Source organism: Cygnus olor, chromosome Z, assembly GCF_009769625.2.
Source record: "Cygnus olor isolate bCygOlo1 chromosome Z, bCygOlo1.pri.v2, whole genome shotgun sequence".
Lineage (NCBI taxonomy): Eukaryota > Metazoa > Chordata > Aves > Anseriformes > Anatidae > Cygnus > Cygnus olor.
In genome coordinates, this window is record NC_049198.1 from 63,310,829 (window position 1) to 63,455,007 (window position 144,179).

At 38.7% G+C, this 144,179-nt stretch overlaps 2 protein-coding genes across 3 annotated transcripts; both read right to left on the minus strand.

The window, feature by feature from the left end:
* Nucleotides 1-14,898: 14,898 nt before the first annotated feature.
* Nucleotides 14,899-77,642, minus strand: HSD17B4 (hydroxysteroid 17-beta dehydrogenase 4). Its single transcript, XM_040540514.1, has 24 exons — nucleotides 77,478-77,642; nucleotides 74,915-74,968; nucleotides 70,961-71,068; nucleotides 70,390-70,449; nucleotides 69,362-69,383; nucleotides 69,213-69,259; nucleotides 68,364-68,448; nucleotides 65,596-65,783; nucleotides 63,333-63,424; nucleotides 62,689-62,713; nucleotides 60,908-61,036; nucleotides 51,247-51,353; nucleotides 50,324-50,557; nucleotides 49,805-49,856; nucleotides 48,425-48,496; nucleotides 46,927-47,030; nucleotides 42,832-42,897; nucleotides 32,283-32,352; nucleotides 29,448-29,554; nucleotides 29,072-29,158; nucleotides 26,513-26,602; nucleotides 24,654-24,792; nucleotides 17,119-17,246; nucleotides 14,899-15,318 (listed from the first exon to the last, which is right to left on the minus strand). The coding sequence occupies exons 1-24, from the start codon at nucleotides 77,533-77,535 to the stop codon at nucleotides 15,229-15,231; spliced, it is 2,214 nt and encodes a 737-aa protein (XP_040396448.1). The 5' UTR covers nucleotides 77,536-77,642; the 3' UTR covers nucleotides 14,899-15,228.
* Nucleotides 77,643-92,232: 14,590 nt separating this feature from the next.
* TNFAIP8 (TNF alpha induced protein 8) lies at nucleotides 92,233-113,414 on the minus strand. Of its 2 annotated transcripts, none has more exons than XM_040540515.1 (2): nucleotides 113,131-113,414; nucleotides 92,233-94,087 (listed from the first exon to the last, which is right to left on the minus strand). In XM_040540515.1, the coding sequence occupies exons 1-2, from the start codon at nucleotides 113,159-113,161 to the stop codon at nucleotides 93,522-93,524; spliced, it is 597 nt and encodes a 198-aa protein (XP_040396449.1). In that variant the 5' UTR covers nucleotides 113,162-113,414; the 3' UTR covers nucleotides 92,233-93,521. The 2 variants fall into 2 exon arrangements, with proteins under 2 accessions (XP_040396449.1, XP_040396450.1); XM_040540516.1 differs by lacking the exon at nucleotides 113,131-113,414 and adding an exon at nucleotides 96,821-98,544.
* Between the last annotated feature and the right edge of the window lie 30,765 nt (nucleotides 113,415-144,179).

The window sequence follows — 144,179 nt, forward strand, 5'->3', positions numbered from 1 at the left end:
TCATCAACTTATTTCTTAATCCTTGCATTTTATCATGATGGAGTGTTGTATCAAGACACGTCAATAAGAAAAGTAATTACTCAAAAGGTTACATGCAGCTTCATAAGTTTGAGAATTACCGGCCTACATTTTGCTCTGAAAACACCTCAATAGGTCAGAAAACTGCATCATTATCTCCCTTATCAAAAAGAATAAATATCACTTCAAAAGGGCAATGTTAAGTATTGGGAAGGTACCTTCAAGCACTTATTGGTGTAGCTTCCTCAGGACAAAGAAGAACAATGCATGATTTTCAGCATTCACTCTAGGAATAACAGGGGCATCCCTTTAGCTCCTGTTAGGAGGTAAAAGAGGAAAGAAAAAAAAAATCAATCCCATTCTGTCAATTAAGGTACTGCAGGTACATTTTTAGTAAGAGATTCACAACTCTGTAATAGAAATGAAAGTTGTTATTTACATAGGATATTTGGAAAAGCAGAAGATTGCATGTTTGTTTGTTTTCAGGGCAACATTACTCATTCCTCAGTGAAGCCTCTACCTCGCCCAATTTAGTGAAATAAAATTATAGCCTGGTTATGAGCAGATTTCTCTCATGCAGGCACTGATTCTTTAATAAACAAAATCCGATGCCTAAAAAGACAAAATAGAAATGTCACAGACTTTGGGATAAGAACACTATATAAGTGCAAATCTTCTCTCTGGTTCGCAAAGCATGTAAGTTGATGCTGTTCAAATTTTACCAAAATCTAACAGGGATTTTTTCTGAGTTCAGCAGCATACTAGCTCCAGATTGATCAGATGAGCTGATTTCTATTTGCCTGACACATGGATGTGGATGGTGGTAATGCACTGCTCTTGTTTGCTAAGGTCTGATTTAACAGTTAGAAATGTCAAATTTCCTGCTGGGAGGAATTGCCAATGTGCACATCTGAGTGCACCATTTTAACATTTTGCATTCGGTTTTAAAATAGAAGAAAAAAATAATAAATTGTTGCATCCATGGAAAACTGCCAAAATAGAACAAGCTGTCATTGCCTATGAATGGCACCTATGGAACCACGTTTATTCAAAGGGGAATCTGACACTTACACATACAGCAGGAATATAAGTTCTGGAGCACTTCAGCACGAAGACAAACCAGTCATATGGACTAATACATACAGATTTTTGCAAACTAATCTCTCACTAAAATATATCTATCATTTAAAGTACTCTAATATTTTTAACAAATTAGTCTTTCCAACAATGTATTTATCATCTTTGCCTTTGCTTAACAAGCACTAAATTCAAACATAACAAGGGAATTTCCATTTTAGCTCTTAAAGGAGATTTAATATATTCACTTTATTAATGATTTATAACACCTTCCCTCAGATTTCATTCATTCTGCTGCTGAAGATTCTTTTTAAAATTAGATCTTCTCTGACAGATATCTATGCATGACTTTTAAAGAGATATTCATGCAGGAGACTGTTGCCAACACACTGGAGAAATTTAAATACTTAAGAGAGTGTTACTAATGCAGCAAAGAAGATCGGAGTAAAGAAGAAATACTGCATTGGAATTAAAATTTCTTTTTTCCATTATTAAAAAGAAATTCCAGTCCAGGTATTACAGATGTTCTAGAACCTGTTTCATAGAAGTTATTACACACTTTCAGGCTTAGAAAAGACTAGAATTATTATATTGTTCTAACTTGGGTATCTTTAAGCTACAACTTTCTTGAGGAAATGGGAAATGGAAACAGAAAACAAAAACCCAGTTTTTGTTTGCATACTGTTAGGATTTTGGAGACCTAGTTTAATATCCCACTCTATTAATGTGTTATGTGGTCACGAGCAATTCAGATAGCTTGCATGTGTGAAATTTGTCCATTGTTCTGGTGAGTTTAAAAATTATGAAAGTGGAGGCTACATGTACAATACCAGCGGCAAAAAAACTACTGGAAAGTACTATCCAAAGAAGGTGTCAGTACCAAATCAAAACCAAAATCCCCATGCAAGAATTTAAAAATAAAAATAAACAAATAAATAAAAAGACACCATTCCAGGTCAAGATTTTCTGAAGCCAAATATACTAGAAAATTTAGAATGGAAAATGTCTGTAATGTCTGTACTAACCACTACTGAGTTTACCCAAAAAAAAAAAAAAAAACCTAATACTGTGGTTTAAATCAGTTCAAGAAGATGTATGCACTTGCAAACTTCTTTTATTGGACTTTATATATCGTTGTGTGTTTCAATTAAAACGAAATTTAGCATAATCCCATATAAAAGTCCTGGAGAAAGATATGCATCTCAAACACTCCATCTGACTGTCCTGCCAGGATAAAATAAATACTCACCTATGAACCTGTAAGAAGCATTCTGCAGCACTGAAAATTATTTAATTCTCCTCCCTAGCTAGATTTTTAATTAAACAAAACTTCCAAGGAACTTATTATCAGCAGCTATTCTTCTTTTTCTCTGAAATGATTGATTAACATCACTTCATTTGTTTTGTAACAGTACTAGCAATCAATAAAAGCAATTATGTTTATAATATAGTACACAGAGGAGCAAAAGATTTGATGAACATTTAAAACTTCAATTACCCTTCTAGCTAAATAATAGTGCTAGAACACTCTGTCTATATTAATGATTTACACTGCTGACCAGTCCTACTGTGCTTAACCATTTGCTGTGCTAATTAGACAGGCTACCTGGGGTTTTAAGTATTTCACTTGTTCTGGATTACAAAACATTGCGCTTACATAACATATTTCTTTCTGGTGGGTAAGGACAGCTAGTTATGTGCCTGAAAATTATTTTTTATCAGAACATTGTTTTTATTATCTGGCCATAAAGAATACCAAAAAACAATATTGATATTCAACTTGCACAAGAAATAACATTTCAGGACAAGCAGCACATTTTTTGTCTTCATTTAAATGTAAACAGACAGTTGAATGAAAGGTATCCTGGTGATGCACGTTCATCTAAAAGATCTGTGTTTTTGAATTCGCTTGTAGTGGTTTCTACCACAAGGATCTCAAACATTTAAGTAAAGCATTAGGTCCATTCTATAATATTGTGGGTCCTGAGCCAGGACCATAACAGAGGCACTTAATTTTCCACAGTCAGTAGACTGATGTATGTAACACCTAAAACTCCAGCCCCATTCGTGGGAAGAGCACACCCTCCCTCTTACCACCTCCCTCACCTTACCTCAGCTGTCCAGAGGAGCTCCCAGACTGCTGAACAGATGAACCAGAAGGGTTTTAACCAGCAGCCTAACAAGAGGTCATCCTCTCAGATTATCAGGATTCCTTGTATGTGTATCTATATATATACACATATATATTTGAATGACACTCTTGTATTATACATGTCAAAGGAGGAAAACACAGTTTCAAGCTGTAGGGTGTGCACGAAGTTAATATAGTGTTTAATTAATTCCACTGTACATAACAATGCTTGTTAATCAAATCAGAATTTCAAGCTGGGTATATATTTGCATGTTTCTTCAGGAACACAAAGAAGTAAAATAATAGATTGTTTCAAAGGTGCATTGTTTCATGGACTTGAAGAATGATAATACGGTGTTTGTGATGGGCAAAAGTGGACATTATTTATAGCACTGAGTTTATTAATTACTGATAACATTCATGCCCATCTTTGTATCAGCAGAGTTTCACTAAATTGTAACTACCTCACAGAATTGTTTGTCAACTGAGAAGTTTTAAACTGGTAAGCATTTCCCAAAGTGCAGTTTGTACTGTCATTGTAATTTCAGCTACTTGACACAACGTTTCTCTTGCTTTGAAAAAAACCTTGAAATAAGGTGAACATACACTGAAAGGTTGTGAGTTTTAGATTGCCTTGTAAAGAGCTTTTGAGGCTGACAAAAAAAAAACAGCACACACCACCCTGTGTCTCAAACATACTAGCAGGAGGGGGTGGTAGAAGACAGAGCTCCAGCTCAATGAACGTGACTGGAGAGAGGCTGGTAGTTCTGCAGAACAGCGGGGTCATGTCTCAGTGTCAGGAATGTGGTGACAGCACCCTGCAGCCAAAAATGGGCTAGTCTTCTCAGACACAGACCTTCAGAGACAGCCACTATGGCATTAAATTATATTCCAAAAGAGGCTACAGAAAAGCAAATATAATTCAAACTCCTTTTGTCACAAACCAGCTGAAAACAAAGTGGCAAGGTCTGTAAAAAGCACATGTAAATGCTCAGAATTCAAACAAGCACTAGAAATTTAAACCAAAGTTTCAAACACCCTTATCAAGAAGGACAAGGGCATCTTAGCCTGCATTAGAAATAGCATGGCCAGCAGGACCAGGGAGGTGGTTATCACCCTCTAGTCAGTTCTGGCTAGGCCGCACCTTGAGTACTGTGTTCAGTTTTGGGCCCCTCACTACAAGAAGGACATCGAGGTGCTGAAGCATCACCAGAGAAGCACAGAAGCACCAGAGCACAAAGCTGGTGAAGGGCCTGGAACACAAGTCTTACAAGTAGCAGCTGAGGAAACCAGGATCTTTTAGTCTGGAGAAGAAGAGGCTGCAGGGAGACCTCATCATTCTCTACAGCTACCTGAAAGGAGGTTACAATGAGGAGGATGTAGGTCTCTTTTCTCAGGTAAGAAGTGCTAGAACAGAAAGAAGTTGACTGAAGTTGCACCGGGGGGGGTTTCAAATTTGGACGTTAGGAAAAATTTCTTCAAAGAGAGAGTGGTCAAGCATTGGAACTTGCTGCCCAGGCAAGTGGTGTAGTAACCACCCCTGGAGGTCTTCAGGAGATGTGTTGACATAGTACTTAAGGATATGGTTTAGTGGTGGACTTGGTAGTGTTAGATGGGTGGTTGGACTAGATGATCTCAGAGGTCTTTCCCAACCTAAATGATTCTATGATTCTGTGATCCTAAGAACCTCATGAAAACAAATGAGAAATTTCAAACTGCCATTATCAGGAAGAAACCCAACAGAACAACATGCAAGCCTCCCAAAATCACTGACTGCAGGTAGGGAAAAAAAGGTGTAAGAGTGGCATAGCAAAGCTTGTTTCAGGAAGACACAGTTCCCAACAGTTAAACCACGGTGGCTGGAAGGCAGACACAACATGTTTGAGGGCACAGCATGGACTGCAAACACCAGCTCACCGCCAAGAACAGAAGGTACTACTCAAACTACTGTGTTGACACAATGTACAGATACCTTTTTTTTTTTTCCCATGAGAGCTTTCATTTTTTATTAAAAATAAACAAACAACTACAACAAAAAATCTACTAAGGTGTTTTGCAACATGTACCTAGAATTACTAAAATTCAATGACTTTTTCTCTAATAATGAAACTATCTCATTTGTTCTACGTGACATAGAACAACAACTCCTTTGTGAAAAGGGCACCAAGGAGCAGAAGTACATAATGCTGCAATCCTACAAGTCCATCTATGTTGAAACAAATAAGGGAGAAAAATAGGAAATTAACCAGCATGTAACAGCTAAAGCTACTAGAAACCTTACATTAGCCAACAGATGTAAAAGTGAAAGCCAGAAATGCATCTAAACACATTTTCCTAATTCACATACAAAACAGAAGTAAATTTCAAGCTAAATGCAGAACATGAATAATTATTCTGAGTTAATTTAACCACGATAATTAGAGCACTTGAAACAGAAAGGTGATTGGTGGTACCAGAGCATAAGGGGGTGTCAGTAACAAATATGGTAAGTCATTATCTCTGGTGGCAGGGAGAGACACAAGTAATTACTACCTGCAGATCCCTGAGGAGTTAGCTGAGACTGACAGTGGGGGAAACTGCCATGTATTACAAAAACAGCATCTTTATTAAGCCTACGCTTCAGTGTCCAGAGCTGCACTCCAACCTAACTGGAAGCAGAGTCTCATGTTCCAAGCTTGCCTGCAGAAAGCCCTGAACAGATTCTTTGAGGAGCAGGGCTGAGAGGCCAGAAACAGCACAGCTGGTTTTGTGAGAGGTATTTCATTAATCCATTATCAATTGTGTGCAAATTCATTGGAGTCTTTATGATCTTTTGTGGTCTGGCTTCATTTGCTCTTCATAAAACAACTGTAAACAACCTTTGTGTGATCGAAACAGTGATGACATTGTTAAGGTACAGCCTGGCCCCTTCACAAATTATTTAACAGTGAATAAGCCATAATGTAGAGTGTCTTTTTGCTGTTGTCTCTGTCAATCGCCTAGCAACAGTGACAGAGTGCTGCATTAAATATACAAGTTAAAAAGCCTGTAGACTAGAGAACAGTAAAGATGTTTACAGCCACATTCTGTTTTCATGATAGTTAAATTTAGATGTAAGCAACAGACTGTGCACCTACCACCCAGCAGCATTTCAAAATCCAGTACTCCACTGCTGCTTTCATTCTGCTTTGGCCTTGTCTGAGGTGGAATGATGTGGAAACAACAAACTTCACTCCCCAACTTGGTCTGCATTGATGAGTCCATTTTGGTCTCCTTATACATGGTATTACAGCAACCCAAGAAAACATCTTACATAATTTTTGACCCAGCTACAAAATTACAGTAACCATAAGAGTTGTTTAAAACATTTGACCTCTAGAGTGCTCTTTAAAAAGATGACTTTCTAACAGGGTGTAGCAATGCACTTACTTGTGGAGCTTTGCAAACCACCCTGCATATTTAAAACACACAATATATATTATTGCAAAATTTTAAGTCCAAAGCTACCTGTTGGCTTTATTTTATAAAAGTCACTAAATATCAGATAAATTATACACTCTGGTGTCTACAGCACTGGGAAAAAAATAAAAAATAAAATAAAAATTAAAAAAAAATATATGATAAGTTTGCTTAGGTTTTGTTGACCTTCATTAGAAAGTTTCTCCAAGGATCTCATGTTCTGTGTTGTGCAGACCCCTGAAGACTAGCTTAGTAAAACTGGCTTACACAAACTGCCATAAATAACCATGAAAATTCATTGAGTAATTATGATCCTGCAAAGAAATAACATCGCCACATGATCTTACACTCTCAAGCAGGCATTTCTTTAAAAGAACTCTCAACCTCCAATGAATGCTTTCACTAGCCTTGCAGAACAGAGTAAAACTAAATAAAAGCATGTCCTTCTGACTGTAACTCAGTAGTGTTTTTCAACACAATCTATTATGATAATTAGCAACACTGTCCTCGGATATTAGGCTGACTGTGAAACTACTGAAATCACAGACTCATTAAGTGGCCTGGAATTAATCACCAACCAAGCCTGAAGTTGGAAAAGACCTGTAGATAAACACCTACCTCTCTTTTGGAAAAAAAAAACACACCACTAACAACAATAACAAAACACTGATTTTGAATGAATGACCACAAGCGATGAGATATTATTTTCCTTCAGATGTGAGTAAAATCATCTATCAGAAGAATTTCCTAAGTCAAACTGTAGTTTAGTCAGTGTTGGGCATTGCCAGACTCACAAATGCCTTCTGTGTATTTGCTTAACCCAACTGAATGTTTGATGTGAGTCACAGACCACAGCAGGAAAATATTTCTTCTTGTTTAGATTTTTTCTTTATTTTCCTCAGAAAAAGAAAAATAACAGGCAGGGTTGTTTGTTTGTTTGTTTTGTTTTGTTGTCTGTTCAATTATTTGTTTGTTTGTTTGTTTGGGGGGGTATTATTTTCTACATTTATATTTTTACCAGCTGTTCTTGGTAACTAATGTGAAAACTAGCACTGACAACCCTCCCCCCCTCAAAATAAAAAATAAAATCAAAAAGAAAGGGAGAGAGGGAGAGAGGGAGAAAATAATTTAAAATATGTTTTGAGACAGGAAGGCTATTTTATCTCTGATACAGTAATCAGGTGACCTCATTTTGTCTTTATTAAAAAAAGAAACACCTAAAACACCACATATATTACATTAAATCAGAAACTCTGTTATCTTTTATCATTATCTTCTAACAGGATTATGATGCTCTCAGTACCATAGCTATTATGAGCTCTGATAAGGTTACAGCAGATATACGGAATTGCAATGCCTGTTGTTCATAAAAATTAGACTCAGCTTCACACGACAGAAGGCTGAACAGTGCAGAGCTCAGATCAGTTTTGACCAGAAAAGGAGACATACAGGAGCAGAAAACAGGAGGAACAAGGAGCTTCATGAAAAGGTCAGGCAGCTTCATGAGTCACATACACTTTATCTCAATGGAAAGATCAGTACAAGTAAAAAACAATGCACAAAAAAAGCACTGTAAGAAGAAAATACTCACATGATGCTTTGAGGTTTAACCCAGGCATGTCGATTGATGCAAGTTGCAATTCAATTTCTATTTTCTATAGGAACCTGCTGTCCTAATAAGATTGGTACCAGACTGCAAACTGTAGTATCATTCTAACACATCCATTTTCTTTTATTTTCTTATTTATTTATTAATTATTTTCTGTAATCCTTTAAGGACAGTCAATTATTTGGGTAAAGTAAGACCAGGCCTCAGCAACGGACTGTGATTGTTTTCCTTACACTTATAGTAACTTATGTTTTTTTTTTTTCTATGGGCTATTCATAGATACACAAACCTATAACTACTTACTCAGTTTTTTACTTAGTCCACAGAACTCCTAGAAACCCAACAGCAAGACTTTTCTGCCAGCACCTTTTCTTTCCAGAATCAAGGTTCAGTGGGATCCAGGTGAAATCTGGGTGCAATAAAAGACTTCCTTGCCACTCCAAATCCTTCTTTAACTAGTGACATTGCTACTCTAAAATATGCTAGAAGTAATATACATGCAACTACATTCATAGTCTACTATATTTTAATTGATGTCAGATCATCTTATGTCCAGTGCTGTCTATGTCACTCTACTGAGCACATAGCTGATGGTCTAAATGAAAGAATTCCTCACTGTAGAGGAATCATCATGGAGAACTCATTCACGTGTGAGTAAGAAAGATATCTGCACCAACTGAAGTAGAAGAAAAAAACACTGTAGGAATTGGAAGATATTAATATTTCCTTTCTCCCTTTACCCTTTCAAACACCATGAACAGAAAGAAAATGCTGCAATGAGACTTACCCATTCTTTACACAGATCTTTACTCACATTAGAATGAAGCAATGTTATATAAAGGTGAAGTCATCACCTCCTAAACGCTGCTTTACTCCTGACACTTGTGAAGTGGAACAGAAGGTACACTTCCAGTGAAGCTAACCTTTGTCAGGGTATAACATTACATTATTTTAAAGAGGTTCATTAAAAAACAAAACAAGACAAATCTTTTTTTTTTTTTTTTTTTAATCTAGATTATGATAGTTTGTTATACTACTGAGTTCTTCCATATTACAAAGCATTTTAATTTCTTAGGATGACTCTTGATTTCAGGACAGTTGCTTTTACAAGTAGTGCAGTCCAACAGACATAAACACAAATAGTCTTTAGGAGTATAAGGTGCAATTATAGCTGGGCAATTATAGCTCTAAGGAGGTGGGAATAAGCATTAGAAGGGGTAGCAGGACAAGGACAAGTTTCTCTATCTGAAGTTGCTCAGGTTTACCTCTCTCGTGCCTCCCATCCTCCCCCATTTTACTTGTTTTAATGTTCTCTGATCATGAATGCACTTGTCAACATTTAAAGAGTTGTTATCTGTAATTACTGGTGACATCTGGATTGAACTTCACTCAAATAAACTAATTAAGAACAATTCTGGTGAATAGAAAGCATAAAATTCAGCACACAGCTCTTTGAAGCCAATACTTGCAGACAGAGAGCTTATATAACTTCCTTCATCTGTTATTACTACACTCCTGCTTTAGTTAGAGGACCCATAAATGACTGAAGAGGACACACGTCTGTGGAACTGCAGTTTAGTGTTTGGAGGGTGGAGATAATTGCTAGCCAGCAGGAAGAGTGCAATGAATGTAAGGAGTAGAAAAAGAGAAATAAAAATTCCTGGGCCATAATTAAAAGACACAGCAATTTACACAGCCAGATTTAGCACTAACTCAAGTATTCCAGAAAACGAAGAACTGAATTCTTACCTGCAACAGCTACAAAGTCTCACTTCCAGGCTTTACAATACTGTCCAGAAAGCACCTTATTTACATGCATACACAATTAATCAAAACACTATAAGACATATATTGCAATAAACAGCAGACAACCTTGCTCTTGTCTGCATTAAGAGTATATGCAGCGTTAAAAACTTTACTGCTAAGACGCTTTTAAAAGTCTCATCTCCTAGAGAATTAGGCAGTATCGCTTAAAGAGCTAACACATTTGGCATACAAGTAGGGCTTTGCAATCCATGGTAAGGGTACTTATTCCTAGCAAAGAAAAAAATTCAAAGCGGCAGATACCCTGACAAAAAAAAAAAAAGTGGTGAACAACTGAACAACTGGCTGGTTCCTCCTTGTCTCTATGCCTTGTGTGGAAATGGATGTAACAGTCTGCTGAAAGTGTTGCTGCTGAATAATGAGAAAGGTCCCAAAAATTGCTTCAGAAGAAAGGTGTGGAAAGGTTCAAACATGAGGTGTAAAACCAGAATGATACCACTCCAAATGAAAACAGCTGAGAATCTTCCAAACCAAAACAACCACCTGCTAAACTGCATAACATTTCCTTTAATATATTCTTTTAAAAATACTTTATTACTTGTTTCTGAGGATACTCTTAGAAGCCAGCAACCACAAATGTTTTCACATGCTTGGAGGAAAAAAAGAAAAAAAAAAAAAAAAGGTAAAACTTCCAAATTGTTTCAGGTATGTATGTGATGCAGAAAAGTGTTTGTTGCAGTATTAACTGGTTAAGTTACTAGTTGGAATGAGAAAACTTCGGGGGGAAATACTTCAGGAAAAGGATGAAATCAACACACCAAAAACATCAGTAGCAGCTGTTCAGGGCCACAAAACAGATGAAAGAATTAAACACCTAAATTGTGCTCCTAGAAAACCACGTCTACTGTGATATTATGAGGTGTACTCAATCAGCCTTCATTAGGAGAGCAGAAGGAAGAGCCGTTTACACTAAAGTAGGAAAGACTTTCTGTTCCATCCAAGTGTAACACACACCTATGAGCAAGTCACTCCATAGAAGTTAGCTGACGTCAGACAAAAGTCTGGGATGTACATTTCAAATATCAACGTAATTTTGGGGTGTGTCTTCTATGCTTTTAGTCAAGGCCAATACTGGGAAAACAACTTAGATTTGTGTCTGACAGAAATCATCACAAAAGTACCTAAAATTCTCATAGTTCTTATGCAATTCTTTCCTCCTCACCCAGTACATTTAGTGAATTGATGTTATTTAGCAGAGTGAACTCCAGCCCGCTAACCTGCTCAGTAGTAGCAGGCTTCAGGGCTTCAGTAATTCAACAGCACCAAACTTCCCTTGCCTGAGTGTCTTTGCTCCCAGCTTCCAAAGCTGGGGGGAGGCAAGCTTAACAGCAGTCTTTTCCATCCCTGTAGAGGAGTTCCTCATACAGCAAAAAAACATCATATTCTTAATGAATATAACTGCATTCCTAGACACAAAAATCCCATTCTACTTTGTGGTGATGCAGCCTCACCTCAAGCACCATGTGCAGTTTTGGGCACCTTCTTATGTATAAGGACAAAAAACAATTAGTGAGTATCCAAAAACGGGCAACCAAGATGGTGAATGGTCTGGAGGGAAAGGCATATGAGGAGCGGCCAAGGTCCCTTAGTTTGCTCAGCCCAGAGCAGAGCAGGCTGAGGGGAGGCCTCATGGTGGCCTGCAGCTCCCTCACGAGGGGAGCAGAGGGGCAGGTGCTGAGCTCTGCTCTCTGGGGACAGTGACAGGACCCAAGGGAACAGCGTGGAGCTGGGACAGGTGAGGGTCAGGCTGGGGATTAGGGAAAGGTTCTGCATCCAGAGAGTGGTTCAGCACTGGGATGGGCTCCCCAGGGCAGTGGGCACGGCCCTGAGCCTGGCAGAGTTCAAGAAGTGTTTGTACAATGCTGTCAGACATATGGTCTGATTTTGGGGTGGTGCTGTGTGGAAGCAGGAGTTGACTTAGTGATCCTTATGGGTCCATTCCAACTCAGTATATTTTATGATTCTGTGAAGATGTCCTTTTTTTTTTTAATATACTTTAACACATATATACACACAGGAAATGTACATGTAGAAAAAATTTTCATGTAGCATGTGCATGTACACACAGAACTGCAACAAATCCATTTTTCTAATACAGCATTTTTATAGAAATTCATAAAAGACACCTTTCTTCTGTCACATAGTTGCTTGATAAAGAGGAGCTGTGCAGTACAAGCAATGATTAGGTCCAACATGGAAATAACTGCTGTGGAAAAGGTTATTAAAACACTTAAAGGGCACCTCTTCAGTCATGAACATCGCATGGCCTCTTTGAGGTGGCAAACATCACACTTATCCTGTTTCCAATCTGTTTGGAAAGTGACCTTTTACATGGGCATATAGTGACAGGACAAGGGGGAATGGTTTTAAACTAAAAGAGGGGAGATTTAGATTAGAGGTTAGGAGGAAATTCTTCATTCAGAGGGTGGTGAGGCACTGGCACAGGTTGCCCAGAGAAGCTGTGGATGCCCCATTCCTGGAGGTGTTCAAGGCCAGGTTGGAGAGGGTAGCATCCCTGCCTGTGGCAGGGGGGTTGGAACTGGATGGTCCAGCCAAGCTATTCTGTGATTCTATTCACGAAGTGATTTATGAGACACACTCTAGTTGATGTGTCGGTTTCGTATTTCTCTGTCTCAATCAAAGCATAGCTGACAGTATAGCTGAGAATAATTACTTTTATGAAGAATTTGACTCAGCATTACAATGTGTAACATCTGTCCTCAAAATGCCAAACTCATCTGCAATCGTAACAGGCTCTTTAATAGCTACAGTCTACTCAGGCAGCCAGGGAAGTGATGCCAACTCCTAGTTCAGGGTTATAAGTAAGTAAATATTCTCCAATCCCAGGTGTTCAGGTGGCAAGCAGTATGTAAAAGCATGTTTCTTCAGGAAATCATATAGCCACAACTATCCCAGTTCTACCCATACGTATAAAATTAGTAATTCACTCATATCTGCTACAATGATGCTGGCCTTCATGAGAATTAATCTACGTCAGTGAAAGCCTTCAGTAACACCTCTCCAATGAAAATGTTTCCCATAAAGAATTAATGCTTACCACTTCCTCCTAGCCTCTCTTTTAATGCAAGACTGCACACAGAATCACAGAACAGGTGAGGTTGAAATAGACCTCTGTAGGTTATCAGGTCCAACTTTCCTGCTCAGGCAGGAAAGAACCTAGAACAAGTTGCCCAGGTCCGTGTCCAGACAGCTTATGAAGTTCTTCAAGCAGGGAGACTCCACAGCCACTCTGGCAACCTGTGCCAGTGCTCACGCACCCGCACAGCAAAGCATTTCCTGATGTTCACACAGAACCTCCTGTGTCACAGATTGCGCCCACTGCCTCTTGTCTTGGCACTGGGCAACACTGGAAAGAGCCTGTCTCCATCCTCTTTGCACCCTTCCTCCCCACCCACCCATCCACCCACCCCCTCCCCTCCCCTCCCATTTTCAGGCTGAACAGTCCCCAGTTTCCCAGCCTTCCCTAACAGGGATTACTACACTCCAGTCCCTTCATCATATTTGTGGCCCTTCATTGACTCTTGCCAGTATGTTCAAGTCTTTCTTGTGCTGTGGAGCCCAGAAACTAGACCCATCACTCCAACTGTGGCCTCATCAGTGCTGAGTAGAGGGGAAGGATCACCTCCCTCCACCTGCTGGCAGTGTTTTGCCTAATGAAGCCCAGGATACCATCAGCCTTCTTTGTGGCAAGGGCACACTGCCTGCTCATATTCAGTTTGGCATCCACCATGAATCCCTGATCCTTTTCTGCCAAGCTGCTTTCTAGTTGGTTGGCCCCCAGCATACATTGATGCATGGGGCCATTTTTCTCCAGGTGCAGGAGTTTGCACTTCTCCTTGTTGAGCTTCATGAAATTCCTGTTGACTTATTTCCCCAGCCTATTCAGGTCCCTCTGGAAGTATCTAACAACAACTTCCATTTCATCTGACCTCATCATTTAATTCTACTACCTCAAAGAGAGAGAAAATAGCACAAGAGTTGGTAGCATAAAGGTGGGAAGAAAAAAAAAAAAAAAACAAAAAACCACAAACATTTGAGTCTGCCCTCCTCCCCCCCCCCAAAAAAAAAAAACCTCACGATCCTTGTCTTCACTCAGCAGTAGGTATTTACGGGCAAGAAGCATTAATGAGACTGGTGGGAAAGATGCAGTTTATAAAAGTGAGCATGTACATGCCATGAGCAGTACAGCAACTCTCTCAACTGATAGGGTAGCTACCTCTTCTAATTTCAGCTGTCCTATACTCTTAAGTAGTCACAAACCTTTGTTTTCTAGTGCTCCATATTAAAACAAATTTTTCCCCAGTATGAAAGAGTTAATAAACAAATAAATCTGTTTTTAAAAGCATCTTCTGCAGTACTTGAGCAATTCTTTTAGTAAAAATGTGCTTGGAAATGCTCTCTTGTTTTTTCAAACAAACAAAGACAGAAAGCCTTTAGAGTTCAGTGTGAAAAACCCCTAATTAAAATAATGAGGGATCCATCTCAAAAAGCCTTTTTGAATTTCTGTGTAAATTATAACAGAAACTTATAAAAAAGTGACTGCCTGAAACAGGTTGGCAGAGCTACAGTTCATGTATCTTCTTCTCTACAGGAAAAAAAAAAAAACAATGACAAGATGCAAACAAATGGAATGGACTTCCATTTTCCAGTTGTTTCACTGGGATTGTGGGAGCTTAAGATAAAAAAAATTTAAATTTTAATTACAAGTCAGTATGTTCAAAGAAATTAGGATGTCTAACTAAGGTGATATAAATGAGAACTAACGGACACATAGAAAATATTAAAGAGGTATATTCATTTAATTTTCATTAGAATTAATATAGAAATATATGCATCTTTGTAAGAACTACATACCTTTTATTCAGATAAAGACGTACAATGAGAAAAGTATGATTCTGCACTGATGCTGAGAAACAAAGAATGAACACTATTAATGGTTACGGTCATTTCATAATTGTGTCTACAGCAATTAAAACAGCTTGTATATTAGCAGTTTAATGAATCAGGACATTAATGTTACGTAGTCTACAAAGTGTTTTAATCATTGCTTCTGAAGTAATTGAAGTTTCTGTTTTCTGAAGTTCTTCACTACTGTGGTAGATAGAGCAATTCAGAGTTTGGCATAATCTTTCAGGATTGTTTCCAGTTTCTGGCTCAGCATGATGTTCCCCTTCACTTTTAGTTTACCAGAAAAGAATGCCTACAAAAACCAAAGAAAGGAAAAAGTGTATTCAACTGCACAATTCAAAGAATTGCTATCACCAAACAAAAAGCCAAAGAAAGTTGTGGTTGTTTAATGCCTATGTGAAAGCCTTCAGTGAGCAATTCCTACTGGTTTGGGATTTTTAAAAGAAACACAATCTAAGATCCAATTTAATGGCATCCAGAATCACCATTTTCAATCTAGAGCGCTGGAAAGACCTAATTTACCAACCAGAAAAGAAAGCAAAACCAAGCCAAACAAACAAAAATTTAGTGGCCTCCATTTCTCTCCTAAGTATAGTACAGACAACTTAATCTGGAATAAGCCAAACTTCTTTGCAGAAGCTGACAAAAACTTTGTAGACGCACAAAAATGAAGCTCCCAGTCTTCTCTTCCCTATGCAAGTTCATATATCCTTGTCTTACCAAAAGAAAAAGACATCCAGTTGTTCAAATCTGTAACAACTCCAAACGGGAACTTTCACAATACACACGCATGCATATTCTGAAGAAATGTAATGGCTTTATACATAGCATATTGCAACATACAAAAAATAGACAATACAGAGAATAGATTTTGTTGTATTTGCAGAATCAGAGATCAATGAATATTTTCACTGAAATGCTGGTACATCGCATTCATATTGTCCCTAGTTCAAAGGGCTACATACACTGTTTCAACCTAGTTCTTTTTTCTTTTAAACTCGCTTTGCTTTGCTGTGGTTTTGCAATTTGAGAGCTCTTTGAAAGTTCTCAAAACAACACACTTTTGCATAGTTCCATTAACTTGAAATACATTCAATTAAGGAAAAGAGAGACAACAGAGAATAGATGCACAGAGCTCCTTTAGATGAAAAATTCACAGAAACTCCAAGAAAATACTAATGCCTAAGAATAGATAATATGCCTAAAATTGCAATCATTGTTTTCTAGCTTTCTGGAGATGACACGTCAACATCTTGGTTATGCCCTATTCCTACTATATACAGAGAGTCACAAAGGTTTTTACTTATGTGGTATGTAGGACTTAAAACAAACATTTGCCACCAACATTAGTCTCCAAATTTTAAAAACAAAGTCCCCAACAACTTCTGCTTGGGATCAAAGAAAAGAAACTGATACACAATGAGCTGATTAAACTTTTCATTTGCTCAAGCTTTAATCTGTAAGCTGATGTTAAATTTGTGAGAGTTTAATTTATTTTTACACAAGGCATTTCTATACTGGTAAAATTAGTAGTTTTAAGCAGTTGATTACCCCAAGAAGTTGAAAGTACCAACTTAAGAAAGTAGCCTTCCTTAAATGTTTCCCTTAAAAACTACCTAATTTGGGTGAAGTTTGCCCAGTTTCAATGTATCTGCATTCATGTGCTGACAGTGATTTTTCTTTACAGCAGTAGTGGCAGTAAATCAAAGCACTGCAACAAATACCAACTTCCTGTAACACAACCTATCAAAACGGCCTGAGTGGCAAAACTGATGAACCCTAACCTTGCAAATCATATTGTGAAGTGCCAGAAAACAAACTAAAAAATAACTTTGTACTGCTAGGCTTTATTTATGTCATTTGAGATATCTTTGTCTTCGTTAGAGGTAAAGATGGCATAAATTCTTTACCATGCCTTCTGACTAATTTAGTACAAGGTTATATGTGCTTATACCTAATTTGAATCTGGTTTGCACTGCCAAACATCCAGAGTTGAGTGTTTTGGAATGCAAACAGTCATGATCCAGAACTGAACTAAAGTAAACAGTAATTTCCGATGCAAGTGAGTACATCCATGACACAAAGGTTTTACCTTTTGGGGGTTGGTCTTTTGTTGCACCACATCCATAAAATCCTGGTCTGAGAGAGTGAAGGTAGTATCAGCAGAACTTCTTGCAGGTCCTTGATACACAGCCCCAGAGCCATTCTTCAAATCAATTGCTGAGAAAGAGCAGCAAAGACAGTTTTAGTTCAAAATAAAGATGAAATTGTCAGTTTAAAGAACAATCCTCTCTGTACTTATACTTACTGGATACTTCCAAAGTATCCAGTCTAAACATAAACATCAAACTAAGTTACATAGAAAATGAAGTTTTTTTTTTTGTTTGTTTGTTTGTTTTTTGTTTTTTTTTTTTTCCAAAAATCTTCTTCTTTAATGAAAGAAAATAACAGATTAGGGAAAAAAAAAAAAAAGATCTATTCCAGTACTGTTTGTACTTGTGTTGTTCTAGCAACAGTTAATCATGCACGGATAGTAGCAAGTGCTTTCATCCTCTAGGTTAGGAGGTAAGCAATTAAATAGTAGTAAATCCAAAATTCAAACTCTTTTAAGAAAGCAGAGATTAAGGAAGTTTGTAGTTGATTTTTTAGAGCAGGTAAGACAGGCCAGAACAGACACTCAAAAATATAGTTGTTAACAAACCCATACCTCAGTCACAAGCACAGAGTTTTATAGAAATTTAAGTGAGAACAATCCCTACATCACCTGGAAAAAACCTGTCCTTTCATTGTTATGAATAGACAAAACTTAGATATCAGCACTGCACTACCCTTCTCCAAGATCACTGATGTTTCTGTAGCTCAGACGTTAGTCTTCAGAAAAAAAAAAAAAAAGGAAAAAACAGCCTAAATTGCCTAATAATTTCCAGTGTCTGCTTCTTCAACAACTATGCTAGATTCAACTTTTGATATTCAAATAGAAAACAATACTTGTCTCTCTCCTTAAAGCATGTTTTTAAACAGCGCAAATGATTAAGGGACACATGCATATAAGTTCTATTATTTTGTTTTATGGTTCCATGCACATTGGTTTTAATAATTTCGTTGTCACCAATATAATTTAACACAGCGTGGGAGAAGTTTGTTAGTAGTTTGGATGAGAACTTTAGTAGATGAAAGGAAAAAAAAAAATTATTTATATCAAGGCAGGAAAATACCCATTTAAAGTAAAACAGAGACAATTGCTCAATACTAAAACATCTCTTGGAGGAATAAAAAAATGGATTATTATGAAAGTTTTTAGTGAAATCTCAGCTTTCTGGTTAGTTCTAAAAGCCTTATAGAGACAACCTAGCTAATGGGGAGGGGAATTTACAGCAAGGACTGACATTTTGAAATTCTTGCAAACAGCACAAAACACTTAACAGTTAAGAGTCAAAAGAAATAACGAGTGCAAATAATGCAAAACCTTCATATTAGCAGTGAAGTTTGAGGATTTTAAATTAGCATCCTATATTCAGAGAAATGAATGTGGTAGCTTTCAAATACATGGTAGCATTTTCCATATTTTGCCCAACAGGCAATGTAGCACATTGTGCTTGGTGGAAAGAGCATTTAAAGCCTTGCCAAACATCTGTCGTTCTTTTCTGGAAAGCCAAAAATTCTCCTAAGTGCCTGGAGCTTCAGAGTGTTATTTTCCCACACCAAGTGGCCCGCCAAAATAATCTATTACAAGGCTAACACTATCCAGTATTGTATCATTTGTTTAGAAGAATATTTTGACAGGATGTGCTCTGCCAACTCTCTCAGATTTTGCAAATACCCAGCATTTCCCTTTACACCTTTTCCTTTTGGCCCCCTCTTTTTTAAGCACAAAACAAGATCATTAACAAAGGACATGACATCTCTAATCACAGACTTAAGATTGCCAAACAGTTTCTTTCAGTTGCCAAAATTTAAGACACTAGTCTAATGGTGGAGATTTATTTCTGCATAAACTGCCTCACGCTTATTTTTTTTTCAAGTAATATTTCTGAAAGGTTAAGGTGAACTAAACAGATTGACAATAGCTTTTTTCTGTCTGACGCAGTTAAGCCTTTCAATTTTTGAAATCTCTTCTAAGTAATATTTAGCCAGTTATAATAAAACTAGAAAGAGAATTGAGTGTACAATCCTGTTCAGTGAGAAAAGTGACATAACAGATAATTGTTATCCACTTTATTTTAAAGTGAACTGTAATTTCAGGGATTGGTTTAATGGACATCACTAACTTGACTGTAAGAAAAGAAAAAAGATTACTGAGCACAAGATGAAAAGTCTGCCTGACCGTCATAAAAAGAACTATATCATATCAGTAGTTAAGATATCACTGTCCAAGTTACAAATAAACCTAAGTAACATCGTAGACTTTGATGACCTCTTGAAAATCATGTATGTATTTTTTGTTTTATTTCTGTACTCTTCACAGCTAGTGAAACACAACAGATGAGTCCTGCTTCTTGCCAGATCACTTTCCCCTACACATATGCCAGAAAAAAAAAGTTCTTAAATATTTTGGTTGCGAAGTTTCACAGTATTCATGTGATGAAAATTTGCTAAAGAAAAAAAGAGCAAAAAATGTTTGCCAGGGATTAGGGCCACAACAGTTTTCCTGTACCTTCTGTGATTGCGGGTAAGAGCTGTGTAACATCCCTTTAATCCCAAACACCTACTATATAGTCTAGCATCATAAGTAAGCCTTTAAACGTCGCTCCCATGGGTTACTCAGGTCCAGACTAGTACGAAGCTTCACAGGGGATACCAACTCCTAAGGTTAACCAGCCTTAACTGACAAGGAGCTCTTAAAATATATCTCTACTCAAACACTAGCAGTGTGATGAACCATATCAATGTAACCTAAGTGAGCTCAGTTTGAGCCCCACAAAAAGCACTGATCAGCAAGCCCTGCAGTCCTGAGTTGAGCTCAACTGGCTGCCAGGTGCCGACCCAGCTGCTCTCTCACTCCTCCTCCACAGCAGGACAAGGGAAGAAAATATGAAAAAGCTTGTGGGTTGAGATAAGGACATACCATTCACCAGTTACTATCATTGGCAAAACAGAATTGACTTGGTGAAGATTGATTTTATTTAATGCCAATTAAAATTTGGGTAGGATAGCGAGAAACAAAATCCCAACAAAAAACACTTTCATCCTCCCAGGCTCAACTTCACTCCCAACCCTGAGCAGTGCTGGGGGATGGAGAATAGGGGTTGCGGTCAGTCCACAGACATTCCTCTCTGATTCTCCTTCCACCTCACTCTTCTCCCCTGTAGGTCCCCCAGGAGAACCTGCTCCTGTGTAGGTTCTCTACAGGCCACAGCTTCCTTCAGAGCACATCCACCTGCTGTGGCATGGGGTCCTCCACAGGCTGCAGGGTGCAAATCTGCTCTGCCAGGGTACACCATGGGCTTCAGGACAACAACCTGCTTCACCATGGTCTTCTCCACAGACTGCAGGGGAATCTCCATTCTAATACCGAGAACACCTCTTCCCCCTTCTGTTTCAATGACATTGGTGTCTACAAAAGCATGAGTCCCGTTTTGTGCTTCATTATGCATGCACGAAATTCTTGGTTGTCCCTACCTTTCCCAGATTCTTCCAGAAGGGAAGCCAGATGCTGAAAATGCCTGACATAACATCTCATAAACACAACAGACCCTGTTCTCCTCTACTAAGCACCAGCTGGAAAAGCAGTTTTGATATATCTCATCAACTATATTGATTAATCAGTCTCAGCATTGTGAAGTTTAGAAGACATGAAATTAGAGTTAAAAAATTGTGACTCAGGAAATTCTAAGAACTCTGAATAAAATACATAATCCATTGTTGCAAGCCCTGTTCTCCTCTACTTCACATCCAAATCTCAAGGACGCTGTTTATCAATCCACATCTAAAATTAATTGTAAACTCTCCAAGCACAAGTATGTCTGTAAATACTGCATGACCATAGTACCAAGCATAAAATTATATTTAATCACATCAAATCCTTAATCCATCTCAAATTAAAACATATTACTTTTTTTTAAAGAGGAGCTATCAAATATTATGTTCTTTTGTAGAAACATGAAAACCATGATTTCCATTTCCACTTTATTCTTTTAAACAGTATCACTGTATCTGCTACGGAAGACACAAAAAGAAAAAAAAATAATCACAGCATCCACAAAAGAAGAGCTCTGTAACAACCAATACTGCCTTTTTTGTGAAGGATCACCTCCTGTTACTTTACATGTTTCCCCACCACCACCTTGTCCGCTTCCTTTCTTTTAAGCTTGTTAAGAAACTAAGTGTTCCTTTCTGGTGAACACTGATCAAAACAACAATATACACTGGTACTTTGAAGAGGGGAAATAAATTCATTCCTTACAGACAGGGAAAACTACCCCCAGAATTTTGCCTGTTCATTTTTTTGCAGGAAAAAAAAGGTATTAGAAACATGTATAATCATTTTTCTCATTTCCCAACATATATCCAGATTAGAATATTCAGATCACAACTGAGACTACAGCACCAACGTACAGACAAGTGAACATACGCTAGCAATGAAAGAAATAAGCTGAACGCCAGAGCAGATTCCAACCATAAGAGCAGAACATTTCTAGCTTTCCAAAAGGATTTAAGACCAGAGGGTGCCTTATTGTAAAGTGCACCTTTACAAGACAAAGTCAAACACTACAGCTGTCTGATGCAGCAGGAAATGGACTTGACACAAGCCTCCCGTATGTCCGTTGCTAGAGCTACCATCTCATCACTGCAACTTGCATGCTGCAGTACCAGTGCAGCAGCCAGCTTGATAGTAATTGGTGTGTCTATATCAGTGCTTGAACAGTTCCTCAGGTTGCCGGTAGCCTTGGTAGGACAAGCACCTCTCACACTGCCAGAGCAGCTCCACAGATACCAGCGACAGCTGAAGATGTCTCAGGTGACGGTTTTTCCCCTAGCCATTACACAGCTGACTTCATCCATTCAAAAAAACAGAAGTCTGATAAACAGGCATGGTACTCCTCAATATTGCATGCACACAATTTAAATGAAACTTAAAGCTGAAGTCCCTTTTTAAAATCAACTAGTTTCTCAAATACATAAAATTTCAGTATTGCACACCTAGTGGAAAAACAGAATTAAACAGTTTCAGGGGATTAGGCAGTAGCCATCTTTCAAATTTTGTTTTTAATTGCATACATAAATGTTACATTAAGGTAATAAAACACCTATGAATTATTATCCTCCATAAGACAGTCTTGTCAGAGTAATAATAAAAAAGCGCAAAATGACACACAAAAATTCCACACAATTCAATATCAAGTAGTCCAAAAGCTAGAGAGTCTGTGATTTGTAGTATGAGTTTTGCCTTGCTTTTTAAGACTGCCCTACCATCCTTAGGAGAAAGCTATCAAGGGGTCAGACTTTGTGTGTGTCTTTTTGATGTTGTTTTCTGTTTTGTTTGTTTTTAAATTCTGCCTCACAGAGGATAAGTAACTGCAATACAAAGCTCATTCTCAAAGCAAATGGAACGAAGTGTCACCCGCTCTTCATTGCCCAGAGTCACTCGTCATAAATTATTAAGCAATTTCCCAGTGAATTCAGTGGCACTCACAATCAAACACACACAATGATTTCTCCGCAGTTTTTCTACAAAAGTTTTATTTTTCCAAGAACTGGAAAGGAACAAAAGTATCTTCTGCCTTCAGCAGTGCCTTCAGAAGCATGATGAAAAGCAACAGAAGGGGAAAATCTTGACTATTGTTCTAGAGAGCCATTAACTATCAGTCAGTAAATCTCAGTGGCTATGTCTTCTCTCTATGGAAAGAGAACTTGAAATTAAGTAGCTTAGCTCTAAACAAAGATAAATATTTTATAAGTACTGAAAACAACAGAGGCAATCGTTGTACAGTAATAAATATGCAGGAGAGACCAACGCATACTTTAGGTACTAAAGCTAACTGGAGAAGCTGAAGTCAAAGCTGTGGGGTCTCTAATGAGAATTCTGTTTACAAAACAGATCCAGCAGCTTATGGTCTTGATACTGTCAAAATCTATATTGATTTGTGTCCATTTTTAGCATCCTCTTAAATTAGAGCAGCTTGTTTCTTTAAAGAAAAAAACATTAAGATCAAATGTCAATGTATACAGTTCAATGTTTTTCAAATACTGAATGAGCTATCCAAAATTTCATATCCTGTGTACAAGATCAGTGTTTCTATATCCATAGTTTCACACAACCTACAGAAAGCTAAACAAAAGTAAAGGTCATTGCTGATTAAACAGAGACTAGTGTTACTAATATTAGTACTATCATCGTAAGTGCCTCCATAACAACAGTTACAGAGTTCACAAATCCTATTTAATTTAAAGTAATAAACAATAATCTTGTCTTACTGCGCAGAATAGAGATCAAAAGGCTACAGTTACAATTAAAACACTAAAAGCAAATATAAATTAAAAGTTTGGAAACACTAGAATGACTGTCTAGATGAGAAAGAATTTTACAGCAGTCCATAATACTGCTGCTTTCTCTCATCTGCTTCCCTCCCACGCTCCTCACAGATCTGGAAAGCTCAAGGACATTAGCAGAAGATGCTGGAGCTACAATTTTCAAGTGAGACATCAATGAGCTGCAGGGCCCAGATTGTTTCTAGCACTGTCAATTGCTGCAGTTTTCACAACAACTCTAAGCTGTGCAAAAGCTACAAGTCAAAAGATCAGAAGACAAACCAGCATAACTAGGTAACACATTTAATAAAGGAAAGAGCCTAGCAGGTAGCCCAAGAGTACCATAAGCACTACTTGTAAGGTCCTAGGAGGCCCTTAGAAGTAGAGGCTTAAAAAGAAGACAGATAATGAAATAATTAGCATTAACTCAAAGCTTACAACAAAACAAAAAACTCTCCCAAATTAATCCACCTCCTGACATTTCAGTTATTCCAATTATAGTATGTCAAGAACTCTAAACACAAGAGTGAAAAAGTATGCAATATTTACCTACAAGAATCAAATTCTGAATTAATTTTAATTTCATATTTTTCTCTGCTTGTATGTCATGGGATGTCGATCTCAAAAGAACAATTTTACTTTAAGAATGAGATTTCAAAATTATCATAAGCTAAATTAGCATAATGTTTAGAAAACTGATTTACAATTAGTTTACACAGAAGATCAACCAAAAAAACCACTGGGCCAAATTCAAATGTAGTTTAGAGAAGTGAAATTCTATGGACGAAATTGACTAACATTGGAAATAAAACTTTTGAATGCTCGTCTCTGTTTAGCTTTGTGTTTTTAATTATGTTGTGGTTTAACCTGCAAAGCAACTAAGCACCATACAGCAGTTTGCTTACTTCCCTATCACATCCACAACAGTGGGATGGAGGGAGAGAATAATCATGGGTTTTAGAAAGTTTAGTAACTTCCATTATTGAACATTACCTGACATCCTTGTTACTTGTGTATTCAGTAAACAGTCAGATTTTTAGTAGATTCATCTACTACTTTAAGCTTATTTTCAAGATACCAGTTGAATTAGAAAAAGTATAACTAATCTTGCTTCATTAAAAAAATGCACCAGGACATTGTACAAAAGCTATGACTTACTCCATTGCATTGCTGTTTTTCCATCTTTAGTTATGTCCCACTGGAATATGGCATTTACTTTCTTTACCAATTCATTTCCAATCTCTTTGACGCGACGGCCTATTTCTTCAAACACAAGGTCACTCTGCAGCCCTGCAGTCTTAAAAAAGAGAGTATGAAGAATTCAAAATTGAAAGCTCTGTTCAAAACAGAAAAAAATATGACTATCAGTTTAAGCATTGTGTCCAGAAAAGTCTCTATTGCAGAATTATTGAGAGTAATTGAGATGTCTTCCACCACAAATAATTACTTATAGCAATTGTCAGCATTAAAGAGAACATTCAAGCAGAAAATGCTTCATGGACTTGATAATTATTTCAACTCTTGCTTTTACAGTTTTTGTCATTTATCACTGTAATTTAAGATAAACTTTACAATCAGGGTTCCTTAGCAGTTTCTAAATTGTCCTTTACTCCACTTAGAGAATAACCATTCCCACTTTTTCCAGACTGAATAGCATGTTAGTTTTTAGAACATAAAAAATGTTTTCACCAGTATGTTACTTTAATAGAATGCGAAAGATTTTCAGAGACTGCACTACGAACAGAGTCAGAATTCAGTGCATCACAGAACGCTTATCAATTAAGAGCAGGAACAGTTACATTCACATTTTTAACTTTTCCAAACATGTAATGTTTTGCAAGCCTTTCATTGCTTTACTTCAATTAATGGATAAAATACTATGCTTCAGGAAGCTATATCAGTGATATTCTTCATCCAACTGGAATTGAAGCAAAGAAGTTCTCATAGCTTTATTTTTTCTGCTGTACCTACCCATCCATACACCTGGATGTAGTACTCCTCACACTTCAATTTTGTCATCTCCACAGTTAAGGTTAACAAACGTTTTTCATGATATAACATGGTTTCTGGTGACATCTAAATTTGCCAAGCTACACTCATTCAGATAGGTTTCCCCGGGTGGATGACTGCCTTAGACAGTCAGACTTCTGCCAAAGCACCTTAATTTCTCAGAGTAAGCTTAAATTTAATAAAAAAAAAAAAAAAAAAAAAAAAAAAAAAAAAAAAAAGCTCATCTGACCAGATTAAATAAACCCATGGAATTATTTCACTGAAAAGTTCTAATGCTTAAATGTTTGAATCAAACATAGATTTGGCAACAGTTCAGAATGTCAGAGGACTAAATACAACCAGTGAAAATAAACAGGTTCCAAGAATATATCACAAGCTTTATATGAATGTCGCTATCTCAGTATTTCATAAAGTTCAATGCATTAAAGTTTCATCTCATCCTTTGCAGACAAAAATCAATGGAGCAAACAAACAAACAAATAAATAAATAAAAGAATTTTATTAGGGCAATGTACTATGCACCCTTGAGACCATGTTAAGAACTCTGAAAATCCTCGGCACTGCATGTGCAATTTTGTCTTTTGAGGCAAGTCCAGTACCCCGTCTGTGTGTAACTGATGACAATTTACACACACACACACTACAAAGTGCAGTGTGTTAGGTGACATGCATAAACAGTACTCAGAGCCTTGTTTCAAAATAATTCAAATAACAAAACTGCTCTTTTCTGTGAGTACACCATTTCATTTTCACATATTCTTTTCTTCACTTTACAGCTCAACTGGTATGAAGCATTTCAAACTGCATCATCTATTCTGTGTATCCTAAAATGTTACTGTTTTCTCCCCAAAATAGATCCATGAGCTCCTAGACAAATAAACAAAGTGTGTGTTCACCTTTCTGAATTCACACTCATTTAATTATTGTGAATAAGATAATAATTTTTTTGAAAAATAAAGCTTAACCATGCTGCTTTAAAAATCAAGGCTTCTGTTGCTTCCCCCTACCTTCAAAGGCTCCCGAGCAAAAGGCTTATTGATGGCTGAAGTTATATCCACATAGCCCCCTGCAATAGCAATGTCTCCAGTCTCTTTGACCTGTGATAGGGGAAAAATTACATTTAAGAGGTAATTAATTGGCAAAAAATCACTAGAAGGAGCGTTCTTTACATTTTAAACTCAGAGATTAAGAAAGCAAAATATAAAGGTTCCAGGGAAGAAAAGAAAAATAATCACGAATGCATTGTAAGGCAAATTAGTAATAATACCATTTGCAAAAATCTCTGTAAATGAAACAACTAACTGCTTCTTGATAAATTATTCCAAAAAATATTGACATTTTTCTGTTTAAAAAGTTATCTAAAAACTTTATGTATCTGAAAAATTATCTCATCTGTTATAAATTAACTGTTAATGTTACTTCCCAAATAGCTCTGACGAAAACACACTTCTAAAATGTTTTTCCTTGATGGACATACGAAGTTGACAAGGGTTCATCTACAGTTTCAGTATCTCTAGCCATCTTACACTGCAACTTACATTACAAACAATTTTATAAACACCATAAGATCAGAAAGATTGCAAGGAGAAAGAAGGAAAAATATCTGCATTCCTTTCAGTTTTATTTTTTGAAATGGTTCAGTCAGAGAAGGAACTGGATTTCATTTTGGCACTGTCTTTTTGAAGGGGACTGACATACAAACCATTTTGACCATTTGAGAGCAAACAAGGCAGCAGCAAAACAATTCACTGACAATGCTACAGGTTACATGATAAATAGAAGAAGAATATGCAAAATCATACCCTAGCTTATCACAAGTGAAATTAACACAAAAAGACTGTCTATATATTAAAGAGTATGCAAGTCTACCCTGACAGCTTGTCGCCACCATCACACTTCAGGCAGTGCTGAAAATGGATTTAAACCACCATATCAAAGTTAAATGCATACTTTTAGTTTGATTTAACCTGTGTGGGCTACAAGTACAGATAGCTTAATTGTTGACTAACCTAAGCTACAATAAGAAGAAAAACCTTTGCATAACTGCTTTGAGCAAAACAACATGGTTTTCTATAATCCTGCTAAGCACCATAGTTTGTCTTCAAACTGTTATTCCACAATGAAGCTTGCTAAAAAATCTGTACCAAAATCTCCCAAAACTCTTCATATAATGCTAATACTAAACCAAGCACAGCAACAAATCCAGCCTCTGAACACAGCAAAGCATCCTATTCTGTTTACAGATTTCAAAGGGCTGGGACGCATACCAGGAATACTGTTGGTTTAGACTGTACGTGCAAATCCTCAAAAGTAAACACGAGGTCTAGAAATTCTCTCAGGACTGAGTGGTAGTAGCTTTTAAATATAACTACAAGCCTCCACATTTCTAGTACTGCAGCTATGTAGTAGCTCCAAACCTCATTTGAGGGACCAAACTGTCCTGTTTACTGACTACTAGTAACTTGAGATGGAGAGTTTGTATGTAGCAGCCCTGACATTATCAACATTCTGAAATTGTATAGCCGCTAGCACTCATCAGGTCTGCAAACAAAATTTACCTTCATTAGTCAACATCTATTCCTCAAATCTATATCCCTGTGGAAATGGTCATCCTACATCTTTGTGATGATTCCCCTCATTCGATTTTGCCTGCCTAATCCTCTCTTTAGCTGCAAGTATCTGGCTACTCACTGATAAACAGCTTGTCTGCATTTTTACAGACAGATAGCAAAACTTTTGCTACCCAAAGCAACGTGGATTGCATCTGCATAAACCAATGCATACTGAAAAATACCAGTGGCAAATCACAGTTTAAGAAAATGCTAGTGCTATAGCATGCTACAACCGAAAAAAATGACAATTTACTTTTCACCTCTACATGAAGTATTTTCTCCTACCAATGGTATTTTCTACTATTATAGGACACTCACACAAAATGCTAACAGCAAAACCAAAGAAAATTGTGTAATATAAGAAGTGAATTTATAGAAGAGTAAGATCCGTTTTATTGTACTTAATATGCTTAGCTGCTATGAAACTGCTGTTATTAAGCAAGCTCATCTGCGTAGATGCAGCTGAAATTTAACTAAATTTAATCTACACTTTTAGAAGTTCACCTTCATTAACTAACCATCAACAGTTCATTTATGTTAGCTAAATAAATGTTAAAAAAAAAGATGCAAGCACAAGGTTAAAATTCACTACAGAAAACAAATACAAACTATACTGGTTTGAGAATTACTTTTTTTTTTTTTTTCTTTTCCACAGTAGACAAACACTGAAAACATAATACAATGAAATGAGTTCTGCTAACTATTTAATATAAGGAGAACAGGAAGTCCTATAACAATGCTTTTGTTATTTTACTGGAATCTTTGTGAAATAATGAAATAATTATTTATGAATATTTTTACTTAAGAATATTCATTTTTATTCATTTCATTTCTTTCCAGAACCTTCCTCAATGGTGTGTTTCATGAGCTGCTTTTTTTACTTCCCATCATATCCACAATCTTTTACACAACCCATGCATTTCACAAAAGTCACAGTGGTGACCGCATTCTGACCTTGGTCTGAAAATGGATTCTATCTCCTTCCTTCCACATTTCTGTTTGTAAAGTCTGCCCTGGAATGACCGGCTTTGCAAAGCGAACCTTAAAAAAAAAAAAAAAAAAAAAAAGATGTGTCATACAAAGCTTAAAAGCACAGGCGCTACTAAAATGAGAAAAAGAAAAGCGAAAATGAGTCAACTAGCGATGCAAAATATCTAAATATTTAAGTAGACATACTAGATAGAGGCATTAAAATGCATGCAACAGTAAGTAAAAGCACTTGTGGCAGTCAGAACAATTCAAAACTTTTTCCTACCATAAAGAATTTGCCACATTTTTTGGCACTAAGACTAAATAAAGGTAATTAACTATTAAGAATGAAGCCACAGACCTTGATCGCCTTGAATCTGGTCACATCATTATTTGCAAACTGCTTCAAAACACTTCTAGCAGCAAACCCAAAGGTGCATAGTCCATGAAGTATGGGCTTCTGAAATCCTATTTCAAAAATTAACATTTTAGTGTTTGCAGCATTAGGAGTTTGCATGTATCTTCTACAAATATCCATGTTTTATTCATAGTATTTTCCTTCATTAATGTTCTTTAAATTAGGTTAAAGAAAAAAAAAAAGGACTATGTTACTGAAGAAACATCTGTTACTACTTGTTTCCTCTTGAGGCAAAGGAATGTATTCACTGAGAACTGACACTTCAACACTGCATATGCTAGACTCACAAGTAGAATGAGACCCTTCTGAAGAGGTGACAAAATGAAACTAAGGAGAACATCTGTGTTAGTATACATGGATGGACACACCAGATACACAGTTAAATAGATGTATATGGGTGGTAAGAGGTATTATAAGGATGGAAAAGTGGTTTAATTAATATTGTTTGATGCTTCCCACTTTGAATTCTTATTTATGGTTGACAAATGCCTTCATATTTAGTACACGCTTCAGGATTAACTTTTTTGAGTTTTTTTTCTCCTTCTAAACAAGGAAAAGTTCAGACATTCTGAACAAACCTCACCAAAAAAAATAATCAAAATGCTGTAAATTTCTTATGTTGACATTTTTGGTCAGGCTTCCTTGCACCACATTGCTTTGGAGCAGAAGCTGAATCTTGGCAGAGGACAAATTTTATATTAGCAATGCATCTTTTTCCAGTCCAGCCAAAGTTTGACAAAACAAGCCTTTAAAAATTGGCCTGAGATTAAAGCACAACAGTTAAGTTTTAAAGATAGTGCTTGTACTGAGTATGTTCTGATCCCTTAACAGGTTGCTTTGACCTGACTGGGCATGTGAACAGTAATTGTTCATGCTTGCAACAGTCTATAGATTTAAGACAGATCTGTCCAGACTTGGCTCTGAAAATAGTTGCTTTGCCTGGAACTCATCTGCCACTCTCAGCTGTCACAATCTGTTTTTCCTGAACTCTAAACTACTCACAGCATCTGCACAGCATGAAAAGTTGTCCCAAGGGACAACAGCTGGTAGAAAAACAAAAAAGGGTGGGGAAATAAAGAAGAGAGACAGCAGATAGTCTGGCCTAAGGAGAATCAAAAGATACAGAAGAAAAAGAAACCACCTTCAAGAACCACCTTCAAGACAGAGACCAAAAAGCCGCCAGGACTCAATGTAGGGAAAGATGGGAATTCTGAGATGCAGCCAAAAGGGAAGACAAGTCTTGTAGGAAGCAGGATGAGAAACAGAAATTGTGACTGGCTAGGTTAGGAAGAGAGACATGACAGAAGGGCAGGCTGAAAGGAGCATGAGCTGTTTTCTCTCTGTAATAACTATTTCATTCTGATCATTGTCATTTCTTTCCGGTGAAGTATTTGAATATGCATGCTTTAATAACATTTTTTATTTTGTACCCTGAACATAAAGTATTTCTGGAATGCACAAAATACCTTACAGTCGATTTTAAAACAAATTATAAATTGTAATGACATCAGTATTCAGTATCTCACACACAAAATGGTATAGTGACAGTCAGCTGTTTAAAGCTTAGTTAATTCACCATTCAAGAGCCAAGAATTACCACTATCTTAAAAGCTCAACAACAGACACACGGTTCAGTCATATTTTCGCTGGCATTTTCATGATACAAAAAACACAAACTCAAAGGAAAATCTTTAAGTTACCTTTTACCTAGACTAAAATGAAAGCAAAATTAATGTTGTTTACACATTCCAATACCTTAGAAATATTCACATGCTAGAGGAATAAAGGCACAAAAATATAAACACGTTTTCTTTTAGTATCTTCTGTGAAACATTGCCTACAGGAAGGCTTAGAATCACTTGAGTATGTTACTCTTAATGCTCGCTTTCCAACACACACCAGTAACAGCCAGTCAGTTTAAGCACTCAGAACTTAAAAGGCAAGAATGAATTTGAAAATTCCCCCTCCCCACCCCCCCCAAAAAAACCACTTCTGCATAACTAGAAGAAATACTTGCGGATGATCTCTTCAATAAGTTTCTTTTTAATCTAAGCATAAATCTGTTATAGGTATCTGATTAGGAGACTGCCATAGTTGCAGAACCCAGCATTTTTCTGTTCAAACTCCTACAGAGTTAATTTTGTTTTTCACTTTAAGCGCCAGTGCTCTTGGCACACAGAAAAAAATTACTCTTTTTATAGGGATTTTTTATGTGGCATTACATAAATGACCAACCTCCTGTGCTATTAAGGGGTCCAGTTAAGCAAGTTTACGAGAAAGAAGTGCTACCAAAATGCCTTTCTCTGCCCTTTCTGCTTTTATTTACTGGGATTGAGAAGACTACACAGAAGCAGAAAAAAATTCCTCCGAGACCAACATAATCTCAAAATCATTTAGATGGAATCATCTATCAAAAATGTTATGTATTTCCCTCTGAAGCTTTTGGAAGTCAATTGAATTATATCTGTTTATGATAACAGAGATTGCACATATGTAATGGTGGCAAAATATAAACTCTACTATGAAAATAGAAGACAGATTTCCACTGCAGATAAGAGTCCAAGCACCATACCACACATTCCTAGCTCCAAGAAGCAATGCTTCAAAGTGACTTGTCACACACAATTTTGAAGACATCTAAGGTTGACGTAAAGAACATCTATGAAAAATCGTTTTTCCCAGTTTCTTAAAGTCTTACAGACCTAGTGAAAAAAAATTAAAAATATATTTACATCATCATTTACCCAAACATTAATCAAACAGCATCCCTCAACTTACCTCCAAGCGCAGCAAAACTTGGATCAACATGTAAGGGATTCCAATCCCCACTAAGCCGATATAAGGCAGCCTGCAGAAACAGACAAAGAAAATGGGAGTATAGCTAGGCTTGTAGAAACCAGCAGGAGTCACATTAACATTTCTCACAATCTGTTTCAGTAGTTTAGATAATCAAATCTATGATAAACCAGATAAAACATAAATTAATGTTATTGTATAGACAAACCACCAAAAGTCCAGGGTGAAGTACCATGAACTGTGTGTAAGGTTGGTACCTGCCAAAGTAAAACAACTGCTTAATGAAAGGAAAAAACAGCATATTCTGCTGACTGATAGATCCATCTTTACTAAAATTTGACAACAGTAAAGTAACACCTTTCTTAGAATTTGACAGTAGGTTCTTTTGCTTGAAGAGTCTTCTTACATAAGATTCATCCACATTTTTAAATTACATATGAAAACATTGAAAACAAAGTAAAAAACACTATCATGCGTTTTCAACTGAGTCATTATAATACTGTTCCCTCAGCAGCTTCAAGCACAGCCAATCCCCATGTTAAACAAACAAATAAAAAAAAGCAAAGTGGCAGGCCAAGCTTTCTAGAAGACTTGCACTTTATGTTAAACATTCTCTTTCACTAGTAAAAAGACAAATCAAATCCAGAAGAGCAAGCCAAATGGACTGCCAAGTACTCCTATGTCAGAGGCCACTCTAGCTGGGCATCCAAGAAGTGTGCGGTGAAACATGCAGTGCTATCTGAGAGAGGGCAACAGAGAAGCATACTGAGATAAAGGGAGTAACGTAAATATTTACACTCTGTCACATCTAAGGCAACTGTAGTGAACAATGGAAAAAGAAAATTGCAAAGGGGCTAATAGTTACTATCTGTGGAGAGTACCTGCTCTTTTTACATACCATTAGAACCACAGGATGGTTTGTGTACGAAGGAACCTTAAAGACCATCTTGTTCCAACCCCCTACGATGTGCAGGAACACCTCCCACCAGACCACATTGCTCAAAGCCCCATCAAGCCTGGCCTTGAACACGTCCTCGGATACGGCATCCACAGCTTCTCTGGGAAAACTGTTCCTGTGCCTTACCCTCTGAGTGAAGAATTTCTTCCTAATAGCTAATAATAGCTAATCTAAATCTCCCTTTTTTAAGTTTAAAACCATTGCCCCTTGTCCTATCACTACACTACTACCTCGACCTGCTGGCCATGCTGCTTTTGATGCAGCCCAAGACATGTTTGGCTTTCTGGGCTGCAAGCACACATTGCTGGCTCATGTTGAGCTTCTCGTCAACCAACACCCCCAGGTCCTTCTCCTCAGGGTTGCTCTCAATCCATTCTCTGCCCAGCCTGTATTTGTGCTTGCGATTGCCACAGCCCAGGTGCAGGACCTTGCACTTGGCCGTGTTGAACATCATGAGGTTCGCACAGGCCCACCTCTCAAGCCTGTCCAGTTCCCTCTGGATGGCATCCCTTCCCTCCAGCATGTCAAACCACACAGCTTGGTGTCACGCTGTCTGATCTCAATTCTCACACCAATAGAAGAAAAATTGGGAACTGCAAGTGGCACCACACTCCCCACTCTTACACACAGAAAACCCACAACAGCAGGGATTCAGAGAACACATACATGTTGCTCTTCTGATTTGATGTGTTTCCACCAGTCCTCACTGAGAAACAGTTAAAACTGTGTTTTCACTATCAGAAGCCAGAGATAAGCAGCAGCTCTGAGGTGCCACTAGATTCCTTGCTAAGAGCTTTCTATCGTCTTAATGACACCAATATCAAAATTAAAACATTTTAGTGGGAGGCAGAACCTTAGTTCCATTTAATTTTTTTTAAATGACAATTTAAAGGAAGTTGCACTTGACAGAATTATACAGAGTATCACCCTTCATTACTGAGGTTTCCTTTCAATAGAGCCTAAAACATAACAGTAAATTCCCACTCTTGAGAACTAGAAAATAAAAGTTGTCAGATATGAACTGCACAAAATCATTAAATGACTTTTAAGTAAAATTCTGAGGTCACAGTTTTATTCTTTTAATTTGAATTGTTACAAAAAGCTGTCAAGGAGATTGTTTTCATAAAGTAACTGTTTCAGTCAATTTTAAATCAAACTAAATTTGAATTTTAATTCAAACTAATTACCATTTAATTGTAGCAATGGAAAATTCTATTTACATTTGAGAAGAGAGACCAAATCTCAACTTAAATCTTGCTGTGCAGCTGTTGCTGCTGTACGTAAGAACTGAAGCTGTAATAAGAACTAGCCATTTATTTAGGGTGATAATAAGCACTACTTGGGAAACAATACCTCTATCAAATGCCTTTCAAAATAACTGTAGTGAAAAATATTAGTATTTCACTAACAAATAAATGTAGCATTTAGGAAAGAAATAATTTCAGGAAATTAAATGTGATCAGTGTATTTTACAAAAAATCTGACACATGAATATAAGATATACATCTCTTTTGTTGTATTCAGCAACTGGAGTGGCATCGGTCACAGCTAGAAAACACATACGCTGAACCGAGTAACACAGTTACACAGCAGGTTATTTCAGATTTGGCGCAGCCACGTTAGGCCTGCCACATTTCTTTTCCTTTACCACAGTCTTTGCTATTAATTATATAAAATGCATTCCACATTAGAACAAAATTGTTTTAAAACCTTGTTGGCTCTGCTTTCTATATTCCTACAGTAATGACATTTCTTGAAGTCTTGAGTGATAGCATAAAAAAAAAAGTGATGCATCCTTGGAGGATGACAAGAGTCAATTGATGTGGGGCATTAGATTTAAGTCAGTCATAATATGGTTAGATTGTTCTCCAATTAATAGCACAAACTGTCAGGTCTCATCTCCTAACAATTTAGGAGTTCTGCCAGACCACAGAAGGAAAGGCGATATCCAACCTGTCGGCGCCAATTTTTCAGTCTTGCCTGCAGACTACAAGAAAGGTCAATGGTAAAGCTAACAAAAAAGGAAGCCAACTCTCCAAATATTTTGCCTTCTAAATTGGGAGAAGAGAGAGAGCTTTACCCCAGAGCTTATATTTCAAAGCACTTCTGTGCGTATGTGCATGTGTGTTTATGTTTACGTTTATATTTCACTGAACAGTTTATTTAAGCAACAGAAAGGAGCAAAGCCATCTCAAAGAGAAAACAGTCACAAATCTCACCTACACATTTCAATGAGCTCTGATTTACATTAAGAACAATGAATGTTTCCAGTTAAAACTGTCAATGCTGATACTTCAGAGGCTAAAATTGAGCACAGTACTTAAGTAATTCACTGTACTTAAAACTAAGCAGTTACACTTCACCTGAGATCCCCATTTGTCATAGCTTCTTTTTAATTATCTCTTTAAGCTGAAGTATAGATGTTGGGAATGAGCAATCAGAAGAAATCAGCACATAAAAAGGTAAAACTATTTCTTTGTTGCTTAAGAAAACTAACCATTTTTTCTTATTGAAGTAGCCCATGTGGAAAATATAACAGATACTATTAGCTGTCCATAGCAGCTTCCAATGCCTAAGTATGTTCTGTGGAAATCTGGTTCACACATGATTCTATTTTTTAACAAGACTGTAACTAAGAAATATAAATGTACAGTTTCTTAAGACTGTTTTAAGTTTAAGATTCAATGTTCTTTGTTATCTGGACTATCTAAGTACAACCTTATTCCTTAGGTCTTTATTCCACATACCTTAGACTCCTTCAGGAATAAGAATTACTTAAAATATTCAACCAAAATACCTTCACAGACACAGGTATAAACAGTAATAGGTATAGTAAGTATGGAGTGGAACTACATCTTTTCTCCTACCTTATCCCACATAATTTACATCTTTACTTTTATCCCTATCACATATTTTTCAACTTTAAAATCAAGTTATATACTCTCTGGCACAGGCTTCATAGAACATTAGCTATTTATCATTATATAGCTATATCATACTAGCTATTTATCATTAGCTATTTAACATTAGCATGACAAATGTACAATAGGCCTTTTCTTTAGCAGGGTCTCTCTTCATTAAAAAAGTACAAACCACTCTGGTTTACGGAATTTCAAATGGAATAGCCATTTTTATGTCCTTTAATAAGATATGCACAGACAAGGAGAGAAAACAAACTCTTGGTATTCAAGAACATCTTGTTTAGACAAAATAAATGCTAACCTAGTACTGTTTTTTTGTTTTTACCATCTTACCACACAAAGTTCTAGTATATTCTAGTGTAATCGAAGCCCTCAACTATTTTTCAAAATCAGAACTATTAGAAAATTATAGTCTGATCTTTCCAGTAGGGATAAACACATAAAAAAAAAAAGGTTGAAGCATCATAATATATCAATAAACTTCTTAAGTATAAGTGCTCACACACTACACAATTTCAAGGGTCTGAAGAATACCAGGTCTGCATACCGTAATCTCTAGATAAATTAAGAAAACATTATCAAGTCTTTGCAATGGTTTCACATACTTTTGTTTTGCCTGTATCGTTCTTTGTTTGTGAGCACATTGTGTCTTCCATGCTCTGTGTATCTTTGAACATACTGCAGCATTTCTTTCTTCCCATTATAAAAGAAATTATTCATGCTACAAACAGCAAAAATCACCTGAGGCTCTCGGGAGGTTCTCTTGCTCTGTACTCTGAAGTTAATTTAAATTTACATGTTTTCAGGCAATGCTGCACCACAATCTTTACAGAGCAGGACATAAAAAACCTTTTGTCCTGTAACCATATTTTCCCCATGCATGAACACGCTTTCATCATCATCTCTCTCACAAGCACATCGCACTCATTCAAAAAACAACCTTCAAAACTTCCCCCTCCTGTATTTTTTTCTTCTCATCTTTTAAAAATAAAATAAAATCCTCTCCAAGGAAACAAATATAAGCTGGAAATAACCAAAGTTTATATACATTGTCACAACGTGACAATTCCTTATTCTACCTACACCTATGTTTTCTAAAAGCACATTTATATTTACATGTGCTTAAAAAGAAAACAAATGCAATGTGTTGTATAAAAAACGGCTTTCCACAGGCGATTACCAACATCCCAATCACAAAGAAGCTTGTAAGGGTCTTAACACTTTGTACTCAAAATAAAGCTTTTTCTTATAGTACTGAACATGCTGACAACAGGTAGACAACATTTTATGGTAGGTTTCAGTTTAATAATGCATTAAGCTTTTAAATGCTTCCCATGCATGTCCTTCCTTCCAAGATGTGTTTTTAATAAGGTTTTATTGCAAAGTCCACTCTTTTACAAGAAACTAATTTTGTATGTAACTGTCTTCACAATTGCTTTCACTTAGATTAGGAACTGCAGTTTTGACAGAATGTGAGACAGGGAAAAGCTGAACTCAAGTAGCTAGATGACAACAGGACAACCAAGAGGACAGCAGGACTGAGCGTCCCTCAGAACAGAGGGAGACGCCTGAAGGCATAGTCACAGGGTGCTGATGACACTACCTGAAACACGGTAGGTGTCATTTCTTTTTTCTCTTTTAGAGAAAACAGAAAGCAACCGTATTTTAGAGGGGAAAAAAAGAAAAAACACTAAAAGGCAGCACCTTCTTCAGGTCTTGTCAGTTAATGTTTCATCTATACCTGGAGCAGGCTTCACACAGCATGTGTATCTTAAATCCCATCAGGTTAGTCTAAGTACAGATCTACTGAATCTTTCTAAAAAATCTTAAAAAATAAATACAAAATCATTATATTTCCTAAACTCGTTTTTCTATGCTGCTTATTGCATCACTTTCTGTAAAAGCACCATCGGACACTATATGCCACTCCTTTAAACACACACTGTGGAACAAAAATGCCTCAAACATTTTATAAACATCGTTACTTTATAGACTGAAAACGATAAGACAGCAGAAAAAGTCATAATTGTCAGCAGCACAAACCAATTCTGGCTCTCCAATTTAACATTTGAAGGCCTAATTCTTCAAAGTACACTTTACAAGTTCAAAACAGAGCTCCCGTGAATTTCAATTTCAGCATGCTCTCAGGTACCAAGTTTCATCTTCCCAACCTATCAGCACCTGTGCTGATTAAAGACTACCCATGCCTGAGTGCTTTGGGATATACGCATAAACAGTTGCCTACTGACCATAAAAAATTATACAGAAAAAGGAAAGAAAATCCACTGTGGAAGAACTGCAACTCCAACCAGTCACTAACCATGAGATCTGTTTCCTCTCATTAATGTTTCTCAGAACACTACTGCTTGCAGCAATAGGACAGGAAAACACTTCCAACTCTATCTCAATTCATGCCCAGAGCCACCCTCCTTGCCTGTATAAAGAGCTCTTGAACAGAAAACACACCATTCATACCTGCATGACTAAAACCTGCACCACAAAGCACTGCATACACGGTAGATTAAAGCTTGCTTTGTGTGTAGTCTTATCTGGAATATTTATATCTTAAAGTATCTGCCATGTTTAAAATGTTATCATAGCTTTCCAAATAATAATGACAGGATATCAACAAAGCCATTCCTCTCAACATGCCAGTATCAGTCTCAGTTTCATTTGCTTTCACAAGGAATTTTTTTAAAAATCTTTGAAACCAAGATATTCCAATTTTCCAGACCCTAGAAGTCAGGTATCAGAGCTAGTATGTACTGGAAATATGCAGGTTGCATGGAAAAGTAGCTTCAGGAGTAATTCAGACCACATGATGCTGCTTTGCAGGGGCACAGCTACATGCACACAGGTTGCCCAAAGAAGGTTGAGACATTGTATTTTTCAAAATCTAAATAGTCTTTTCTACCTCTTTGCTTTGTCTACTTCTCTCTATCAATATAAGTAACACAAAACACTCCAAGTCAGAATTCAAAGTGGGAGAATGCTTTAGTGAAACATATGATACTGTTGCAAGCAAAGATAATTTTTCAATCAGTAACCCTTTCTTAAAATACAAGATATTTTACTGAAATAAGATGACATTAACACAAACTTAGAAGTCCTGCAAACTCCACCTGTTACAGCTTATTTTTTTCCACGAAGACAAACAGAAAGTAGAAAGGAATACAGAAGAGTAAAATTAAAACATCTCCTTGAAAAATCCATTTAATGGGCTACTGTGATACTGTGTACTTACTCTGACAACACTGTGTATGCCAAATAATAATTTTGATATAGACAGATAACAGTTCTAACTAACAGTTAGATAACTGCTATAACAGATCACACCACACAATTATCAGAATGATGTATTTCCAAGACAAAAACAAAAACAAATACAAACAGCAGAAAGTCCCCAACATACTCATTTCCTCGTATTTATTTATTTCCTCAGAAGTAGCAACACTTGGACATCACCCACTTGAAATACCCACTGCAGCTTATCTCGTGTTTGTCATAAAAAAATGAACTCCAAAAAATCAACACTTTTGGGAATGTGGTGAAAAGAAAACTCTCCAGAGATGCAGATGTATATGATTCACAGTCTGTGCATCTTAATCGCATAAGGAATCATTTAGCCAAATTTGTTTGATTGACCAATTTAAGTCCCTGGTTTGAAAACTAGCAAGAAAGGAATAGCTTGGTGATACTGAAGATCTGTAACTACATTAAACATTCCCTACCAGGTTGAAATTGCATGATTCATTTCTTGCTAAATGGCTAACAGTCTAACACTCTAGACTTCTTGATCTTCTGTCAAAAGGTCTATTTTATTCAAAAGATTTATGGGAGTATATCCAGTAAAGCATGGCTCTGGTTACAGGGAACTAGAAAAATGCCACAGCACATGCACATTTCTTCAGAGCAGTATGGAAAAAAACATGACTTAGTACTTTATGGAAAATCTCAAAAACATCCCAGAGGAAATATTTTATGTACTTCAGCAGGATGCAAATTTTAAGCTTTAAACACTTTAAGAAGCTCAGATACTTCTGGTAGATTTTCCTTAACTTCCTCATCTTCAAGCAGCCCACTGTATGGTACTTCAAGTCATTCATTCATAAGTACTGGTTGGATGTTTAAATAACTTCTCAGGAACAGGCACAGATTTGAAAGGGATAAAGATTGATTATACTACCTGGCTAGTATGTTGCAGTATACTACCAGGTAGTATCTTACTATACTACCTGGTTACTCTTTGATACCACTAACCAAAAGGATTAGTTTGTTCTGTCACTGGACCCTGACATAAGAAACCATCGTTTTTCAAGGCACTCTAGGTGGCTGTAGCCTCCATTCTGCTAAACACACAGTGGAGGGCAAAAAATGGTTATTACACCTCTGTTCCCAGTATCCTCTTTGCTAATGAGTGATTCCCTCTGTCTGGAAACACAGAAACTTTTCCTCTTGCACTCTAACTTAACCCAGAGTATTGAAGTCTTCTGGTTTCCACAGAGTACACACACAGCTGCAATTTGCTCTTTATAGTGAACCTAGGGAAATGGCAACACATGGGTAGTAGCAAGTAGTTAATTCAGAATTAAATGTAACTTCTACAATAACTGGAGTCACTGACTTCAGTGAAAAATAGGACTCATTATTGTAACAAATTTTTAAAGATGCATGGTGGTCTGGTTATCAGGAAGTTTACTACATGATGATGCTATGAGAAGTTAAGGGGAAAAAAAACATTTTTTCTGAAGTGAACTGTGGCAACATAGAAACTAAGTGTACAATGTCACAACAATCATTGTAAACTAAAACAGTTCAAGTTAGCTCAAATGCCATGTACAAACTGAGTCTCTCAATCTGTCTCCTCACACTCTAAACTAATCTGATGGCTGAGTGGCAACAGTCATTTCTGCCAACACTTTTGGCATTTAAACACAAAGAAAAAAATCCAGAAATATCAATGCAATTTGCACGCCAACTTCCATTAACAAAAAGGATTTTATGCAGTGGTGCATAAAACACAAAGACACAAAGTTTTGGTAAACTTTCCCCAAGTTGTCCTACAAATGAAATTCTGTATTTCTGCCCATGAAGTCCCCAAGTTCTGCACATTCTCCATCCTACAAATCAGCATCATCACTTACGCACAGATGCTACTGAATAATTAGGCAGGTAGGTGGTCTTGCAATTCTGAAACTCTATTGCCTGTGACTCCTGAAAAATCTAATTGAAGATGAATTCTCATTGTATACTTACCTATCAGAGCATATAATAAAATAAAAATAGTGTGATGTCTACTCTGTGCTACTTTATTTTCAAAAACTTACTTTGCAGCAGCAAAGTTTCCAAACTTCTGCATTATAGAGTCACTACTATCTTTTTTATGTCTTAAACTCAGCATTTTATACACAGTAACTCGACATAAGGGATTGAGACTCAGAATCTGACCTATGAATGAGGGCATCACAAATATCATCTGAAAGTTGATGGGCCTGGGAATCAATTCTGGTACAATCACACAGAAGAATCTGAACTAGGCTTCTAAGATTCAAAATAAATGCTCTAACTACTGGGCTATTAAGGTTGCTGCATCTCATCTAATAGAGTGCCAGCTGCAAGAGAGCACCTTCCACTGCATTTCTCCCCCTCTCAGGAGCAGAGTACTCTTGTTTTCCCGTTCCTTGATGTACTTGCACACATTTGATGAAGCCTATTCAGAAAAACTGGACATCTGCTTCTCATAGACTGACACTAAATTTTAGGATGCAGCAAGTAAATTATCGACAGATACAGAAATGCTGAGCTTGTCTCTTTCTTGTTTTAAGTAGGTATAGCTAACTTGGACTTCAAGTACATGAATCAGATTGGTGAGGCTTAATTTGAATTACTGTGTATATAATCGGAGCCAAGCAGGTATTAGTTACCACAGGTCAGCTGATGCATGATAATTTAATTGTATCTCCAGAAGGTATATCCTCCTGCCAGAACTACGTTGCTTTTGAAACTACTACTCATTGTCTCCATGCTGATAGCCTTCCCTTCTTATTTATCCGACTCCTGCATTTCTCCACCTTCAGAAAAAGACAATTTTATCTACTTGGGTTTTTGCCTTTGGAAAGTAGATGCCTGTGATCCAGTGGGACTAAGAATAGAGGGAAACATACCTGGAGAGGTATCTGTCAGTATGTCAGATTACCCTGGCTACTGCTAATTGAGAAATTTAAAATTTTCAGAACTATGAAACTTGAAACACTTTCATTTTTTTTAAGCCACTGTTTGCATGCACCATTCATTGCAAATTTCATAGACTTTGAATTTTTTTTTTTAACTACAACTGAATACAATTTCTCAGCATGTTCATTTCCTCTTTGTGTAGAATTTTGTAATAACAAAATATAAAATATTTATATTACATATTATATATTTATATAATATATATAAATATCAAATTCTCACTGCTTTATTAAAAGAACCTTTTAGTATATTGAATATACCACTGTAATGTAGCATAAATTTTAGCTTCAAGTTATAAATAAAGTATACATAAATACCTGAGGTATAACAGAAAATTTAAAGCATTAGCGAGTATCATGCAATATTTTTTCTCCAAGTAAAACAAACATTGTCACACCTTGAGCACGTACAACTTTACCTGATCAGCTGTTGTGACATCAGAAAGTACAGCATCAGGGGGTCTCTTGGGTGGATTCACTGTTACCTGAAGCAAAAGTAGTAGTATCAATATTTCACTGCAAAAATCCTTTATTCATACCCATGCCAGAATCACTGGCAGAAGTGTATAAAGAAAAATAGCGTTTACCAAGTTTTTAGGGTTCCTCTCATCCCTTCTTCAAGGAGAAACAGGAAAAAAAATAGCTTTCAAGATCACCTTCGCAGAGACAGTGAACGTGAGGCACCAGATCTAAGTTACACCTAGCTGATCAATTTGATTACATTTCTACCAAGCTATCCTAGCTTTTTTGTTCAAGCCCCCCAAAACCAGTGGTCTCATAGAACATTAGTGTTTTCGAACACAGATACAAAAGTGAAGCTTTTTAATATAATATTCTAAAAAGCTCGATGGACTAGAAAATAATTTATTACCTCACTTATGGACTACATCACATTTTCACAGCTCTTTTTTTTTTTTTTTTTTCACTTTGCACTTCTGTTTCCTCTTTGCAATTACATACTGCATATGAAGCTCAACCACATTGTAAGAAAGTTATTCTTTTGCAATCTTCAGCTTCATTGTTCAGTTCTGATTATATAAACTATCAGCTGACTGTCAAGAGAGTATCTTAGGTGACGATAAACACAAAGAATGCCATAATGAATTCAAATCTATTAAAGTAGCTGAAATCTTTTTTCCTCTCTTTCTGTAGTGTTTCCAAAAAAAAAAGAAAAAAAAAGAAAAAAGGAAACAAGCTACAAAGCAAAAGCAATCAAATTGACTCTCACCTGCAGGAATTCTACTTAATCTTAACTTTTGTAAGCTCTTTCCCAAAGAAAAGAAAAATCATCAGAAACTAAGTACTGAGTAGTGTCACATCTAGTAACAGCAGAGTCTCTTTCCCATTTATTAACAGCAGAGCAAAGACATCTATTGGATGGAAGACTTGAAAACATCACTCCTGCATTTGTCACTTCAAAGATTCACAATGGATCTACTCATTATTCAGCTTGATAGCAAGAACACCACATAACATGCTTTCAGAACATTAATGGCTTCCCAATTTACCTCCAGTTGGTTTAAAGAAATGAAACCTGAATTACTGAGCTATAAATTGGTTGAAACTAGCCAACAAATGAGTAATTAAGGAAACCATCGTCATTAGGGCAAGAACACTAACTGAAGAAGGGAAACATGACTTGCACAAGGTGTTGTTCAACATAGACCTCAATTTGCAAATTTCTTCTCCTTGGTTGGCAGGTGCAGTACATGTGCAAAGTGACAAAAACATACTTTGCAGGACATGTCTGATCAGTTTCGGATTTCTTTTTGGCACAGAGGTACACAAAAGGTTTTGGGTTTTGTTTTTGTTCCCAAGAAGTTTTGTGAACACAAATCAGGGGAATTTGTCATTTGAAACTGTCCTTTTGCTTGTAAAAAGGTCCTTGAATGTGCTATTCCTATGTTGTCTTAACTAGATGGTATTCATTTTCTTCTGTCAAAAGAGGGACTGTTATCTGAAACAGGCATTCTTTATATTTTGAAACGTAAAATAATTTTTAAGTAGCATTCTCATACTTCACTGAATAGTGTGAAGAAGTTGCATTTGCCTTAAGTGCAAAACTTAAATAAAAAGTACCAAGGCACTACACTGGGCTCATTGATACCACCAATATAAATTAACAGCATTTCTTTTGGACCACTATTTTTACATGCACTATTATAAAACTGATTACAGAAGCATAAAGGGTTCACAGGTTATGTAGTTATATAGATTGTAGATTTTCATCCAAAAATCCAAAGAACATCCCTCTACCGTGTTACAGATGTAACTAGGTACAGATTATTGAAAATACTGAGCTTACAATAGCCTATGTCGAACTGACTGTTGTTTATTGTAGTGCCTTATGGCTCTAGTTCACAACAACATTCTGTCATAGCTGATACTATGTTTAAACACAGTATTCAAGGAAAGAACAGTTATGTGTCTGGTACCTGGCTAGCTACATAATGCATTTGGACATGAATACCGTGTGTTCATGTGGCATTGTTCGTCACTTGCTAACTCTCCTTCAGAATGCACAAGTTCCACTCCAGCGTAAGTGAGAAATAGTAATGATTACTTCTCTCTTATCTTCTTTATGCTCTCTAAACCTCCTTCACACAGAGGCATAGATTTATGAAGAGCTACACCTAGAGGTCTTTTCCAGAAACAGCATGTTCAAACCTAACACCACTTTGAGTTCTTGCTCCTCAGCTTTTTATTAAAATGAGCTTTTCAATAGTGCGAAATCTTGCAGTATTAACATATGACTATACCTACTAGCACAAATTTAACATATGAAAAAATTACTTAATGAAACTTTAACGCTCTCTATATACATATACACAAATTTGTCACTAGGTATAAATTCATTTTTAAATGTAAGTAGTCCTCTCACACACACATACCCAAGAAGTAACAAGCAGCTCTGAGGTAGAGGAGCAGCATACTAGTAATGATAAACTGATCAAGCACAGATTGTGCATTCCCAACTGGGTCTACAAGCACTGAAGCAGAAATGAAAGTGTGATCATGACAGCAAAGTTGAGGCAAGTTTAAAATCACAAAAACTCTGGAACAATCCAACAGCTCAGCAGCACGCCTCTGGACTAAGTCTCTAAAATCTCAACCTCTAGTCACTCTGTCCTTGCTGCTTACACTCAAAGCTGACAAAAATTCTGCTCTTAAAGCTATGCATGAAAGGAAAAGCTCCCAGAATCTACTTGAAAACACCAAGACTTACAAATAAAAGCCAATTCTCTGTTCTTGTTCTGATCTCGCAGGCCTCTAAACATTTTTCAGATCAAAAGTAAATTGAAAAAACAAAACCTTCTTCAGACTAGCTTTTAAAAAGAAATGTATAGTCTTCCTCATCAGTCCATCTACGGAGAGTGTGGTTGAGAGTGATTAAATACATAGAATCAAAGCATGCAGTTTCTGTTGTTTGCAGAGCTTACATTTGGTCATCCTAAAACCAAAAGTCAATATGACTCGTCAGTTAAACTGATCTTCCATCTGACCTACAGCAGAAGGAGTTTAAGGATTTTAGCACTGCCTAGACATATTACTACATTCTTTTACTGTTTCTGTGGAATTAATTGTGTCAAATTTAGCCACTTCAGGTTGCAGCCAGCTAGACTGTCAACTTCTCTGTCAAAAGGTTCTCTTCTAAAAGACCGAATACTAATAATCCTCTAGAGGAGCTTTGTGTCCACATCACACATTTCACATGAATTTCAGTTTCACTGAAAGACTATTTTATAATGCCAAGTCCACAGATGACTGCAGGTTATTTTAGACGCTCTTAAATGACACTAAATGGCACCCTTGCCTGTGACGCAACAGTCTTCATGTAAGTCTTACTATTAAGGTATTATAGAAAGAACTGGATGGTTACAGAGAAGCATACAGCTTTGACAAATTTAGAGTGGTACAGAATACAAAAGTACCTGTTCTCAAAACCTCTTTTTTGCTTTTTGGTTGAGTCACTGCTAGAACAATCCAACTTAATTTAGATTCAAATCTAAATTAGAATCACCTGTTCCACAGTCTATTAGGGTATTTTCTATCTCTAATTTCAAATATTTAAATGTAGGAATATTTGATCAGTAGCATGCTCAGTAACTCACTTTGCTCTCCTATTGTCACATACACTTTTTTCAGGTCCTGACCAGTACCTTTTCTCACAGGTTCTTCAACGAAATGAGCTATTTAGATTCAAGTCTGTACTGCACTCACTTTACTGTGAGTGTGGTCAAACACTGGAACAAGCTTTCTAGAGAGGTGGCTGATGTCCCATGCCTGTCGGTCTTCAAAAGGATTTGGATAATGCCCTCCATAATATGCTTTAATTTTTGGTTTGGACTGAAGTCCTCAAAGCAGTTGGACTGAATGATCTTTGAAAGTACCTTCCAACTGACCTATTCTATTCTATACTGCTGAAATGGTAGCGTATCCTTCCTAGTTGATATAGCATATATCCTTCTTGCAGCACCGACAATTTTTTTCCCAGTATGAATGTTTGAATTTACCTTGGCCTTTTCTGATGTTCGTTTTCCACCAAACCCTCCAGCTCCAACAAAAAACAAGGAGAACTGGTTATAGCACACTAGATCCTTTCCACAATAGGTATTCACTGAAAGACAAGAAAAGAGAATGGTCATGTGTTGTCTTCTTTTTTCACATAGCTAGCATACGGTGGTACAAGGGAACAGTTTAGCTTCAAATACGCCAAAGATCATTTTAGCAACTTAAGGGACAATAATTACAATTTCCTGTTGTACTGCTGCAAGTCATTTCTTGGCTAGTGAAAAATGATCACATATTTTGAATAATATTATCATGAATTTTATCTATATGAAAGCATTAAAATTTTAAAAAATGAGCTATCGAAATACTGATGACAATTAAGGTGTTAAAAGCACAGTGCTGCAATTAGTATTTATTTCAGTGTTTGATATGGCATTAGCAATTTATTTAAATAGAATTGAGCCATAAAATATGACTTATTAGAAGCTATTAAGAATCCTTCATACGTAAAGCACACTGCCATCTCTCAAAATGTAACGCATTCTTGTACGAAAAAAGCTCCAGAGCAAGTTTATTTTAAGGTTTGTTCCAGAAGTTAAACTCCTTACACCGAATCATTGAGATTCAGCTTCCTATTTCCAGTTCATGCCTACTCCACCCCTTCACATCTTAGACTGAAATTTATTGTATTGTTAATGTCCATTTCCAGTTCTGAAAAGAATTTAAAAGTCACTAACATTCTGTTCACAAAAATAACTTGTGTGTCACAGAAAAACAGATAAAATCAATGTTAGCACAACACAGTGCAAACCACAATGAGAAGGAACATTAAATGTCTTTTTAAATATCATATTAGTATTTTATTATATTAATAATATTAATACCTTTTAAAAAATGTTATCTATAAACTGGAAGTATAAAAGTACAAGAGGAATTAGAGAATCACTGCCCATTAATCTATTCTTCTAATTCTTCTTCGAACCTCTAATAGAAGAGCAGATGTTGCCCATTAATCTAGTAATCTAATTTCTCAAGGTCCTTGGCATACCACACCTAAAGATACCAAAATTCAGAAAATGACAACCTATCCACTTCCAGAGATGTACTGATCCCTTAACTTGGATACACGAGAAAGGAAATAGGGTTTTGGTGCACAGATGCCCCCTAGCTAAAATTGCTGCCTGCAGACCATACTAACTATTATTAAGAACTTTGTTCGGTTTGCACAGTGCACTATTCCACTTATACAGGGAGAAATCAAATCTCTGAAATCTTTTTCCAAAAAACAGTGTTCTTTATTTTAGTACGTTAACTACCCAAGAACAATGACATTATACAGTTACACAGCTATTGATAATTAGCTCATTTCTCAGCTCTCAATAGAACTTAAAAAGGTAAAAGTCTTTACAGAAGAAAGGCTGGCAGATACTGTTACAGCTAGAAAATAACAAGCCTCTCAAATTTCATTGCAACCCCTAAGAAAATTATAAATATTCTCACCATCTATTAGCAAGACTGCTCCCGAACCTTTGTCAAGTATATCAGCAATAGTTGAAACTGAAGTTAGTTGTCCTGTAAGACAATAAGAACATGCACATATTTTAGAATCATGAAGTTTTGCTTCAAGAATGTTCACAGATCACTCTTGATACACTATTTTAATAGTAATAGTTATCATAATGACAGTCATAATAATCACAATCACCGTGATAAAAAAGTGGTAATATTTTCGAATCTTGGTTGTTTGGTTATTTGTGTGTGTTTTTTTCCTTGAAATCTTGCAATTGTTTATGTATGCAGAGCTAAACACAAATCATGCTTCAAATATAAACACATCACTAAGTCCAAAACAGATTCTACCACATACGGTTTGTCCACAGATTTCAAGAGGGCTGAGACAACTACAGTTTTACAGAACAGCAGCTCAGCTCAGGGCCTGGATCTGTACATTTATGAAGTTTGCCTTTAAAGAAACTATTGCTCTAGACAGATGTTACCATACATACTTACATGATCAGCCTATGGAATGGAAAAATAAACAGGTTTATGAGTCCTGATGATCCACTAACAATTATCAGCCTTCTTTGAAATTAAAACTTTCACACACCTCATTTTGTTTCTATAAAATACGCTATTAATCCATTGCTTTTAAGATTTCTTTCCTTCTATAATCTGAAAAAAATTACTTCCGAAAACAACTAATGAGGAAACCCAGACACATGCATGTGTATCCTGAATGAATCTAATGAGCATCTCTCAAGTGCTGTAATCGGGGAAAATAGAGCGATCTGCAAAACGTGTTTTTTAAAACAGTAACTAATACCTTAATTTTGACAGTAAGAAATGTAAATGACTTTTAGCTTCCTTATAAAGATGTTCATTACTCCCTTACAGATACAGTTTAAATCTATTTCTCTTAGAGGCACAAGGATGAACCACTGCCAAAGAATTTGCTGGTAAACATCCCAAAAGTCCTATGATACAACCTCACAGAAAGAATTACAATTTCTGCTAGTTGATATCAAATTTTATGTGTAATATACCTACATGTTATGCATTTTCTTAATAATTGGCTCATTTCTTTTCAGGCCAACTACAGAAAAAACGAACCAAAAAATCATAGGTAGTTGCTTTTATTATTTCAGATTAGGCACAAGTTTACTAAATATACTATAGAACAGCACCACTTAACCCCATAAAGACAGCGTTTCAGAATTCCTTCAACAACGCAACAGGTTGCCTCTCTTCTCCCTCACTCCTTGTAAAAAGAATACTCAAAAAAATACTATTGGAAGCAGACCTTCCATATTTGCACTTATGATGTGGCTACAAGAAGTGTTGTCATAGTGACAAGCAAATCAGCAATATAAAAGGACTGACCTGAGGTTGGTAACGGTTTATACAGTTCCAGATATTGCTCACCATGCAGCATCTATGTAGAGACAGGCAACACTATAACAACAATGTATTCAGTTGCCCCCCACTGCGCACAATCACAATGGCAAGGAAATATGCAGATATTTTAGAAAGTATTCAGAATAAACAAAGAAACAAGAAGTGTGCAGGTTTCTTTTGTTTAATTTTTTTTTCCCCAACTTTACCTTGAACAAAGTATTTTCAAAGCAAGTACTTTCAAAGCAAGATTTAAGCTTTTGGGAGTTTAATAAAAACACAGCAGGCACAAACTACAATTTAACACAAAACTCGTAATTCATATCATCTTATGAAGATACAGTTTGTATAAGTGAAATAAATAATTTCTTAGAATGCAAGAATATAAACACCAAATTTTCCATTTCTAAAATTGAGGGCACCTATTAATATTATAAATGTACTAATTAAAGCAATTTAATAGTTACATAGAAGACAAACAAAATTAGATACTTAGCTCATCCATACCTTTGCAAGATCAATATTTAGTCCTGGAAGAGAAGGAATACCATCAAACATTGAAGTCTGAGCAGGAATTACTCCAAAGCTAGGTAAGCAGCAGAACTCTTCACTTCCTTCAAAGAGAAATTTCAGGTGATCTGGATCCTTAGTTGACATTCCCACACCAAGAGCATATAGAATAGGCTCTAAGTGAGTGTACGTATACACCTTGGTAGTCAATTCCCGGCCAACAATGTTGGTCTGAAAATTAGAGATTAGTGTAAAATAAAACTTCACAGTATTTAACACTGCACTTGCATTCTTTCTATAATTCTCATATCAAACAAAATTCATATCTGGACTTTTTTTTCCAAGTATAGTTGCATGTAAACGTCAAGCATGAGAAATGAAAATACAATAATACGTTAGATTAAGGTTGCTTGTACTGCAACAAATATAGTAATGCATTTTATCTTGCTGCTAGCAATTTACTTCAAGAGTAAATGGCATAACTTTATACGTCTCTGCTCCCAGTAATGTGTAAGAGTTTTTCTAGAACAAACCATGAATGAAATAGTTAATACTGTAATAAAATTGAAAAGAGGGAAAATTAGGTATATTTTAAAAAGGAGACAGAGCAAAAACACATTGTATGTGTCCTTTGCTTCCTCTTCTGAACAATACCTAGCTAAAAAGGCTTACAGAATTTACAAGCGCTTGTATTCTACATTATTCGGTCTATTTAGCCTCAAGTTTTTCCATCAACAGTAAGAAAAATGAAGACTGGAGTCTGGATAAGTTTTTTTTTATTTAGCTTCTTTTCCTCAGAGGTTACTACCCTCTTTCTGCAGACAGCAAGCCAGAGTAGAAGTTAATCGCCATCAGAACAAGTGTCTATGCTCAAAGTTTTCAGGTAGCTTTGAGTGTGCCTGTTAGACAGAGGTACTCACTGTATCAACAGATGAAGAGACCACTGATCCAGAGCTTGTGGAATTCATAGATATGCTCCCTTGAGACTCTATCTGACTTAGAGCATCATTCAATACACTTATGGACTCTAGAAAGAGCAATTGAAAAATATTACATGAAAATAGCTGTAAATAAGACACTCCAATTAGACAGAAAACACACGTGCCAGCAAATCACAGAATCACAGAATTGCAGGGGTTGGAAGGGACCTTGAAAGATCATTGGGTCCAACCCCCCTGCCAAAGCAGGTTCCTTAGAGCAGGCTGCCCAGGTAGGCATCCAGACGGGCCTTGAATATCTCCAGAGAAGGAGACTCCACAACCTCCCTGGGCAGCCAGTCCCAGTGCTCCATCACCCTCACCGTGAAGAAGTTCTTTTGCATGTTGGTGCGGAACTTCCTGGGCTCTATCTTGTGGCCATTACCCCTTGTCCTGTCCCCACAAACCACTGAAAAGAGGTTGGCCAAATCCCTCTGTTTCCCACACCTCAGGTATTTATACACATTGATGAGATCCCCCCTCAGTCTTCTTTTCTCCAGGCTGAAGAGACCCAGGTCTCTCAGCCTTTCTTCATAGGGAAGATGCTCCAGGCCCCATATCATCTTTGTGGCCCTCCGCTGGACTCTTTCCAGGAGATCCCTGTCTTTTTTGTACCAGGGAGCCCAGAACTGAGATATAGCCCAGAAATGAGATATAGCTTCTCAATTTATTTTTAAACACAGTAAGTAAACCTGTGCAAATTGAGCATAATGCTGCTTCCTTACAGACATCTATGTAATAGCTGCTAAGTGGTCTCTATAACTGTGTCGTGGTTTAACTTTGGCAGGCAGCTAAGTATCACACAGCTAGCTGCTCGTTCACTCCCCCAACAGTGGAACAGGAGAGAATCAGAAAGGTAAAAGTATAAGAATTCATTGGCTGAGATAAAGACAGTTCACTAGATAAAACAAAAACTGCATGTGCCTGCAAAGCAAAATAACTGATTAATTCACTGCTTCCCATTGGCAAGCAACCATTCAGCAATGGTTACTTGGGAAGAAAATGCCATCCCTCTGAACAACATTCTCTCCTCCTCTCCCCCCAGCTTTTATTGCTGAGCACAACCTCATTTGACATAGAACATCCCTTTAGCCAGCCTGGGCCAGCTGTCCTGGCTGTGCCCCCTCCCATCGCCTGGTGCAACCCCAGCCTCCTCGTTGGCAGGGTAACAAGAGAAGCAGAAAAGTTTTTCTGTGCTACCACTGCTCAACAAAAACTGAAATATTTGTGTGTTATCACCACTGATTTCTTAAAAATCCAAAGCACAGCAACATATGAGCCTCTATGATGAAAATTAACTCTGTCCCAACTAAGACCTGGACAACTTGCTCCATCAGCTTCAAGTAATCAACTAAGACACCTACTTAATTCCAGTGCCTGAAGTGCCTGAAACACCACCACCGTTCAAGCCAAGAGGAATATCAGTAAATACTTTTGTTGTAACTCCCTGAACAACAGTACTAAGGAGAAGATACTGAGCATTGTTTTTTCAACTGTCTCAGCAGTGAGTATCTGAAAATTAGTACTGCTTCTCTTACCTTTAAAATTATTTGCTATACAAGTAACAAGTCACATCTCCTGGTGGCTACTCTCTTTCATAAATCACAGTATACAGAAAAACCCACACACTCGAACTGAGGAACCGAGGCTTGGACCTTCTGTAATCCCAAGATTACAAAAAAGATGATGCATGGATGAGATACAGAACTCATTTCTGGTAAAGGCTGACCATCAAGAGTAGCTTGCTGCTCAAAGCTCAGTATGCTAAAATCAGTATTTAATGGTCTTGTATTTGAAAGAAGTAGAGAGTTGGTCAAGAAGTGGTAAGAAACACGCATAGGAGAAGTGTTTAAATCAGATGAAGACAAAATCACTATTCAACCACGTTTACCTTGGAGCTACTCTCCTGAATTTCAAAACTCCTGTACTCATATTGACTTGCACTGTCTCTCAGGTTAGCACCAAGTCGCTCTATTGTGTGGCACTCCCCTAAATACCCTGCTGGCTGAATACCCTCTTAAAGAATCTTGATGTTGTAAACTATTCCTTGCTTCCCAGACTCACTGTCAGAACCATACCAATGGTTTATTTGTAGCCCAAATCTCATGAAGAAAAAGACCCATCTACCAAACAAACACAGTTGTCACCATCAGTGCTAAAGATAAGCTACAGCTTTGGGTACAAGCACTGTCATAACATGACATGAGGCCATAAGTTTATGCAATGTGAAAGTGTGGAAAATAAGAGCTGTAATTTATGAGAACCCTTTAACAAGGATTCTCTTTTATCATTCATGAAATGAAGGAAAATCAATAATGAGTTGCTGGGTGAAGCAACAGACTGTTTCTACCTTTCTTGCATAGACAGAAGAAAGGCTTTTACATTGCTTTAAAATCTTCAAGGGAAAATATAGCTTTGATTCCCAAGTAAAACCAAACATTTCACCAACTTTTCAGGTCCACAACCCATTTCCATCCAGCAACAGACATACCACTCTTAATGGTGAAATCTCAAGACTACCAACATATATTTCCCACGCAATGACATACATTAAAACTAACAGTACTAGAGCAAATGGTAATTTAAACATGGTGTAGAATACCAAAATCTCCTTTTCAAAGAGTATTTCTTCTAAAACGTACAACAGTGAGTGAATTCGCAACTGAGCAAATTCTCAGTTGGTCAAGCAGTTAGTGTCTGGGTAAACATTAAGGTGATATGTTGGGGTTAACCTTTAACATCAAAGGTCCCTTCAAAATCATTCTTTTCTTTTATTTAAACTCTGCCTTACTGCTTTATTTGTAACAAGCAACAGTACTTGAACTGTGTCATACCAGAATCCTTTAGATGTTTACTGAGTTTCAAGGTATATGTGGAAAAAGCTGTCTTTTAAGATGACATGTTCTTTCAACAACAAGAGTTTATTTCTAAAGACAAAAACATTAACAGCATGAGATATGCCTATGGCTCTAGGCCCAAGTTTTTTGAGAGGTATTGGGAGAAAATATGTTATGCTTTATGTTTCAGACAGGTATCAGTAGAAAGTATATGTTATACTTAATTGTAGTTTTCATTCTTTAATATCAAAAACTACCTTTAAGAAGATGCCCCTCTGGACTGCTTGAAAAATTTAAGCAAACCAACAGAACGTCACTAAACATAGGCAGTAAAGGAAAGCTTGTTTGCTTTTTTGTTTGCCTTTTTTTTTTTTTTTTAAAGGGGGAATATTTTTTTTTTCCCCTGAATTACTATATTACATAACTTTTCCCGTCAAGAAGCCCACCTTCTTACTTTAATCTTTCAGAGACTGCTAGAGTAGCACGCAGTTGATGTGACTCAACATACTGATTCATCTCAGTCTTCGTCGGCCTTCTGCTGCCTGGAATAATAAGCCGGACTAGCACCTATAGCATTAGATTTACAGTGAAATTCTAGCAGTTGATCAGATATTGATCCTTTGTGTTAGGCAGAGTTACACCTTAAAAGTAAATCAGATTATTGCATTAAGAAGTACAAAGGTTGTGATCAAGTACATTGTTATGAGCTAACAGCTTGCCAGAAAAGATTACAAACACACTGATAAGTGCTGTTTATACACCGTTAAAGACGTTTTCAGTAGTCTTCATTTTGTGTACTGAAGTAAAAGAGGGAAGAAGGAAGCGCACAGTGGTATATTATCATGAAGTTTCAGTCAGCTAAACATGTGAGGATGTCTGAAATTGTCATCATCTACTTGTGAAACCTCAATTTCTACTTTTTAATATATGACTTGGCAAGCTGAGTGTGGTCCTTTAAAGATTCAATAAATAGTTTGACAGGAATACTTTTGTCAGGAAAAAAAAGCAGGAAACTTTTTCATTAATATCACTATTTTTAACATAAATTATTCTATTAGTTGTTATTCCATTACTGAACTCTGAAACCTTCAATGTCCACTACCACAGCATGACCTGCTCTTATAGAGCAAATGATTAGCAGACATCAGGAAAAGATTAACCTGAAGAGCAAAGGTTGAAAATCGTCATGGCAAAGCCTAGCTTTTTCCAGAAGTATTCCTCTCACTTTCTAGTTAGGGTACATTGCCTATGAACCATAACCCTTAATTACAGAGGAATAGGAACCAGTGTTTAAAATCTTTTCAAATGTGTATGATGGAAACAGAAGTTGAAGCTGGAATAGTTTCCTTCTTGTATGCAAAATACTTCTTTATATATACATCCAAAGATATACATACATACACATCTATGTGTTTTACATTCATTTGCTCTATACCAGAGAATGACCTTTGAAACTCACAAAAAGTCATCCGGCGAGAATATTCAAGCTGTTTTCTGCACCTAGGCAGCTTTTAAGACAATCAAATATGCATATATACATAAAAGCAAGATACTAGATTTAACTGAAACTGGCTCGTATTTTTACAATAGAGGTTGAAATTGAAGAAATGAGAGACCAAGAAATTGCCTCATACAGGTGGCACAGAACACACAAATTCATTGCCACACCATTTTCAGTAATTTACCAACAGTCCTGGCTATTCAGGGAGGCCCCAGCTGACTGGAGGTTAGCTAATATGACATCAATCTACAAGAAGGGCAGGACAGAGGATCTGGGGAACAACAGGACTGGCAGTCTGACCTTGGTATTAGGGAAGGTTATGGAGCAGATCATCTTGAATGTCATGATCCAGCACGCATGGGACAATCAAGTGATCAGATGCAGCCAGCACGGGTTTATGGAAGACTTGTCCTGCTTGACTAACCTGATCTCCTTCCATGACAAGATAACTCACTTATCAGATGAGGGAAAAACTGTGGATGTTGTCTACCTGTAAAGTGCTTGACACTGTTTCCCACAGTATTGCCCTGGAGAATCTGGCTGCTCATGGCTTGGACAGGTGCAGAGTTTGCTGGGTGAAGAACAAGCTGAATGGTCAGGCCCAAAGAGCCCTAGTGAAGGGAGTTCAATCCAGTCGGCAACTGGTCACCAGTGGTGTATCACAGCCCTCAGTCTTAGAGCCAGTTTTGTTTAACGTTTTTATCAATCATCAGGATGACAGGATTGAGTGCACCCTCAGTAAATTTGCAAGCAACACCAAGTTGGGCAGGAGTGTTGATCTGCTTGAGGGTAGAAAGGCTCTGCAGAGGGATCTGGGTAGGCAGGATCGATGGGACGAATCCAATCACATGGCTTCCAACAAGGCTAAGTGCCAGGTCTTGAACTTGGGTCGTAACAACCCCATGCAGTGCTATAGGCTTGGGAAAGAGTGAGGAAGTTGCCCAGCAGAAAATGATCCGGAGGTGCTGGTTGACAGCCTGCTGAACGTGAGCCAGCAGCGTGTCCATGTGGTCAGAAAAGCCAAGGGCATCCTGGCCTGCACCAGAAGTAGCACAGCCAGCAGTACTAGGGAAGCAACCATCCCCTTGACACAGCACTAGTGAGACCACACCTCAAACACTGTTTTCAGTTTTGGGTCCCTCACTAAAAAGAAGCACATTTAGTTGCTCAAGCATATACAGAGAAGGGCAATGAAGCTGGTGAAGAGCCAAGAAAATGAGATATATGAGGAGTGGCTGAAAGAACTGAGGCTGTTCAGTCTGGACAGTAAAACAGTAAGACCTTATCACTCTCTACAAGCACCCAAAAGGAGGCTAGTCCCGTTTCTCAGGTGTCAAGTGATAGGATGTGAGGAAATGGTCCCAAGTCGCATAAGGGGAAATTTAGTTTGGACGTTTCAAAGATCTTCTTCATGGAGAGAATGGCCAAGCACTGGAACTTGCTGCCCAGGCAAGTGGTGGAGTTCTCATCCCTGAAGGTTTTTAAGAGGCACGGCTATAATGGAATATGGTTTAGTGATGGGACACAGCAGGTCAGGCTGATGGTTGGATTTCATGATCTTGAAGGTCTTTCCCAACCTAGATAATTCTATCATTCTATAACTCTATGTGAACACGAGAGCACGTAGTGCTTTGTGGGGGCAAGGGCTACCAGATCTAGCTCTGTGAGAGGTAATAGAACATATAGAATAGCACAACGCTGTGCAGTGTAACATGCAACTGTGACCGGCTGTACATGACCACACATTCAGAAGCTTCTGCATCACATCTAATTATGTCTTTCTGCTTATGCACATCGGTCCAGGACCTCTCAGTATCTCAAAACATGGAATCATGTTACCTTGACAAATTTGTCAGCGGGCTAGAGACAGCTGCAAATGAGACTGATCAATCCTTTTATAGTACAAGCTAAGCCAGTCACATTATTTTGCAATTGTTGCTGCCTAAGAGTGTTGGTTGCAGTGGCTTGGCTGACGTACAGGAAGGTAGAAAGTCACTGTAACCTGATCCTGTGTCCTAATCCTAAGACTCTGATTACGCTCTGCTTATTTTCTTGAAAGACTTCTAGCTTGTTCTGAAATAGTAGAATATAAGCTAAAACTATGATTTCAGTATAAACATTAAGAAAATAAAATCATCTAAATTAGGAAAAATCCCTAACACAAGTTATTGCAGATTCACTGCTGCCTCAGAGGCAATGGCATTTTCGTCATGGATTAAATAGATGGTTACCTTTCCATACTGGTAAAAGAAATGTAGAAGAATACATAACAGCAAAATTGAATCTTCCACTTCTTCAACTTCCTAAGGCAAGACATCGTGTAGGGATTGTGCAAGTAATTGTATCTTTTGCTAGTTAACAAGACTATACCTGAAACTGTTTGGGAGTACAAAGGAACTGCCAGAACTTCTCCAAGTACATTAAGCGTTAAGCCTATAAACCTTAAAGAAGAGCTACAAAGAACAAAGACACTTAAGGCATTAAAAGCAAAGTGCAAAGACAGGCATGGTCAGTTACATCATGTCAACTTTTGGGGTAAGAGGAGGCAAAGACTACTGCACAATCAGCAGCTGCTCTAGAAAAAGATGTGGGTTAACTACCAAGGAAGTTCACTTTACTACTGCGCCCCTTATTATGAAAACTAAAAAACATCAAAGAGCTACTGAATCAACAATGAACTGCTAAGTCTAGTGACAATTAGATATTTCCTATTAGTTTTACAGAGCTCAAGCCCTGTAAAAATCATATGCTGGTACACAAGCAAGAGTTTTTTAGCTTGATTCAGTTTACATCCTGAGAGAACAAACTAACTCTAGAAATTGAAGAAGTGCTTAAACTCAAAAAAAGGTGGAAAAGGAAGTTCCTATTTTTACTTAAGCTGGTTTTAAGGAAAATAATCCAATCATTTTGCTTCTTAAAAGACCACTACTGTAACAGGAAGATGAGACAGCATTTCCATTTAGCATTCCGTATTTGTATAGCAACAGCAAAACACCCTCAGCTGAAATACACAATTAGGAAATACACAATTAGGAACATACACCAAATGAGTGTTTTGCTAGAAAGGATTCTAGATGCATGATACATTACATGCTGAGCCTTTCATTTAAGAGAATGACTTCACCCTTTGTTTGCAAAAAAAGAGAATTCTATGTTAAAAAAATAAATCCAAGTAATTTATATATAGTTGCTACAAGTGTAGGAGATGTTATCTTTTGAAACAAAACCAAAACACATAATGCTCCTAGTTTTTGCAAACTACAATGAATGAGATTGAAAGCGCTCTTGCCAGCACGTCCACATTATGAATCAAGATTAACATCCCTGATTATTCGATTTTTACAGTATATTACAGGCAAATACTTTATCTAATTAGTATTTTTTTCATTATAATTACACATAATGGTTAGTACATGATTGCTTTTCCCAGCAAATTACTTAAATTAATGAAATCTTCTGGGAGTGTTTTAACTTGCAGATACTACGCACTGTAGCATTCCATTTTTAAGGCAAGTACTCTAATTAGTTTCCCTTATTTAACACTTGAATGCCTTCAAGCAGCAAAATTGAAATATTGACAGTACGAAAAACTTTTAGTATAAAACTGAAAAATTAAATCTATTCAGACAATGTCTTCAGCATTTTGCTCAACCATTTTGATAATTCTTATACACATGGAATTAACACAAAATATTTCATTCATCCTAGCAGCACCTCTGGCTTGATGTCAGTGAAATCACAATGTTGTATTTAGTCTAACTTCATAACAAAACAGAAGCTAATGCATGTACACTGCATGGGAGACTCAGACTAACAATGTTTACCATTGTAAGAAAACACAGAAACCTGTTATGTTGTACTGTAAGCATAGCTACTTCAGGAGTCCAAAATCTTGTCCTTTTTTTTTTTTTTTTAAACTCCAGATAGCATCAAGAGCAAGATGCTGTCTATCACATACAGTGCTTAAGTTGAAGCAAAAGAAATTCCCACCCACAACTATTTCTCTACAACATTTGTTTTTGCCTGCAACTAATAAAAATTATACATATGTGACAGGTTGGAGAACAGATCAGAAGACATAAAGCTGGAATTACGTTTTTTTTAAAAATACCATTCCACAGAGGGAAGAACATTTATAAACTCAAATACACTTGGAAATGGGACTTCTGCAAAGGAAGATCAGTGAAAACAATCAGTAAGTTGAGAGTGAACTAGTGTATTGCTGGTTACATTCCTCCACCAAGATCCAAGGTAAAGGACCGTCTCCTATTCTGGTTTTGTTTCAGGCAGCTAGAAAACATATCCCTAAAGTTTTAATACAATCCCCTAGCAGATTTTAAGACCAACATTGTAAACATCTACTGAGCTTCCTAGCAACCTAAAAATCTCTGAAATTCAATTGGCGTTGTACATACAGATACCTCTTTCTCCCCATACATGTATACAAAGTCATTTCCTAATTTGACAAATACTCAATTATTGGCCTAGATAACCGCATTGTATAATAAAAAAAAAATCAGGGATACTAAGCACACGTAACATATTAATGAACAGTAAAGGTAACTAACATCTTGAGAAGTCTCTGTAAGCAGTCATAGAAAAAATAAACCATACAAACTAAACTATGGCAACTATTAACTAGAGACAGATAAGACAGACAACAAAGACAACGCTTGGAATATGAAAGGGAAGCACGTATGATATTAGGAAAGATAAGTGTCATTTTGGAAAAAAAAAGAAACTATCAGGAAGGAACGAAAGGAAAGAAAGAAAGCATTCAAAGACACAGTCATCTTGGTCACTAGCAAAGGGGTTGACGTTGTCCAAGAAGGCGCTTTGCTGTTTATACCAAATGACTTCTTAACCAGAAGAACTTTTCGGTATGGAAAAGGCTAACAGAAACCAAGATCCCAGGACTAAAAAGAATGTATAACCTCTCTATTACACTGCTACTACGTGTATTTGTGTCTAATCAAACAACACACTGCCTGTAATCTGGCTGCAGTACACAAAGTGACAGTAACGTCACCTCGCTAGAAAACTGACTCTTAAGATGGCTGTCTTAATTCTACAGATAAAAACACATAAGTTGCCTTTAAAAGATCTAACTGTACTGAAATAGTGAATGATTAACATATTTACAAAAGAACTAATTGGTTCTGTAGACTATTTATTAGAAGTACAGTTTTAGCAAGTGTCTGTTAAGAAAATATTTTCTTCAAAGTTTTCTTGCCCTGACTTTCTACATTATTACAGTCTGTTTTACCTTGGATACTTCTGGGTTTGCTGGCATTATCAAAGTCACAGACTTTCTCCCACTTATCTCTCACTGCTTCAGGAGTCATTGGCTGATCCTTTCCTCTGACAATAGCACCCAAGGATCGCTCCCAGCGCACTAATTAATAGAACAGAAATGGGAGACATTGAACAGAGTTCAAGCTGTCTGTCACGGCAAGAAACAAACAAAAAGAACATTTAATTTCTTTAGAGCACTTTTCATCTAGGCCACTACTTTCAAGACTGTGGAAGAGAGGAAAGGTTAAATGCACTCCAATCTAACTCACCAGTATAACACAGAGCTGGACTAAAAGGACTCACTGGTTTTCACTAGCATTTAGAAAAGTAATAGCACTGGTTGTAAATTTCATTAAAGCCAACAACAGATTGCTTTTTTGGAAATATTACTTCTGTTTTCAGATTCTGTCTAGTGAAATGCTGTAGCTAGTATGCACCTACAGACATTCTTTTCTGATATGATTTTGGCTACTGCTAGTTAGGGACTATACGGAAACTATACGGAAAATGTGAAAACGATCTGTTATCTATGTTAGAATGTTTATACCAGTAGTCAGCATCTCTAAATGGTCCCTGCAGTCATATTTCAATACTGCCATTTGAGAGAAACTGTTAAAGCTAACATGAAGTCAGCTCTGGGAGGATATAGGTTCCCTAGGCTGCAATTAATCCTTAAACTGTTGTGTTGTTTTTGCTTTTAGTTATCAATACACAATGAATAAACCTCACTAACGACCTGCTTTCATTTTAGGGACAGGAACAGGAGCCACTATTATGATAAAGGATGGTATTTACTTTTGACCAGGGATGAGGAGAAGCCAGAGACTTTTCACTGCATCAAAAGTCAGCTCCTTGTGGAGGGCAGCAAGAGGTTTGGTGCCCCAATTTTTTCAATCTATTTAATACAGAAAAAGCTATTCCACTGCCATCAAAACATCTACAGTTAGTGACAAATATACAAAATCCACTTTTTTGTTTGTTCTTCTTCTTTCCCCCAAGTGGGCAAAACACATTTTGAAAAAAGGAGAAAGCACTTCTTGAATTAAATGGCCCTTCCAACTAACAATATTCATGTACACTGAAAAATCCCTGAACAGTTTAGGAAAATAATGTCAGTATTAGGGTCAACAAATGTCTTTAGGAAAGACATTTCACACACTGAATTAAGTTTTCCATCTGGGAAGCACTCAGAACTATCTGTGAGTTTTCTTTACTTGCATATTTAAGCTAGTTACTAGAGTCACTCAATATTTACCTGGCATAGCTACCAGTTATTAGAAGACAAATCACTTCCAACTGTTAATGTGTATCACTAACATTTTTACAACAGTATAAACACAGGTGAAAAACACCTAAGACACAGCCTGTTTGCCATTATGTGCTACTTTTATACCATGAAAATTGGAAGGAATCAAGAAGAGGCAGAAACGTACACTTAGGACCCAAAAAAAAATTCTTCTTAACTTCAGCTATAGCTTTTGATCCAAGAATTAAAGACTAGTCAGGCACATTTCCAATTACTACTAATCAGCTCAAAGCATAACAGAACACATTCTTAAGTTACCAGCTTCCTCCATGCATAGCAAAATTTGTAACTTGTACTTAAAATAAGCAATTCCCTGAGAATGCTAGATCTTTGCTTATTTTCTGTGCCTAAATTAAAATGTCTTAAGCAGAGGTTAACTGCAAAGTCTGCATACTTTTGCTGTCAATTCAAAAACCAAAATCCATCTTGCAATAAAATGTACTTACATTTTCCAATCCATCCAGCTCCCACCTGTAAAGAAGAAGAAAAATCATCCACTTACCGTATTACTATGCAAACTTTTCATGAGGCAAGAAAACAAAAGTATACTTCAGAACCAAATCAACATAATAAAAATTTCTGAACTGCCACTAATTGAATATTAATAATGGAATGTGAGCAACAAAATTTTAAGAACATGATAACATCTTCCACCCAATTTATGAGCTAGCAATATGATGAAAGTACCTATGTGTTCCATAACTAATTCATCCTTCCTGCAAGTTGATTCCTGTGTTTGAATGATTTATAAAAACACAAATTTCCTTTTGAAGTTGTTGCTTTGGTGTGTTTTCAAACATAAGGTTACAATAAGAATTGTAACAATCAATCAGTATATCTGAGCACACACCAGAATTTGATAACTTTGCTGTTATCTGACATACTTGTCATAAACAGCACCACAAGGTAAATGTTTCTATCTGTGCTCCGAGTATGTGTTTTTTCCCATATTAACTCAGTTTCAGAAACAAAAAAAAAAAAAAAAAAAAAAGGTTAAGACTGCAGAGGCTAAAGCAAATTACCAGTTTACAGCTGGGACAGGGAAAAAGGGGGGTGGCAGGAAGGAGCAGAAAAAAAAAGAAAGAATTACCTCAAACAGACTGCCATTCTCCATACAGCTCTCATGGCAAAGCCAAAGAACTAATGGAGCAACATACTCTGGTTTGAAAGCATCGATCAGATCTGGAATAAATTTGAGGTGGAAAATCATAAATTAGAAATATGATATGATTTCATCAAACCTTGCTAAATTTCCGTCTTACTGGCAACCTGAAACAAGGGCAAGCCAGACAGACAAAAGCCTGACGGAGATGTATCTGAGCAATTTCCCTTTCTATTTGTTATGGAGTTATAAATAAAAGAATGTGAAAAGAACTGCAGCTGCTGAGTATCTGAGAAACATCACGTTTGTAAATATCAAGTTTTCTAAGTGATATACTGGGAATTATAAGCCCCGCTAAATTTACGTATCAAACGATTTCTTTGGATTTACATGGTCATCTGGCATAGAAGAAAATCTTAAAATGAAGAAATTGTCACAGACCAAAATTGGTTGTCTAGACAGCTCTTAGCATGCGTTCTACACACTTTCTGAAAAGCATAATTGAATTTGTTTAGTTTCCTTTTCCAGCTTACAGAATATTTTTCTTTCAACAGTAATAGATACATAACTGTAGCCGAGCTAAAGGTCAGCCAGTGTTTTCAAATATACTCTCAGAGACAAGAGCTGGAAAAGTTTGGCATTACCCACACTTCTTTAACAGCAAAGCTGAAGTAACAGAAGTTTATTTTTAGAAGTTCTTCAAAGGTAACAGGAAACAGAACTCTATTTAATATGGTTTTTAAGTGCATAAAAAAAGCTGTAGGGTTTTCTAAAGTATTGAATTTCATGCCACACACCATTTAGTTTCAAAAGTTAACACTAGGTGTCATCCCTAATGCTATTAATCCACTATTAAATACAGAATTAGGTGGTAAAAGTTTTTTTAAAAAAGGAAAAAGATGCAAACTTTTGTACAACTCTAGCAAGAACAAACCTAAACAGACTAAGTTGAACATACACAACTGTTGTAATACTACAGCATAGTTGCTTGCAGACATTTAACGATGGATGACAGGGAAGTACTGACTAAGCTTACAACGATAATTTTACAAGACATATGAAAATATTTTTGAAGCACTGGAGTCTAAACCTTTTAAGAGTATTCAAAAAACAGGATACGGAGAGAGGGAGCCAGGTATGGAATAAGCAATCAGAGCTGCAGTCATCTTATGTGAACCTAATGATCTCACTCTTCTTAAAATGACTGAGAAAGAAAATTAGGAGGCAGTTTTATCGCTTTATGTAAAAAGTCCTCAGGGAATTCCAGCTAGTGAAAACCTCTTTAAACTTCAAGAGCTCTGGGCTGCAAGCTTAACATATGTGACGCTTAGGTAAGTGTAATAAATCCACAGCAATAACAACCTATAGAGATGTCAAATTTTCTGATCACTTGGGTTATTTAGACCTAAAGCAGGATGTTTTACATAGGACTTAACTAATGAAACAAAATCATCTATTCAATCTATGTATAACTATACAAAATATAGTTTTTTGCTATGCTGTCTGTCAGTCTGAAAAATGTAATGATTCTGCTAGCTTTGAACTTTCCCTGTCACTAGGCAAAAGAAAGTAGGGCTGGGGGATGAAATAAGCTGACTGAAAGAAATTTCTTTTTACAGAGTTTTCTTGCTTTGACTCTTTTTTGATTCTCTGGTCATTTGCCGAAGTAATTAGTCACTCTATTTATCCTAAATTTATACTTTACACACAGCTGTCTCCCATGACATACTCTATAGTGACTTCTCAGTGCAATGCTCTATTAAAACTTGTTCAAGTACTCAAAGATTATTAGCTGTGCAATACAGAAAAACATACTAGGTAACTCAGTTCATTATCGTCTGCTGCTGACCATGAAAAAAAGGAGTACACGCACAACATGTGTAAAAATGGTATTTGTAAATCAGACAATACTGGAAGTGCAGACACACTATGCACATACATTATTCTACATCTAACAGAACAAACAAGCCTTTTCACTACCTCAGGGAAGATCTTGGAAGAGACTGTAATTAAAAAGCGTTGCTACATGAAATTGCTTTTGCAAATTACAAAAATTATTTCGTATCTTATAGCAGAAAATAAGGATTCCTTACAACAACCAGTCAGTTGACAGTCCAAAGAGCAAAAGACAGTAGAATAATGAATTAGCAGTTTCTTAAGTGCAAAGGATTTCCATTTTCCAATAACAAAGTTAGCTATGCTTCAGTCCACTGAAAAAAATGTCTGCACACATACACCTTAAATAATTCACCTTGTGGCATGACAGTCTGGGTCAGTCTGGATCCAGCAGTAGGAGCAATGGTGTTGCAGTGGATGTTGTACTTCCGGCCTTCAATTGCAATTGTGTTTGAAAGACCCAAAAGGCCAAGTTTTGCAGCACTGTAGTTGGCCTGACCAAAGTTTCCATAAATTCCAGCAGCTGAGGAAGTCATAATTATCCTTAAGGGAAAAGAAAAAAGTTACATGACTTCAAGTTGTTTAATTCTTCACAACAGTATTTTACAACTTTGGCATTATATTTTCCATATTCTACCAAATGAAAGTGTGGAAATAAGAATCAAAGCACTATTTTGGGTAATAATCAGATGCCTTTTCAGTGTCTGACAGATGGAAAACATTGGACAAATCTTGAGGAGCTGTCATAGTAGCAGAAAACTAACAATGTCACGTAACTTCCTGAGTTATACTGTGAAACAAGAATATACACTTTGTGACAAAATTATGGCACAGAAGAATGTATTTTCTTTTCCTGCTCTAACTACACTTCAAACGGCGATATTCTTATTAATAACAAATGACTTCAGCAGTCAGAAAAACTAACTTTATTGAAAATGACTTCACCTTTTTATCTACCTTGTAACATCCAAAAAAGCATTCTTATCGAATTCACAGAAAACTTCAAAGAATCCTAATGTGCACTAAATAAGCAAAAGAAGAAGATCACAGACTTTGCTGTTCCCTAATATTATGGCTGTGGAGATGACTGAACTGTTCATAAGACAGATCTAAAGTCACTGAAGTTTATAGCTGTTCTGAGGCAAGATAACACTGTGCTGCATGTCTTCTTATAAAACAGAACCCAAAAGCAAAAAAGTGCCTACACCTTCACATTTAAAAGAAGCCTTCAGTCCAAATCTACTAAAAGCACACCGCATATCTACGATCAAAATCTATTTCATTTTTTATTTTCACTTGCCTCACTGGAAACAACCCACTGTTTTTAATCGAAATACAGAGATATGTTACAAGTACTGGCTCAATATCACCAAGACAAAAACAGTTACAAAATCCATACCAAACAGGCATTTTGCAGATGACACACATCTATACGTACACCGCAGAAGTACTCACTACCACTGTTACCTGAACAAATACCTAAAAGGATCCCAGAGAATTGCATCCTAACTGGTTGCAACTTCTACACTTTTCCCATGTATTCTGCATGCTGATCTCTTCCCTCACCATTCTACTTTAGTTCCCTGGAATGAGAATGAACGTGAGTTTGGTCACAGAATGATAAAGATATTAATACCGCTTTCGGCATGTGGGCACTGCCGTTAAGACTAACATAATCCCATCAGTGTTTTGATAAATGCAACAAAAACAGAAAAAAATAAAGATCTGAAGTCACTTCACCCTTTCAGCCAACATACAGAAAAACTTAGCACATACAATCATAGAATCATAAAGGTTGGAAAAGCCCTCCAAGTTCATCTGGTCCAACATCCCCCTACCACCAATGTCACCCACTAAACCATGTCCCTAAGCACCACGTCCAACCTCTCCTTGAACACCCCCAGGGACAGTGACTCCACAACCTCCCTGGGCAACCCGTTCCAATGCCTACTCTTTCTGAGAAGAAATGTCTCCTCATTTCCAACCTGAATCTCCCCTGGCACAACTTGAGGCCATTACCTCTAGTCTTATCACTAGTTATCTGGGAGAAGAGGCTGACCCCCGGCTCCCCATAACTTCCTTTCAGGTAGCTCTAGAGTGCAATAAGGTCTCCCCTGAGCCTCCTCTTCTCCAGACTAAAGAACCCCAGTTCCCTCAGCTGTTCCTCACAGGACTTGTGTTCCAGGCCCTTCACCAGCTTTGCAGCCCTTCTCTGGACACGTTCCAGGGCCTCTATGTCCTTCTTGTAGTGAGGGGCCCAAACCTGAACACAGTACTTGAGATGCAGCCTCACCACAGCAGAATACAAGGGGTCAATCACCTCCCTGGTGCTTCTTGCTACACTGTTCCTGATACAAGCAGAGATTTTGTCAGCCTTCCTGCCCCAAGCCTGTAGCACTGTGTGGGGTTGTTGTGACCAAAGTGCAGGACCTGGCACTTAACCATGTTGAACCTCACCCCATTGGCATCTGCCCATCAACCCATCCTCTCCAGGTCCCTCTGCAGGGCCTTCCTACCCTCCGGCAGATCAACACTTCCCCCCAACTTGGTGTTGTCTGCAAACTTACTGAGGGTGCACTCAATTCCCTCATCCAAGTCATCAATAAAGATATTAAAGAGGATGGGCCCCAACACTGACCCCTGGGGAACACCACTGGTGACTGGTCGCCGACTGGATTTCACTCTGTTCACCACCACTCTCTGGGCCTGGCAACATGCCACAACTTCTAAGTCAAATACCTTTGCCCAAAGGGAAATAAATAAACAAGCCCTTAAGACCCACAAGCAGAACTGTATGCACCTGTCATCTGAATAAAGAGCAGGAGAAGAACCTCTCAGACTTGCAGTAACAGGCATGTAATACACATTTCTAGTGAGTAATAATGAAATGAAGTGTTATTTCTATAACTCTACAGTTCCTGACTGGGATATCTCCATCTTCGTGGACAGAACCTGTAAAAGTGGATGGGGTAGGAGGACAGAACTGAAAGTGCTTACACATCTGGACTGATTTTTGTTTAACCCCAGTGACAGTGAAAGAAAAGGATGCAAAACTCCTCCTTTAACTTAAAGACATGCATCAGTCTGCTATGTCTTACTGAAAAAAAAAATTAAAATTTTTACCTGCCAAACTTCTGATTTTTCATATGATTCCATGCAGCTCGGGTGACAAGGAATGATCCCCTCAAATGAATTCTATGAATTATATCTAGGAACAAATTAATTGTAATTTAATATACCCAGGATTTTGTCTGCACATTTGAAATACAACATTTGCTTCTTCTTGACAAAAACTGCACTCTGTTCACATTCTGAAACTGTGACTAGAAAGGTTTGTTTTGTTTTCTTTTTTAAAGATCATTTTGAAGTGTTTGTCTGAACATATACTGACCATCCCTTCCTCCTCTGGGGATGGAGATCTGTATAGAATTTACAAGCATCCAAAACTCCTGCCCTTGAACAGAGTCAAGTAAGGCCTACAAAAGCTATACAATTTTTAAAGAAGACTGCTCAACTAGTTTATCAGCACCTATCAACTCACTGGAGGTTGCCCGTGCTCTCTTCTGTCCCTTGGCACGTCAGTTTTCCTTCCTCTGTCCTTAGTCCTGGGTCTTTCAACCCTATTTAGCATTCAGTCAGCGCTGGTGCTAGGAATGCATTCTGCTCACAAAAACCGTACTGTGTTTCTCACATGGCTCTTTTTTCTATTTCACTCAGTAACTAGGAAGGGCAACTAGGGCCTTTCTTTCCCTTGAGAAATTCACCCACCTACCACGCACCGCAGCACAGATCTGGTTTGCAAGCTGAACACATGGCAACTGAACACAAGCATGTTATAACTAAGCTCTCAAGTCAAAGATAATTCTCTGATCTGGCACATACAGCCTTCCCCCTCTTTTCTTGCCTGAACAAATGGGAGGGATGTACCTTCCATGTTTCACACTAAGTTAATTTCAAAATTTATCAACTCACCCCAATCTTCATCACTTATCCGAACAAAGGAACGGTCTCTTAGAATCCTAAAAAAACATCATCAGGAAAACCAAAATGGAAGATGAATAGTGTTTACACAAAAGTAACATCCCACAATCATGCAGGAAAATATTTTCATGTTTACTTACCCAGCATTGTTTATAACAATATCTGAAAAGAGAAAAAAAAATACACTGACAAAATACAAGGTTACTTCCATTTTTCTCCTAGTTCTATAAAATACATATAGACAAACATAACACTGCACTCATACATTATTTTACTATTCTATACTATAGCTCCTTGTTCTGATTAGGCAAACTCTACCACTGAACAATAATTAAGACTAAATACCTGGGTACAGGCAAGTCTCAGCCTACTGACACAACAAAGCCAGATAAAGAAGAAGTTGAGAAGTTATGGCTACCTGGGAACGCAATACTTGCAGGATGCAGCCATCCTGCTGTTTTGCAGCTTGCTTTGTATTTCACTGCACTCCAGATTATGCAGTTCGTGCCACCACCTTTGTTGCAGTAATCTCAAACAAAAAAGTTGGAAGCACTAGAGTTGTAGAGCCACTAAAAAACCTGAACCATAACCTTTTATCAAATTTTTAATTTGAATCTTCTTGGCTTTGATCACATGTAATATTAGCCATTTATGCATAAAAAACTACGTAAATTTCACAGTTAAGGAGTGGCAATCATATGCAAAAGAAGACCTTTACTTGTTAGATGAAACAACTCAGGCATGGCTGTTTGTTGTTGTTTTTCTTTTTCGTGTTTGGGCATTTCGATTTTCACATATGCAAAAGAGTTTCCCAAACATGTCAGAGCCTATCTGACTCTCCAGTTCAATTATTTATCTTAATTTTATGCAATTAGTTACAATAATTGATGAGCTCTGTGCTTTGATACAGAAATTGTTAAACATTACATATGTACCAAAATTCTGCAGGGCAGAATCTTATACTAAGCTTTAAACTTCTGCTAAAAAGTAACAAGAGAAAAAAGCTGCCTATTCAGATTTAAAGCAGCATGTCCTCGCAATCTAATGAAATTGAGGGCTTGTGAGTACAGAGCAACTGCTGTCATGCCATATTTCATACACTTGTTAACTACACTGTCTATAATGGTGCTGCACTTGCAAACAAGTAATAAGAATTAAGCAACTGTACCTATCCTCCCAAAAGCCTCAAGTGCTGACTTCACAAGCTTTTCACCATCTTCCACTGAATCTATAAGAAAAAAAGCATGAATTTAAGTAAATCCAACTGGAAACATTAAACTTCAAGGACATTAATAGCTAATTCCACAAAGCTAAGAAAATATATTGTGTACAACCCCAACATAAAATAAATTTAGTCACCATTTACATAAGGCCTAAAGCAAATTCCAGTCAGTAAGTCTAAATGCTGCAATGTTTGGCACTGCAAGAAAAACAAGAAGCCAAACAAGTAAAAACAGTCCATCGGCATTTTGCCTCTGGTAACTGCAGCTGGACACTTCTTCAGTAACCCAATAATGAGATAGCGTATGAAAGAAAAGGTTATTAATAGAAGAATATGAATTAGAAAACCCTTTATGAACTTGCTTTTAGCATCTCTGCCTCCTTGCTCCAACTTACCATCCACCTATTTAGTTTATATGATATTGGCTAGCTAGCAGTAGTCCTTTATTAACTTTCCATTTAAGGTGCCCACTATAGCTAAAGATAAAGCATTAAAGTAGTTTGGAAGAATAACATACCATAATTGGGTACTGCTTTCCCTCCTTTTGCTCTGATTTCATTGACAACTTTGTCAGCAGCTGAGGAGCTCTTGCCATATCCCTTGAAGTCACCTCCAAGATCATTCACTGTGCATCACAAAGAAATAATTTTTTGATCGTTAATCTCAGACTTTCTTGTCTCTAGTTATCTCATTATCACACTAGAAGTTTTAAGGAATATGAATAAAACCTCTTGCATCAGGATCCTACTGAAAATTTCAGATAATTAGAGAAGATAAGTAGGTCATGTTATTGGTTTTAAAAAAAAAAGTAGTATGATATATACTATCATTAAAAAAAAAAAGAAGTGAAACAACTTTTGTTTTTTCTCTCCACCATGCACACAGCTTATTTTCCTTGCCCAAGCTACCCCTCTAACTGTGTCATTGTATTTTAGAGATTGAGATTGCGTACCAATTATAGGTGATTAATTCCGGTCTCTCGTCAAACTGCCAAAGCTACTGCATGAACTGTGAACAAGACTGGGAAGACCTTCTGCCTGTTTAACAGAGTAGCCAAAGCGTTATACGTAAACTTTGCTATAGAACAGATCAAGCGATCTGAACAAAGGGAGAAGAGCTGCCCTGGAACTTCAGATCCTGATTTTGTAGGGACAAGAGGACCACCTGACACAGAGAGCTGCTTTGTTTGCAGACTGCTGTACATAATGGGGCACACGTCATTAACTGCAGCTGCACTGTACCAACACCATAGATTGCTGCATGTACATGTCACGAAGCTTCACAGAATTCATTAGAGGAAGAAAAAAAAACCACGCACATTAGATTTGGTCAAAGAACTTCAAAAAAATTAGATTTCAACAGGTTTAATACGAATTTTTAAAAAACCTGAAATGAATATGGATTGACATGATTTTCTTTTGCTATGGTGAACTCCAGCTTCATACCTTCCAAGTCATCGAGCCCCAGGCTATAGTGAAATTCAATTCTTGTAAGTCTGCTGTATCATCACAAAATACATGTTGTACTTTGTTTTTTCTCCTTTTTAATTCTGCATATAAAGAGGAACGTGGCTTGCAGGACATGTGACAAAATCTTTCCCTATTACTCAAACCAAAAAGGTCTTATCTAGAATCCTATATTAAGTTTTGTGTACAGTACTTCAGGCGAGATGTGGAAACACTGGAGAAAATCCAAGTGAGTGAAAGAGGATAAAGCCCAGAAGAAGTCAGCCATGGAAAGAATTTATAAAAAAAAAAAGTGCATAACTTGAAGCAGAAAGAAAGAATTAATACAGAACATGCTAACATGGTCATGTACATTACAGAACTGACGCAAAAGAGAAAGGAAATAAAATCTCCAAGCTAAATAGAGCAATATCTAACATTCTAAACACACAGCCAGCACAATTCAGGTGAAGCATTAGGGAAATTTTCCAGGTGTAGTGAAGCATTAGAACAGGCAAGGTGGGCAGACTGCTCAGTCTGCAACATCAAAGGCCTTTAACTTGACATTAAAGAAAAATCAGTTAGGATCAGGCAGGAATTCTAACCTGTCCTGGGAAAGAAGAGTAGATAATTTTGTTCTAAACATTTATACAGAGACATTCAGTTAGTCTCATTAAGATATCATGACTCTAAAAAAGACATGGTTATGTATGTTTATCCTTCAATAGCAATTTTCTGAAAACAGCTTAATTAGTTACTTGGGAAAATTTAGAGCCAGTGCAGGACCTTAGGGGTGAGTGCAGACTAATACAATTGAAGCAAAAATGAGTACACTAGAACAGAGCTATTCTAAACTTAGAAAATGATAAAATAACTATGCAAGCATAACAGAGGAATCAAAACAACAGATAAATAAATTTATCTTAAGGTCAAGCTTAACATTATGTAATTTTCAGTTAAAAGTACCCAGTACAAAAGAGCCAGAGACTGCAGAAGTTGTGACAGAGCATGGCTGTAACCTGAACTGTAGAGAATTCCTCCAAGGCTACGAGTGCATTATTAGCAAGTAGTGCAGAAAAGTGGAAGCAGATCTGTGGAGTGAAACAGTCCCTGTTGAACACCTGACATCCGCAGCACACCTTTTTTAAAAAACAAACCAGTTCATTACTATCTGTATGCTGGTGCTACAAACCAAAAAATCCATCTGGAACAACTTGTGCAAACTGCTAAATTTCGTCTTCCAGTTTGGCTTCCAAAGGAACTACATTCCTGCACTTCAGAATCATCCCATCCCACATTTCAAATGAAAACACAGATAGATATACTCAAGAGAGATGCTTCAAAAGCATGTCTGTAATCAAACTGAAATAGCAACACAGAAAGGCCCACAGATAGACACAGATAGAAAGCACTCTACTCCTGCTTACAACTCCAGATGAGAAGCATGGAAGATACCAGACATGGCAAAAAATTTGACAGCAGGCAACCTCTAGGCTAAAGGAAAAGGGAGAGTTCCACTTGGTCACTCCAGTCAGTCCAACCAAGCTGACAGCAACTCACTCAACAGAAGGTTACACACAGACTGGGACTGAACAGAAAAAGCTCCTGTGCTGGGACCCCATTGCTCTTCTGCAAGTGTAGCATTTGCTCACGGATTTTATTACTATCTTCCTTTCCCTAACTTTAAAAAAAAAAATGTTCTAAAGTGGCAATCATGGGTCTCGTATCTGCTTTGGTAAGACAGTCACAGAAGTTTACAGAAGTAACTTCTCAAACGCATGCAGTCAGAATCATAAGAGAACAGAATAAAAAGAAATAAATACAAGCACGTAAAGGAAATAGAGGAATAGCAAAGCACTCCTCTATGAGCTGAAGAGGTACAGTTTCCAGAGGGAAACAAGAAGTTTCCCTTACAGACAGTCAATTCTTATCTTACTGATTTAGCTATTGTGCAATAAGGCCATGAGGGAAAGGGTATTGAGTATAGTCAGGCAACATAATACTTTCTCTTTCAGATCATTCCGGAAAATCAGAACAGTACTAACTACACAGAAACAACACAATTAAACATTTTGGCTACTTTAGTGACCTAACGCTTGTTAAATAAGAACTTGAGATAAGTACTCATATTCCCAGTAAATAAGGTACATATCAAAAGTAGAAATTACCAGAAAAAAATATTTTTTTAAAGTTGTCTACACAAAGACTTCTCATTTTTAACCAAGAAAGGAAAATCAATCATTTTTTATGAAAGTTTGTAAATTGAGATTGGGATGTTTATTTGAAAGCTGCAGAAATCAGTGGGCAAGTTCTTGCCCATACTCAAGAAAGTCTGTTTAAGCATTTAATCTTGAACTCAGTAACAATACCTGAACAAATTCCCTCACAGGCAGTAAAATGGCACAGGCTCACTTCTGGAGAGTGCCCAAGAACATAGCTTAACCTTCAGAATTGTGACACAGCATTTTGCAGAACGAAAGAAACCTGAACCAAATAACTAAGAAACTATCAGAAATCCTCAACTGAGAGCTATATAGTACTGTCATTGATGGCCCTTGTGCGATGCTCTCCAAAAAGAAACAGTGCAGTGCACTTTCACTGTATTTTGTTTCCTGGGGGCTACTAATACCGCATTACATTCTGACATATTTACTCTCCTGGGAGAAGGTAGCAGAAGACACACATTCACATTTTTGAATGGTCATATTAAAAGTTTATGAACAGTACTCACATGAAATTATACCCTTTATCTACAACTCAAGTAAATACTGGTATGTATGGATGAAATACAAGTCAGGGTGATTATCTGATTCAAACTGGTTTTTCAACAATAATAAGCCCTTGGACAATCTCAGGTAACTTGTTTCATAATAAAGCATAGAAGCAACATTTAAATTGCATACGATAAGACATAAAATTATTGTATAACAAAGGTTACTGTTGAAAAGGGCACAGATTGTTGGACAACAGCCATGTGAAAAGGTAAAGGTTAGTATCTCGATCAAGTTAGTTAAGATAAAACTTACCAATCACTGAAGCTCCTCTTTCAGCAAAAGCAAGTGCATAAGCTCTGCCCAAACCTAGTTTAAAAAAAATAAAAAAGAAGTGTAAAAAGAGTTAAAAGTTGATTTGTCTCCTGGAGCACAATTCTGAGAAGCTGGAAAAAAAATAAAATGCATGAAGAAAAATGCACCAAATCGACATAAAAATCCTGCAAGTTTTAAGTAAAATTGCATTTCCCCTTGGAGTTAAAGTTGCACAAAAGCAGATCAGCAGATAAATTCTTGACAGAACCTCCAGTCAAGAGAAAAAAAAATTAAAAATGCCCATGCTTACTTTTTGTTATTGCACTCAGGAGAACCATCAGGGAAAGCTACCTGCTGCTGTCTTTTTGTGTTTGTGACAGAAAAATATATTGGTAAAGCAGAAAATGTAATGTCTTGACACAACTTTGCAGGAGGGGATGTTTCAAGTTAATTAATTACATTCTAAGTGAATAAGGCACTTCCCTGGTTAAAGTTAGTCTTTAAGATTTGAAGAAACTTACAAACCAAAAAGAAGTTTAACTGTGACTGAAGATGTAGTGACAAAATTCCTCCAAGTATTTCGGTACAAAGGAATCACCTAATACCACAGCTATCCAAACGCACACATAGTTTACCTACTGTAACAACAGAATGTAATTTTTGCCTCACATACAAAAGCAAGACTATTGCACCTTTACTCTGATTTGAATTCTAGGTGTGTTAAACATTAGTTACTTGTAGTAACAAATCATTTACTCACAGGGATATTATCCACTGTATCAGTCAAAAATCATTATTGAAATCCACGATGAAGATTTCAAACTAAGACTTGAATGATCAAACGATGATGAAACACAAAATCAGAAAAAGGTTTCTCATGTATTTCTCAACAGTAGCTATTTGTCCCTCCCCAACACATTCAAAGCTGTTTCTCAAAGGGAAAAAAAAAAAAAAAGTCAGAACTGTTTAGAAACGCACTAATCCCACAGCACCAATTCTGAATTTTCCTTAAGGCTCCTATGAGCCTCTGCAAGGGATCATAACACTTGAGGTGCATATACATCTACTGCCTGATATAAACAACGCCTCAAAATATTTTTTTTTTGAAAAGCCAAATGACTGAGAAGTGCACAAAATCCAGATAATGTAGTATGTGCCAGTGCTATCAACTGGCAAAGCTCATCTCAAAATAAAATATATATAAATAAATATGTAGTTTGAATTGCAGAAACAATGACAGTGCTGCATTACAAGCACGTAAAATGTATTCTTCGCAGGCAATTTGCCCAAAGTGAAAGCTATCGTATTTTTAGATACCTGTGTATGTGAAAACAGGTCTCACTTTGAAACAAACAGATCAGGAATACAAATAAATTCCCAGTTCTCATCTTTTCACTGACATTCAAAACAAAAAAAGTCAACAAGCAATGCCATTAGCAGTATATACTAACTACAACATTGTAGACTAGATGGAAGCAAACTAAGAACTAAACTGAAGTTAAAAGGGCTTCCCTTTATCTTGGCTTACATTTAATCATCTATTCGTCAAAAAATTGCTGTGAAATAAGACATCCAAGGGCAGTTTTCTCTGTTAACAAACTGTTTTCAAGCAGCCTAGAACTAGGAACACAAGGATATAAGGGTCACTATGGCCATTCTTATGGCAAGCGATCTTTGCTCCACATACTACTTTCTAGAAGTTTTGTTATTGACAAAGGGTTTTGTTTATTTGTTTTGCTATTATCTAAGAAATTAACCTCTACTTCAGTAACATCTGCTGTCTAGCAAGAAGTACATCGGCATAGGTATGGTAAAAGCAGAAAAGCATCACACAAAAACCTGGCCTCAATTTCTCTTGAGGAGAAAGTGACAAGAATCAACTGAGTGACATCCAAGTGACATGAATCGACCACTCAGTGCTTTCCACAAAATTTCTTATTCCTAGTCCTTATCCACAAGACACATGGTGCTTAGGGACATGGTTTAGTGGATGATACTGGTGGTAGAGGGCAGCTGGACCAGATGATCTTGGAGGTCTTTTCCAACCTTAATGGTTCTACATCACAGTTTGGGCTCCAGAAACGAGCTCTTGGTATGTGTGTGCAGCTCCACAAAGGAATAAAAAAAGGGAGAGGGAGAGTTCACTGTGGAAAAACAGAATGTCCTCAGAGGATTATGTAAAAAAACAAAAAAAAAACAAAAAAAAAAAAAAAACAACAAAAAAACCTCCTTTAGCAGCTGAGAACCACCCCAAACTTTGAACTCACAGCTGGCCTTCTCTGGAAGCCCCATGATGCTGCCAGAGTCGAGGCGCGGCTCTGAGAGCAGCTGCACGCCCCCGAGCCCCTCCCGACCCGGCAGCGGCCCGCGGGCCACCAACATCGCGGGACGGGACGGGACGGACCCGCAGCACCCCCCGGGCAGCCCCGGCACCTGCCCGCTGCCCCGCTCCCTCCTCGCCTCGGTTCAACGTGCTGGTAACGCCCGGAGCCGCTCGCACACACCCGCGGCCGGGCCCTCGGCAGGGCCCCGGGAGCCCCCCGCCGCCGCCGCCGCCGCTCACCTCCTCCGGCGCCGGTGACCAGCACCACCCGGCCGTCAAACCGCAGCCCCTCCGCCATGGCGCTGCGCTCACTCGCCGCCGCGACGGCCCCAGCGGGCAGGGCTCGGGGCGGTGTCGGAGGGGGCGGTGGAACGGGGCCGCCGCCGCCTTCTGGGAAATGTAGGCAACGGCGGCGGGGTGGGGAGACCGATGGCACCGGGCGGTCCCCATCGGGACCCGGCCCCCGACACGGCTGGTGTCTGCATCAGTGCTTTGCTTGCTTCCCTGGCTGCAGGAGTTCTTCAGATCAAAAATAAAATGAAATATACCACGTTTTTGTTCACCGACATTTAGTCTGTCTGTGTGTGTGTGTGTGTGTGTGTGCGCCTCTTGTTCTGGCACTGGGCACCACTGGAAAGAGCCTGGCTCTGTCCTCTTTGCACTCTCCCTTCAGGTATTTATGGACATTGGTAAGATCTCCCTTGGCCTTCTCTTCTCCAAGCTGAACAGTCCCCGCTCTCCCAATCTTCCCTCACAGGTGATGCACTCCAGTCCCTCCATCATTTTTATAGCCCTTCATTGGACTCTCTCCCATATGTCCATGTTTCTTATACTAAGGTGCCCAGAACTGGACCCATCACTCCAGTGGTGGCCACACCAGTGCTGCATAGAGGGAAAGGATCACCTCCTTCCACCTGGTGGTAATGCTTAGCCTAATGAAGCCCAGGATACCATTAGCTTTCTTAGTGCCAAGGGCATACACTGCCTGCTCGTGATTAATGTCCACCAGGACCCCTAGAGCCTTTTCTGCCAAGCTGCTTTCCAGCAGGGTGGCCCCAAACATAGAATTATTAGGGTTGGAAAAGACCTTCAAGATCAGCTGGTCCAACCGTCACCCTACCACCAATGTCACCCACTAAACCATGTCCTTAAGCACCACATCCAACCTTTCCTTAAATGCCCCCAGGGATGGTGACTCCACCACCTCCCTGGGCAACCCGTTCCAATGCCTGACTGCTCTTTCTGAGAAGAAATGTCTCCTCATTTCCAACCTGAACCTCCCCTGGTGCAACTTGAGGCCATTCCCTTTAGTCCTATCACTAGTTAACTGTACTGGGGCCTGGGGTTAACATCAGCCCAGTGCACAGGCCTCTCTGGGAAAGTGTATTTCAGAATGGGTAAAAACACTGTGTAACTGCTGCAGGAGAGATGAGAGAAAAACATGCAACAGAAACCACAGTCAGTGAAGATGGAGCTGGCACTACAGAGCAGACCCTGCAACCTTTGGAGAGGAACACGATGATGCAGGTTGTCCTCCTACAGGCTGTGGAGGACCCCATTGGAGCAGATAACCACACTGCAGCCCGTGGATGTGGCATGAAGGAAGCTGCAGTCCTTGGAGAGGAGCCCACACAGGAGCAGGAACTGTGGGCCATGAGGGACTCACGCTGGAGTGGTCTATTCCTGATGGACTGTATCACATGGGAGGGACCTCATGCTGGAGCAGGGACAAAGTGTGAGAAGAAAGGAGCAGCATAGAGGAACTGCTATGTACTGACTGAACTCCCCGTTCCCCAACTCCTGCTCTAGCACAGGGGTAGAGGTAGAAGAGTCAGGAGTGAAAGAGAGAGGTTGAGCCTCAGAAGAAAGAGGGTGAAGGATAAGGCATATTTTATAATTTTCTTTGTTTCTCAGCATCCTACTCTCTTTTTGTATTAAGTAATAATAATAATCTTCCCCAAGTCAAGTCAGTTTTGCCAATGACTGTAACTGGTAAGTGATCTCCCTGTTTTTATGTCAACACACAAGCTTTTTAGTCTTACTTTGTCCTGTGTCCTGTTGAGGAGAAGGAGTGAGAGAGCAGCTGGGTGGGTGTCTGGCAACCAGTCAAGGTCAACCCACCACAAAGGCTTCAGTTCAGGAGAGGGAAATGTTAAGTCTGAGAATCTAGATTTTCCAAGAATCAATACTGTGAAGACATGTCAATTTTAGAGAACAACTTTTAACTTCCTTTATTTCCACATCTTAGAAATGGCTTGTTTTCCTCAGAAATCACGGTGACTGTAATGTGATCCCACTCACAGCTTTCAGATTTTTTACAGCCAACCTGATCAAAGACTACTTATTCACAGATAGCAAACTGCTAAGTTAAAACAGAGATGGAGAAGTTTTAATTTTGTTTTCCTCATTCCATTCATAAATTGATGGTCTGTCATACTTTATTGAAATTCAGAGTAAATACACTTGAATGCAGTTTTTCATTTCCAGGCAGTTAATTCATTTACTTTAAAACAGTTTGCTAACATCCATCTTCTATGGGTCTGCTTCATTGCTATGGAAAGTCAGTTTAAAGAAATCCATCAGCTTCACTGGGCTCAAGTCATAAATGAATTTCATAGAAACATTAACTATATTTGCTTCTAAATAACCCTGAAAAATAAACAGCTTCCTTTTTGTAGACTGAAAACCTCAGAAGAGATGCATAACATATACAGTTGTGGAGCACTGAGTACATCCTTTAACTTCGGGGTAGTAATCCAAATGTTTTGTTCCTTACAGTTCACTTTAAGCAGTTGCTAGTAACTGTTTATGTATTTTGTGGAAGCAATCTGGCGTGTTAAGTAGGAGTGCGCATACCTATTAATTGTATCATTGCAGGTACGGTACAGTGCAAGACTCATTCACTCAGAATGTAATTATGCTGGAGTTTCCTAGAGCCACTCCTCTGGATCTCAGCACTAGGTCTAAGCAGGATTTTCCAGCTTTATCCACCCAACTCTGGGCTGACAAATTTTATCTGAACTATGGACAGGGATCTCATGGAGTACTTTCTTCTTACTCGCTCACTCTCACAGCTGACTGAGAGTATCATAAGCCTGAGTCTCCAGGAGATATAAACTCCCTGCTCCTTTGCATTGTCTGTCTTAAACCTAAAAGGTGCTTAGGGAACGGAGGATGGTGTAATGAGTGCCCATTAATCAGAGCAGCTGACTAGCTCATTTTGCTGGGGAAGACAACAGCGTACTCCATCAGCAGAGACAAATTTTAATTCATGATAACATTTCTTGTACAGTTCACGTATTTTGGATTATTTACAGAGCTAGCAGAAAGAATTTTTTGTTGCTGTTGCAGATTATCTCCTTTGCTGTTAGTGCTTTATTGTCTACGCTAAAGAGAGGTGATAGTTACTTGAGTTAGTTACTTGGAGACTTCCAAAGTAGAAGAAGTTAGCATTTCTGACCTCAGGTAGTCTATAACATTCACCATTTTAGAAACATTAGGAATATAGACGTATTGGCCGCGCTGTTATTACACGCAGTTCAGTTTGCAGGGCGAAGTTACCCCAGTCCTATAAGTGCAATTTATAGTTCGGACACTAGAGGGAGCGTGGTGCTTCAATACAACTCGCTGAGGCGCCGCCATTCACAGATAGCCCAACACTAGCAAAGAAATTCGTATCCAAAAAAGCTATAAAAAGGTTATGCGCAGGTCACATCAAAGAGTCACTGCTTTTATACACGCTGGTTTTGCTTAGCCGATAGATTTGGCCACATGATGGCACCCTTCTGGCTACACAGGCATGTAAGGCATACATACTGGAAACTACCAAAAAAAAAAATTGTTCTGAACACAGGCAAGGGAGCAGGGCAGCTAAACAGTCTATTAAAAATCATGAATTTTAAGTGTCGGAAATATTGCTGAATGTGTGCAGAAAGAGCTCCGTCCACTGGGTGTGTGTTATTCTGGCACTGTATTAATCAGAATAAAATACACTCACAAGTAATTACACTTCCAGAGATCACCTGTTTCATTTTAATACTGCTCAGCATAAGAGCAAGTATTCCTGCAGGGAAAGGACTGGAGCAATTGGCTGTCTATTACCAAGAGAACACTTCTGGCTGTGATTTGTCTGTGCTGCTCTTACAGTGGAAGGGAGCAGTTTTCTAGGAGGGCCGAGCACCAGGTCACTGTGTGGTTGCTGTTCCTGAGGAAGTAACAGATCGAGCTCTTAATGTTCAGTGAGATTTGGTTCATCCTCGATATTTTATTTGTTGTTGCTACACGATGGGATCAGGCTCCCACCTGGGAGAAGGGAAGGAAGTCTTTCAGGACAACAGTGCCAATGCCAGCACAGTGCAGTGCACAGAGAGTCCTGCAGTAAGGAGTTAATGTGCTGTCTGCTGAGCACTGTGCACTCTCGCTTGTTCCCACATTTTTATTTGGGTGCTTGGGGGCATGTTTCTGTACCGCCCAGTGAGTTTAGGATATCATTTGTTAGGGGAATGCATGCAAACAGCACAAATACCCAGCTTAGTCAACTGTTCATACGCTTCTGGAAACCTCTGGTTCAGACTGGAAATACTCAGACACTTAGACAGGAACTAACCTAGTCATCCTTACGGCATCAAATATATTTGCATAATCCCTAACGTAGTGATATCTGTCTAACACAGAATGGTTCTGTGTACTTGGCTATAAATGAGTCTAGGAGAACTTGGTTCTCTTTTGGGACTTGTTCTGGCTTCCTCCTTGATCTTGAACAAGCCATTTCAGCTCTGGCCTTTTGGGTTCTGTATTTTTCTGTGCCCTTTTCAGATCAGGGGCTATCCAAAGGAAAAAAAAAAAAAAAAAGACAGACTCTTCTCTTGAATTTGCCTGGAAGCTAGTGTTTACATGTCCCTAAGTAGGGTCAGGCCCTGAGGTACTTCTTATAGCATAATTTGTTCTTCAGGTAGTTAACATACCTTGTTATCAAGTCAGGATCTTTTATAGCTTCCTTGTTTTGGTGCACACACTGTGATTAGAATCAGCAAAAAGCTCACACTTCAGAACAATAAATAACATTGCAATTTCCTCAACAGATTTTTTTTTTTCTGGAAAGCACAACATAAAGTGCATTAAAGTGAAAGTGTGTCACTTTTATATTTTTTAAATCAAACTTGACCCTATAAAAGGGATCAAAATACAAAGAGCCACTCAAAATGCAAGGAATTCATTAGGTTCCCTTAACACTTGAAAGTAATTTGTTCCAAAAGTCACAGAGCTATCAGAAAATAGCATCAGTCTGAAAGCAGGTATGAGCGTAAAGCACTACCACTGTTAATCACAGCAGGGTGATGTTAGGTGGAAATTTGGATGGAGTAGGTGTCAAGCCACAAATCAATAGCAGGTGTCAAAGTGATTTTTAAATGAGTGAGTCATAGTGTGAGAGTAACAGCAGGATATCCAGTTTCCAAGCTCAGCTAGACAGGGTTTAAAGTGGTTGAAACTGATAACGAGAAAAGTGAGTCAAAAAGGAAGACCAAGTCTACTTTATGTTGTCTCATAATAAGCAGTGTGAACCAGCAAATATTTGTCTTAACTCTTTTACTGACATAGCAGGCTTTTTAGACCAGCAAAATTTGCCAACCACCCCCAAGCATTATCCTGTGATGTTGAATATATATTTTTTTCTGTTATGCTTCTTTGCTTACAACAGGTGAATTCTTTTTGTAAAAGGTGAATTTTCATGTGGTGTACTAAGCAAAAGTGATGTATGTTCTAAAATCATGCCTTCAACTAACAGGTTAGATAACTGGAAGTTTTTGTTGTTGTTGTTGTTTAGAAAAAAAAAAAAAAACTTATGGCTCTATGTATGGTGGATACCATAAACCTTTTAATGCCTTTCAAAATGTTTTCTACTGTCTACCGATGTTCACTGTTGGGTGAATAAAAGAATTGACTGACTTACTTTTATATTCCGTTTTTTAATATTGCTAAAATATATGCTTGGGTCATAAGGCTGATTTTCAAGTGCTTAATTTGCTTTCTAAATGTTTTGGCTCATGGTGATAGAGGCCTGTTCATGGGGAACAAAGATTTCTCCACAAATATGAGTAAAGGGGGCAAGCAGACATTTCTTGCCGCTACTGGCAAGCAGCTAGGTATTGGTTCCATGTTAATAACTGCAGTACCATCCACTAAAGAGTACAAAAAAGCACGGCCTGCAAGAGATGGTACATTTCTCATATGACTGATGAAAACCATAGAGCTTTAGAAGTCCCTGATGTTCTGAATATAGGTATTTTCTACTCTAACCAAACAGACCGTCATGCAGCCTAGTCATTGTCCCCGTTTCCTCTCTCTGTGGCCAGCTGCCAGCTGGCAGCACAGAGAGATCACTGAGATGTCTCAGCCCTTAGGTGGTCTTAAAAGTGCATCTCATACAAACCACCAGGATGGCCCAGCTCACCCAGTTAATTAAAAGTGAAAAGTAAAAGTAATTCTATTGATTCCTTTATCTGCATGTGGTGATTTTATCCAGCTGGGCAGCTGAGCTCCACCACAAACGCTCTCTCACTCACTCAAAGGGAAAGGGGGAGAAAATACAATGCAAAGACCTCAGGGGGTTGAGATAAGGACGAGGAGATCACTCAACAATTATTGTCATGGGCAAAACAGACTCAGCATAGGGAAATTAATATAACCTATTAGCTATTACTAACATGCTAGAGCAGTGAGAAACAAAACAAAACCAAACAAAAACTAGAAACACCTTCCTTCCATTAACCCTCTTCTTTCCCCTTTACCTCTAGTGGCACAGGGGAACGGGGAATGGGGGCTGTGGTCAGTCTGCAGCACTTCATCTCCGCTGCTCCTTCTCGGTCACTCTCTGCCCCTGCTCCATGTGGGGACGCTCCCATGGGATGCCGTCCTTCCCGAACTGAGCCTGTAGGGGCTGTCAAGAACTGCTCCCACATGACTCCATACCATGGGGTCCATCCATCCCCCAGGAGCAAACTGCTCCAGCACGGGTCCCCGGAGGGCGGCAGCTCCCCCCAGACCCCCTGCTCCTGCGTGGGCTCCTCTCCACGGGCTGCAGCTCTGGCCCAGGGCCTGCTCCTGCGGGGGCTCTCCATGGTCTGCAGCCTCCTCCAGGCCACATCCACCTGCTCCACTGGGGTCTCCTCCACAGGCTGCAGCGTGGAGATCTGCTCCATGTGGGACCCATGGGCTGCAGGGGGACAGCCTGCTCCACCAGGGGCCTCTCCACAGGCCGCAGGGGAACTGCTGCTGCGTGCCTGGAGGACCTCCTGCCCTCCTGCTGCAATGACCTTGGGGGCTGCAGGGCTGGCTCTCACCCCTCTCTCTCTCCCAGCCGCAGTTTTGCCCAGCAGTTTTTTTTTCCCTTTCTTAAATCTGCTCTCACAGTGGCGCAAACAACCTCACTTACAGGCTGTGCTCTGGCCAGCAGTGGGTCCCTTTGGAGCCAGCTGAAACTGGCTCTGATCTGACGTGGGGCCACCTCTGGAGTCTGCTAACAGAAGCTACCCCTGCAGCCCCCTGCTACCAAAACCTTGCCGTGTAAACCCAATATACTGTAGAAATAGTAAGTAATATTATTCCCCATTCTAACTTGCCTTCTCATGTGTTCTTTTCTATGAGCCTCCACTCGTTAGCAAGTGGGTTTTTTCTTGCCATTAAATCCAATGTTTTCCAGACTCAGAACTTGAAAAACAGCCTTCATGGTGTGATGTCAAGGATCATCATATTGTGCAGTTAGCAGTGGATGTATTCTTATGAACTAATTACAAATGTAAATGTTTTTATAGCTTTTGTCAACAGCCCACATCACAGGAGGTCTCATGTCCCCATTCCGGCAACAAATGCTAATTTTGCCATTTGTTGCACATACCACTCAATTAAGTGGAAAATCCATGCTGGGAGCATAAGCAGAGCACTATGGAAGCTCTCCATTTGATTCCACGAGAGACTCAGGGTTTGAGGATGACTGACGACCTGAGTTGGTCGGGGCTTACTGGACTGCTGAGCTGGTATGTAGTAACACATTAGTATAACAAACTCATTAAGCAGAAACTAGTTGCACATGCACATCTACAGTTTTGAAAATGTATCCCATGGAGAGATGTTAGGGACATGCCAGCAAAAGATTGCTCCTGTATCACAGCCCTAAATTTCACCCTAAATATCTCTTCATAGAATCACAGAATCATCTAGGTTGGAAGAGACCTCCAAGATCACCGAGTCCAACCTCTGACCTAACACTACAAGTCCTCCACTAAACCATATCACTAAGCTCTACATCTAAACGTCTTTTAAAGACCTCCAGGGATGGTGCCTGAACCACTTCCCTGGGCAGCCCATTCCAACGCCTAACAACCCTTTCAGTAAAGAAGTTCTTCCTAATATCCAACCTAAACCTCCCCTGGCGCAACTTTAGCCCATTCCCCCTCGTCCTGTCACCAGGCATGTGGGAGAACAGACCAACCCCCACCTCGCTACAGCCTCCTTTAAGGTACCTGTAAAGTGCAATAAGGTCACCCCTGAGCCTTCTCTTTTCCAGGCTGAACAATCCCAGCTCCCTCAGCCGCTCCTCGTAATACTTGTTCTCCAGACCCCTCACGAGCTTCGTTGCCCTTCTCTGGACTTGCTCGAGCACCTTGATGTCCTTCTTGTAGTGAGAAATTCATTAACTTGATCTCCACAAAGAACAGAAAAAAAAGAAAAAAATATGGAAGAAAATAAAAACCACATGGACTAAAATAAGAGGTAAAGAGACTGACAAATAACCTTCTGTTGCATTCTCTGGAAATCAGATGCATATGAGCACTCCTACCATGTTATGAGTAAATAGATTCTACAGATGAGCTGAATCTTTACTGAATACATGGAAGACTTGAAGTCCCTCCTGAGAAAAACTGATTCAGTGCAGTTGCTTCCTAAGTTGATGGCCATATTGAGCTCTGGGGCAGACAAAAATTCCAAGAGGTTCTGCTGTTACAATAAATCCAGACAGCTCCTTTACTGAACAGCAAAGACAAGCTACTTTTAAGCTGTGTCTCCTGAAATCGTCTCTTCTCTCAAGCTGCCTCCAAGCACATTCCAGAGTTCTTATTTCTGATATTATTACAGAAGTTTGTTTTTTTTTTTTTTCTGTACAGAACAGCACACATAACTTATTCCCACCAGATACAGCAGACTTCCAATTATCTCTCAGAAATACCCACTCTGCCAGCTTCCACCTAAACTACCCCAAAAATGCGAATGAGAAATTGTCCCCAGTCCGAAGAGCAATTTTAGTTACAATTAAGTGAAGTAGGGAATAGCCCACTAATTAAGGAGCAAGATGGATACATGGAGAACAGCCAGTCAAGTATGAAATGACATAAACACCTTTTCCTTTACTAGCTCTTCGTGCTCCTAAGCACTTGATTTGCAAATCAGGAGTGAGGTGGGAAATACAAATTCCCCAGCCAAGGTTCTCCCAAGGCCTAACTGTAGCCAAGACTGCTTTTCATCAACATTGTTTCATGTAGGACTTCCTTCCCTGCTTCTACATTTTATTATGTGAGCTTCTCGGTTCCAGTTTTGAAGTAAAGTGTAGGTTGCAGTGCTGTAGGATACTAGTACTGCAAGATTAAACACACCGTCTTACTTACACAGACGAAGTTGAAGACCTGTGCTTACCGTAGGCAGTAGACCTTATCACAGTGAAGATGGTAAGGTAAACTTAATGAAATCTAAGTGTCTGATCACAGCCCTTTCTCCCAGAAGAGTGCTGAGCTTTCCTTTCCACTTTTCCTTAATAGTTTCTTTTTTGATGGCATACGAAATACACCTTTGGGAGTGTCTGTACCATTGAAATCAAAGTAAGCAGTGTATGATTGAGACAGATAACTTTCAAGTTGGGCAGAGACTCACCTTAGTTCCAAGCATGAGATCATTTTTCTGTTGCCAAATTGTCAAGATCCTTGAGATACAGAACCAGCTTTTTTGAAAGTAACAGCTGATCTCACATCACATCCTGGGACCAATGCGCTTACTTCCCCTCAGCTCAAAGCACTGCCTCAATGTGTTCTACTGCTGCAGTCTCTTAGCAGGCCTAGCAGATGATGCACAGCTGTAGATCCTGACTCTACAAAATAAAACCAAACCCCAAACAAAACAAGGAAACCACAGTACCTCAAATCCAGACAGTGAAGCAAACTGTGAGCATCAGCTAAGCACTTCAGTACTGGGGAACGACCATCTTCTCATGTCACAGGATCCCTTAATTTAACAGTAGTGTATTTGGAACATCAACATCCAGGGAACTTTCTCCTCAAGGCCCAAGCCAAGCCCAGCTACTGAAATTGATTCTTCAAATTAAGGGAGACTACATTCTGCTCAAGAGAGCCAAATAACTTCTAAGTGCTGTTCCAAAATGGATCAGAAGTCCCTTGCCATTCCCATACAAGAACAGAAGGGTTGGTGTTGTAATATGGGCTGATTTATTCCATCTATGACATCATGCTCTCTGAATTAAAAAACCTCACACGACACAAATGTTAAAATATTCTTAATCTGCTACTAGCTGTGGCTTGGCCAGAAGAATCAAAGATAAATGAATTCTGAAAAACTTAATAAAAAATGTTCTGCAAAGGCTGTTGCAAATGAAGGGCTCTAAATTACCATGTTTAAGAACTAGTGGGGCTGCCAGCAGGAACCAGAGAACAAGTGGGTGAAAAGCCAACAATTTTCTCTCACAACAACTAGCAAGTATAGAATAATACTTCAGAATAATAGTGCCCAGAAATGTCTATGTAGCACACAAAACACCTACAGACAGAAGAAAAAAGAAACACATATAGGAGAAAAGATACGTTGTACAAGGCCGCCTTCTACTTCATTTCAGCTCATACCTATGTGCATAATAAAACAAACAAACAAAAAAAATCCAAACATTTAATACAAACTGGAATAGGAATTATTTTGTCATGAAGCCAACAGGAAGTATGATTTTAAAATCCAGCACTAAGATTTTTAAAGTAGAAAGTGGAACATCTTATGAGTGATGGTAACAGCAATTTATATCTAAATCACAGTAACAGTAGGAAGCTCCACCTTTGTCCTCCACCTACCGCAGCAAAACTTTCCCACAGGAGAGGACAACAAATAGCAAACAGGTTTCGGTTGCTTGGGAAAATTGGGCAAGTAACTTACCTCTTTAACTCCATTATTCTTAATTGTTAAAGCCTGCTGCTTTGCTTGATACTGTGTAACTATGGGACATCCCAAAGCTATGAGCTGACTCTTTTCAATTTGCTCCCTAATGGAAGTAAATGCCATAGGGGATGTTTCTCCAGAAACTGGTGCGTAGAACATTGCTAGATCGTTAGAAGATATGCTTCAGTTCCTGTATTTCCCAAACTCATGAGGAAAAGCTGATACTGATTCAGGGAGTCCTACCTATAAATATCAGCTTTAAAATTGGAAACTAGTGCTCTAAATAATAAAACTGAGTACTGAGGGGAGAAAAAAAAAAAAAAAAAAAAAGGTCACTTGAGCAATTGTGGTTTTAACACTAAGATATCTTCATTTGTGATATAGACCAAGCGATAATGTAATAGAGATATCTTTTAGACATGGCCTCTAAGAAGATACAACTACTATATCTTCATAGAAGGAAAATACATCACATGGTAAACTAGAATATATAATGCTATAGATATGAATGTCAAAATTGCAATGCAACTTCAGATATTGTATGCAAACTCAAGTACCAATAATAATTCAGTATGGATTAGTTTCTTAGAACTTCTTTCTTCATAAGAACAAATGCAAGATTAAGACAATCAAAAAAATTAAAAAACAAGCAACCCACCAAAAAACCCTAACTGCATTACTTAGTCTAAATAAACTGTCCAAGTAGTATCCACAGTGTGCTTTTGGGTACCAAGATTTTCACCGTAGCAAACTTTCTTCTCCCAGAAAGTTTCATTTATGTGAAAACCATAAAAATAAGGTATTATGGAACTTTTCTGGACAACTATAATCTCCTTCGACAGTTGTTTTATCCAGAGCACAGATGTTTGCCTCTTAACCATGAATGTTGGCTGACCTGCCCAAATCCCAATGAAAAACAGTTTTAAAAAGAAGCTTTCTCTGGAAATGGTTATGCAAACTGGAATCTTGATTTCATGTTAAAGTATACCCTCTGTCATACTTTCAAAAGCATTTTTTTTTTTTTTTTTAAAAAAAGGTCACTTGAGCTCATGTACTCATGTACTGAAATCACAGATAAATAGTTGCTATACTGATGAGGGTATAGATTATATCCAAGGCAGTATTAGCAACTAAATCAAGACGTAGATTGTTCTTTCAGATTTCAAATGACTTGGGGGGGGGGAAGGGGGAAAAACAGGAAACTGCTATTTAGGTCTGCTTTTTTCATTAGGTGAAGTGGGTAACATATTCCATCTAACCTTCTCCATAGATGCGTACACAATGTAGTATAATCCTGGGGCAAAAGGAGCAGGGAGGGAAGAGATGTAGCTGAAAAGCAGCTATTTATGCTGCTTGGAAGGTGGGAAGAGCATGCGAAGCCAAAGGAAGGCTATGGTAGCAGGTCACCGGGTGATGAATGCCTATCAAAGATCATCATCCAAGCCCGCAGCGCGTGCAGCTTACTGACCATGGTGGACTTACAGGTACAGCATTAATATTTCTCTGCTAGGCCATGAAAACAAGCATGTTCCAGTTCCTCAAGGAGTTCCATGCGCAGGTCCAGTTTAGCTTTCCATAGTCACACTATAACTGGTATGCCAGTAGCTGCAAGTTGCTGGAAAACAGCTGAAGCCAACTGTCATCAAAATGAGATCACTGCTTCCTTGGGACAATACAATCTTTTTTTAGGGGGAGATGTGAGAAAACAATTGGCCATCTCCTCATTCCTTTATTTTACAGGAATTTAGTTTAAGGGAGGGGTTGAATCTTTTTTTAGAAGAGACATGATTTGGTATTCTCCTAAATAAAAACTGTCCTGAAAGCTTCCAGACTCTGTCTGATAATCTCTGTACCTTCCAAAGGCAGACACATTTTTAGAGAGCTTAAAGACAAGAATAATGCTTATTATCTTACCTGATTGTGTACTTTTGTTTGCCCATGCATATGCACACATACATACAAATGTAGTTAAGGGATGGTCAGAAGTTGTAGTGAATCGCTGCTAAGATGACACACACAAAGTGGGCACAATAACCCTCCTGTATCTTGTTTTCTTTGTATGGCTGAGATAACAGTTGTTTGATGTATCTTGTCAAAGGCTTGCAAGGTCTCACCACTTATTCAGCTCCTTCAAAGGGCTGTAACATTAGTTCTAACTTCCACAAATCCAGCAACACACTTCGGTGGCATCAGGTACCACAGATTAACTACATATTAAAAGGACATTACAAATATGAAACTCCTAAGGTACTGAGATTTGAAAGCCTGCTGTAAAATGAATCTGTGGTGATTAGTTTTCAATATTTTAAGATTTTTTGGTCATTTTTACACTATTAAAATAGTGATGCATCAGTTTTAATGCACACAATAATGACATTATTCTATTTATAACTAAACAGTGCTACTGTAACCTTTTCATTTTTAAACCCAGCTAGACAAGGAATACGTCAAAATTGTGCTAGAGGGTTGATGCAGGGACAACAGGTATATTAGAAGGAAAAGTGGTATCAATTTATTTCTGAAATTTTATACTTGAAGCCACTATTTATGTAATCTTGCAGGAAAAAAATAAATGAACTGCAAAATTGCACAGCTTAAGTGCTACGCCATGTTATTTATAAAAGTAGGTCTTTGGAAATTCAGCTCAATTAGTTTCTTTAATAATTACAGAAGTCAATTCTTCGTAAGTGAAAATGAATGCCAGAAAGAAACAATTTTTACAACATCTCAGAACAATGTAACTAGACTGTGAGCTAGGTATATCTTCTCCCTGTTGTCAAGTTTTTATGTTTATAACCAAACCTCCAATAACTTTTTCTAAAATGTGTATGGCCAGATGATGCAGCTGGCAATACTGCAACTGAATACTTTACTCCATTACTGACAATGAAAATAGTTCAACTGCAGTATGACTCACATACGTATAAATAGGTGTTTGTTAACAATGTAAAAAGAGCATTTAAGAAATTTTTGACCCAGGAAAAATTTATATTTGAACAGTCAAAATATTCTGGGTCATGGCTGAAGAAAATCTTTTGTGGTTTATACAGCAAATGTGTGCAATGTGCCTGGCTCTACACAAAGTCCTGTCTTCCCTTCAGTAACTGTCATCATTCTTTATAAACTATGGCATTTTGTAGAATCTGCATGATTCAGAAATGGGATTTGTACAAAACAGCTTCAATTTCTAGTCAAGTTCCTTCCTATCCTCACCTCAGACAGAAGAACTGGGAAAGAAAATAACTTTCTCTTTCCATGTTGGAGAAAAATTACATAAGCCAATAAGTCAGAAACTGCGTTCTTACATTACAGTTTGTGAGATTTCCTTCATGATGTTGCATCCCCATAAATGACTTGTGACGGACTACAGTAAAACATAAGAAGAGATCTTAACAGATACTCATTCAGATATCACACTAATAACCTAACTCTTTGCAAATTCTCGTGCGCTATCCTTACATCATTTTCCTGTTGTTCCAGCCTTGTAGTACATTAATCTTTTCTCCCTGCAGGACACTAATGACTTCTATAAAAGGAGTTCACCTTTTGAACACACATTTATCCAGCATATTTCTAGTGTCTTTCTGGGAATATGCAGAGCCTAGTGACTGAATGAACACGAATAAAAGTGAATTTTGCGTTCTAAAAAAATGACAAGCAATGTTGAAGCTGTATGTCAGAGGCTGTAATGCTCTGGTTGCCTGCACAGTCCAAGTATTATCTTTATGATTTACAATGCAACAGGGAAAAAAAAGAAAAAGAAAAAAAAAAAAAAGAAAAGAAAAGTTCAGAGTGCAAATATTCTTTGGTTTACTCATAACAACAACAAAAAAAAGACACAGCAAACAGCAAAAACACTGGTAATTAAATAAACTACAAATTCTTTATATGCTTCCTAATAAAAAGTCTTCAGGTGTTTGAAATGTATTAACTTCATGCTTTTAAGTACATTACAGTGTCTAGAAAGTCACATTTTTCTTTTCCCCAAGGGCAAGGCAAGGAGAAGATGAGGGAGAAAAAAAATGAAAGGTAGGAAGGGAGAAGAGAACGAATTGATTCAAGATGTCACTTTTCCATTAGTTAAATAGCATATACCCCAAATTAATTTGTTTTCTAGATACATTGTACAAAAAGCAAACTGGCTTGGAATTTATTTTCAGATGCTTAAGCTTTCTGAATTCATATCCCCCTAATGTATAAAATAAGCTGACCCACACCTTTGCAAAAATAATTATGACTTATTAGCAGGGTTCTAGAAATCTTAAGGAATTGCACAAGTCACTGTGTTTTACCTTACAATTTTGTACGTAGAGTTAAAATCACATATCACAGGTGTTGTCTAGGGAGTACTTTTTTTCCAATTAGGCAATTTTACTGTAGCTTATTTTTTCTGACATAATTAAAGGAAACAAGGCATCTGTGTAGATCTGTAAGGATCACTTAGTAGCCTTTCAGACATAAAGTTTTCACCACTGAGCTGGAGATGAACAAACCAGTTCAGACTTTATGTGACAGCATCACAGATATTATGTAAAACTGAATGTTTCATAAGGTCAACACTAGGAAGCTGTGATCTGTGCAGTGCTTATAAAAGACTATAAATGAATCAAATATATATTTTACAAATAAGCTGAAGAAATTATAGACTGTACCATCACCACATTAATTATTTACCAACATTCCTGGACTCTGATCACTTATATTTCTGTAAATATAAAATATTTGGATTGTCTGACAGCTTATCATTTTGTTTTGCATATCTGTCTTGCAAGACTCTTACTCTACTTGGACCCTTCTGTTTTATTGTCTTTATCCAGTTGTTTTTGTGGGCAAAGCACAGTGAAACAAAGTCATGTGCTGTCTTTCTTCCATATGGACTGCAAATAGCAATAGACAGCTCATAACAAGGAATCAGTTTAATAAAGATCGTTCTGAAATATTTTTCAAAAAATATATATATATATAAAAAATCCCCAAAACGAGCAAAAAACCACCTTTTGCATGCTCCCTTATTCCTTCATAAATCAACAGTGTTCCATCTACAAATAATGCATAGGCAGTCAACTTTTATACAGGTACTTATATGTTCCCCTCATCTAGCATTTTGTTGACACCATCACAAAGTTTCTGCAAATGGAGTTTATAAGGTCCAAAGGGATTGTACAAGGCAGCCAAAAATTCACAATCGGAGAAGTGATCAAACACGTTGTTCACCCGTCCATGTGACTTTGCAGTTAGGTGACGCTGAATGATCTGGTGAAGTAGCTCTCTACAGTCATTTAACAGTTTGGACAAAAAATTCCTGTCAAAGGTATAATCCACCTGATGGAAACTGACCACGGTCTTAGCCAGCTGATGAACTTTCTTCTTGAATTTCTCCATCAATGCTATTTCATCCTGATTAAATTGGTTGTTCCTGTACAGGATCGCCAATTTGAGGACTATTTTAATGAGGTTTTTAATGATCTTCTCTGCTTCCTTTTTATTTTGTGTGTATTCCTTTGTCACTCTGTAGAGCTCATCTAAAACATCACTGCTTGTATCATCTATCAAAGTAGTTGCTATTGATTTGGATACCATTTTTCCAAGGATCTTCTTCTGGGCCTGAATGGCCAAACTTTTGGAATTGAAGACATCGGTGGCCACTAGAAAAAAAAAAAAAAAAAGAGGAAAAAAAAGAAAGAATGTATTCAGTACTTCATCACACACATACTACAAACAGCAAGCTAAGGAGTATTTCTGTATGTATCCATTCATCTTACTCCCTACTAATTACCACAGAAATAATGTAAATGTACTGTATATGGTAGCAGAAAGAAGTTTCAGTACCTAATATTCTGTTGTCTTTAGGTTTACATTCTTTTAGAATTTTTTAGATTTGAGAAAATCAAAAAATTAGACAGAACTTGCTCAAAAGATGTTTTAAAATATCTCTCTGTATAAATACCTTTATATGTATGGATTGATGGGATTTCCAATCTAGGTAATGAACCTACCCTATTCAATCAGATGACTCCTAAGTTTGATCTAATTTTCATACTCATAATGAAATCTGAAACTAGCTAGTTTGGTAAAATCCTTCCTGCATTTTGCATGGGAATAGCTAAGAACTGGACACTAAGGAAATTAAGAAACCATGACTAATGACAACTACCAGTGCTATTCCATTAGATACAGTAAATCAATGTATCAACTACTGTAAATCTTTTTCCTTCTTAACGTTTTATGTGATAAGTGAATTCAGATCCCATGTACGTATTCTGTAATACACATATAAAAGCAAAAATCCTTTGCTGAAGATCAAGATTCTCTGGATGCAATCCGAAGATGCTAATTTTCAGACAGAAAGCAAGTATATATTAACTCATCTATGTCCTATACTAAATGCAGAAACAGCCAAAAAGAAAAAGTCTAGGGTTTGCCATTACACTTGCTAACATCACCTCATTAAGGAACTGGCTATGCAATCGATAAAGTAGATCCTACAACAGGTTTCTATGTCCAACACTATGCTTGCTTACACAAATATACCCAATGAGGTTCCAGTCTTTGTGAGGCTCCAGTCTTTTCTAATTTCTTTAAACACTTTAAAAAACCCAAACATTCTTTCACACACTTGTTCTGTGAAAAGTTCCTACACATATTCTCTTGTCAGTGACCATTATTTACTGCACCTTCTCCACCAAGTCGCACGTGAATTTCTATTTTCATGGAGAACTGCCTGGGAGGAGGCTGCCTTCAAGCTGCAGCTTTCCTGGAGTCTCAGGCAGACTGAAGGAGGGCTTCAGCTGTTTACATTTATTGCACATATGGAAGGTTTACTTTGCAAACACAGGGCCAGGAAAGATTTTTTTTTTTTTTAATGAAAACAAACTCTGCAGATGCCAAACAGTAAGTCCCTGAAATTGGAAAAGGTTTCCTTTTGACTGTGCTTGGGCAATTGGGTGTGTTATGATCCACGGTGCCTCTGGGGTTCCAGCAAGGAAAAGGAGCTTGTCCTTCAGGACAAGTGAGACAGAAATCTGTATTTTTTCTTGGTTTTTTTTTTTTTTTTTTTTTTTTTTTTTTTTTTTTGAGAAACTTAGTAAAAGGCTGCTTTTCTATGATCTCAGAAACTTTCAAGAGAGTTTGTTTCTTCTTTGGACTTTTACTGCATACTTCTTTTTGAAGCACAAAGTGTTTGAGTGCATTTTTAAAAAATCTTTACTACATGAGGACACTCAAAAACCAAAGATCCCATTGTTAAGTATCTTGGGTAAAGCACCCAAGATCATAAGATGGACACGTTTCTAAACCACAAAGATTCAGAAAGAAGTTAAAGATGCTAAGCAGTCAATCTGAACTGAAAACATTTGATTCAATGTTTGTGTTTTCAAATATAAAACTGTAACTCCTTTATTCAAATAAAACTAATCAAAACATTTCAAAGTAGTCAAATACTAGAATTCAATAGCCAATGCATTACAAAGATCTACAGATAAATATTAGCTTTTATTTTTCTCCAAAACAGGAATATAGATGTTTCTTTCATAACTTTGCTTTCTTGAAACCTTCCAATTTTCTAGCTGTTCACAGTATCTTATGTTCCACAAAGATATACAGATGATTGTACTAATATAAGTCACTATTTCTTCCAAAAACTTGTGAAGAAAAACAAACACACAATACAATCTATATTTTTATATTTTAAAATGTTCTTCCCCAGGATGCTGCAGGTATTCTTATAAAATTGTAACTATACCACACAGAACGCTCCATTATAATTAAACAGAAATCAGTACAACCTTTCTCCAGCAAGTCACACAAACACTCAAATCTGGTTCTTACAATTTACACACATTAACTCAGAAAGTATCAATTTTAAGCAATTCAAAACTTGGCAGTTTTCTAAAGATTCAACAGTTTTCCAAAAAATAAAAATAAAAAATTACATTATGTAATTTCACATTTGACAAAGTGGAGCTCAACATGCAATTAGCATGCTATGCAGAACAGGACCTGCTCACTTAAAAGCAGTATTACAATCTTAATGGCAATTCAAAAAATTGTTCAAGTTTTGGGACTATGCAGCATGGCTTACTTTCTATACAGCTAGCAATACAGCACTAGTCTACTTCTTTTTCTGTGTTATTACATGTGTTCTAATTAGATGGATAAATACATAAATTTCATACTTCAGTACTTCAGTCAGTCAGTCAAAAAAACATAAACTGCTTTTATTTTGTATTTTTTCCTCATCACCCCTGTCAGAGAGCTGAAATGTACTTTGCAGACAAATGTTTGAATACAACTGAGTTTAAGGAGTAAGTTTACAGAGCTCCTTCAGACCCAGCATACATACACGCTTCCTTTAAAAAAAATGTAAAATTTTTACTTACTTGTTCAGCAAATGAAATTGCAATTGTTAATGCTGATAGCAGAAGCAGGGGAAAATAACCCAGGTGAAGACCGGCCTAAGACTTATTTACTCTGCTAAATCTAGCGCTTGCTTTATCACGCACTTTGAAACACTGTCAGAAGTTATCACGGAGTGAACATGTTTTTTTCCCCCTCTCCATTAGAGCCACTCTTCTCAGCTACCTTTCTCTTCTGTCTGAAGCACTTCATTTTACTTTGGCACCTCAGAATGCAAAAAATACATCGTGGTGGTTTCACTTCCTTGAAAAGAGAGCTGAAAGGAAATTGCACTGCTGAGCAAGCAGTGCAACGCCTGTACTGCTAACCGGCAACTGCCGCCATGGGCAGACCAGGAGGGAGACGAGCAGCCCTGGGACTCGATGGGCCAGGTTCCTGCTGGGAAGTGGCCAGAGCCCTTCACCATCCCCTGCACCAGCTGGGAGCTGCACACCAAGGGTCTGGTTCAGCAGAGGATGCAGTGACAGCAGCAAGGGGCTGCCAGCTCCCGGCTCTGCGCGTCAGGCGCTCACTGTAGATGCTCTGAAATCTCAGATACAAGCTCCAGAAAATAAGCATGCAAATCCATACTTAGACAACTACCTACAGCGGCCCCATTTTGTTAGGGTTGACCATACACGTAGCCACCATTAAGGAGCGACTGCCATGGGTGCTCAGTGTGCATGCATATCTGGGTACACCTGCTTTATAGACAGGTCCCATCCTTGTGCTTTAAACCAAAATAATGCCATCTCTCTGATGGCCTGCAGCATCCCCAGAATTTGGGCAGGTCATCACACTAATTTTAAGTATCTTTTGTAATGCTTTTTCTCATGACTCGCCTTTATTACAGCTCCTATTGCTTTGCTGTGCAGTTTTACACTTCACTTTTTAAAAGTATATTGCCATAAAACACCCTTTAAGAATCCCTGGGATGTCATTTTCTGCACAAGCTACACAAATAAACACAATTCAGTGAGCCTGCCATGATGATGTTCAGTGGAGCCGTCCCTCTGCAGAGCAAGGGGAGAGAGGCTCTCATGGAGAAACCCACAAGATTTTAGCAACAGGAACATCTGAAAAGTCTTTTCATCTATTTATGACTTAGAGGAGCAAAGGAGTTGCTAGAGACTGTCTTCTGCAAAGTTGGGAACTTATTAATTACAAAACTTCTTAATTTTTGCAAAAAATAGTTTGCATGCTTAACATTAGTATTTTGTGCATTAAAGTCAATAAATGCTAGAGATGCTAGAGATGTAGTATTCTGATTGTGTTTTTCCCCAAAAATGTTATCTTCCAAATGTTTTCCTTAAAACTGTGCTGGGAAATGTGAACTTTCAGTGAAAACTGAGAATTCTAGCTTAATAAACTCTCAGGAGAGTGGTATAAAAGTACTACAAGGCTATCACTTACAGCTGTGATGCTCATTTTTCCCCGATATGGAAGCCAGTATGCCTCCCGCCGTACTGTGGCAAATACCTGTTACCAAATACCCTATTTCTCAATGCCATTTATACTGAAAAAGAATACTTGAAAAAAAGTTGAATCAGATGATTTCACTGCCTTACAGCAAGGCAGAATCTCTTTTTCCATGAGGTAATGGTCAATGGTAGTTGCAACAGCACTTGCAGGGAGGTGTATTCAATCTCATACATATTGACAACGAACACTTAATCACTGAGTGTTTCCAGGCTTGTTATCATAAAGATGGACCTGAAACAAAACAAAAAACAGTAAAAGCTTCCAGGGAACTCTGTTAGGACACAGGCAAGTCAGGAGCTGAACTTTATGACATGGGTTGTTTTTCTCACGTATGTGCTCAGCATGTTGACATAACAGTCCTGGCTGAAGAGAGAATTTGTCTGCAGAGCCGCTAATAATAATGCTGCTGCATGAGACTGCTTTCACTTTAATGATGGTTGACATGCCATGTACTGCACTGGTAGCATGCAATGTCCAGAAACCTCAGGGGTTTTTGGCTGAGGCACAAAGGACACTTATACAGGGTCAGGAAGAAAAAAAAAAAAAAAGAAAAAAAAAAAACAGAACCAAACGAGCATTTCAGGCACCATTTAAAAGACTGTATCACAAAGTTTTGAGAAATGTGGCAACTGATTTCCTGCCTGGCTTCCTGTGTGGACATGTGTGCTTGCCTCTGCACCAGCAGCGGGTTGCAGCTGAAGCAAGAAGCCTGCGCGCTGTATGAATCCTGTGTCCAGTCAGACTCCTAGAGTGGGAGAACATCATTTCCCTGGAGGGAGACAACCTGAAATCAAGTAGGATAGACAGCACTGCACTTTCCAAGTATATGTGACCACAAGTCACACCCCTCCAAAATCCTGAAATCAGCCAGATAACAAAGGACAGAAAAAGCTACTATTTTTTCCTCTGCCTTCTGTTTTGCAGGTCTTTACAGGGCTATATTTGTGTTCAAGAACGGTAAAAGCTAGAAACCTTTAGAAAATAAATACACTAAGAAATAATCCATGACTTCATGTATAAACACATGACTTCAGTAAGTTAAAGTTCCAACCGTGGTCAACTGCAAGAGCTAGCATCAGTGAACAACTCCTGGTGTACAGAACAGACAGGAACAGTCACAAAGCTGTTACCAGAGCTGTAACAACTTTCACAATATAGTTATTATGTAAAGATAAGATTAAAAGTGAGTGGTAGAACACAGACTAAAAATTCTTCAGATATAAATAACATAAGCTGATTTCTGTAACTGACACCATGATGTATATCTTCTTTTTAATAATTTTCTGAGGGAATGAGTCATGGCTTCAAAAAGCTTTTTTTTTTTCTTTTTTTTCCTGTTTTTCTTTTTTTTTTTCTGTTTTTGTTTTGTTTTGAACAGAAGAGTCAGTGTAATGATTCTAGCCTGTACGAAGGTTACTCCTAACCCATGCAAAGTGCTTCAAAGTTTCTTGGGTAAAGGGTACATTAAATTTATCTTTTAAAAAGCACAAAGTCCTTGCAATGTGAAAAGCATTCAAAAAATGACCATGCCCCAAATGGCCACTTCAGAAAGTCAGCTGTTCTTTTTATTTGCAAATGTTTGTTCATGCGCTGGCTTTCCAAAAGCTGATGAAAATACAGCTTGTGTGAGATGTGCAAGACCAGGCAGCTCTGACAGCATCCACTGCTCAGCCTCAGACACTGGGACTGCAACCTGTAAGCTGGCTAACAGCAGGAGTGGAAGAGACCAGGGCAGACATTGAGAAAAGGACTGGAAGAGGGCAGATGGCCTGGGCCAGCAGCATCGGGCAGCAGAAAAAACGGAGGGCAAACAGCTACGAGCTGAAGGTGAAAGGGGAAATAAAGACTGAAGGAATGACAATAACAAAAAAAATAAAAATAGAGAGTCCTATTGAAAAGGAGAAAAATGTATTAAGAGAAGCAAAACTGAGCTGGTGAAAGAAAGGGGTATTTATTTATTTGGCCTGTTTTCCTGCAGGCTTTGCTCAGGGAGCTGAGCCCGGAGGATCTGCCGCTTCCACATGCTGTAGGGCACGGGAGCGCCATGGCCTACTTCCTGCCCTGACAGCAACAGCAGTGGCTGAAAGGAAGCTGCTGTACAGAAACACCTGATTCTGGTACAAAAAGTGTTGGGGGAACACCCAGCCTTTCCTACGACAGGACGCTGGTGACACCGCTGTTCACTCCCAAAGGTGAGGGAACATACGGTGCATTACTGTGGGCCTAGAGCCTGTGGCACAGCCCTTAACTAACTGCCCTCTGGCCCATGCTGCCACAGGCCTCACCGGATTCATTTCTTCCACACGTCTCCCCTTCTTTTGGTTCAGGTACACAAAGTCGGTATTTGAGGAGCAAATTGGCATTTGGCACCTTGTTTTTAAAATGGGAGATTTATTTATGAGTATAGATTTTAACTAGATAACAGTTCAAACTAAAATTTTCAACACATGCAAAGCGTATGTTCACAAATAAACCTTGCCTACAGTTTTCTCAATAGGTACAGTGACTTGTACGAAATTCTCACCCACCATGATCTTCACCAACTAAGCACACTACAGGAACATTAATTAGTTGAGCGATGTGTGCTAATTTTAACATTCATGCTGGAAGATCTTCAAAAGAAAAAATAACCAATCTGAAAGAAGCCAAGCCTAACACATAGCAAATATTGCATGAGCAGCCTTACTGGATTTGGAAGTCAGCTCTGAGGCTGCAAATACTCTGAAGCAATGGTTAATCAAGCAATTTTAGAAAAATATCTTGTTAATCAAGCATTTTTTTGAAATATTTGGTATGTCTAATCTGCACACTCATACTGAAAGCGAAGCATATACATTCAGCAGCAGGGAACTTGGAAAAGATAAAAGAAAAGCTAGCAAACAGCACAGGGAACACCTTTCTTATCTGATGAAGTCCTGAAGAACTCATTACTAATAGGTCTACAAAACACAATAGATAGGTGTATGTTCCTTATATTTCTATTTAATTCATTGCTTTAGTGTATTAAAATGCCCCAAATCTGACCAACAGCAGAAGAAGAAAAGACCCACTTTCTAGCTGCCTAAACAGAAACCATGAAAAACAGAAAACAAAGAGTTTTTTATGTTGGTGGGTTGTTGGTTTTTTTTATGACCAAAAGGTGAGAAGAATTGCCAAAAAAAAGTACCTGGAGGTTAAGGTTGGGTAGTGTGGCAAGGAAGGATGCTATTACCAACAAGAACGTATGTGCAGCATTTTGCAGTCCCATGAGAGCAGTTTGTGCCAACAAGTTATTCTGGTTTTACATGCCGGTGCTTCCCACAGCCACCCTGTGCATCACATGACACATGCTGTAGCTGATTTAGAAATTTAAAAAGCCTTCTTGAAAGCTTTTTATCCTAGAGCCTCTGTATGTACTTTAATTAATAGTGCAGCTTTAATAAGAAAAAAAAAATAACATTAACCTCTGATGACTGCTGTTACAGAAGCATATTTTAAAATATATTGGATATTAAAAAGAGAACAAGAACACGACAGTCAAAGAGAGTGAGGTCATGAACTTAACTTGGTATTTCACTCCTTTGTCACCATTTGCTATCCTTGCTGGAATGTTACAACAGGTGCTGTGATATTAAATATGAAGCTTGTATATTTCAGCTGTTGGCCATTTCACGACTACCCCAAGTTCCTCTGTATCTACCAGTATGCAGGTGTCCATGTATACTCAAAAGCAACAGTGCACAAATCTTTTCATCTGCAACAAAGTGTATCCTAGGTCATTCCCTCAAAACAAGCAAATGCAGTCCAGAAAATATACGTTTTTGTCCATCCCTAGAAACACACACCAAACCACAGCAAGGCCGGTGCCAAGCTTCTTAACCCAGGAGGCACTTGCAATAAAATAATCTGGCCATTACAATTGAATCTTTTACCAGAAGTTAAAAAGAGGTATCTAATTGCTTTTACAACCATGCCAGCAAAGGAATGTCTTCTCACAATAAATAAATAAATAAATAAATAGCTGTAGGCACAAGACATTGAGATGCTGAATGCAAGAGGATAAGAACGGAGACAGGTAGCCCCTAGGAAACTCTGAATGCATGAAGAACATTATTTTTTACCCAGGAGAGGGAAAAAAAAAATTATCATGGTAGAGGAAGTTGAGGACACATGTGGCAAAAATACAACCAACTGACACCTGCCCATAAGACAGAGAGAAGATGGCAATCTAGCCTGAGAGGAACAGGTAAATCAATTACAAGAACAAAACACCAACTTGGTAGTCAAAATGCAAAGAGCATATATTTTGAATAGCATGTAAAGAAAGCCACAGCAGAAGAGAGTTCAAATGACAGAAAGGTTTGTGAGTCTTTCACCGACTTTGAAAATAGTTAATAATGTTTTTCCTGTATTTCTAGTTCCAGTTCTCTGTTCTTCTCAGCTTCAATCTGTATGCCACAGTTTGCATCCTGCAGACAGGATGGGACTCCACTGGTATCTCTCCTTCAGTTCTAGGTTGAAAGACAACTAGGGACTTGTGCTTTGTTTATATATATTACTCTCTCATCTTCCACCAGTTGCCCCAAATAACTAAATGATACCCCCCCCTCACACACACACATAACTTGTCTTCTTTTTCTTTTTTAAAACTTATTCTGAGGCACCAAAGACTGCCACATTTACAGACCAGACACAGGAAAAAAAAAAAGTAGTGATTCCCAGGGCACTTCTTCCACACCAAAACTGGAGTTCAGATTATAAAAACAAGGAAATATGCCATCTAAGAATTGTACTTATCAAATACCTGCCTGGGATACCGGTGATGCTTTTGAACTCTTTTGCCGCCCATAGAGTTGAAGTTTTAGTTTTACACTATGTTTTCCAGTTTTTATAGCATGAACAGTATGTTTTCTGGCATTAAAAGCTTGGTTGTACATAGACTACATGCTTCGTTTACTCTTCTGCACTAGTCATTTGTTGTGGTTCTGATTAGGGAGGATTATATTTGATGGCCCTAGTGGCCTTTTCCATTCCCACTGCTAACATGTTTCCTTTACTTTCCTCTTCCACAAAGAACAAAATAAATTAATACCTCAGTTTTCATCCTTTATCCCGATGTTAAGTAGCCTGTTCACTCTGTATACACACTAACACTACCGGGACTTCTGCCCAAACTTCCAGCCATGAAATCAATGGATGAGAGTATTTTCTCTCCTTTATTCTCTTCTTCCCTTGCTGTCAGTTCAGAACAGGTTCCTCTAGAACTAAAGGCACAGTCTGTCTCTTGGAGCTTTGCTGTGATTTACATTTGTTTTCACTTGGTTTGCTTTATACCTGGCTTCTCCAAAAAAAAAAAGGAGGGGGGGAATATTTCTATACGTAACACTTATTAGAAAATAAAAACTTTTAAATATTTGATTTAAACTATAGTTCTCAAGCACAATTGCTAAGACTGTCAGAATCCACCTTCACAAATATGTTAGAGTTTGGTTTTGCTTTCATTAATGTTATTAAATGCTAGTAAAATACAAAGCAAAATAAAAAAGTTGATCTTTAATACTAGCAACTTGTTCTTCTGTAAAATTAAATCTTGTGGTTAAATATCATGTACTGAACACTGTCATTCTCTTTTATGTCAAGAAGCTGTATAATTTTTCTTTTGTAGAACAGAAAAGGTTCTGTTGTAGACAGAACCTTGACTGACACATAGCAAGGCAATAGCAATACAATTTATTTTTAAATGTTGTAAATACTGACTAAAAATAGATGGTCTCCAGAGGTCCTTTTCAGCCTCAAACCTTCTGTGACTCTAAAACCTGGATCTATTTTGTAGTTTACACCTTGGGGCAAGTCATAAGAGATTAAGTAGATTGTTTTTTACCACTGTTAACTGTAGAATTTAAATGACCATTCTCTTTGTACTGGCATCAAATGTTATTTTTAAGCAGGCTATGAACAGCAGTGATCAGCCATGAAGTGATATCCACATGACCTTCCATCATCAGGAAAGGGTTTTGTAGCTTGAGATTCTCAGGGTTATTACCCAAAAAGAAGCAGGGAATGCAAATTTGAATTCTAGAGAAGGAAAAGCCACCAGTGGTGAAAATAAACACCATCAATTTAAATTTCAAATTAGCTGGGTGACATTTTTGTACTGTCAGATGAAATAAAATGACAACAATTTTATTTTCACCTCACCATGAGATACTGCTATCCTCACAATGAAGTAATAATCCACAATGAACTATGTACATCTTAATCCAACATAATTCTTATCTCTGCCAATTGATTATAATAGCAACTGTTTGTTGTAAACAAAGGCTAGTTTAAACATACATCCTGGATGTCTTGCATCACAGATTTTTAGATTGCTATTCCACAGCACTTAGGACAAGACTGTGAACTTGGTGAAGACATATGACTGGTGAAGACACCAGAGCCAAAGTCTTCATTCTTACCTCTTCCTGAAGGATGCAGTATTTCTGTTCACAGCTGCTCAAACTCATGATTCATTGTTTCAAAATATTTGTAGTTCAAGATACAAAGACTAAGACATTATTTCTCAGTCAATATTTTTAATACAAATGTTTTACATTAAGATAAACATTTTCTCTTTTGTAAGTGGGAAAAAATAGACCTTTGTATCAGTAGATAAAATATTCACCAGTGTCACTTACTCATTTTGCTAACATTCAACCATAAATTTCTTCTTTCTATACACAGACTTTGTAGAATATTTTGCTAAAGCAGACATAGTAAAAACAAAAACAGATCCCAAGAAAGTTTTGAGATTTAAAACAATAGATTTTCTACACTTTTCAAAGCCAAAGTTATTCCTATACACCTTGATGAAGTTAATTAAGTGGAAGCTTGCCTGTGCATGCACTGATTCAGTGCTTTACTAATTCCTGTATGAAGTGCAGTGTAAACGTTCTGGGATCAAGACTTGAGGGTACCACATTCTTAAAGGTCTACTGAAAACACAGGTCAGCTTCCAATGCCTTAGGGAAACCTGCAAGTACCTACCTTCACAGCTAATTAAAATATATCTTATGATACATTCCTGGATTTCACACTAGAAACCTTTCAAGGACAAATGCTCTCAAGTAAATGAAACACTAACTCTCACTTCACTGCAATTTTGTTGTAAAGCACTTTTTGTTGTAAAGCAATTTTGTTGCTGGCACTGTAAAGTGCCAGCAGGAACAGGACTGTGCAGAGACAACAAAATTTGTGAATTACCACATCAAAACAAAAAGTAGATTTCTCTCACTGGTGTGCAAGTAAGACTGGCTGATAGTTTTTTATTGACCTGTATAGTTACAAATATTGATACTGAGTTTAGCAACAAGTAAGGAAAAACATTTCCAAATTTTTTTTTTTTTACAGCAGGTATCCAATTCTCTCTGCATTGCTCCTGCTGAAACAGATCTGGAAAAATTTCTGATCCCAAGTTCTCCAAATGCTATCTGCCATCAGACGCAGTCGTGTGGACTCTCTATTCATTGTTAGACAGTCAGGCACTAGAAGCCAGCACCAAAACATAACTGTGACAGGAAATCAACTGAAGAAAACGAACCAAAACAAACCCCAACCAAGGTAGGGAATCTTATGAAGAAAAATAAAATTTATGCGAAAATTGCAAATGTAGAATAAAACTCTTATAGGTCAGGTTTCTCATTTTCTCCTGTCCTCACCCAAAACGAGATTGTGCCCAGCTAAGAGCAAGTTTAAGGCTTGTGCTTTTGCTGACACTATGGTTACAAGGAACCAATTTGCTTATAGTCACATGTGCATCACTAATCACACAATGTTTTCTGTTCAGTAGTCATTATGGAGATGTGTCCACAAAAGAAAAATTGTACATATAATTAAAAATAAAATAAAATAAAATAAAAAACTCAGCAAATCAAGTGGCACAGACAGATAAAATGTGAAAATCTGTAATTTTTTTATTTCCACACTAAGAAAAATTTAATATCAGTATATATAAAACTGACTTTCAGATTGGAGCTATTTATTAATGCAGGTACAGTAAGTTTAAGCAAGTTTCTTACAAAGACATACACAGCAACTTTTACTACCAACCAGAAGTACTTCTAGTAGATAGTACTGGACCTATGAGGTATCCACCCAATGAACAAATGTGAAAAATTATTCCTTGAAGATGAAAATAGACTTCAAAACCATTTCGAAATAGACAACATTATTTTTAGCCTCCTATTTCTATTGAATGTGATGTATGGAAAAACAGAAGTTTTTTTTTTCAAAAAGCAGCATAGAGTATTTAGTATTTTTTCATATTATAAGTATTTAGTATTTTTTCATTTAACATTTAGTGTTTCTTCATAACTCTTTATGAAATGCTCTCCACTTACCACAGATTGTAATATGACTGTTAAAAAACAAAAATCAGTCCAGAAGGTTGAGATAACACCTAGATAATACCTGGAATACAGTCTTCATTTATTTTATGTTTATAAAGACTCTAAATATTTTGGAAAAAAAAAAAAAAAAAAGCAATTTGCTTTTCAAAAACCAGTATTTACAAAACCTTAAAAAATTGTTATATTTAACAGAAGATTTGTCCAAATGATAGTTACCAATGAAAGGAGTGATGTGTGCTTCTGAATAAGGGATACAAATGGTTATTGGTATCTGAGTATCACATTTTCCTTATGCTATCACTGGTACATGTATTACAAAATACTGAGTATTCTTAGAAGCCATCCATCTAGCCAGTTACTACATTTGGAAATAATACTGTTAAGGAATATGGCCTTTCCAAATGTAGGTGCAAAGTACAACACCCAACTCAGTAAAACGGAAAAAAAAATGTCAGAATTCTGAAACAAAATATCATCGTCCTGTCTGTGGAGCACTGTGCCCAGTTTTGGGCTCCCTCGCATCTCTGCCAAAGGAACTGACAAACTGAAGCAAGTCCATGAGAGCCACCAAAATGCTAAGGGAGCTGGAGCACACGATACAGACGACAGGCTGAGAGTGCTGGGTTTGCTCAGGCTGAAGAGGCTAGCAGGAGACCTAACTGGTACACCTGACTAACAAGAGAACTAACTGGTGAACCTGACTAATGGGAGACCTAACTGGTACACCCAACTTGTTACTGAATGGCTGTAGAGAAAAAAGAGCCAGGTTCCTCTTTGATTAGCACAGCAAAAGAGTGAGGGACAGCAGGTGTGCTGCAGCAAGGACAATTCTTGCTAGATGTAAGGGAACAATTCTTCACAGCAAGAGTGAGTGGTACATCACTGGAGTATGTTGCTAGAGGAGCTATGGGAGCACCATTCTTGATGACACTAACAATTTGACCGGATAAAGCCTTAGCAACTTCAACTAACTCTTAATTTGGATGCTGCTCCAAAGCTGTCTCTGCAGTGAGTGGGAGGTCTTGCCAGATGAACTCCAAGAGCTCCCCACAGGCGACGTTAGTCTGTTGCTCTCTCTTGTCGATGGTTCCCTATCTTAGAGGGACTGTATCTTACTCACAATTAAACACTTAGGTCCTGCAGTTCGCTATGGATTAAAAGATTTGATTGTATAAGCGTAATTATCTTAATGGAATTTTCTCAAAGCAATGTAGCATTCAACCCAACAACTGCAGCTAAATGATTAACCAGTTAAGAGCTCCAGTGCTTCCCCGAAGGAGCCTACCAGCTACAGCTAGTGCTTATCCCCCAGCCTCTGCTCAGATTACCGCCTCGCTTCCTCATCTGCCCCTGCTGCACAAGGAAGAGGTTGCAAAGTATGTGGGGTATGAAGACGAGCAAAGTGTTCAGCAGCAGACAGCTGCTGGGTATGGACTCCAAATGTGAGACAAGCGAAAAACACCAGTTCAGCACGTCACATGCTAAGCCTGTAGAAGAGGCGATGGGAGCTGCCATCTAATTCATTCACTGATAGCTATTACCCTGACTTGGTCAGGGAAATAAAACCAGCCGTTCTTTCAGTTTTTGAGGGCAGACATGCTGAGTTCCTTAACAGCTCTAAGCCAGGGCTCTGACTGAGAGCTGCAAGTGCCTACATCAAGATGTAGCTGCAGCAGCTGTATTACAAACCACAGAAGTTGTATCTCCATCCTAAATCCCTTTATCAGGTTTCTTATATTCTGCTTCATTAAATGCACAAACCTCCAAACTGCATTAAAAATTCTAACAGTTATGACTTGCCTGGTTACCCTGATCTTATTTCCTCCAAATGTCCCATTGTTCCTTCTTTATTAAGGTGATAACTTCTTGCTTTTACTTCCACCCCCACTATCTGCATCTTTGGCAATGTTTTCCCCAATATGTTTGTGGTGCAGTACTACACTGTCCATTTGATAATTATTCTTTCTTTTTCATAAACTTTTTTTCCTTTTCTATCTTTCCCATATTAACATTAAATATTTTGCCTTTAGCTTCTCCTATTACTCTATTCTAATAACCTACAGAAGGGATTACATGAAATGCCACATTGTTAAGCATTGCTCTAACTCACAGAACTGTGTAAACGACATTTATGATGCCACTAATCTCTTAAATCTCTTCATCTGCAGCAGGGATGTTATCTATGCAATAAGAAGTTTTCAACTGACTAATCTAGATCTCGTACACATCCACTGGGGCCAGTAGTCTGAAATTTTCAGTCTGCTCTCAACAAAAAGCTCCTGTTTCACCAGCCATAATGTTTTACGGAGATTTTTGTTATGACAATGGAAAGTAGACGAAGAGTAAGCAAAACAGAGGAAGCCCACATTTCATAGTCTGGGGGGGCAGAACGTGAGTTTAATACATCGGGTTTAGTACTAGTTATTTGTGCTGCTTCACTGTGGCTTTGTACAGAAAATTGAGCTCTACAAAAAGGAAGGAGATGATCTCTAACTTTGGCAGCTGCCAAAGCTACCACAAATCACACAAAACCACTCTGATTTGGATTCAAAAAAAGAGAGAAATTCAATTTCTGCTTAATCTTACATTTTTCATTTCATTTATTCTAATTATGACCAGAAACAGTCTGTAACTTCAAATTTTGACATGAAATGGGGCTGCCGTCATCTGGTACATGTCACGTTTAAGTATGGGTAACATTTTACTCGCACAGTTTGGACCTCCCCATTCACTATCACAAAAGCAGAAAAAATTGTAACAAGCACTGGCTATGGAGATCGTGGGATGCAGAATCCTGCTCTGCAGACTGCCAAGGGTGCTCTGGGTGCAGTAAGTGCCCCATAGTAGCACAACAGCAGAGAGTTAGTTACTTAAATGAAGATTCTGCCCTGGAAAACTTTCAGTGAGAGCTCAGTGTAAAATGTCAAAGCAAATCCATGACTACATACACGAGAGAGTATTTACTTCTCAAAACAGAGAGCGCACTGTGATGTTATAACCTCCATGTCTGTTCTCTAAAAGGAACAAAACAGGTGAGCTCATTCCTCACTAGTCTCCTTTGGATTAAAAAACGCTAATTGTGTCTAATAAAGCTCTGTGCACTTCCAGGAATGCAGACAGATCTCTCTCCCATGAAATGTGGTATTTAAGTGTGATAAAGGTACAACACAGGCTCTCAGTGCTTCTGAATTTGTAATACATTATCCATTGTTTCACAGGCTATGTATTACACTCCCTCTGATATCTGCAGTTATTTTCCTTTGAGATACTGTATTTCCTGTTGTTGTCTACTTATCCAACATAAAACCTGTAGAATGAAGCTGAAGTTTTCTGAAGCTTCATGGAAATCATTTTTTCATTCTATTGAAGAAATATTCTTTAAAGACTCCATTTATACTACAGTAACTTTAAAATGCATTTGCATGTATTTAAGAAGGAATATCCATGAGACATAGTTTTCATGTGAAACCACTAAGAACATTCCCTTTGGATCACAGAAAGGAACTGAGTCAGGTAACAGCCTGAAACCATTTGTTACCTTCCTTGGTGTGTGACATGCCACCATGCAACACCAGGTTGAAACTATGCCATGAAATAGAATGGTTCTTTACTTTTCTACTGTTTATTTTTGTACTATTTCTTTACCAAAGTCTTTGCTTCATCCACAGGAAAAGCAACTACAAAAAAAATGTGCCAAGTTATTTATATCTTGACAGTTGCTGGAATCCGTAAATGTAATACAGACTGATGCCATATATACACAACACACTTTACCACATCATTGTGGTATACAGATGAATATGAAGATTGTTCTAAAGTTACTGAGCAGTATGACCGAAGAAAAAAAAAAAAAAAGTTTCACGTTAGCATTCTAATACGTACCATGCACAGATCAAAGGCAGAAACTGAAAAGTCCAGATTTGTACAAAATACAAGGCAGTAATGACTGCATTCTACTAATGTATTTCTTACTCCCAGTTCATACTATATAAATGAGATTAGGCTGGAGATCGAGGATTATACCTTTATATGATTAATTGAAAAAAAAAAAAAAAAGAGGAAAATCTTTGGGAGTTCGTAATTCAAAACTTTTGGGTTTCAATGTAACCATGATCATTTCTGAATTTCAGAGTTCCTCAAATATCCCTTCACTAGCTCTGGCCAGTGATACAGCCATCAGCCACCTGACCATCTGTTTTAAGAAAAAAAAAAAGTTCTTCCTTTACTTGCAAACAACATTAAAATAATATTTTTCATGTACTTTTTCTCATCTTTTCACTCTCTAGCATGTAGCAGATTATCTACTGTGCTTTCATTTCTAGCTTTGGCCTTGAAATGTACAGACTTTGGCAAAATAACTACTTTATAGTCATGTAAATGTACCATGTATTCCTTGCACTAGTAACAGAACTTTACCTACTACTGTCTTGGCAGAGCCTCGTAATTTGTGGGCAAATCAGAACTTACGTTTTAGGGACGCCTTCAGTCTTGCACTTACAGGAACGATCAACCACCCACTTTGTTAAACCATTTAAAAGATTATATACCTTCAGTGTTCAAAGCCTGAGCCTCAAATTGAGTTTGAATTTGTGACATATGAATTTTGTTAATGCAAAAAGCACACAGCTCTAATCTTGATGAAGCAAAGAGATAGCTGAAAGATTCTGAATACCTACTTTATGCCACATACAATAAACCATTACAAACCCACAGTACTGGACTGTATTTTTCAGTATCATGATCAGTGATCTTTCATGCCACGTTCAATCAGACTAGGCAAAGCAGTATATAAACTGCAGCTCTACAAATTCACCTGTTAATCCTGGTCTTTATTCACACAGACCCTTTTCTCACAGATCTTCTCAATTACTCCTTTACAGACAGGACTGCATTACCAGGAATACATTTACAGACTGACTGAAAAACCCTCTCCGTGGTATCTGTATCTCATTTTCCTGTAATGGTCACTGCTTTTATCTTTCACTCTACTAAAATCACAGTGCAGCAAAACCCAAGCATTTTCCCAGCCAAAAATAGCTAACAAAAAAGTTATCCCTTCTTTCCTGTCTCAGCCACCTGCTCCAAATCCTTTTCTTCCAGCATGAAGATCCTGGCATCTCAAATTGTATCAAATGAAACAAAATAATATGCACAGAAAGAAACAAATGTTTTCAGAGCATCTTAAGAATCTGAGTTATCTAAGAAGGTAAAAGATTTATTTTAAAAAGAAAATTTACATTTCAAACATAGACAACATTATAAAACTGTCTGGAGCTTCCTGTATGTAAACCAAAGGATGGTTCATGCTGTGGCATGCATGTTGATCTCTTCTACTGTAAAACTGAGGGAGAATGTTCACATTGCCATATTCTTTCTCACATATTCTCTTTTTAAACAGTTTCTATGGAGAAATACTTTTTCAGTTCTGCTTTTCAGTAAATCAGCCCTCCAGAATCTTCTTGGGTAAAACCAAATTCTGTCTTTAGTTCATCCACTCAATCAACAAGAAGAACAAAAGAAAACGGGGCATTTTTGTAATTCTTCATTATTAACCAGGTTCTACTGACATTATTACCACAAAGTTTGACCCAGTACTTTTCTGTACATCAAAAAACCACTCGTGCCTGTAAGCAGAAGCAGAGGTCCACAGTAATGTTACTCCTGAAGCAGGGGAAGTTGTAAGAGTGTGAGAGGAAAGCCAGCTAAAACACTCAAACCATTTCTTCTTTTCACCAACTACAAAATGCTCAGATTGCCATACTGCTTTTTAACCTGTTGGTTGGTTTTGTGTTTTTGGTGGTGTTTTTTTTTTCCATTTTCTGAGCCACACTGGATCCCTGCAACTCTGAGCCTCCCTGAGGACTACTCACAGCAATGAAACTTCAGTCCTGCCCTAAGAAATCCAGCTTACAGCCCTGCTCCCTCTTCTGAATAAATGTCCCTTTGTATGTGGGCCCTGTCAGGAAGCCGCCCCCTCCTCTGGCACGGTGGCTGCCCACCGCCCGCTGCCCAGCCCACGCCGCCAGCACCGCGCGAAGCCTATCGGGCCCGGCTCGCGCCTCGCACTCGCTCTTGACAGGGAAGTGAGCAGCGCCGAGCTTATTCCCAAAATAATGACCTTTCACTTCTCCCCCACGCGACTTCCTCTTCTGTTGAAAAACACAGCACTTCCAACTCCAAAGAAACCCTTCCTCTTTCGACACCCGACTGTTAGCGCCTTGAAGCACGGCTTCTCCCACTGATCAGCACTCCATGCACTAGGCCATGGCCAGGGACAGCCAGACCTCCTTGCTACTCAACACTTGGGATATTTCATGCCCAGCGAAACCCACAAGACGCCAGGTCACTCTCCCTCCCCTCTGAGAGCCCAAAAGTGAGCAGAAAACTCTTGCTCCAGCTGAGGACACGTCCCTGGGCCCAGGGGTGCTGTGGAGCCGTTCCCCTACCTTCCCTGGACTCGTCCACCTCCGAGCTCATGGTGCTGCGGGCAGACACGGCAGCTGAGGTGCGCCCTGAGGAGCTGCGAGTCGACTTCTCAGAAGAAGGAAAAAAAACAATGGGGGAAAGAAAAGAGAAAAAAAAAAAAAAAAGAGGGTTGGGATTTTAAGGGGAAAAGTCTGCGAATTCAGCAAATCACAGCTCAGCTGCTCAGAAAGGATTCCGCCCCTTTCGGAGCGGCACACCAGCCGCCGTCTGGAAAAGCAGCGGCACCTCAACAGAAACTCTCACTTCCCTTGCCAGCAGTTGCCGGTTATGCATTTCATTCTCCCTGGTCTCTAGAAAGGGTGGAGTTTTACTTGTTACAGCTCGCCAGCGGGGTATGAGAAAGCAAGCACAGGAGACCAAAAACACCCTGGGCGAGGAACGGCATGTGATCGCAGCAACTGGCAAGCAGACTAGGGCTCTACTAACTGGGGCAGTAAAATCTAATTTAAATCAATTACGTTTTAAGCTGAAGTTGTACATTTCAGCACTGGCTGCTATCTGGGATGAGTTCTGTAGTATCTGTAATTGCGCCGACTAAAGCAGGATGACTACACAAACGCTCAGAGGATGAGGAGCAGCAGCAGCCCTGTTCAGGCAGCTCAAGCTGAAGCTAAAGAACACTTTTTTCCCTTCTTTCAGGCTGTGTGTGATGCCAGGCACCCTGAAACGTGCAACTCACTTGTGCTGCGTGGAGAAGCCACCTGATTTCTTTGTGCCCACACCCCTGTGAAGATCATCATCTTTAAATATCGCTCCACGCTGTTCTACAGCACTGCAAGGGAGCAGTCATCTCCTGCAGCAAACCCCCGCCTCGTCACACAAAGGATCAGCACCAAAAGTGGTGGGAACTATGTGCAAGCCTATTTTCCAGTTGGCACAGTCTTCAGTACAATTACTGTTAGAAGGAACTATCTTTTCCTACTTATTCATTTAATTTATTTTTAGTACAGCAAACAGGACAAAAGCAGAGCAGAAAGGCTATTGCTCAGACCACAACAGCGGCATACTTCTTTCCAGAGCAGCCCCAACTGCACGGCCAGCTCTGAAGCAGAGCCAGCTTTATGTGGGGACAGCACTTCCTCCCACCTCCAGGTAACAGGGCTCAATGCACACCTCTGTAGGGCTGCAAGGGTCTTGGTGAAAGCAATGCAATGAACAATGAGTGCGCATGTTCCTGGAGCCTCATCAAGAAGAAATAAAGCATACTTCAGGATGAAATCTGAAAGCTGTGAGCTACACAAAAATTGGGACACATTCAAAAATAACAGTAAAAAAAACTAAGCACTTCAGTTTTGTAACATTCAGATGTATTCATTAAAGTTTATGGGAACACTGTAAGTAGGAGGGATTGTTTTGCAAGTACAAGACATAGTCAGGGTGGATGGTATGAATTCTCTAGCCATGGTCCATTTGCTGCGTGGACCTGGGTAAATAATACTTCCGCATGTGAGCACTTGTTGTGCTATTTTGAGTGATTTTATTCTTGATAAGGACTGCCTTTTCCCCTGTAATTCACCTGTGCCTAAATAAGATCTCATTTTAAAGGCACTTGGTGATGCCGAAAATTTCTTGCTGACAAGATGTACAACCCCATGGGTCTCCTAAGGTTATTCTTCAATTCTTATTTTCTCTTCCACAGGCCTCGTTGCCTCCTGTGATGTAGCAAAGTACAGCAGTTGTGTCCTTCAGAGCACAGAGAGTAAAAGCAAATATTGTCCTATATGACATCACTGAAGAAAAAGTAATTACAACACTGGACTAACTAAAAAAGCCACATTTTCAAATAAAAAAATAATTTATTTAAAAAAAAAAAAAGATTACTCCTCCGCATCTTTCTGCTCCCTGAACACTGGTTTGGGGTAATTACTGGATAGTAGACTGAAACCACCCAAAAACTCCCACACAGAATAGAGGAGGAACAGGAAGAAACAGCATAAGCCAAGACAAACCGCAATAGCCTTTGGGGTCCTTTGATTACAGGGAGTAGAGAGATCAAGAGGCCAGAAAATAGGCTGGTATCAAGAGCCTTCCACGAGCAGATTTACACAATAGATGTCTTTCAGTATTTTAGATGACAGACAGGCATAGAGAGATAATGAGCTTTGTGATTAAACTTAGCAAGTTCTGCAATCTCTCAGGAACTTAAAAGCATTTAGGAAAAAACAAGAGAAAACCATGAGAAAACCCTTACATTTTTCTTTAGTTTCTTCCCTACAGGGTCTAGATCACACCTCCTTCTCTGTTCCTTACAGCTCCTACAGGGTCTCCACTCAGACTTTAGAAATGATTTTGTTTTCATTTTGGTTGGCACACTTCTCAAGGACACATCCATCAGCTGAAAAGACCCCAACCAGAATGAAAAGAGTTTAGGTAGGTAATCTTCTGATCTTGCGTTAAACAGTGACTTCTAATGGCAGTAGATCATAAGGATATTATCATTTTCAGAGTCTGCAACCAGTGAATTCCAGTAAACTTTATTGAAGTGTCTGAAAAAGTAACAAAATAAGGCAGATAAAGATTAAGTAGAGCCAGTGGACAATGCCCAGGTATGGGCCAACAGGATCTTCTCACCTACAAGTAGAATCCAGACTGACTTTTGGGTCCTCTGATGAGTAAACAGCCTGGAAGCTTAAAAAACCTTCTTTAATCATAAACTGTGCATGTGATATGGAGTGGGCTGGACAAAAGAAAGAATGACAAAAACTCTAAAAATAGAGTCAGGAGACATAACTAAATTTCATAGGACAGACAATTTTCAGGGGAAAAACAAACTAACTTGCTAAAATGAAGGGCTTAAAACCCAGTAACAAACATTCATTTGGACAGGAACTACCTCGGAAGGGAGGCCAGAGTTCTCTGAAGAAAATTTTGTGGCGCACACACAAAATCAGTTTGCATTCTAAATTTCAGTGGTTAAGAGTCTAAAAGCCACAAAGCTGGGAAAGACAAAGGGATGGAGCGAAGCGTGGTCAGTCCTTTACACACTCTCTGCTAAAACAACAACAAAAAAAAAACCTACCTTCATTTGTAAAGAATAAGCTAACTGCCAACTTTTCTGCAGATAATACTGCACAGTGAACAGGCAGTAGCCAGCCCTTTGCTTATTTACACAAATACACAAGGCAGTGTTAGAGGGTGGGTAGTCTTGGCAGCACATCCCCGGGCGAGCTTAAAATCTTGTTCATGTTTTGTCTTAATGCACTTAGACAGAAGCATTTTCTTAATAGATAGACAGGTGGCAAATATTATTACATCTTCTCTAAATATTTAAAATAAATAGTAAAAATAATAGTTGACCAAAACTGGTGCTGAAATTACTGCTAAGAAGATACTGAAGCTCAATGCTGAAATGTCATACGGAACTGTAATGTTTTTGTTCACAAAAAGAAGGAAGCTGCAGTACTACGTGAAAAGCATCAGGAAGAAGCTTTCAAGAAGAGGCAGCTGCTATGGAATAAATCTCCTACTGCAAAAAGAAACCGCACAGCCATAGAACAGTTCTAGAGAAGGAAGCGGTAATGCACCATTTCAGACATTACATATTCATCGATTTATTTATTTTTTTTAATCTTCCTCTGTTTGGTTAATGTGATTAACAGTGTCTGGTGATAACTTCTGCTATTCCAGAATATGACATTAAAGGGCTTGCAAACCTCTAAAACAAACAAACAAACTAACAAAAAAAAAAACATAAAAATAAGATCCATGACCAACTTTAACGCCCTGTTACAGCCAGAAATCGTTTTCTCATTATGAGCCAACTGCATGTCTTTTGCTGGCTATAACTGCACGGTTATTTAACCCACATGACAGAACTGATACGGAACCAGAGGAAATCTGGATCTTCCACCCTCACTCCAACTGTTTGACAACATAAAGAGGTGCGCAAGTGTCCTGAGAGCATTATAACACACAAAACTGCAGGCTGTATTTCTTTGTGCTGTGTCAACAGCCATATCATTGAGATTTTCTTTCCTACGAATTGTCAAGGATGAGGTAAATGAAAATATTGTGTGATGAGTATGATGAACAAGTAAAAGTGTTGCATTACACTTTCCCACCTAGGGCTGTATAGTTGACAAAAGTGTTAGCTTTCAAACTACAAACAAGACTTTTCAAACAGCTGTTTTCTCTATGTAAGGTGCCATACTTAAACGTGTAACCGAGGCATTATAGAAACGTTGCAGTTTAGCAATCATGCAGTAATATAAAAGGAAGCTTACCCCAGAACCACCTCCCTCCTGTAGCCCCAGCAAGTCATACCTATTTCTGATACATAGGTTTCTGGGTGACTGATTTTCACCTTCTGGTACTCGTCCAGGGGAATGGAGTACAGGCATGTAACACAGCTTTTCACACAGGACAAGCAGAACATGGATACTGTCCTGAAGTAGCGCATCTTTTTGAAATCACGAGAAACTGTGTGGTACATCCGTCACTGTGAATCCGTTTCACCAATTCTCAAATACTGTTTCCCAAACTGAAATAAGTTCGGTAGATCTGGTATGCAAACATTTCTGGAATACCCAGACATGCTGCCCTATCAAAACAGTAACAACACGTTTATGCAGTATCTCAGATAAAAGGTACAAGTCACTATTTAATGGAAAAAAAACAACTAACAGTTACATTCAGAAGACTGGAAGCCACAGTGAGACATAATTAGGAAATTAACCATAACTAGCTTTTCTGCAAGTGTCTCCATCTTAACTTGTAGGTTTTACCAGGAAGATGTTTTTATAGAAGTTACTGATTGGGCAAGCAGTCGAAGACAACAAGCGGACACTTGACTTGCTCCTTTCCTGTACCTTTTACAAGTTTTTTTCCCAGAGAGGCAGACAATAATTGAACTGAATTTCAAGATGCACAAATTTTCAAAAGGGCAATTTTTTTTTGTTGTTTTTTTTGTTTTGTTTCGTTCTGTTCTGTTTGCTTGTTTGTTTTGGTTTTCTTTTTTAACCCTTCCCTGATACTGCAGACTGGCAGAAATGATTTTTGGCATCTCTAGCAAGCCCTGAGCTCTTGCAGCACATGGTGAAGAGCTGCTGCCTCTCCCAGCAACTCCTCCTACTCATCTCCTGCAGAAATGAACCCACCAGGCATCCTCCCAGGTGCCAAAGGGTGCAGCTCTCACCTGTTGCTGCCATGTACAGACATCACCGGAGCACCATCGCACACAGGCATCACCTGAACACTGCTGCACGTGGCAGCACCTGGGCACAATGGTGCACATGGACATCAGCAGTGATGCACACGGGCATACCTGTATGCTGGCACACATGGACATGATGGACACAAGTTCAGTGATAGCCTTGTGAGATCTCTTCCTGCAAACTTCACGCAGGCTCTGCAGCCAGAATTAACTGGTGTCTTCATCCTTGCTCCCTACTGTGGTGGTTTTAACTCGGGTGGGCGGCCAAGCTCCACCACAACCGCTCTCTCACTCCCCCTCCTGAAAGAGGAATGGGGAGAAAATACTATGAAAAGGGCTCAAGGGTTGAGATAAGGACAGGGAGATCACGCAGTAATTATTGTGACGGGCAAAACAGACTCAGCATAGGGAGACAGTAAGATTTATTGCCTATTACTAACAAGCTAGAGAAGTGAGAAACAAAGGAAAGAAACCAAAAGCGCCTTCCCCCCCATCCACCCTCTTCCTCCCCCCAGGCAGCACAGGGGAACGGGGGAATGGGGGTTATGGTCAGTCTATAGCGCTGCTTCTCCGCCGCTCCTTCTCGGTCACTCTCGTCCCCTGTGCTGTGAGGTCCCTCCCACGGGATGCAGTCCTTGCTGAACTGATCCGGCGTGGGCTGCCCACAGGCAGCAGCTCTTCAAGAACTGCTCCTGATATGGGTCCTTACCACGGGGTCCATCCCTCAGGAGCAAACTGCTCCAACCTGGATCCCCCACGGGCAGCAGCTCCTGCCAGATCACCTGCTCCTGCGTTGTCTCCTCTCCACAGGCTACAGCTCCGGCCCGGAATCTGCTCCGGCAGGGGTCTTTCACAGGCCACAGTGTCTGTCGATGCAGGTCCACCTGCTCCACCGTGGGCTCCTCCACGGGCTGCAGCGTGGAACCCTGCTCCACCATGGTACTCCATGGGCTGCAGGGGGCACAGCCTGCTTCACCATGGTCCTCACCACAGGCCGCAGGGGACTTCTGCTCCAGTTCCTGAAGCACCTCTCCCCCTCCTTCTTCACTGACCTTGGTGCCTGCAAGGCTGTTCCTCACTCCTCTCACTCTCCCAGCTGCTGTATGGTGCAGCATTTTTTTTTCCCTGTCTTAAATATGCTCTCTCAGAGGCACAAAACAACACCACTTATTGGCTCAGCTCCGGTCAGCAGTGGGACCCTAACCAAACATGGGGCAGCTTCTAGATCCTTCTCACAGAAGCCACCCCTACGGCCCCCTGCTACCAAAACCTTGCCACGTAAAACCACTACACCTACATAGGTCCTCTCTTGTGTGTTTTTGCTATCACAGACAAATTAACACCGGTACAGGCAGAAGCAGCATAGGAGGCAGTGGACGTCCGTCTCCGCACCAGGGTTTGACCAGGTCTCCATCAGCGTGGGCCATCCTGCCCTGCTCCCCAGGTCGGAAGCAGCAGCTTCTCAGCTCACACTTTGTGAGTGTCAGTGCTGTCCGGTCCTCACTCTGACCAACATCTGGCACCAGCAGCACATATGTGGGCAACTTGCTTCAGAAACAACCTGGAGCCATTTTTAATTATCCATGGTCTTGTTATAAGTACAAAACACTTCCTTCAGCCCCTCCTTCATTTAAATTGAGACAGACCTTATTAACAGATTGTTCTCAGGCTCTTGCAAAGAACATGGCTAAAAAATTGAAGGTGAAACAATCTGAGCCTGTCTTCCCTGAGTAACTCAGGTTTTACAAAACAGGATTGATCAGGAACCTTAATGTCTAGCCTGCCTGCAGCCTGGCTGGTGCCTGAGTATTCAGCAAATACATGAAGAGATCAATCTATATGTAATTAGGTACTGCCTCTCCATGAGTAGACAGCCATCCTGCGTTAAGCACAGAGCAGCTATGATCAATAGCAAACCATCTACACAATGGTTTATGATCCAAGTATGTGCAGAAACAAGTTTCTATCATGTGATGATTTCATGAAACAGTGGACTAGAGAAAGCTGTATATGCAAATTCTTTGACTGTTGCCCTAGTTTCAAATCTCCAGCACATTTCAAGACACAACAAGGGATCGGGAGCAGACTGCTACAAGGCAACCAGAATAACCAGAGAAAAATCTGGTTGCAAAATCAAACACTATCTGAAATGCAGAATCTGTGTTATTTTTCATTTCTTTCTTTATACTTTTTTTTTCTTTAATAGGCCAGCAGAAAACAAAACACCTATGCCCTAGCAAAATTATTTCTGGAACATGAGAAAGAAGGAGACATTATACAGTATTATTTATAAAGTATAAAAACATAAATGTAATGAACTGAAGAGACAGTTGAGTGACAAATTAGCTTCCCTTTCACAGACTTATGAACTCTTTCCACCTATCTTTATACAGTTAATGCACATGTGTAGCTAGAAAGTAAAAGGCACCTGGATTAATTTCTGCAGAAACCATTTATTAACTGCTAGATAATAATTCAGATGAATCTTCTTGGAAGTATTTGCATATAGATAAAAATGTAGGTTCTTTTTTTGTAGAACTATCACGAAAGAAAACTCAGACAACAAAAATTTTAATAGGATTAAAAATATACCAGCATACCAGTATTTTAATTGAAACCATGCATAATGCCTTCTGTGTGCAGTTCCACTGTTTATTTCATTAGCATTCAATCTCATAAAACTTTGCTGTCTTATGTATTTGTTTTCCCAGGGTTCAGTAATAAAGACCTTGGATTTCTTTGGAAGATTCATAAGTTACTTCCAAATACCTAAAAAAGAACTCTACTACAATATTAAAAACAGTCCTGCACAGAACATTTCCAGGGAGATTTTTAAGTAACAGCTCAAAAGAGCAACAACCATCAACGTGGAGATTTAATTTATAAATAGATAAAAACTGTTAATCCTCTACTAAATGCTGTTTGTGACAGTTCTGATGAACTTAGAAACAAAGGAAAAATCATCACAAGTTATTAGTAACTGCTTTATTTGCACTGTTTGCTTTTATTTTCTAGATCAACCCTTCACAGAAGAGGTCAAATAACTGAGAGGCTGTTCCAGAAAGCTCAATTGAAGTGGCCAACAGCACAAGTATTTTGTGAGTGTGTTTTCTGCTAGCTACAAGCATTTCTCAAACGTCCATGGCATAGGGCGAGGAAAGGTGTGGAGAGAGGGGCACGGAGTTACAGAGAAAAATTAAAATGACAGTTTTCTTGCAATATATCTAACTTGTTCTGCTTTCAGTTCTGCACTTAAACAGTTATGCACAGACATTCAAATTAGCAAACCAAGAAGCTATTTTAAATTTATTACCTAACTGAGAGGTAGAGCAATAACATCTGCAGTTGTGTTACTTCTATTATTGCAAAACAGAATGCAATATGCTCTGTCTGGCAAGAGTGCAGCAAAAACAAACTCCAGCTCTTATGCAATCTTGCTAATTTGTGTTTTAATATTATTCTACATTAAAAAGAGGACTTTTGTTTAGCGATGCAATTTTAATAGCACTGTTTATATAGTTCTGTAAGTGAAAGGAGTAGATACAATAACCCATCTGTTGTTGCTTTAGCCTGACTTTACTCCTGAGTTCTGTTATATTATCTTCTATCGTAAAACACAGATATATCAAGATAATCCAGACAGTGATTAGGTCTTGCTTGCTGTCAGAAATACTGTTTTCAGCATACAGCATTCAGTGTTTTCATATAACAGCACAATTCTAACATCTCAGCTATCTATGGTGCAGAATTTTTAAACAACTCATCTTCATGCACATAAACTGCATACTAGGCTACCATTTTCATGTTAGAAAAACTCAATCCACAGAAAGGTAGAGAGACAAAATATACCAGAGCATTAGGAGTTTGAATCCACATGCCAAACATGAAAAGGGTGTGTACCAAATATTTTGGCCTGATCCTCACTGCATTATTCCTTATCGTTAAGCCCATGCTTCCCTTGGCACAACAGACCTCAGACCACTTATGATAACACTGGTGCCACTTGTTGAGACACTCACAATACTTCCACCTACTGGGCAGACCCACAAGATGATCCTCTGGTGTATGTTTCTATCATGTGGTTAACAAATTATAAAAAGTCCAGCCCCAAGCATCACCAAGTGATCCCTCAATGGCTTCTTTATTATGCCTGGTATCCAGTACTTCGCCCTGTTCTTCTCTGATACCCCTTTGCTCTCCTTCTTGCCTACTTCTATGTCCTCTTGCTCAGCATACCTTCTCCATCCTGCCAGTGGTTTCTTGAGGTCTGAACATCCTCTCATTTCCAAACCTAGTACCATTTGAACCCACTACTGCTGCTTGTGCATCTTTCAGGTAAAGCAAGCAAAGCCAAGGGCTTTGTCACAAAGTAAGCTGTGCAAAAGTATGTCTCAAGGCCTGCTTTCTCGTCCGCACAAGGACAGAACAAGCAGGGGTATAAGGTGACAAATGGACTGAAAACACGGCCACTGAGTTAGGGACAGGAAGAAAGGCAGTGCCGAGAAGCAGCAGGTAACACAGACACTGGCTTCCATGTGGATGCAGTAAAATCCGCCTTCCAGAGGCTCCCCACCTCAGCTGTTCTGCCTAAGACAACAAAAGGGACAGCGAGAGGGTAAGAAGGGATATGCACAAAAGGCCACATGAAACTGAAAACGCTGGACTAGTATTACACAGAGCCTTTTTATGAAACTTGAAAGCTCCAGTAGTCTCCCCTGCACAAGTGCCCCACGTCCACCTGTGCAATACCCACAACTGTGTCTCTGTACTTTCAGTGTCTCCAGCCTGAGAAGACAGCAGAGAAGTAACTACCTCACACACGGCAGAGATGTCTCCACTGTGCAGATCTTCCAAACCTGAGCCCATGTTACAAACACACCAGCTGAGACAGCCAGTTCCCAACCGGTGACAACAGCTGCTTTTGAAGTGCTGCTGCCTCTACTCGGGCTCTGTCGTGAGGAGCTGGGGACATGTTTCCACCTGGCCTCCAACCACGGCTGTCCTGGCGAGCCTGGTCAGCGCCTGCTGCAGCGCTGCAGGACTTTGCAGCCGTGCCTTTTAACCTCCCAGACCTAACCAACCCACACACCATGACTTCTGAGATAGGAACCCTGAAGTATTTCTGTTGCCTTGGCTGCAAGTATCACGTTGCACAAAATCGGTAATGATGCATCGGCTTTGCTGCAGCCATGCAGAAACCGTGCGCTGCTGACAAGCACCAATGTATCCACCAGTTACCACCTGCTGAAGACAAAGTTTCCGTGCAGGAAGTATCAATTTGTCTAAAGCAAACATGCTGAATAATATTTAATGACTTGATCGCTGTCCACAGATAGGCAATAATCAGTTTGGTAAATGTTGAGAAGGTCACAGAGAACATGATAGTAGTCAAAGACAGATAGTCGAGGCTAGCCAGCTGTCTTTTGAGGGCCTTGCACCAAGGACTGCAATAGTTAGTGGTGCAGGTTTATATCAATGTTTCTCCAGATATCAGAAATTTCAGTCACAAATCTAATTTTTCCTTTACAAAGAGCATGTGCAGATCACTACCGCCAATGCAGCTATCCCAAGCAAAAGGCAGCATTGAAAAGAATGGGACAGCAATGAGGAGACCCACAGTCTCACAGGGAAGAAGCACAATCCTCCTCCAGTCCGGTCAAGGGGACAGCAGATCTGGGTTAGTTTCAAGACTTTTATCACACAGAAGAATAAGCTTCCCAGAGGTAGTTTATGATTAGATTCTTACAAAATATTTGTGTTAGTATGTGACACCGCAGCCTTTACAGAAATGAAAGAAAGGTGTAAGAAGAAATCTGAGTGACAGAATGCCAAACATATTGTCATGGAAAAACTCTGCATCAGAAATAGAAAACACACAGAAGTGTCACAGATTCCCTAGATTACCAGAGAGTCAATATGCTATGCAGAGACCAACAATGTCACCACAAACCATGAGAAGAGATACTTACACCAGATCTGCTCTCAGCAAGACAAAAGACAAGAGGTATTGCCAGATACTTATGCATCAAAACACAGTGCTGGAACATTTTTAATTAAAAAGGGTTATTTTAATTAAAACCATAAGATCTAATATTACAGAGCCAAAAGTCAAAAAGAGCTTGAAAACAGAGTGCCTGAAGTAGTGTTAAATATAGCATGATTTAAACAATGCTTCTGGTGTTTATGGCTAATATGGCACGTTTTTCTTTTTGAAAAGGTATTGCAGTGATGCTGACAGAATAGAAAATTGGATATTAGCTTAAAAATTGAAAGTTTTTATTCACATAAAAGCAGCATACATATGGGAAAACACATGTCTCTGTTTGCAACGGCTGTGTTCCAGTTCCAAGTGAATGATCCAAGTGTTTTGCTAATACGTAACAATCAAACTATGTCCTTTTTCTTTCAGACGCCCGTCGTTAATCATGCAAACAGTGAAAACTCCACTTGCATATCAAATAAAATCTTATCTAGATAAAATTTCAAATCAAACAAAACTGAAAAATATCAAGCTAAGAGAATAATATCTTTTTAGTTCAAATTTAATTAAAATAGATTAAAAGAGGGATTTAAATGGATATTAAACCTAAGCAGAGTTTGCTTTTAAAAAATTAATTTAGCTATAGTTTACATTCACAAGCCAGATGTACCTAATTATGTGGTGTTCGTTCAGAGAACCATATTGATTTCTGCATGTTCCAAATAGGTTTTAAATCAGTTTACTACTTGTCTAAAGCTTAGACTGAAGCCACATTAGGAATTTGGAAAAGTACTTGCAAGAACTGGATTTCTTTGGGGAAATTATTAATTATGAATATGCTGAAGAAGAGCTGAAAAAAATCAGTTCCCAATACTCCCCTTTAAAAAAAAAATATCATAATTTACAGCAGCCTTGGAAGAAAAATTTTCAGCACTTGCTTATCATGGGCATTTTCAAAAACTAAACATTTTCAAAACTAAATCACGCTTAGGAGATTAGCACTGCAGGCTGGTCGATGTCCGAGTAACAGTCTAATAAAACATAATCATTTTCTTCCTTTCTGTTCTACCATTCCAGCATATGCAAGTGGTGTCCACATAATGAAGGTCACAGTTATAGCTAACTTTTCCTATTTATTTCAAAGCTAGGACAATTTTAACCTAAACCATCTCTTTGATTTTATTTTTATTTTTTTTAACTTTAAGTATTTATGTCCATAAGTGAAACCTAATGATTTACAGCTCAAAGTAGGCATTCCTCCCACAAAAGAAGGGCTTTGATAATTTCTAAGCTAATTATGATGACTGAAAATACATACTTTGCTCATTTTTCCCTACATTAAACAGACCAATGTTAGTGAGCACTGCAGGCAAATTTCAGGTGTAAGCTCTGAGTAGCAGGTTAGCACTACACTAAAAACTCAGGAGTGGATTATGATTGATTGGCATAAATTCCAAATTTAAAAGGCTCAGGAATTCTTGCTGGAGTCCAAATACATTTGTTAAGTATGTCAAACCCTTGAAGTATTTTATCTGCTTCACAGGAAATTCATACTTCAGCTCTCAGAATGCTTTGACAGTAAAAATAACTCAGTTTGCACTCTGGGGCTTGGCCAAACCGAATACCACTTCACAGGATTATTCCAAGACCTTCACAAACTGTTTCAAGTATTGAGTTTCAAAAAAGAGAGCTGAATAACATAATGTGAATCAGACTTCTTAGTCATTTTGCTCAACTTCTTGTAGCTGAAAGCTGAATTACGGCCCAGCCTTAAGATGGTTAACTCTTTGGATGGCTTCTCTGTTGGGGCTGTGCTACTTAAAGTCTTAAAGGCTCAGGACTTTACAGCACATTTCCAAAATCTGAGGCTCAGTATGTACAGTAGTTTGGGTACTTGACCATTGTGGAAAATAAATGGGGAGAGAAAAAGAATAAAGGCTACCCAAACCTGCCACCATCGGCACACGTATCATTTGTTCACGTGGGACTGAGCATGTTGATCAGAAATCCCACCTAACACAGCTGAAAGCATTGTACAGAGGTAAAGCCTCCAAAAAAAAGGCCACATTGCTTGAAGTGGCAAAAAGGGAGCTGTGGCTCAGAAGGAGCCGCTCGGAGCAGTGCAGCAAAAGCCCCTCTCTTCCCATTTTGCAATCAGCCTTGCAACAAGCACCTGCTCCCTCCTCGTGGGCAGCACGCGGCAACATTTCCACTCGTGATTTCTGCCACCGACTCCTCCAGGTCACGGAGCGTCTGTTGCTGGTTTGGGCCAACACCACCAGGTGGCAACAGCGCCCTGAAAAACGCACGTCTCAGCATTGCGTTTTTGTTCCCGTTTACCAGCAGCACAGCGCCGAAGAAGTCGACCAGCTAAAGGTACGGCCCCAAAGCAGCATTTCATGTTGCAACTCATGCAAAAAGGTTTAAACGTGCTTTATCTGTGCACTCTGGAATGGAAAATGCTGTGAACTGAACACTTCCGATGAAGCAGCTGTCACCCAAAATCAGGCAGCAGCAGAAAGTGTCTCTCAACCATTTCCAACCCCAATCCCAGCTACGTTTGAAAAAAGACTCTGATCTGATGTGCAGCAGGGACATACAGCCAAGAAGTAACACTACTGCACAGAATTCAGCCACCCATCACAACCAAGGGATACCATGGACAAGGACTGCACACACAGAGGTCACGAAGGCTGCAGAACATCCCCAAGTGCCACTCTGTGTCCCTTCAAGGAAAAGATAAAGCAGTTCTGGGTCAGGGTAGAGTTCTGAAAATGAAGAGAAACTCAAATGGTGGAGAAAGGAAGGTTTACCCAACATTGGACAATAGTAGCCCTTTCTCTGTACACTGTGAAACAGATTATCTGGGGGGAATACCGCCATAATATCTTTTTCTTAAGTATTAGTCACTTTTTTTTTTAGCTGAATGTCAATCAAAATCTGAACCTACATTTTTTAAAAAGTTATTTTTTAGTAATACAAATGCAATATAGGACAAATTGCGATACTCTAACCAGTGTTGGGTACAGACATCTGCCTATTGTGCCTTCAGATGTCTGAGAAAATAAAAGAAAAAAATAAATATATATTTTTAACTTCCTGGTTGCTGCAGAACATTACATCCTAAATGAATCTACAAGTGCTTTCATGTGCCACATGAAAAAAGATGAAGCAGGAATTATCACCACTCATAACATTCCCATCACATTAAACAATACTATACAAGCCAGTAAGATTTCCCCTGACATCTTGATCCATATTTAAAGCAAATGTAGAATTATCAATTTTCTATCTCTGAAAGTGAAACTGAAGAAATGTATCTCCATCATTTATCAAATATCAGATATGACATATTTGTCTTCCCACAACTGTGAAACTAAAAGAAAACATTAACTGAAAGCAGTTAAACAGTATCTTTTCAGCAAAAAGCTCATATGTTCAATTTGCTATGCAGCTGTCCCATTCAAACTGGATTTTCATATCTAAACAAGCTTACTTGATCTCAGTGCAGTTGACTGCAGGTAGAAAACAGCAGCAGATGAGGGGGAAAGCAGAGCTGAAATGTAGCATTATGAGGCCAGGCTACAAATATATCGGACTCAAAGCTAATCCGGTGCCTTCCCAAAACAGATCATTCCAACACCCACATAACAAAACTTATTTTTAACATCAGGAAAAAGCCAGCAGAAGCTTACCTGATGGTAAACAGTGAACGTGTTTGGGCAACATGATACTAAAGTCATCATGTTTCCATGTTTCCTGAGAATTTGGCTTTATAGTTCTCTGTGTTTTTTACTCCAGTTTGTAGCACAATTGCCATTTGACCTTCAGGCTTGTGACTGATTCAAGATAGCTCTTCAACAGCCACTGCAGTCTAATTTCTTTTCAAAATTCCTATGGAATTTAAACACAGCAGTCTCCACATGTACATATATGGAACTCTATAAGTAGGCTTATCAATTCACCAAACAGAACAAATTAGGTTTTAAAGAAGAGGAAAATTAACTGCAATATCATAGGCTTCAGAAAAAAACACATGGATACCTTGTCCTTAGTTACAGGATTTTGACCCTACTGGCTGCACGAAAGGATCAGAAATTCCTATTTGTCATAGGGGATTTCTGGTATTTCAATACTAAGCAGAAATGAGTGAAATACAAAAACTTAATAGTGAATGAATAGGGAAATAGTGAGAAGAAACAACAATCTACTGCATTAACATATACAAAAATCTAATGCCAATCAAGAAATCTTTCTTAATGTAATACTGTGTGGAGGAAAATGTCAAAAAGTTTAAAAAAAAATCATTAATCCCAATTTTATTTTGTAATGGTAGTTTGTTGACAAACTATGCTGCTTGGTTTACAGTTGTTAATTGGATGCATTTTCTTATTTACGATTTTTTTAAGAAGGATGCAAACACACTCAGCATGAAATGTTGAAATTTTAAGTGATAAGGATGGCAAATGTCAATATCCCCTGCATGACCGGGCCACAAAGGTCCCGTGGAGCCTTCCTTGGTGATATGTGCACATACACACAAGAAAAGTACTTGTGGGATAACAATTACCCATATATATATACCATATATACATATGGTATATATGGAATATTTACCTTTCAGAAAGTGTTACGCACCAATGCCACCTCCTTCTTGTGTTACAAATATTGCTTAAAAATTCTTTGCTGAGCTGTAGGGGTACGCAGAACAATGTGCACACCAGAAACAGCTGGTAGTTATTAATGTTTATGCTAAGAAACTCTGAAACTAAGTAAATTAATGGATTTGATGACCAGAGAGATTTATGCTCATTATCAGATCTCTAATTCAGAGCTAGCTAAAGCACCTAACCAAATGGTTCCTAAACGAAATCAGAACTGAACTGGGTTTGAGATACTCAGCCCTGACTGTGGCTTGAAAGAAGAATCTGTTAACATCTTGAAGCTCATATCCTCAGCATAAAAAACACACAACTGATACCTAGCCTGAGCTGATGTGTCAGCACCTCCACATGTTGAATGCCCTTGTTTCAGAGGTGAAAGCCCCACGCCACACCCGGGCTGAAAAAGAGGCACTGCATCTCCATTTAAAGTAGGATGCCTTGCTGCAGAGAGCAGCTGGGACCTCACATGCATCAACTTTTCCTCCTGGTGCTCAGGCAAGCCCTTACCTAACCTACTGGTGGCTGTGCATCCCAGGGAGGTTGGCTAGCTCTCTTCAGGGCTCCTGATGTCCGAACAAGGGGTGCATGCTGGAATCTCTTGGTGAGTCAGACAGCAGTGCTCTTCTCTCCAAACCTCCCATGGCAAACCCCTCAGACATCAAGGAGCACAGCTGATCTCACACAGCACTGGTTTTACAAGGTAAAAACACTGTAATCTCTGGTAACTACAAATACTAACTCTAAAATTGGCTGTAGAGGGAAGTTAATTATTCACAGGTGTTTTATACTAAAACTCAAACAAGACATAAATGTTATTTTGGCTAAATAAGATGAATGTAACCATATCTTCTGTATCTGAGGAGAACTGCCAACACCAAACAAATAAATAGCATCTGTTTCTACACTGAGCTAGAGACTACTTGTTGATCGGAGTGTCTGATAAGCCTCCGTAAGAAACAGGGTTAGCAAGAATATGAAAGACAATGTCCAGGTAATAACAAAAATATCAACTCCCAGTATCTGTGAAGGCACTTGCTAGGCTACTGTTTAATTGCATTCGCGGTACCTGATAATTCCTCAAAAAAATTGAAAATGTATTTCTATATTTAAATGCATTTCAGGATTCCAAAGTTGCTGGGGATTAATTTCATTATGAAAATTAAGAAAGTTATTTTTACTCCAAATGACTATTTTGTATGTTAACACTCACTGAATATATTCAGCATCCTGCCCCAAGCCTGTGCTATCATACTGATTTGTATAAACTACAATTTACTATAAAATAAGGCAACATATGTATATTATACAACTGCCTATCTGGTATACAGTTCAGAAATATTCCTAAAACATGCACATTTCATCCACAGACCATAGTGCTCTCCATATCCAGCTCTGGTATATTCCTAAATGTGTATGCTTACAGTGATTGATACCTCAAAGAAATTCTGTCCACTTATATCATGGCTGAGCATGGCTTGAGCTGCTGGGACAGGGACAGGGGATTTGTACATATCTCTTCCCTCAAGGAGGAGATAAATAGCTGGAACACACTTCCACATTCTTAATTTCTTTATAATCTTTGAATCTCAAAATCAGATGACAGCAATTGAGGAAGAAAGAGAACCATTAATGTGGATATAGAAAATACATCTGGAGTAACCTTCACTGACTTCAAGTGAGAGTTTATTAACACTCACCCTTCTTATCCTCTAGAAAGAAACAGCAGAACACTGATGGCTGCAGCCTTGAAAGGCTCCTTTGCAGTAGACATTGATGCCTGGTTGAGATGCCCTGTGGCACAGTATCCGTGATCAATGGAAAATACTAGGGAACCTAACGGAGGCCTGGCAGGAGGACATACGGTATCATAGGCTAATACTGCATTTAAAATTGATAACACATCTCATGGGGCTGAGAAAACCAAACACTTATGTGGCAGAAAGAGTCCAGATCACAAAAGGGGTAGGATTCAGGAATGGAAGCTGTCCCAGCACTCCAGGAATTCATTTCTGGACATTTTTGAAGAGGGAGAAATGCTTGGTAGGAATGCACACAACAGACTGAGGGAGAAAGAAAGCATCCAGTTGTCATTCTGGGAATCAGTAGGCTCAGAAACAGAAAAGTCATCACTTCTTGAAGTAAAAAGAAAGGCAGACCTTAAGAATTTCCTAATCTAAAATGTGATGCATTGAACCTTTGTTCTGGACCTCTCACTAATAGTCCAGATCCTTAACCAAACTCAGTTATCTTGTAAGGTAACTGCCAAAAGGTCAATGACTTCGTCACACAGGAGAAAGATCTTAATGCCTCTGTTTATGAGATACATTCAAGTTGTTAACTGTCAACAGTAAAGCAAGACGGCTGTAGACTCAGGGGAAAAATGCTAGACACCTCTGTGTTCCACGTGGAGCTCCTGTGCAGCACTGTACAGAAATGCTGTGCCTGAACCACCCAAGCATACTGCTGAGCTGAGGAGAGTGAGCTCCTTTTTACCTGAATCTGGACAGACAGATCACCAGGAACGCTGTACAACCTCCCACTGTCCGGAGAGAATTTAAAATTCTCAGCAGAACTGCCGAGTCATGGCTACCTTCAGGCATTGTAGATGCCTTGCACCCATTTACACGGAGTCTGGCATGAGGTATTATGTCAGTTGATGGCATCACATGCTCTGCTATAGTTGGCAGGATGTCATAACCATCAGAAGTGATGTTCATGATGATACAGGTGCTAATGAAATGGAAAATGCAGTCTGTGTCCAAACAGAGAGTAAGAAGAAATAGAAAAACACAAAACTGCTGGCACACACTCAAAGATGTTGTGGTGAAATACATCTGGAGGCAAAGACAGGAAGACAGTCTCTATCAGCAACATCACTGCTTCCTTTTCTGAATATCTGGATGTGTGTAAGTAGTCGTACTGTTAAAAAATAAGCAGAGGCTGTGGTTCTAGAGAAGGGTAAATTCTGTGTGAGCTTCTTTCAGACTGCAGAGTGCAGCCATCAAATTCTCTAAGTCCTTGCTGGAGTCCGTGGCTCCCGCACCTCTCGTACAGAGAACTTGAAGCACAAAGGTTTTCCGTAACAGTAGTGCAGTCAGCTTTCTTATTTGAGAAAAGGAAATTTTAAGCATCAAGATTATTAAATATAAATGGACAATACTAATTTGTGACAATACCTCTGAAGTAGGACTGTCAAACTGAGTGGGGGCAGGTAGGCTCTGCAGAGGAATCTGGGTAGGCTAGATCGATGGGCCAAGTCCAACGACATGGAATCCAACAAAGGTTATGTGCCAGGTCCTGCACTTGGGTCGTAACAACCCAGTGAGGTGGTATAGATTTGGGGAAGAGTGGCTGAAAAGTTGCCCAGCAGGAAAGGACCTGGAGGTGCTGGTCAACAGCCAGCGGAACATGAGCCTGCAGTGAGCCAAGCTGTCCAAGAAGGCCAAGGGCATCCTGGCCTGTAATAGAAAGAGCATGGCCAGCAGGATTAGGGAAGAGATTGCCCCCTTGTATGCAGCACTGGTGAGGCTGCACCTCAAATACCATGTTCAGTTTTGGGCCCCTCACTACAAGAAGGACATTGAGTTGCGCAAGCATACACAGAGAAGGGGCAGTGAAGCTGGTGAAGGGACAAAAAACGAGGCTTATGAGGAGTGGCTGAGGGAGCTGGGGTTGTTTATTCTGGAGAACAAGAGGCTGAGGAAATACTTCACCACTCCCTATAACTACGTGAAAGTAGGTTGCAGCGAGGAGGGTGTCAGTCTCTTTTCTCAGGTGACAAGTGATAGGATGTGAAGAAACGGTGCCAAGTTGCGCCAAGGGAGGTTTAGATTGCACATTAGGAAGAATCTCATCATGGAGGGGATGACCATGCACTGGAACTTGCTGCCCAGGCAAGCGGTGGAGTCCTCGTCCCTGAAGGTATTTAAGAGATGCGCGGACATGGCACTCAGGAACAAGGTTTAGTGATGGGATGTGGTAGGTCAGGCTGATAGTTGGACTTGATGGTCTTGAAGATCTTTTCCAACCTAAATGATTCTGTGATTCTAAACTGTTAGTTTTGACAGAAAGTAAGTTAAATTTACTATGCTAATCTGTAGAGTAGCTTGGAAATGGAATTTTTATTACAAAACACAAAAATACCTAGAGATTTTTGCCAAAAATCCAGAATAAAGATGTCAGTTATTTTTTAACATCAACAGCAATGAGGGAAATGAATTGATAAAGTCACCGAGTTATGCAGTAAAACCATGTGAAAACTGCACTTCCCAAGTACTTCATATAGATAGAATATGGTGATATTCCTAATTTGTGATATCCTGCAGTAGCTTCCACAACCTCCATAGCAATAGAGAAACCAGGAGAACCCTGAGAGCCTCTGTCAGATTCCTTAGTCTTGTCACCACACATTTCAGCAACTTTGGTAAAGGCACTGGTCCTCCTCCACCAGGGATAGGTCTTCCTTGCTCCAGATTTCCCCTCTGGTCTCAGGGGTCTGAGATTTCTGAAGGCCAATCCTACTGGTAGAGACAGAGGCAAAGAAGACATTGAGCAGCTCAGACTTTTGTTTGTCACCAGTTCCCCTGCCCCATTTAGTGGCAGGCTCGCATTTCCCCTAGCTCTACATCAGAAAAAAGACAAATTGCTTACAGCACTAGAAACCCCCTGTTAATGCATTGTTTCAAACTGAAGGGGTTGGCTGGGTGATCAAAAAGCTCAGGTTACTGGGCAGCATACACATGAGCAGCTTTTGTCACTGTGAACTTCGACTTTTTTGAAACACAGCTTTGCTAAGAATTGCATTTCATCCCAAATGCTTGAAGTTTTCCTCACTTTAAGTAATCACTTGTCATCAAAAAGAGCATCTGTATCAGATCAGACCAGAGGTCAGTTTTTCCAGAACTCTGCCTTCAACAATGACCAAAAGCAGAAAGAGCACGAGGCATCTACAGCAATATTGCCACCAGCCACCCTCACGACCATCCACAGCTCAGGAACCACCAGAGGCAGGGATTATCTGTAGATAATCATGTACAACATAGCAGAACTTGAGCAAGAATTAGAACTAGTAAGAAATAAAAATAGACACACACAAAAGGTATAAACAGGAAGGATGAAGAATACTTTTAAAAGTTCATAAATCTGTAACAGGAAATACATTTCATAACTAATTAGGTTACAGCTTTTAGCTCGTATAATGTGTAAATAACAGAGGACAACATCATATCAATCACTAGGGATATGACAACATTTACTTAAGGTGTTTACATAGGAACTACTCGTATACTCAAACATCAGTGATAGTTTTTTCGTACCTTCACTTACAAATGTTTTATATATTATTTGCTGAATCTAGTCACAGTATCAACTTATCTGCATTCCTTAAATATTACTACTTTGCGGAATTAAGCAGAACTATGTATTAAGGTACTAGACCCAAATATATTATTAGACTTTAAGGACTGCCACTTAATTTGTTTTAATTCACTGTAATTAAGGGTCCTAGTATATAGGAGTTATCTACTTAAATTGTAAAAGTAAATATGAAATTAGAACAAAAGTTATACTAATTAACATATTAACTTGTAAGGCATTCAAAAGATCTACTTTTGTTCATTTACATAGAAAAAAAAAGAAAAAGAAGCTATCAAAACTACTATGGTCTCATCTTTCTTTCTCTCTCTCTTTCCTTTTTGCTTTAAAGAGAAAAACTAGTCCAGGAACTGTCGTGATGTTATATATTAACTTTGAGGGCTGAGGACTGTGCTGCAGTTGTTACATCTCCCTCTCCCAGCTGGTGATTAAGGACCATGGACCTCGATAACCTCACAATATTTGTCTTGCAAATGCATCTGAGAGGCCCCAACAACCTCTCCTGACAGGCAACAAACAAACCTGGATTGAATCTGCTTGGATCTACTTTTTAGAAACAGCATTGCAAAATAATGCCAAGTTACATGGGCTCTGGGGCAGTTCAGTGAGTTTCTACACATCTCCTGGGATGTCCAAAGGGCTTTCAGAATTCCCTGGAACAGATACCGAGATGACCCACAGCGCAGTGGAGCACCCAAGACACTCCAAAATCTTCAGTTGAAAATGATAAGCAAAGCAATTTCACTGAAGGCTTCTGTTTTGTCATGAATTTCTGGATGATCTTTCTGGTAGGCAGCCAAGTAAAACATCACTTTTCCTACAAACCCAGTGTGGTGCTTCAGCTAGCTCTGCAACTAAGGACTCCAAAACGTCCCCATAGACAGAGTTGTGCTGGTTTAAACATTCTATTCATAACGAGCAAAACTGTTAATCACTAAAATCCATAAACAGTTTGTAAAGAAATCCGCCTGTTCTACTGGAGAGCTCATTTTATAGGGCTTGTTAATCTGAGCTTTTGAGTAATACCATGCACACATCCTATCAATTTGGAGGATGGCACACACTTATTTGTTTACAACTGCATCTATTTATGTTAGTATGTCCAAATCCTTCACAACAATACACTGGATAAGTAAGGAGCATATGTTCTGGAAGTTTTACATAGTCAGCTGGATGGCAGTTTCCAAAGATACAACAGATACTGATCTAATTCACAAAGCTTTTAACTGTTCCACTTGCATTTCAGCATTTTCTTTGAACTTTAAGACAGTCTGAACAACTTCTTTCACAATCTAGTAGAAGATTTAGGATTCCACACTATTGTGGTTATTTGTTTAAATCTTTAAGATGCACTCTTCCAACAATATTCTGCATGATAGAGGGGAGATACAAATTATTCTTGTAATTTTACACCATAGCCACCATAGCACTGAGCATATCACATCAAATAACCTGTATTTCATCTTCTATTCAGAAAGCCATCATGTAAAATAAAATCTCATTTGAAGAAATGACAGTTGTTTTTGGTTCTGTTTCTTTCTTTTCTTAATGTAAACACATTATATGATATATACATTTGACTATAACAAAGTAATCTTAGGTGAAAACCTACAGCCAAACAGGTTTTCATACTTAAGTTAGCTTTGCTTTGGTTTTGCATATTGCTTAATTATTAAAAAAAAAAAAAAAAAAAGACTTCCTCATTAGATGAAAAGAATTATTCTCCCTTCTCTTTATGATGGTAACAGAAGTCATTTGCTGCTGTATACATCATAGTATATAATAGAGGGTAAGCTGTTCAATTTCTTAGCAGAATGCTATGTTGCAAAGTTTAACAATACATTCATCAGTAAACAGAGATATGGAAAGCACTGAAAATGTAAAAGAAGAATTTGAACCAATGGAAGAGGTTAAGCTTCTTGGTAATAATAATAATAAAAGAGCTAAATGTTGTTGTTAGAAGATTCAGATATTTCATTCGTAGCAGCTTCCAGCAGCATTAAATTTTAATTTAATGAGGGTTCAGATGGGAGGTTTGAGTTCAAGGCGAATGAACTGATAATTGACAATAAGCTCTAGAGAAGACCACTCTGGGCATTAAAATTTAATCCTTAATTTGGGAAGTAAAATTAAAATGTTTGCTGTATAAAGACTTGAGTAGACTCTCTCTGTCTTGAGTTGACTTTCTGGATTTTCGGATCAAAGTTATTTAAGATTTACCCCTCTTGTTGCCTTACAGGTGAGTAAATAGATCTGTACTGGGTCTGTCTGGGATGGAGTTAAATTGTTTCAGGGCAGCCCCTCTGGAGCTTCATTTTGGATCTGTGACCAAAGGTGTGGGTAACAGCCGTGTTTTGGCTCCTGCTGAGCAGGGCCTGCATAGCCTCAAGGACGTCTCAGCCTCACTCTGACCAACAAGGAGGAGGCTGGGAGGGGACGCAGTCAGGACGGCTGACCCCGATGGCCAGAGGGACATTACCCACCACATCACGCGGTGCTCAGTGAGGGAACAGGGGTGGCAGGGAGTTTTTCCAAAGTAACCTTTGCTCTGGGACTGGCTGAGCGTCGTCTGCTGGTGGTAAGTGATGGCTTCTGCAAACACTTTTTTTTTTTTCAACTTATTAATCTGTTTTTATCATGAGGTTTGTTTCTCACTTTTGCCCTTTTTATTCTCTCCCCTATCCACAGCAGGGAGGGACTGTGTGGCCACTTAGCTACTGACCAGGGTCACCCCACCACAAGAAGGAAACGCCTAAAAGCTCCATTAGCAGACACCAATTTTATTACTAGCAGTACACACCACCCTCCAGGGCTCTGCTGACATCTCAACTGCTTTTCAGCATCTGCTGTCTCTCTATGGCATGCATCTTCATTATTACTTTTGATTAATGAATTTGGGGCAGGGAAGATCATGACTGTTATTTTAAAAAGAAGAACAAAACCAGGAAAATCCCTCTTAAAAAAATAGAATGTTTTGTCACCAAAAATAATTCCTGTCATGGCATAATTTTGATTTTACAAGAACAGTGATACATGAGGAAACTGACAGTACGAGTCTATCGAGCAGCATGAAAAAGCATGTACATTAATACTACTTCTTGTTCTGCATTTCACCAACTACATTACACATCTTCTTGTTCACTTTCCACCCAAGGATATCGGATGATCAGAAAACATTATTTAAGTTTAATTACAGAATACATGATTTAGATATTCACTGCTTGCTACAACTGTGTGCAGTTGTAATCTGCCTTCTTTATTTCGAACTACCATCAGTAAATATCTAAGCCTGCTCAAGACTGTCACGTAAGGAATCCTTAAATAACATAACCTTCAGCTATCTCTTAAAGAAGTTGGAGAAAATCCTGAACAGCAAAATCAGTCATCTATGGCTAAAAAGCTTTCAACACTCTGATTCAGCAGATAATCAAATACAACTATAACAGGGAAGCAAGTCATAGCATCTTGGCTTCTGTGCATCATCTTGATTTGTTGAAGCACGTCTTCACAAATAACGCTATTTTGGGTGACCTTCAGTATTATGGCTTTTACATAAACAGACTAAGAATAACTGCAGCAAATAATTCAGAATCCAGTCTAACCAGTTTAAGGAAAAATATCATCTTAACTTTTGCTTTTAATTTGAAAAAGATACTGCAGATAAGAACTAAACAGGACCTCTTTGTATTCCTTAATTGACACTAATTTTTTTTTAAAGTGCTTCCTCCACATATACTGACTTGTGTAAAAGCTACACAGAAACAATTAAACAACTGCTAAAGAAGTGTATTTTAAAAAACTGTGTATGAATACTAGTCCAAACACATGAACACTTTGACACACATATGTATGTCAGCCACACTTTTATTTGCTGAGATGTTTACACAAAGGGTTTACCTAAGACACAATATCCACACGTGGATTGCAGATGCTATTTTGGCCCTTCTCATATACATACTGGAATGCAATCCTGCCTCTGCTTACGATGAATAGATGGCTATTCATAAGAGCTAACTTAAAAGCTAAGATTAATGAAGAAATCTCAAGTGTCCTGCATCCTTTGTTTCCTGTGTATCTATGGTACTTAGTCATTCCTGGGTCAAGTTCCTTGGATTCCGAGGTAAATCTGTCACTTGACTGTGGCAAGTTATACTGACAAATGCCAAACACTACAACTGCACACCATACACTTCACGATCATAACAAAGGCCTGGTTGGAGATGTGAAGGCTGGGGACAGCCTTGGCTGCAGTGACCGTGAGATGATGGAGTTCAGGTCTGAGTGTGGAAGAAGCAGAGCAGCAAATAGGATTGCAACCTTGGATTTAGGAGAGCAAACTTGGGCCTCTCTAGGGAGGAATCCCACGGGTTAGGGCCCTAGAAGGCAGGATAGGTCCACAAGAGCTGGTTAGTATTCAAGCATCACTTCCTCCAAGCTCAATATCGGTGCACGTCTATGAATAAAAAGTCAAGCGGAGGGGGCAGGAGACCTGAATGGATGAGCAAGGAGCTCCTGGCAAAACTCAAACAGAAGGAAGTATATAGAATGTGGAAAATGAGACAGGCTACTTGGGATGAATATAAGGACATTGTCAGAGTGTGCCAGGATGCAATGAGAAAGGCTAAGGCCCATTTGGAATTAAATCTGGCAAGAGATGGCAAGGACAAGAAGGGCTTCTTCAAATACATTAGTAGCAAAAGGAAGACTAGGGAAAATGTGGGCCTGCTGCTGAATGCTTAACCAACCTGATAGCCTTCTGTGATGGGATGACTGGCTGAGTGGATGAGGGGAGAGCAATGGATGTTCTCTACCTTGACTTCAGCAAAGCTTTCGACACTGTCTCCCCTAACATCCTCATAGTCAACCTCAGGAAGCGTGGGATGAATGGGTGGACAGTGAGGTGGATTGAGAACTAGGTGGATGGCAGAGCTCAGAGGGTTGTGATGAGCAGTGCAGTCTAGTTGGAGGCCTGTAGGTAGCGGTGTACCCCAGGGGTCAGTACTGGGTCCAATCTTGTTCAACTTGTTCATCAGTGACCTGGATGAAGGAACAGAGTGCACCCGCAGCAAGTTTGCTGATGACACAAAGCTGGGAGGAGTGGCTGATAGCCCAGAGGGCCATGCTGCCATTCAGAGGGACCTCGACAGGCTGGAGAGTTGGGCCAAGAGGAACCTCATGAAGTTCAACAAGGGCAAGTACTGGGTCCTGCAACTAGAGAGGAATAACCCCAGGCACCACTACAGGTTGGGGTCTGACCTGCTGGAGAACAGCCCTGTGGAGAAGGACCTGGGAGTCCTGGTGGACAGCAGACTGACCATGAGCCAGCAACATGTCCTTGTGGCCAAGAAGGCCAATGGTAGCCTGGGCTGCATTAGGAAGTGTTGCCAGCAGGCCAAGGGAGGTGATCCTGTCCCTCTATTCAGCCCTGGTGAGGCCACACCTGGAGCACAGTGTCCAGTTCTGGGCTCCTCAGTGCACAAGAGACATGGAGCTACTGGAGGGAGTCCAGCAGAGGGATATGAAGGTGATTAGGGGACTGGAGCATTTCTCTGATGAGGAAAGGCTGAGCAAGCTGGGCCTGTTTAGCCTGGAGAAGCAAAGACTGAGAAGAGATATTATCAATGTATATAAATATCTGAACGGAGGGTGCCAAGAGGACAGGCCCAGACTGTTTTCAGTGGCACACAGTGACAGGACAAGAGACAACGGGCACAAACTGAAACACAGAAGTTCCGGCTGAATGTGAGGTGGCACTTCTTTACTGTGATGTTGACATAGTACTCGCACAGGTTGCCCAGAGAGGGTGTGGGGTCTCCTTCTCTGGAGATACCCAAAACTCCCCTGTACACGATCCTGCGCAATGAGCTTTAGATGATCCTGCTTCAGCAGGGCAGTTGGGCCAGACGATCTCCATAGGTGCCTTCCAACCTCAACCACTCTGTGACTCTGTGGTTAAGCATGGCAAGATTGGCAAGATCTCCCCTCATTCTTCTCCAGGCTAAAAAGGCCCAGCTCTCTCATCCTTTCCTCAGCTTTTTCTGAAACACAAGTTTATATTTGAAAAAGAACACCAAACTGTATTCAAATACTCACTATTCCAAAAATATATATATACTTCAAAAACTGGCTTAAAGAGAACCAAACACCTTTCCCAAGCGTATTTAAGAATCCAAATAGTGTACATAACTTCATTTAAAAAATCTTAAACTGATGTTAAGTATATTGATATATGACTGAATAAATTAGATGTTAAGTTTCTAGGAAAACTAGGAAACAGCAAATGGAATGGATTGGAAATGAAAAACGTGACAGAAGCATCCATATGTCTATTAGTTTACAGCAGCATCTCGGGTTATGGAAAGGTTTGTAAGGAGAACAAGGTTAATAAAACCAAGATATAATTCAGAAACGGTTATCTCAGAAGTAGGTTATGTGAAAATTTGTCTTTGCCTCTAGACTTATGGAAAGCTAATTGTGAAAAAATAGATGACAATTAGAGTGATGTTGGACAGAGGACTTACTAAAGGAATAATGATACCAGGCAGTACTGGAAGGGTAAATATCAAGCTAACCGAAGGTTTCTTCTAGAGTTTAGGTAAAGCTAAACCTTGCAACCTATGTAACCAAAACTTCACTAATGAATCTTGCCTCAGAAGAATTTAAGAGTTTGCATGATGCCTCCCACAAAGATGAGAGATATCCATAATACAGAAAGGCAAACAATGCAGAAGAAAGTGAATAAATCTGAGCAGGCCTTGTTTCAGTGAAAGGGGATACATCCCATGCAAAGTCAGAAAAAGAGACTTTTATGAATGAAAACTCTTAAGCATTACCTCCAAATGTGGTGGTCGCACCATTCCCAACCCTTAGAAATACTACACCAGCTCAGTCTTCTCCTCCCATCCTAGCCTGCAGTCACATAAGCATTTGTTTAGCTCAATAGCAGACTGAATTGGAAAACTGATTAACAGGAAAAAAAAAAAAGATGGAAAAAAAAAGGCTAACCAATTTCCTGATGGAGTTCCTCAGTCTGATGAACATGAATGTTTCTGCTGACACAAGGAAGAAAGCAACATGAGCATGAGAGCAGGACTGACAACATTTTTGGCAGACAAAGATGTGTTTGAAATTAGTGCTTACCAGCTTGAATCCTTCAGCAAAGTGAGCCTATCATCAACTGGGAACAAAAGGAAAAGATCCCACGTCAAAGGATCATGATGTATCAGTCAATCTGTTATTACTTGAAAAAAAGATAAGAAAACAATGGTGTGATGCACAGACTCTTATGTGCATACAAAGGATGATGCAGACACTTGGTATGTGGGTAAACAGTAAACCACAACTTGAGCTCTTCTACTGAAACCCACAAAAGGCATGAACTGTGTGGGTTTAGGATGCCTTGTTTCTTATCCTGTATCCCAATGGTAAGCAAATATCATAATCCCTTTAAACAATTAGAGACCACATAGGTCAAAAAATGGTTTCAGTCATCTGTTTTCTTGAAACAGAGGTTGAAACAGAGCTTTCATGAGGTTGAAACTTTATTAGCTCACATTAGAGTATTTCCTTCAATTATTCAGCCCTCAGCCACAGCTACCAGTCCACTGCCCTATCTTTTTCTGTCATGCCTAATCTTTCACTGCTTGATTACACAGGCACCCCTGTATTTGAAGTAACACACACACACCACAGTCCTCCAAAAATACCGTGTTTGGATACCATATTTTTCAGCCCAGATTTCCATTACATTCACTCAGGCATTTATGGTGCTTAGTAATTAAGGGACATTATCAGTCCTCAACAACTCTTTTTAGATATGCCATAGTTCTTTGTATTAATCTGACCTGCAACCAGCCTGCCAGCATTTTGACCATCTCAAGACCTAATTTCTGACCTCAGAATTTGGCTGTCATTACACCATACCTGTCCTGTCAGCACTGGTGACAGATCCAACGTCCCTTTTGTTTTTGCAGCCATCACATTCATGGCAGAGCACCCAGCTCTCCCAGTGGAGGAGGGCCTGCACAATCCTCATCCCATAGCTCTCCTTCGAGGCTCAGATACCTGCAACTCCCAAATGTTGTATTTTTTAATATAATCAAACATTACTGAGTTTCTCTCCTGCTGACTGGATGTCTGTGTTATTAAACGGAGCCTTCTTCCTCAAGTTGACTCTAGACTAGCAGCTACCTCAGTTGCGCTTGCTCAGGGCAATCCCTGTTCAAGATGGTTAACTTCACCTGCCCAAAGATTTTCCACCATCCTTCCAATTAGCTTGAAAGGATAAATGCTGTCAACATTTGCTGATGAGTGGTTGGTGATGTTTCTCACACACAGAGTGAAGAGGTCAAACACGTCGCACCTCTTTTTGCTTCTGTCAGGACTTCACAGCCGTGAGCACCAAGGCTGAACTCACCCAGGAGCTCACAGCTCTGTAGTATGCCCTTGAGCTCTAAAAGCATCTGCTACACCACCACATGCTGCTCAGAGCAGCTTTAACAGCTAAGCAGGAAAAAGTACATATCTTGCCATATGTTCATTAACAATGTGCACAACAACCTAATGGCAACACGGCCAGACGAGCCTGCATGTTGATGAATGGTTTTCCATGTGGTACCAGCCATGCTACCACAATACAACAGGTAATGACAAGGTATGTCTATACCCTGTGCCTGTGGCACCAGTAAATCCTTAGTTCAGGAGCCCACCAGTCTCTCTCCAGAAAGATGAGGAAAAAAAAATTGTCATGAGAAGCATTTCCAGCAGAGAGAGAACTCTACCTAGAGATACTATTTATGACATTCACATATCTATGTATGTAAATAAGTATGCATATATCTACACTGACTAGCACTGCAGTTACTCCATTCCAGAGAATAGAATTCAAAGCAGATGAAATGCAAAGAAAGAGATTGATATCAAGGGGAGGAAGTGCACATCCTCTAGCAGCAGGAAGAAGAGTTCGGGATATTTACACTTTGAACAAGCAAGCTCATTCCAGAATACCTAAGCTTATAAATACATCCAGGGGTTGAACAGCAGGTGAAGGAATGAATTATTTCAGCTCACAAGCTGATATAAAAACAAGGTAGAACAGACCAGCCACAAAATACAAACAAAAGCTTAAAGATCAGAAGTCTCCAGTAGCAGAAAAATCTTCCAGCACATACAAAGGGTGCAAACACCTGAACAGAATGAAAATGAACTTTGACCACAATATGAGACACAGATGCATGCTACAGCGGGGACCTGGAATTTGTGATTCAAAGGCAGGCTTCTCCAGAACTCCTCACCTCTTTTAAAACACTGCCATCACCCACCTAATAAAGTTAGCAAGAATGTCTATGTGTATATATATGAATGCTGGTCCTGTGTGCAGGACACGGACAATAGCAAAAGACCTCTTTCTTATAAACCTTATCTTATAAAAAAAATAATAATAATTAGAGGATGTCTTAAAGGCAAAAATGCTGGCAAGTGTCAGCTCATTTCAGGTTAACAGCATAAACATTAGCAAAAACTATTTGTCATGCATCCCAAGGTGACTAGCAATAAAACATTAAAAATTGTTTATAAACCAAAGTGGACAGTATTCAATATACCAACATAATTTTATTTTTCAAAATTGTACAGCCTTAGTTAGCAGAACTAACAAAATTGCCCATCATTAATTTGATTCTCATTCACATTCACTTGATATCATGAATGTTACTTTAGGTTAAATTTCTTCAAACTTACCTTCCTATAAAAATCATTGTTTAATACAGCCATAGAGACTTTCCTACTTCTGCCATGTTAAAAATATTTTAACAGACATCAAATGATATACATATAGTTTCT

Coding starts and splice junctions, on each gene's coding strand:
- HSD17B4 (XM_040540514.1), bottom strand. CDS start 77,535: ATGGCGGAGGGGCTGCGGTTTGACGGCCGGGTGGTGCTGGTCACCGGC. Junction 48,497..49,804: donor TAAACCGTTACCAACCTCAG/GTCAGTCCTTTT, acceptor ATTGTCTTACAG/GACAACTAACTTCAGTTTCA. Junction 24,793..26,512: donor TTGCTCGGGAGCCTTTGAAG/GTAGGGGGAAGC, acceptor CTCTTTTTTAAG/ACTGCAGGGCTGCAGAGTGA.
- TNFAIP8 (XM_040540515.1), bottom strand. CDS start 113,161: ATGAGCTCGGAGGTGGACGAGTCCAGGGAAG. Junction 94,088..113,130: donor GGTGGACGAGTCCAGGGAAG/GTAGGGGAACGG, acceptor TTTTTTTTCTAG/TGGCCACCGATGTCTTCAAT.